Source organism: Callorhinchus milii, unplaced genomic scaffold (genome assembly GCF_018977255.1).
Source record: "Callorhinchus milii isolate IMCB2004 unplaced genomic scaffold, IMCB_Cmil_1.0 Scaffold3, whole genome shotgun sequence".
Classification (NCBI taxonomy): Eukaryota; Metazoa; Chordata; class Chondrichthyes; order Chimaeriformes; family Callorhinchidae; genus Callorhinchus; species Callorhinchus milii.
In genome coordinates, this window is record NW_024704744.1 from 25,245,544 (window position 1) to 25,389,722 (window position 144,179).

At 41.2% G+C, this 144,179-nt stretch overlaps 3 protein-coding genes and 1 non-coding gene across 7 annotated transcripts in view; 2 read left to right on the plus strand and 2 right to left on the minus strand.

The window, feature by feature from the left end:
• Positions 1-6,423: 6,423 nt before the first annotated feature.
• Positions 6,424-35,070, minus strand: dnajc5ga (DnaJ (Hsp40) homolog, subfamily C, member 5 gamma a). 2 transcript variants are annotated; one of them, XM_007904472.2, is made up of 6 exons: positions 35,013-35,070; positions 21,611-21,732; positions 16,143-16,356; positions 15,233-15,401; positions 9,494-9,573; positions 8,805-8,867 (listed from the first exon to the last, which is right to left on the minus strand). In XM_007904472.2, exons 2-5 carry the CDS (start codon positions 21,718-21,720, stop codon positions 9,500-9,502), a joined length of 567 nt encoding a protein of 188 aa, XP_007902663.1. In that variant the 5' UTR covers positions 21,721-21,732; positions 35,013-35,070; the 3' UTR covers positions 8,805-8,867; positions 9,494-9,499. The 2 variants fall into 2 exon arrangements, with proteins under 2 accessions (XP_007902664.1, XP_007902663.1); XM_007904473.2 differs by lacking the exon at positions 9,494-9,573 and having other exon boundaries at positions 6,424-8,867.
• Positions 35,071-42,789: 7,719 nt separating this feature from the next.
• On the minus strand, positions 42,790-104,451 carry cad (carbamoyl-phosphate synthetase 2, aspartate transcarbamylase, and dihydroorotase). Of its 3 annotated transcripts, none has more exons than XM_042332927.1 (44): positions 104,311-104,451; positions 97,083-97,222; positions 94,095-94,224; positions 92,413-92,555; positions 89,662-89,803; positions 87,610-87,781; positions 85,414-85,599; positions 83,481-83,593; positions 82,167-82,321; positions 81,177-81,308; positions 79,714-79,947; positions 79,087-79,308; positions 78,114-78,302; positions 77,437-77,561; positions 76,505-76,638; positions 75,569-75,681; positions 74,788-75,038; positions 73,920-74,166; positions 72,357-72,455; positions 71,221-71,445; positions 70,599-70,781; positions 69,804-70,022; positions 68,967-69,134; positions 68,067-68,249; positions 67,819-67,923; positions 67,449-67,694; positions 67,196-67,277; positions 66,753-66,919; positions 64,944-65,108; positions 63,870-64,001; positions 63,141-63,342; positions 62,277-62,467; positions 61,615-61,755; positions 60,677-60,760; positions 59,668-59,821; positions 53,365-53,412; positions 51,873-52,033; positions 50,867-50,941; positions 49,383-49,595; positions 48,102-48,227; positions 46,952-47,107; positions 46,694-46,795; positions 45,791-45,885; positions 42,790-44,400 (listed from the first exon to the last, which is right to left on the minus strand). In XM_042332927.1, exons 1-44 carry the CDS (start codon positions 104,417-104,419, stop codon positions 44,298-44,300), a joined length of 6,762 nt encoding a protein of 2,253 aa, XP_042188861.1. In that variant the 5' UTR covers positions 104,420-104,451; the 3' UTR covers positions 42,790-44,297. The 3 variants fall into 3 exon arrangements, with proteins under 3 accessions (XP_042188861.1, XP_042188863.1, XP_042188862.1); XM_042332929.1 differs by lacking the exon at positions 104,311-104,451 and adding an exon at positions 104,200-104,225; XM_042332928.1 differs by lacking the exon at positions 53,365-53,412.
• Positions 104,452-115,149: 10,698 nt separating this feature from the next.
• Positions 115,150-115,221, plus strand: trnaa-ggc. The gene has a single exon. It is a non-coding gene; the product is annotated as a tRNA-Ala (tRNA).
• A 5,499-nt stretch (positions 115,222-120,720) lies between these two features.
• Positions 120,721-144,179, plus strand: part of ift172 (intraflagellar transport 172) — a 62,924-nt gene continuing 39,465 nt past the window's right edge. Inside the window, exons 1-19 of the mRNA XM_042333279.1 lie at positions 120,721-120,849; positions 125,209-125,352; positions 126,245-126,357; positions 127,029-127,068; positions 127,295-127,360; positions 128,751-128,830; positions 129,074-129,161; positions 131,880-132,094; positions 132,873-132,996; positions 133,448-133,543; positions 134,236-134,397; positions 135,178-135,231; positions 135,844-135,947; positions 136,793-136,878; positions 138,061-138,173; positions 138,668-138,835; positions 139,570-139,706; positions 141,001-141,108; positions 142,735-142,819. Coding sequence (XP_042189213.1) covers positions 120,811-120,849; positions 125,209-125,352; positions 126,245-126,357; positions 127,029-127,068; positions 127,295-127,360; positions 128,751-128,830; positions 129,074-129,161; positions 131,880-132,094; positions 132,873-132,996; positions 133,448-133,543; positions 134,236-134,397; positions 135,178-135,231; positions 135,844-135,947; positions 136,793-136,878; positions 138,061-138,173; positions 138,668-138,835; positions 139,570-139,706; positions 141,001-141,108; positions 142,735-142,819 — 2,022 coding nt within the window. The 5' untranslated portion in view covers positions 120,721-120,810. The remainder of the gene's footprint in view (positions 120,850-125,208; positions 125,353-126,244; positions 126,358-127,028; positions 127,069-127,294; positions 127,361-128,750; positions 128,831-129,073; positions 129,162-131,879; positions 132,095-132,872; positions 132,997-133,447; positions 133,544-134,235; positions 134,398-135,177; positions 135,232-135,843; positions 135,948-136,792; positions 136,879-138,060; positions 138,174-138,667; positions 138,836-139,569; positions 139,707-141,000; positions 141,109-142,734; positions 142,820-144,179) is intronic.

Genomic DNA, 144,179 nt, shown 5'->3' on the forward strand with positions numbered 1-144,179 from the left:
GTGTCACCCCAGAGGATCTTGTGAAATGTCCCGTCACACATTGGGAACAACTTATTAAAGCTTTTTTGCTTGATTATAAGTCATTCAAAAAAGGCACATGAAGAAAGATGACTTTTGATTTTAGATACAAATTTAAATGCTTTATTGGGTTATGAAGCATTGCAGATTGCATAAAGATTCCATAATATATGGAAATACGAAACAAAAATGGTGCGTTTAATGTGTTAGCAGGAAATGGGAAGAGTTGGGCCAGTGACAGCTATCCAGTTGAGGGCCACAATTTATAATTAGAATATATAATCAATTGCCGGTCTGTTCTAGGCTACTCTTTCAGTAAAATATTGAAGATCAGCTGAAAGCTATCCTTTCCATGTAAGAAAGTGTTTTCATTTTCGAAATCTGAACTTCAAATGTACTGAACTGTTTTACTACATTCAGCTACCAAGGTTATGAAATTGATATGCTTCCAAGTGTTCAATATTTTAAAAGCCCAATCATTCACGTAAATAAACAAACATTGCCCAATATCTTATGAACCACATTTATTGGCAATTCTTTTGTGAAACAAAGTCTGTACAAAATATAATTATAATCTGATCATATTAGTCCATTTACAGAAGAGCTCCAGTCTACTTGAGACTTTGTCACTTATTGCCCTATAAATCAAACTAGTAAATTATCATCACCCGTTTGTGTAACAATGTCAAAGTATTAATGAATATTCCAAGCTGCTGAAATATGAAACAGTTCACAAGCATTTCTTGACAGTTTACTGTACAACATTGGTAGACTCATTGCAAGAGTTAAGTATAAAATAAATTCTTTGCTGGATTAGATTCTCAGGCAAGACAAAAAATGTAGAGATATCATCCCTTTCCTGACTTGTACAGAGTATTATGAATGTCAAGACACATCGGAATCAAAGTTGCAATGCTATAATTAGCAGTGTAATCTAAGACACTGTAAGATTTTAATTTTTCTACACAATTTGTAGAAATAACTTACAAGCCTACAGAAATCAGGTTTTGGCATATTTCTATATTTGTATGGTTTAAAAGAGGTGTCAAATGGACATTTGGTGAGGTACTGTCCTAAACCATGGAGAAACAATTTGGAATAAGCAACAAATAATGCTCCCTGCTCCTTTTGTTCCATGCGGTATAATGGCCTATAATTAACTATGATTTCTGGAAGTCTGACACATCTCTCTTCTGGGGGAAACAATTCCGCTTATTTATAATCTCACCCGAGGCTTGTGAATTTTATATATGTTTCCTAATTGTATACTCGGTGTGCAAGCTAAATAACCAGTTTATCTATAACTTGTATTATAAACAGGATCAGTTCTCCCCTCCCATCAGCCTTTTCTGGAGTAAAAAGTGCAGTCGTCCAAGTCTTTTTCACCGATTTAATGCCTGAAATCATAAAAAGACATTTTCACCATAGAAAGGGCTGGTGACATCCGTGCCACTGGTATTTGTTTTCCCAAGTCACTATTTTTTTAAAAGGATTGAAGCCAATTTCTAGCTCTTTCACTTAACGTTTTTCCTGCTCTGGTATTATCCAATGTCCTGTGAATGATTATATTGTTTCAGCCTCAATAGCCAGGTGCGGTAATGAATACTGTCAAACAACCTCTGTGAGTAAAAACATTTCTTCTAATTTCTTCCTTAATGTTTCTGGTAACAGTCCTAAAGCTATACCCAATTGTGAGATTTGCCAACTAATGGAAGAGTTTCCCCATTTTCTTTGTCATAGGATGGCCGACACATCAGAAGTACCCTCAATTAGTTGGTACACTTAGTTGAATATTATTACTCTTCGCTGAACCTTCTCCACTACATTTATGTAGGAGGTAGAGTGATCAATACTGCAGCCATACTCCAGTATTGGCAGAATCAATGAACTATATGTTGGACTGGGTTGTTCTGATTTGTAATCTCATGCTCTTCAATTGCACCGCATTACCGATTAATATTGACAACTGCTTCAGTGGTTACAAACTTCACCAGGCTTTTCCATCTCTGCTAATGGATTTGTTTATATGGTACAAATTAATAATAATAATAATCCTTGCATTTGATATAGTGCTTTTCACGTCTTCTCGACGTTTCAAAGCGCTTCACAGAATAGACTGTAAAGTGAATTGACCGTATATTTGTGGGCAAAACGCGGCAGCCAATTGCACACAGCAGTGTCCCACAAAGGAGTTATGGACTGAAAATGACCAATTTATTATTTTTTATTTTTTGGAGGGATTATTATTAGGCGTGTGGAGTAAGGAAACTTGCCCAAGGTTTCGTCCTGCTTGGAATTGAACCAAGCTGTCTCACTTGCAAGATGAGTGCTCTAACCACTGAGCTGCAGGACTCCACAAAGGACTATATTAAACTACAGGACACTATTAAACTATAGTTTCTGGTTGCTTTATGTATTATCTTAGATTTATCCACATTAAAATCTTCTTCCGTTTCTCAACTCATCTGTTTTTAGTCAAAGTCTCTCTGAATAAACTATTTTAAAGAGCGCACTGTAAAGATTGACCCCCCATAATTAGTCACATCACTGAAGACAATCTAAGGCAACAACATGGAGACAAGAAACACAAACCTATTTACAGTAACATGGCACCTGTTCTTACAAATAAGAAATGAACTATAAAATGCATAGCATTACATTTGTAAGTCAAAGCAGTTAATTTAGATTAAATTGAATGAAACTCCCATCAGGTATGTAAACTGTACGCACAAGATATGCAATATATACTTTTTTGTACTGAAGAATGTCATTAATGTATGAGGTATGGCCCACTAGTTAGTACCATACACTGAATGGTTCTTTGATTGCAAAGGAAAATATACGTGCAGCCTAAGAATCCAAAAGATTTCTACATTTACTAACTAGTTCAAATCATTTCAGATGACGACATTCTTTTCCTACTGCCACTGGAATGAAACTGTTATTGTCAAAGTTAATTTGCAGATGTTACAATCCTGTCCTTATTTCCCAAAACAAGAGATTTACACCAGATGGATTGGTTTCAGATCTCAAAGGCTCCCCCTACAATCTTATGGATAGAGAACCTAGTGTTCAAACAATCAAAAAATGTTAGGTATTATACACAAAAGCCAACACCACTGCACACATGCTTACATTAGTGCAAAATGTCCAATAGTTTATGAACTAACACTTGGAGCTCTTGGGTTAAATTTTACTATCCTAAAAAGTTTTTTTTACCCCCACTTTATAGAGCACACAGGCAAATCATAACCATTTTTGTAGTGTCGTTCAAGCTAATCTCTAAACAATTGGCTACTAACAATACCATAGTGAAAGTTAGCATAGACATAAATCATACAGAGGAAATTTACCATGTATGTTCAGCTAACTAAGTTTAATTTTGGTCTAGGACAAAGAATAAAAGAGAGCATGAAATAAATTTATATTGCAGGTGACCCTCAGAAGCTACTCTTACTCCCATGTGAATTCTGTCTGCAACAGATAAGCTTGTTAAAAAGGATAGTTCCACACAAGTCTATCAAGATCAAATTACAAAAAAGCCCTAAAATTACTATTTAAATCATTTACTTATGATAATTAGTTATGATTTCTAATGCAGATGTTGGAGGGAATGGGAGAGGAAATCGCTAAGAAATTAACCAAGTAGAAAAACAGCTGGAGTAGCATAGACATGATGGGCCAAATGGCCCTAAAATCCAGAAAGTGTCATTAAATGGCTACATTTAATAGCAGGCTATCTGTTCCAGTGAAGCTTGGGTTGTGTCAATTTAATGGATGAAATGGAGTTTTAAAAATATCTACTGTATGAAAATGAACGTGATTGCAAAAATGTAATAGGAACAAAATCACAATTTCTTAAATGGTTGGTATACAGACTAATAGATGTGCAGCCTACAATGGCTATGTGGCCTCAATGAAATGTGGATTTTGAATCTCCTTCCTCTAAAACATGAACTTTTGAAGTAAAAATTCTCAATTTGTGCAAAATCATTTATACAGAAATCTTTCGTAGTAATGGCTGCCATTCAATGCATTAGTCCATGCAAAACTTTTATTAGTATGTTCATGAAAAGCAGGCTATATACAGATGGAAGCTTGAACAGTACAAAATGTTAATCAATGTTTTCATACCTTTTTGGCTCTGCTTCATTTTACAATGGTATAAATGGAATGTGTTAGCGTCCAGAGGGACTTGGGTGTCCTTGTACACCAATCACAGAAAGTTAGTCTGCAGGTGCAGCAGCAATTAGGAAGGCGAACGGTATGTTAGCATTCATTATGAAAGGATTAGAGTATAAGAGTAGGGAAGTCTTGCTGCAACTGTATAGGGCCCTGGTGGGACCACACCTGGAATACTGTGTGCAGTTTTGGTCTCATATTTAAGGAAGGACGTACTTGCCTTGGAGGGGGTGCAGCGTAGATTTACTAGGTTAGTACCAGGGATGAAGGAGATGAGTTACGAGGATAGGCTGACCAATTTGGGCCGATATTCTCTAGAATATAGAAGAATTAGAGGGGATCTTATAGAAACCTATAAGATCATCAAAGGACATGATAGAGTAGATAGTGGGAGATTGTTTCCCCTGGTTGGAGAAACAGGGGTCACAACCTTAAAATCAGAGGCCAGCCCTTTCACACTGAGTTGAGGAAGAACTTCTTCACTCAAAGGGTGGTGAATGTATGGAACTCACTACCCGAAAGAGCTGTTGATGCTCAGTCCTTGAACATATTCAAGACTGAGATAGATAGATTTCTTATTGCAAAAGGGATTGAGGGATATGGGGATAAGGCAGGGTCAGGTTATTAGCTGGAGTTAGTCAGCCATGATTGAATGGTAGGGCAGGCTCGAAGGGCTGAATGGCCTACTCCTGCTCCTACATGTTATGTTATGTACAAAACCCTGATCGGCAATGCTGTAAGTTCTGTCTGCACAGACTGCATTTTTAAAATTAAACAGAAAGCTACTGAACAAGTTAGATTTAACTTCAAAGCATGTAATTGTAAAGTGAAAATTAAATTCAGCAATCAAGGAATGTCCATCCAGTAATGTTTGTACTCTCCACAATAGCCACCTTTCGTTGCAAACAGGTTAAATAAACTGTGTTTAACTAGAATTTGATCCTCTTTTAAAAAAAAGTACACATGCAAAGATGAACTAACCTTTGTGAAATATGTTGCTCATGCAAGTCACTCATATATAAAAAAAATTCAGTCAGAAACAACCAAATCTGAATGGCATGTATTCTCTGAAAGTGATTTTACATGAGCAACTATTTCAAACAATGCGAGTTTATCTATGCCATTTCTATGTTATATAGAACATGTACTAACCGCCTTCTAAACCAAAATCTAGCAATGGTACCTCACAGCATGAAGAAACACACCTTGAGCAATTCAATACCTTATTGAAGATCTTTAAAATGGATAAGTAGCTTTTGTAGACTAGGAACCTCATCATTGAATTAACTCTTGCCCCTTTCCCCATTTAGGTAAAGTAGCACATTAATGTGCCTGCGCAACTAAAACAATTCTAAAACTATAAATACACAAACTTTTACTCATTGGAAAAAAACAAGAGTTTTTGATGTGCAGTGACACTAATGTCATAGTGAAGTGCAGTTGATTCTGGTTTCAGACATTATAAGTAATCAAAGATCAGAGTTGAGTAAGTGACTGAGGAAGCTGAAGTTCTGTTCAATTCTGCTGTTTGGTGCACGTACAAGGATGGTACATTTATCTAGACAAGTAAATGACAGACTTTTAACAGAAAACACATAAATGCATAGTTAGCCGTAAATGTGTGACAAATTCAAACAGCTTCATTGGAAAAAAACAGCACTAAAGCTGGAGGACATGATAGAAAAATAGGAAACACTGGCCAAAAGGTGCCATTTCTATTGTTTATCAATAGTGTGACAATCATGTGGCAAATACACATATAGTAAAAATGACAAGCAGGAATTTAAAGGTAACCAAATCTAAAAGTGGTCATTATATTGGTACAGCTTTACACATTTTATGCAACTCACAGGTTAATTGGTCCCCAAGGCTGTGTTAAGTGGCAACTCCTGCAGGTTACTGGCTCTGCTGGAGCACATTGTCTTCTTGCAGGATGAGTGTTCTTCTGATTACACACTCAAGGTCATGGCAAATGTTTAATAGAGAATAAGTAAACAAAACGTAAGTTGTGCTTCCCTGCTGGGACCACATTCCTCGGTTTCTAGATTTGAATAGGAACTTGGAAATGCATGCTGCCTTACAAGTAATGTACTTGAGTTGGATTCATCCATTGGTCTGATTTCTATCACCTTCAGTATGGTACCTGAAGTTTTGAAAAGCCAATGATCTGGTTATTCCATATTGGGAATGAACTTATTTGGTACAATATAGTGCAGCTTTGAGGACCTTCAATTTTTCTGCTTTTATTTACCACAAATGATGCTGTACCATCAGTTGTAAACATGTAATTCATAAACACCAAACTATGAAAACTTTGATAACAAAATTGCTATATACACAATCTTAAATGAATATCTTAAAGATTAGTAATAAGTATAGTACAGCATCAATGAACATAGGGTAGTCTTGTTCCTGTATTTACAATTACATAGACTAATAAAAAATAGTGGCCAATTCCAGGCCATTTCTCAATGATTTTTTTGTGTTCGATTAAATATACTTCCAAGATTCCTGAAGAACAATTTTAGTTAGCATATCCAATTTAGTTACATTCATTGATCTACAGCTACAGTGTATCTAACAAAGAAACCCACAATTAATAAGACTCAACTTTGTACAGATTGCCTTTTTTAATCAAATGGACTGCAAAGCATCACTGCACACCAATTAACAGGATTTTGTTGGGTTAATTAGATAAAAGTATCATTTGAAATCAAAAGGGAGAGCAATGTCCCTGAAGAATTTATTTCGGAGGCAGCCCAGAAGTAGCCCTTTACTCCATCTGAGAGAATACAGTCTTGATTTTAAGACTCAATATAGCCATCATTGCACATCATATAAGTGAAGTAGATTCCGACTTTGTTCAGTTTCTAGTTAATCTGTAAAGTCCAATATTATTTTCATGCTATACTAACTATCGACTAAGAGTACACAATTTGGTAGAAAATGTTAAAGTCTGAGCACATGGTGACTGTCACAAAAAAAGCATCAAATCCTGCCACACTACAAAAGTTAGCAATAAATGTATTCCTGAATTTCCTTTGCTCAGATGCCACAATCCTTGGCAAAAATCATGTTCATCATTTGTCTGGGGCAAATGAATGCAATGGTGTCAGATATTAAAAGCAAATTACACAAATCCTATAAATTTGGCTTCTTTTCAATTCATTCTGGGAAAAAAAAACTTGTCGATTTTTTAAAATTTATCTTATTTGGAATTGTAATGGTAAACAGTTAACAGAAAGTCAGCAAACATTTGTCATGGCTGATTCATTACTCTTTGTCAGAAAAGAAAAAAGAATCCCAGTGTTTCCTAATCCAATTTAGTTAGGAAATTGAATGAGGAAAGGAAAAAAATAGAAGTATTATAATAGCAATTTTTGTAAACCGTTATTTAAATATAGCAACAAATTAAAGTTAACTGCACTGGACTTGCAACAAATATGGTACATGTTTGAATCTCAAGAATTGGTTAATCATTGAACTTGTGCTGTTATGATCCATTTTATATTTTTAAGAGCTGTTAAGTGTCAATTTTACAATACACTGTAGCTGCAACTCAACAAAAACCAAATATAGCTGGCCCATCAGTCTAAATTATAAAGATTAGAGTATACCCACAGTTACTTAAATGTACTTGCGCAGTCAATTAAATGAATAACCTATTTTGGCACAAAAATTACATCACTAATAAAAGTGCAGTACTGTATAAGGAACATTCAAGTAACAGCAACTTTTGGAAACTAGGTGCTGGTCATCAAGCAAGATATTGCTCAATTAATAAAAGGATCTATGTAGTTCTAAAAGTTATTTCAAAACTGTCCAAATGTCAAAAATGGTACTGCATATTTCTACTCGACAACCAATTTAAACTCCTCTTTATATTAAATCATTTTAAGTACTGTGGGTTCTTTATATCAAAAATTCAAGTCAAATGAATTGGAAAGCTTTATGATTTTTCTTCCAGCCTGCAGCAGTCTTTAAAAGACAGACACCGCCACCATTTCAAGCATGATACAGAACAGGGATTGTTTTGGTGGTAAACATAGCAAAATGTGTACTCCAGGCTAAAAATACATACAATTTCAATTAGCAGCATTTCATTAACAGCTAGTGTACTGAACAGAAAGACTAAAATCAGTGCAAACTGAAAATACTTAGCGTTTTTAATCACTTATAAATTTCTGGCATTTGTTTCAGTGGAATGCACTATAAATGTACAACAATCTCAGCCTGATACAGACTTTTGATATAGCTGCACTTTTAAAATCCTGCTATAAGAAATCTGCAGGACTTTAAAAAGAAGCCAAGTGAACCACTTATTTAAAATAGGTTAGATACCACAAGACTGTCTTGGTTCTTCTGTGTTTCGGATACATGCGCACAAGTGCAAGACTGTACAGTACATTACAAAACACATTCACAATTTTGTTGGATGAAATCTCCTCAGAAAAATTGGCATAATCTGCAAGTTAACATATGCATTAAATTAAAATGATTGTTCAGAACCCTGGTCAAATGTGCTCAATTGAAATAAATGTTCAGAACCCTGGTTGCGTTTTTTTACCCATCACTATTGTAGCCAGGTTTTTGGTTTTAAGATTGCTGGGTTTATCCTGTTACTGCACCTCCCGACTGTGGTTGAAGGATGATGGTGGTTTGCATACCTAGAGAGAAAAACAGACAAGGGTTGTGATATTCAGTAATGTAACCCGAGAACACAGCTAACACAAACAGTTTGATTTGGAGCACAGTAGACTTGTATCAACTGAAGAAAAAACATCCTGAAGCCTTGAAAAAAAGTTTCACAAGTGAAGAAATGTCACCTGAGTAAGGTTCCGGAGAGCTGTGAGCACTCATGAAACAATACACAGGAATGGTGGTGGTGGAGGAAGAGAAGGGAAAACAATACTTTAAATATATATATTTAATGTTACTGATTATTTGATAATCACAAAGCAAGTATAAAGTGTGGCCTTCAGGAACGTGTAAGCAATATTTCAAATCAGATCCTCAAGAGTACTGACACCATTTTGATGAATGAATGCAGACAGACAATTGTATGTTCTAAGCAAGCATTTTGTACACAAAAACTGTTAAAACATGGTAAAATACTGCATGAGCATTACCTGGATTGATCACAAGACATTGTTACCTTAACAATCTAATTAGTAGAGCGAGATGACTGACAAACGTAAAGCTGAATAAGTGTTAAGTGTTATGCAGCATTCACATATCAAGCTTGCATGCTCACAAAGACAAGAGGTTTAAAAACCTCAAATTCTCTGCTTACGAGTAGTTATGCCTGCTGAGTTTCATTTGCAGTTTCAGGGGCTGAACTAGGCACTGGCTGGACAATAATAACTGCTTCACCTGGTGAATGAAAAAGGAACAAAAACACCTCAGAAAAAATATCTCAGCTCTTCAATATTTTGAACTGTCTTTAGGAACATGTAAAAATACACTGTTTAGGTTTGTACTGCTGTTCCCAGTAAATCACTTGTATATTTGGAGGCAGGCTGTATACAGAACAAACATTTAGGAGTCCAGGTACACTTTGCATACTTTCAACAAACTTTAGTATACACATACACTTAATAGTACATAAAACTCTATAGGTATTTCACTTGTAATTCAAAAGTATGAATAGCGCAAAATAAAGTATTTAAACACGTCTCAATGCACTGTGTGTTTTTTTTCAAAGTTAGTCACTGTCCATCTAAACATCTAAAAAACAATTGGTCATCCACGGCTGCTTATGGGACACTGCTGTGCGCAATCAATTAAATTGTAGTCATCCAAACAGAGGAATCAAAAGACAATACATTGGTATTCATGCCTTCTGTGTTTTGCCCACAAAATGTAGTCAACTCACGCTACAGTATATTCTGTGAAGCACTTTGAGACATCACGAAGACTTAATAGGGCACTATATCAAATGCAAGGATTATTACTATTATATTATATCAACTAACATCTGATGTGAAATATCTGATAGCTCAAACATTTTCTCTCACATCTCAAAGACACATGCGAGACCTAAAATGCATTTGAATTTTTTTCTGAACAATTTTAATTTTTAGGCTAACCTCACAAGCCATCTGACTCAAAATAACAGTAAGAGACACAAGGTTGATATTATGCATAATACCCACTTTATGTAAGAGTAAAACCAGAAAAGGACAGAACCATGGAGCAGCAGGAGAGGTCATGGAGAAGGATGGATCGGAAATTGATGGGTGTCAAAAGCAGCAGAGAGGTCAAGGAGACAAAGAGAGCCCATTAGTGACTTTAACCAGGGCAGTCTCAGTGCTGTGGTTGGGAAAGATACCAACTCGGAAGGTCTCAAAAAGGGAGTATAAGAAAAGGAAGGAGTGAGGCTGGGAGGGACAACTTGTTTCAGCACCTTGATGAGGAAGGGATGGTTAGTATGTGGGAAACAGGGCTTTGGTTTGGAGGGTTAACTGGAGTCAGGCGGGAAAAATCGCTGACCCCAGTGAAAATAAAATTGGTCATTTTCTTTATGGTGTTTGTGAGACATTTTGACATGTAAAAATTGGCTGCTGTGCTAGCCTATATAATGCAGGATCATTATGGTATATTCTATGAAGCTCTTTAAGATGTGTTCCCACCTTGAATGCTGCATCAAATGTAAATATAACGATTTTTATTATATCCTGGAAGATTGAAGAGTAATTTTGTGACGTGATCTTGTGCAGAAATACACAAGATCCTTTAGTATGCATTGTAGATGATATAACATGCAAGTAAATTGGAAGGTAAGCCTTTGCTGTTGATGCACACTACCACTTTGATGATTTGCACCCTGATTTTAAAGTGAGATAGTTGATCCCAGACAGCAAACTTAGATAAAGTGGCCATATTTTGCCAACTTCAGTAGTTTCATCTCTCGAAAGGGGAGGGTAAGCAGGGTCTCCTTCTGAGCTTAGCTGGCACCAAGATGATTTACTTGGTAACAGATTTTTTCAGAATCCAGTCAACCCTCAGATTCCTGAGCCAGACCATCCGTAGTAAACCAGAGCACGACAATAACAGCCAGCCCGTGTGGATTGTTGGCAGGACTCGAAGGGGCAGCCCAGTCACCAGGGGCAGGGATTCTTCCCGCCTAACTCCAACTAACCCTGCAAGTCAAAGCCCTAACAGACAGAGTGGTCCTCACTGGTCATGCAGCAGGAAGCTTGCCAGGGAATGCTCTGAACAGCAAGTTATAAGGCTTTAGCTGGCTGAACTCTAGCAGTACTCCAATGCACACTTCGGGGTCCCCAAACTTTGGCTCTTGCCAACCCGTGACTAATGCTCATCGAAGTTAGGTTAGCAGAGTGTGTCCAGAGAATGCATTCCATCCCAGACATAGGGAACTTTCCTTGTGTCAATAGCATACATGTGTGGCAATCTGTCTCGCTTGGATACTCAAGTATAGGTTTCCACCCATGTCAAAACACCTAGCTGAACAAAGAAATTATCTGGAGAATCATCTCCTTTGATAATACTTCTCTGTTAGTACTAAGTGTGACTCTGTGGCCTTGTTATGTATTCTGATGGATTCTTCTGCAACTCCTCCACTGCCTCAGAAGAGTTGAACAGTCATGACAGAAGCAAATACGAAAATACCCACTCCTTCGGCTTGGCAAAGTATTTTTAAATTGAGTGCTATTTGGTGATCAAGTTGCAGCTAATTAATAAACTGCAAACAGATATGGCTGTGCTGCTAGCATACAGAATGAGAAGCACAGCTCATGCTGTGGTGTGCAGAACTGGGGGTGGAAAGAGAAGGGTAAAGGATTTGTTTCTAGCAACTGATTCAGTTCTGCAGACACCTTCACAAAAGGTCAAATGAGAGACGGATGAGTGGAGTCATGGACAGCTACACACCGAGTCCAATAATTTTGCAGACAGATTGCAGATTTGAAACGATTTTATTCTGTGCTCACTCCTGGTCTTCCCCTGAAAGGAAGAAACACTGGGCATTGAGCCTAAATTGGCCTGCAGCTCAGATCAGCTGAGGGTGTTTTCAGATTCTGCCACTTTTTCACAGAGTGAATGAAGAGGAGTGAATGGAGATGAGGAAGACATGATTCCATAGCCATCACTGATCACTGTTCCCAATGCCTTATATTATTGTGAGCATAGGAGTAACCTGGTCAGTTGGTAGGACTCTCGCCTTCAGGTCAGAAGGTTGTGTGAATATGAGCTAGAACAGGATGGTCCTCTGATCAAAAAGATAAGAGCAAGAAGTGCTAGAACTACATAGGTATTTAGTCCAATTGAAAACAACGCCAGATGCAGCATTTCCTGCATCTCAAAAAAACATGAACTTTATTATTTAAAAAGTGGTAAATATTGCTCCTTCCTCTTCTTTTTATTGCGCATGTGCAAGAGGACACCTGGTGGCTATTGTCCAGTTAGACATCCTAGAACTAGAGGCTAAATGAGCCATAAGATAGCTCAGCATTTTATCCCAGACCTAAAGGGCTTCTACAGAGCAGGACTGTCAAGGTTTTCAAAGGAGCAAAGTCGTGTACAAGTGGAATCTCTGTCAAATCTTTGCTTCAAATTCAAGGTTGATATATCTCACTTGAAATGCGTGAAGGATATTCTTTAAAAAACAGGGCCACTTTACAGCAATTCAGATATTGATGAGCCTTATGAAAGTTTGGACAAGTAATGCTTAACAAGTTACACGATCTGAAAAAAGCAGCAGATAGTAGGGTGAAAGACCTGGCGACAGGACCAGCCATATTTAAACCATCCTGTTGACGGGCAGCCAATTAGCAGGTGATCGATTTTATTGTTACCATTTGTTGCACATCTCTTAAGATTCTGCCTTGGACACCATTCCCATTTCACTCCCACTCAGTATCTGTAACGGGTTTGAATCTCCTTCTTTACTTGAAAGGCACCGTACAAACACAAATTATTTTTGCTGAATGCAAATTATAAACAAATGAGGAATCATTTGGATATCAAACTACGTTAACATTCAATATAGTGTATGTAAGGAAGAAGTTCCTATTTTTAGGATGAAAATTGTTTTAACTTGTACTGAAGTTGTAAGAAGTTGTCAGTTAGCGCTCAGCTGTTTGTAGGATAATTGTAATTGTTACAGTAATTACTGTCAGAAATTGACAAGATAGAGAAATAAAAATTAGTTATTTTTGATCTAAAGAGTGAAATTTTGGATTGTATCATATTTAGGACATTTTCTATAATTGATCTATAATAATCTGATTCCAAATTAGAGTAAAGTTAGAGCTATTTACTTAAATTGCTTTCAATAAAGTTATTTATGCATAAAGGCATAAATACAGCAATACATCATAAACAAAGCTGAAGCAGTCAGATTTTTTTTAATGAGTTCAACTGTTTAATATAAGGGGATTAAACCCCAGTAAAACAACAAATGATACTTTTTGGCTCAAGCTCACATCAGTGTTGGGAAATCAAAGGACAAGACAGAAAAAATTGTATTTCCTACATTAGTTTCTTGTAGTCTACAGTGTACAATACTTGAATAAAAACCCAATTTGGTCTTTATTTAAATTGTTTTAAAGTGCAAAAGGGGTCCTTAACAGAGCTGTTTGACATGAGGCAACAGGATAGGACCAAGCTGTTTAAAATTAGAAATCACACTCCTGACTGGTGACATAAAAGAGCCTCAATGAAAATAAACAGATCTCATCAGAGATTCCACATCGTGAATGGTAGGGAAATGCCTGCTCGATTTTACTGCAAATCATCATTTTGGTCAGATTGTTAAATTTAGAAATTCAGGCATTAGCATTCCAGACTGGAATACAATTAATCCTGTGTTGTAATATTGTGCCACTTCACATTATGGAGAATAAGACTGATAAACCTAAAGGATTCCCTCCAACCTCAACGGATGCTCTGTACTGCAATCCAGAGAGAGACATAATTTTATTGCTTAATGTAAGAAAAGGCGATGATTTATGAAGGTTTCCATACGTCAGAGACGTAGCAAATCAAAGTTAAAAAAATCTTTAAACTTCGGGCAGATTGTGCAAATAAGAAAAGCTGGAGTAATTATCCTATCTAGGATACCAGGAACCAAATGACCTTCCCTTGCTGAATAATCTTCAGTTTCAACAAAAGAACCATGAAGTGATCTGCACTAATGAGATATTTCCTACAAAGTTTCCTTTTTCTCATTACCTTACTTGTTTATCTTGGGCCATGCATCCTCCAGTATCTAAGGTGAGATAAGCAGGCCACCATCAATGCTGCTCTTTCCGAAATACCACAGTACGCAAACGTTCTCATGCCACCCGGCTTCCAATGTGCCAATAGCAAAACAAATACTGAAGATATCAGCAATTGTTACTGTGAAAAGTCACTTTTAAGCTTGAAAAATCTAACTTTGCCATTAGTAACTCGGGCAAAATTTAAAGAAAATTAAAATGGTTACTCATCTCAAAGTGGTCAACAAATATAATTCTTTTGTTTGTGTACAATATGGTGAGGCAGAATCAGAGCCACTTCACAGTCAACAGCAGAGATCTGAAGTTATTGCAGTATTCATATTTAGTGATATGTATTGTAGGCACCTCAACAATATGGGAACCAATCAAATAAATAACAATAAACATTTATTTTACCCCAGACAAGAATTACTAGATACTATTTTTTAATGTATTCTCTCTCAACAAAACGTGAAGACATTAAAACATAGAATCTAGAAACTCTTGTTTGGCAATTTGCTCTGAATCCATGCTCATTCAACTCTGCATGAATATTTTCAATGTCTGAACCAGATTTCTGCATATTTTTAAACACTGCTGAATTTCCCATTTTTTCTTGAATTCAGTTGTCTAGTCTAACATTTGCTGACAGCTGACAACAGTTGGATGAAGACATGAAGAACAGGTTACTTATGAAGGTTATTTAAGATCTTACTAATGGATTCAGTTTTCCAGGTAGTAAATGGAACAAAAATGATTGACAGTTTACAAAGCATCTTCAAGGATAATTGTGTCCAATTTTACAAACTTACCAGCACCACCACCTTGACATTGCTCTGCTCTAATCTGTGCTTCTAAATCTTCAGGATTTATAATATCATATTCTTCCATTTCTCCCGATGGTTTGCATTTTCCACAACAGAAGCAGCAGCAACAGCAGCAGCAGCAGCAACTGAAAATCCCACAGCAAACGACAAGTGTCTGCCACATAACAAAAGGAAGGTTTAGCCCAAAACTTAAGGAAATGCAGTTTTCTATACAGCTCCTAAGACTAGGATGCATAACAGTTCAATTGACTTTTAACACGATTCTGGGCTTGCCCACACTATGCAAAATCCATAAGGATCCCGCAGGGATCAATGCCCTCAACTCTCTCACACATCAAACATCCTCCACGTCCTTGAAGCAAATGTCAAGACCCGAAGATAAAGAGCACATAAACTGTGCCACAACTGATTAACAATCAGAATTCCTGCTGGCAAATCATTCCAACTGCAATTATTTTTCATTTATTTAATAAAAAAAGTTATAATTGTAGCCAACTCTCAAATGATATTGCTGCCATTCCAGGCAAAGCAAGTTGTGAAACCTGTCTATATATGTCTGGCAATATATAGCTCACTGGCAAGATAAACAAACTTGGCAATCGTCAATAATGTCCTGCATTAGTAATCTCAGGGGATGCCAATTAGCTCTCCATTTTATCTGCCTCAAAATTGAGTGGAGCCAGCAGGAGTCAAACTGGCACCTTCTGGTCTCACATCTGTTGCTTAATCTGGCTTGAGCTACCGGTAATATCTGGGTAGTTGAAGATTTGATTATCATTACTGATGAGTAACTGCATGTCTATTGTAAATCAAATTTTTCTTGCAATTGTTATTGATGAGTATAAAATTGAGGTATTGTAATTATTAGCTTAACGTGCATCAATTTCTAACCCACCTTAAACCAACATTTGTTCACCAAAAAGTAATATTTCACACTCTCTTCTCCGAATTGCTCAGCAACGTAGAGTCCCATTGAGCCATACTCATCATAGATGCGCCTCTTGTTTTCATCGTTCAAAATAGTATTTGCATTGTTGATTTCTTTGAACTTTTCTGATGCATCAGGATTATCCGGGTTCTTGTCTGGATGATATTTCAATGCAAGTTTTCTGGTTGTAAAAGAGAGAAGGTTAAAAATTGTTCAAGTAAAACAACTGACCCAGTTTGGTCTCGACTTCAGAGCAATTCCAAATACACTGTAAAACAAAGCAGACCCATAATCCATTAGGATTAACCATAATTCACTTCCCATTAATAGCCAATTAATTTTCTATTAAAGTGTACAGAATTGTAATCATATTTTATAGTACATTCACTTACAATATATACAGTCAATCCATCATACAGTATATTCTGTGAAGCGCTTTGAGACGTCTCGAAGGCGTGATAAGGCGCTAGATCAAATATGTTAAATGCAAGGATTATTACATTCATCACTATTTTTGACTGCAGTTTTGGTTCAAGCCTTTCCCATAGCCTGAGGCCAAATCCAATGAGGAAGACACAATATAGTTCATCTATCAGGCTCAATTGGTACACTCTAGCCTCTGGGTCAAATGGTTGTGGTTGTCCCATGTCAGGACCCAGGTTGTCACTGGTGCACTGCTGAGGGAGCTCGGCATTGAAATCCTGTACTTTGAATGAGGCATTAAATTGTAGTTCAATGTTACAGATCCCATTGCACTATTTAAAAAAGGGAGTTTCTCCTAATATTCTGGCCCACAATCCTCCAGATAAATTGCTCATTCAGTTCACGGCTATTTGTGGGACACTGCTGTGCAAATTGGTGGCCATATTCACCAAAAACAATCATTGCACTTCACAGAAACGTTGCGATTCTCCTTTGGGATATTCAAAGTCTTAATTATATCAATTACAAAGATTATGACATAGAACCATCAAAGAAAGGGCATTCAATATCCAAATAACTTTGTGTAAAAAAAACTTTGTCATTATGTTAAATCTATGCCCTCCAGTTACCAATGCCTTCTCGTTACCTACCCGACCAATCTAAATAATTTAACTTTATCAAAACCCCTCATTATTGGAAAGATCTCCATCAGGTCTCACCTCACCCTTTATTTGTTCTAGAGAAAACAGCTCGTTTGTTCAATCTTTCCTCACAAGCAAAGTCTCCTCTGCACTCTCTCTATGGTCCTGACATCATTCCTATAGTGAGAAGCCCAAAACTGGACACAATACTCCAACTGCAGCCTAACTAATGATTTTTATAAGCTTAGCATTATTCATTTGTTCTTGTATTCTATGCTCCTATTAAATTTAGGATTTCAATGGTGCGTTCCCCCCTCCACAGCTTTTATCAACTTGCATTCTGACCTTTGAAGCTTTGTACGCATTAATCCCTATGTATCTCTGCTCTTTGTCTTTTTAAAGTTTTACAATTTAATATACATTTCCTCTCATTCTTCCTCCCAAAACTGTTATGTCAAAACTTGAATTTAACCTTAAGCTATACTTAAGTTAGTGTAAAATCAGACCACTTAGACACTGCATCTAAAAATCACAAATCTTACAATAGCTTGGTAAGTATTTGAAAATAAAGTGGTATGAATTTTTAACAGTGCTTAAAAGTCAAATGTTCAAAACAAATATATCATCACAATCCACCTATGTTGCAAGTACTCATTTCACTACGGGAAGACCAAGATATCCAAGTAGCTCCAAGTCCCTATAATATGTGAGTTAATATTCAGTTTAGAATTTTGTAATGCAGATCAAGCTGCGATAATAGGAAGACACAAGGTCAAGTAATGCTGGAAAGTGAATGAAGTGGTGTGATCAAGTTTTAAAACATCAGAATTTTTACAATAACAAATTCAATTTATGTAACACTCCTCACTCAGGGTAGCATCTGAGCACTTAACGTAATGGAGCCTGACACTGAGCCAAAGAGTGTAGAGATATGACTGCGTGCACGGTCGAAGAGGAAGGTCTTTAGGTCCAATTCAAACACAAGCAAAGAGGGGCAAGGCAGAAGGATTGAGGCAGAGAGTTCCTTTGCTTTGGGGGGTAGCAGCCACCAATGGTGAAGCAGAGGGAAAGAGGAACTTGCAGGAGGGCAGAGCCAACTGAGCAAAGGAGCTGAGTTGAGGAATGCAGTATAAGCAGGTTTGAAGTGCTGAGGGGCCAACTTTTGCTGTTTTTTGTATATTTTAGGAAACAACCACATTTACCAATAATAAATCACTGAATCCAATACATCGCCTTTCATGTCAAGAGCCTTACAGCACTTTGCAGGATTTACTGTAAAATATAGTAAAATTGTAGTAAAGATACATTGCAGATTAACTTGGCAGCCAATTTGTGGATTTGATCCAAGGACTCCATAATGCAAGCAGGGGCAGATTTTAAGAGGGGTTGGGCAAGATGAAGAAGCTTCACTGCAATTTTAAGGCACTATTGATTTCATCTCTCCTCCTCTGCAGCTCTGAATCAGCTATGCCAAACACTTTGAGATGACCTTTAAGGTGCAAAATATATGTACATTGTTACTGTTAATGTTCAACCCATTCATGATGAGGCAAAGGGCAAACGGTCAACTCACCCAAATCCTTCCATAAAGTACACTATTCCACAAAGCCATTGACATTTGGATCTTCTCTTCACCCTCACTCAGACAAGTTCTAGCGTAGTACCCACTTGCAGCAACATAGATAAGATCTATCTTATGTGGACATTGTTCTAATAACCAGCACATTTAGCTGCCAGTGAGCACCTATTTAGCTGACAGTCATGGCGCAACCAAAGATGACATTTGAACCCACCACAGGAAGCAATCGCTAACATTGCGTGTATGCTATCATCTTCAAAGTACAATCGGCATAAAAAAAGTAAACTGCGCAGCACAAGAATGAGAAGATCAGTAAATTTAAGCATCAGATATTTAACACTAAGAGAATACTTTGTAGAGTCCTGTAGTATAGTAGTCAGAGCACGTGCAATAATCCTTGAAAAAAATTAATTTGGTCATTCAATCCACGACTGTTTGTGGGACACTGCTGTGCGCAAATGGCTGCCGCATTCCGCCCACAAAATACAGTTAATTTACTTTACAGTATATTCTGTGAAGCACTTTTGAGACATCTCGAAGACGTGATCAGGTGCTATATCAAATGCAAGAATTATTATATTCTAACTTGTGTGGAAGCTTGGAAAATAGTATTAATCTGAGTGTTAAATTGGAAGTTGATTTCCTATCTTTTTAAAATTATAATTGAAAGCTGACGTCCACAATTCTGCACAATATTAAATTAAGACAATGGTCTTAGACACAAGAACATGAGAATCTTCAAGCCACAGGTAAGAGACATAAGATCAGCAACAAATCCTCCCTCGGTGCATTAGCCACAAATATTAAGTTCAACTCCCACCTATACTTGAGCTGAGGTACTGGAAGACTGCCAATAACTGTGGAACCATATCTCAGGCAAGTCATTAGCTCTAGGGGAATAAGGGAATTGTTGTTCTATACTCAATGAACATTTACTGTTGTGATAAGTGTCATAAAAATTCCAGGGAAAGCCATCAACACGTTAGTGTGGGAGCCCAAATGTAGCTGAGTCATCAGCCATATGTCAAAGATAAGTTTAAGAGCTATAAATACACAATCCCATTTTATACTTTAAGTTATATTGTGTCATCCTAACAAACAGCAAAGCCTGCTGCTACTGGAGTTACTATTTGTAATTTTTAAAAACTAAATTAACATAAAATTGGGACTTGTATACATTATGCCAGGATCCTCAGGAAAATAACAATAAATTGCGCTTATACAGTGCATTTCATGTCAGGAAGATGTCCCAAGGTTATGGACAGTGATGGGTTTGCACCCAAGCTTGGGTTTCGAATCAAGAGGGGCAGAGGGTAAGGGGTGGGAAGATGACCGAAGGTATAGTCGAACAGAAAAGTCTCAAGATGGGCCTTGAAGGAGACGAGGGAGGAGTTGACGCAGAGGGAGGAGTCGACGCAGAGGGAGGAGTCGACGCAGAGGGAGGAGTCGACGCAGAGGGAGGAGTCGACGCAGAGGGAGGAGTCGACGCAGAGGGAGGAGTCGACGCAGAGGGAGGAGTCGACGCAGAGGGAGGAGTCGACGCAGAGGGAGGAGTCGACGCAGAGGGAGGAGTCGACGCAGAGGGGCTATGGGATGAAGTCTCAGAGGGTGGGGGCAGGCAAGGTGGGGGACATGGAGCAGACTAGTGCCTTCCGACCAGAGGGAGAGGACAGGCTGGTAACAGCTTGGTAGGTTACAGAGTTGGGGTGGAGCAAAACCATGAAGGGCTTTAAAAGGCGAAGACTAGAACCTTAAACTTGATCCCCTGAGGGATGGGGAGCCAATGGACCCAGGTGAGGATGGGAGGTGATTGGGTCACAGAACTTAGTACGGGAAAGGACATAAGCTGCAGAGTTCTGAATAATTTGCAGCTTGTGGAGGGAAGAGTTGGGAAGTCCAGCGAGCAGGGAGTTAGCATAGTCAAGGCTGGACATAATGAAAACATGGATGAAGATCTCAGCAGCCTGAGGGGTGAGATAGTGGGCAATGTTGTAAAGGTGAGGGTCGAACAAGGCACCGAGGTTTCTTACTGGCTCATGAGGTGGTTTGTGCATCCATGAAGAGTAATGCTGTCAGCACCTGACGTGCAGAGGCTCTGAAGGGAGCCAAGCAAGAGAGCCTCGGTCTTGTCAACATTGAACTGGAGAAAATTGGCTCTCATCCAGGTCTTGATGTCTGACAGAAACTCTGTCACTATCTCTCTGCCTTCACCCTTGACTTCAGAAAAAACTGGTCCTGGTGTCGAGGGTAGAAGCAGAGAGATAATAGTTGGGTATCACCTGCAAGTGGAAGTTAACCCATGCCTGCAGATGAAATCCTTGAGCCGGAGCTTATAAATATTAACCTATGGTTATTTCCACAGGACACAAAGAAGCTCATAAACCATACATTTACAAACACAGCATTGGGAAAGTATTGTGACTGGAAGAGTTTTTAAAGGAGAGATTGGATACAATTTCCCACAGATGATTGTTAGATCATAAAATGTTTAACAAAACGTTATTTAAGGTCAGATAGTAACATTCTAAATATAACTGTAATCCTTGCATTTGAACTGAAAAGGTACTTGAAGGGACAACATAAACATTTGGGGGAATTTTGTGCTGTATATCTTATGATATTGCAAAACATTCCCATTTAAGCAATCACCAGAAAGTCGCAAATAATTCACTTGTTAACTAAGACACTGATAAGGAACTTTAGCAAGATAAATTGGATAAGAAAATAATAAACTTGTGTGAACCAATCCCACTGGTTAGATTGGAATGCCAATTTAGGATAAGACTGTGTACCTGTATGCCTTTTTGATTTCCTCTGGTGTGGCTCCTTTCTCCAATCCTAGTGATTTGTATAAACTTTCCCCCGATCGGGACATTGTACGTTGAGGTCTTTGTGAAGTCATGTTGGTAGGCAGCTTTAAAAGAAAATGTTTTTTTTCATTGAGATTTAGTCAACAAACATTTGGGCTCTCCCCCTCCCCTCCTTTGTGAAAGTTCTGACTGTTTTCCAGGGGTATAGTTCCATACATTACTGCTGCCATTCTTAATGCGTGAGACTCAATGCAAGTTTCAGAGGGCTATTTGACCATCACAGTCCAGCCAAACTTGTCCTCACCAGACATCCACACATGCACTTTCCAGCATGGGTCAACTAGTAATGGGGAGGAATTTTGAAGCTAACGATAGTTCTGTCTGAGATTGGTTAATGCAGCACGGACTGGATGCAAACCCACAAACCCAAACCTGTCCGTATAACATGAGTGTTGGCTTACCCACCAAGAGCAACAACATGGTAATATAAATTAACCGGTCAGAATTATTAAACTTAAGAATGAAAAAACTTTGGAATAAGCATAAATGTGCTGAGATGGTTTGGTTATTGAATGCTGGGACACGACTGTGGCACAAATGAAAACAGACATGTTGTCCCAGCTGGGTTAAGCACTTATTTACACAAGACACTGGCATTTGAGAGTTGCATCCTGATTTCTACAAACCATGAGTAATGCAGCAAAACTGGTTTTGTTCCAAGCTGCAGGCAATAAAAACATGGCTGGGGCAATCTTACTCATTTCAATATGTAATATTTCAACATCAGGTTTGAAAACCAGCCTGTCTTTTAATCCCTGCCAAATCACATGAACTAACAGAGCAGAATACTTTTTGTATAAGGAATTTAAAATACATCCATTTGTATGCGGAAGTCAGATGTAAAAGCTTCTTTGGTGCCTGATGAAATTCTATAGACTCGGATCAAATACCAGATTGGACCAAGTAATCCAGTTCTCACCTCCCTAAAATCAATTTGTGACAGAACCAAAACAAATGGAAAAGGGAATCCTAGAAAGTCAGTCATGGAATATGCTACCAGGTTCAGGATTGAGGATTGATTTCTCATGAAACCAGTCAGAGAAATCTTTGTGACTTTGACTTGCTGTCACCCCAATCGTCCAATACAGTTACTTCCAGAAATAATAAACAAATCTATTAAACCAAGTACAGCAAGTGCAGTCAAGAGCTTTATTTGGAATCTAGGGTATGGGTCAGCGGTTACCCCTTGACATGCCAGCCTAGAACAAGCTTAAAACATCGTTGCCTATCTGAGCAGCCATGAGTGCTGACTTACTTCTCTTTCCTGCTGCAAGACCCACTCACCCACTACTTAGGAATATACTGCTCCAAACTCCTCCCCACCCTTTCCCCTCCAAACTGCCAGACAAAACGTCCACCCGCTCACAACCTCACTCTGGAAGAGCATATAGATATTCTTGGCTTGCCTGAATCTGCTTCACAAACTCATTCCTTCTCATGAAAGTTACCCTGTCTAGGAACATGTTCCATCCGTGCACCTCTGCCTTTTTCTCACCGTGCTCTCGTCACTGGCTGCACCTCACCCCTCTTCCATTTCTGCTTTGTGCTGATATTACACACAACCATTTATTGTACAAATTTAACACACGCAAGTGCTAGATACACCCAATGATCTAAATGGTCATAATAGCGTTGGTTACAGAGTTACAAGGTAAATAACTGGATATGTAGTTTTAGCTACTGTGATAGATGGAAAATAACCTTTTAAAATTGTGTGTGGGGTCTAAGCGATTGAAAACAAACACTCACCTAATAAAAAAATGGAAACTGAAAATATTTAGTATCTCTAAATGTTAAGTCAAAAGCCTGACTTTATAGTTTCAAATTAACCCTCCCTAAAATGTAATTTCTAATACCAGGTTTTAGAATCAACATCCCAGCATCAAGTGGTTTGAAGTGATTAAATAATCGTCATCAAATGCTGCCATTGTTACTAATGTACGTTAGTGAATAAAGTCTTGTGTACAGGAATTACTAAACCAGAAATAACCCTGAAATTGCAACCTCCCTCCCTAATGAGAATGTTGAACTCTGCCTGAAGCGGTGGTTGAATCAGATAGTATAGATGCATGCAAAAGGAAGAAAGACCTCAACATGAGGGAGAGGGTAAGAGAAAGGTATAATAGGGAGTGAGGAATGGGTGGAGACTTATTTGGAATATAAACTCCGGCATGGACTATTTGGGCTGAGGGTCCTGTTTCCATGCTGTATATTCTTTGTAAATCTACATTTCTGAGTTTGTGGTCACGTCTTTGCGACTACAGTATTTAAAGAATGAAGTACAGACCAGTTCCTGGAATGCAAAAACTGCAGGATGATGATACAGTTCTGTGATTATTCCAATATATTTTACCAATAGTTTGTCACTGCTAGCCCAGTTTAATACAACATACTCAAACTCACATTGTCCAACACAAGCTCGCACCAGTAGTTTTTTTTACAGAAATGGGAAAGAGTTTGTGGCAAACAAAAAAGATTTAAATGAAATAAAATTTCTCTGCAATTGCTTTAATTCTCTGCAACAAACTAATCAGAAGTTACTCCAAGCCTCTAATGCTTCATAACCTCAGTCATTAACTGCAGGGTATTTGGTTATTACCTGCAGCCAAGATAAACAAATACTCTATGGTTTAGTGATTGCACTTACGGTACAATATTGCAGGTCTATGGCTCTATTTTAAACCAAATGGCTTGAAGTGTCTGATTACTTTCAAGATGAAACTGCTAGTAAGTTATGGGTAGACATTGAATCAATGCAGACCTCATCAAAAAGTAAGCAGAAAGACTGTCACTACCCTATGAACCAGCTTAGCATCAGTAAAGAAACACGTGAGGAAAAAATAAAACTGCTTAGAATTTGCATTAGCTGAAACGATCTTGAAATCCCACTTCCTGTAGTGGACATCCTGGTACAACAGAACAAAATCGGTCACATTTGCCATAACAAAAAGAAGCCTAAAGTTCTTTGACTATGTTTGAATAAATGGCAAAACCTATCAAAACATAAAAACAGAAGTCAACAATACCACATGTAAACTTCTATCCACTGTATACGAAGCAACAAAGGATTTTCTCCTCTCATTTTGCTAAAGCCTTGGATTAGACACTACTAAGTGAATTAGAACTAGCAGTGTAAGCATCAATGGCAATCTAAACACACCCATTGAGTTTTCAATGAGCTCTAGCATCACTAATTTGGTAGTAGCACAGTGAACATAATTTAAAAAAATCTTTAAAATATCCAAAAGGTTTTGTTTATGGTGGCATTTGACAACTGGCCATAGAGATCTAAAGGTAGAAAGTATTTTTCTAAATCAGCATTCAGTTAGTTGATTTCAGGTGGAAAAGGGGCATTATAGATCAACTTAATACCTTCAAGCCTTTGACAGGAAAGGGGGTCAGCTGCAACAATATCCTCCATTACTTGACAATACTTCCTGTACAGCTTTACAATTCAATTGCAACTCGAAGGTCATTTGGACATTGTACTGTAGGGCTAATAATGCGGCAAAATTAAGCACTTGCAGAAGAGATGGAGGAAGGAGAGGAAGAGAAAATTGGTAAAACACTGATGATCATCAATATCAGAGAAGATAAATTACAACTGGTTATAGGTATAATTTTACAATAATAGCATGTTCAGTAAAACCTGCAATAATTCAAATTAGAAACCTAATGATTTATACATTCTAACGTTTCAGTCAGATCATAGCTTCCCTAAGAAAATGTCTTTGAAGAAAATCTAATAGTAAAATACCTTAAAGGTATTTTTACCTGACTATACTCTGTAACCACCAGCTCAGATTAATATTGACACAATCCTCTCAAACATTGATCCCTAAGGACGGTGAGAAATAAGCATAACAAATGCTGACGCCAAAGTGCTAAGAACATTTATGATAGTCAACTGCCTTTGAGTTAAAGACGCCAAATTTTACCGTTTAAAATAACCTGGAAGATTTCCATCAGCATTTTTTATTTTTATAAATTGCATTGCAAAACTTAGGACTCCAGTGAATGTCAAGAAAGAAGCTAGTATATTCACAAACATCCAGTTACAAAGCACAATGGGTACTCTCAAACTTTCACAGTAACGAGAATACTATAGAAGCCATTCTTCAATTTTGCTTTTTTTAAAAAGATCAACTCATTCTTATAATCTATTTGTTTCATTTAACATTTTATTCAAAATAAATTTAAACAAAATTGTTCCTGAGCAGTCAGGAAAAAGGCATTCAGGCAAGCCTGGGGTTATTTTAATGTCTGGTGTCACTTGCAAGAGCAAAGTGGAGGTGTTCATCATCTCAAATGCCCAGATTGACTACATTAAAAAATGTTTTACAAAATGCTGTTTTTACTAAAATGCTCTGGCTGTACAGAAACAAAAACCTTAATTCGAGACGAAATTTATATTTGGTAATTCTGGCACACAACAAGCACGACTCCAGTTAAGTGAATTAGGAGGGTAGAATTCGCAATATACTGAGGCAATATTCTAATCATACTGTTTACCTTGCTAAAAGAGGCAAATTTCATTCATCCTATTTTAAATAACGGCTTAGCCAATAGAGCTCATACCATTATAGGTAGCTTGCATCTAACAACCTAGACACAGTTTCATCAGACCTTTTCTTTCGCAAAATCTTTATAACAAGATATCTGATTTTAACCACACAACAAAGGAGTTCAAACGATTAGCTTTGATGAAGACAATTTGGCCCATCTGATATCATTATTCCAGAATACCCACCGCACTGTCCTCCCATCACAGCGTCAAGCATTTAAAAAAAAATGAAATCAGTATCCTGGCCTCAAACACGCTTCCTGGCAACATCTTCAAATTATTAATTACCCTCTGGGAAAAGAAACATTTCCTGGTATCTGGTATTGACCTTTATACCTCTAAACCTATGTCCTCTTGTTATGTCTTGAACAATGTACTTGGTGTCAGAATCAATTTAGACGTTTTATAGGCAGATGCCCTGCTGGGAGCCGTGGTTGAAGCAAGATCCATTTCAGCTTTCAAGAGGGACCTTGAGATATCTAAAAAAAAGTAATTTATAGGGTACAAAGGTAAATTGGACAGCATGGATTGCGGTTTCAAAGAGCCAACACAGACACAATGGGCCAAATAGCCTTCTGTGCTGTAAAATTCTACGGTTCTCTTACAAACAGCTTTTGGAGCATTCTGGTTCAAGAAAATTTAATGTAAAATCATTTAAAAACCAGTGTCACAAAAATAATACCCACTTAACGTGGCAAAGATGAAAGATAACATTTTTTTAGTTTTTCCAGTACAAGACAGATTATCCCTTTTTATGTTCATACTAATTTTAGTTATTGTCTACATGATTGCATTAGCAAGCCTATAAAACCCAATGTAGCATCCCGCCTGTATAATAGCCTAATTGGCATCCTTGGCAGAGTGAAGCTTGTAAGAGACTTGAAGAGAGAAAAACTCAAAAAAATTTAGATTTAGCTTGTAACTTTTTAAAAATCAATGTGATCACATAAACTTTCTCGACACATGGAACCTCAGAAAAAATGCCCAAACTTCCAATAAGCTTGAAGAAAAAAATGAAACTGGAAGAATACTACAAATAGAAACTTATGCTAACTGAAGAAAAGTGTAAATATTCATTTGATAGTGGGGTTTATTTTAATCTTTGATATCACTTGTAAGAGTAAAACATGGAATTTGATAAAATTAGGCAATATTCCAAGCAGACTGCTAGCCTTACTTAAAGGGACCAATTTGATTTATCCTCCTTGGAATGAAAGTTAAACCAATAACTGATTCAAGGTGCTGGTGCCAGTAACTAGCACTAACTGCAAGCAGCTTAGTTAACAACAACTTGCACTTAAAAGGTACCCTCCACACAGGGTAGCGTCTCAGAGCGCTTGAAGCATCTGGGACTGTTCTGGACTACTTTACTTGTCTCTTTTTTTCATAAATAATTGATTTGGCCAATCTAAATACCTGCTTCCTTTGACTTTATGTGAACAATGTTCAAAGGAAGCTTTCTCCATAGCTCTGAAGAAAGGAAATGGGAGCTATTCAAATATCTACAGATACCATTGTGGTGGTAGAGTCTATTTTTAAAAAAATATGAAAGCGCTTGAAAAAGAGACATATTGAAAGATTAGGAGCATAAAATGAGACTTATTCAGGTAACTCAAGTAGAGAAAAACACGAAAATAAACAAAAGGACATCCAGTTCTGACGAAGGGTCATGGACCCAAAATGTTGACCCACTTTCTTTTTTCCATAGATGCTGCCTGACCTGCTGAGTGTTTCCAGTGATCTCTGTTTTTGTTTTAAAAGGACACATGACTTGTTTCTGTACCATAACAACTATTATTCTCAACAGTTGTCAAACTGGCTCAGTAGGTGGACTGTGGCAAGACCTACATCAGAGCTTTTTGAGCTCATAATCTAGGCTGACACTCCAGTGCACTGCTGGGGGAGCACTATATTGTAAGAGGTATCGTCCTTCGGATGAAAGAGGAAAAAATTCATCGGACCAATAGTTCTATTAACATTTATCTTTGATCAATAGATGGTAGGATAGCTCAGTTTTTCAATAACTCATGCTTTTTCTCTTTGGACAACAGAGGAAATGGTCTTGAAATCAACACACAACCAGTCGAGCTTTCACTGAAGATTTTGTTTTGGTCAGCCGGGTGTCTGACACTTGTAGAAACTCAATACCATGCTTAAGAGTATGCAAAACAAAGTTCCACATATGTATGATACCTATACATGAAAATCTATACATTTGGAACAATAGATCTAATAATGGTAATAGATGAAATTGTTTCAGTCATCTGTCTTATACATCTTATTAAAATTATCAGTGCTTTATATAGTAATATGGAGTTAGTCAAGTAGACCGGTTGAATCAGGAAGACCATTTAATATACTGTAATATACCACCAAGCAGAAGCATACAACTGATAAATCCCTATTGGGCAAAAGACCTAGGGACCTGAGCTAAGTTATAAATGCAAATGAGAGCTCAAAGGAATTGAAACAAAATCAGTAAATATAAAAAGAGAAGAAGGGGAGTACATGGACGAGATTCAAAGAGTTAAAACAGAAGTTGAAAGATTTTTCTGAACGAAAAAATGTAGTTTTATTTGATTCAATCAATCACTGTTAGTCAGCAACAAATAAAGCAAACATGAGGCTCGACTACACTGCCCAATTAGTTGAGCTCAGATCCCGGAAGACATGCTCTCTCTGCATAGTCTAGAGTGGCCACACCTGAGGTCTTCTGCGCAATTCTGGTTACAACAACATAAGGCACAGCTGCTCAGCCCCTGGAAGCAATGCAGTGGAAAGTAAAGGAGCTGGTTCCCATTGTTAATTTCCTTAAGCAATGTAGTACAAAGGATAATTAAATAAGCTAGGATTCTTCAAGCTAGAAAGATGATAGTCAGCCAAGGAGCTTCTTCATCCGAACCGCTCTTGTGATCGTGAAATTATCTACACATTGGCTTTTAGTTCTCTCATTCCTGTGTTTCATACCAAGGTTTTAGTTAAGCAGGATACAAAACATAAGAACAAAACGCAAAATACTGCCGATGCTGGAAATCTGAAAACAAAAACAGAAGTCACTGGGAGCACTCAGCAGGTAAGGCAGCATCTATGTAGAAAGGAAAGTGAATCAACGTTTCAGATCCACGAACTGACAATTTTTTTTCAAAACACTGGTTCGTTCTGTTCCCTCTGACTGAAATATTGGTCGCTAACCAGCCCGAGGACAAGAGCTCAAGGGGGAGATGAGTCTGTACCTCCCGAGGAGCACACACAAACAGCTTATGTTCCAGAAAGACTGTGGCTCACACAGGACATTAAGCTCTGAAGGGGGGGGGGGTTCGCATCATGAAAAGTTTAAAAAAAAACACTGCCCTGGAGGAACAGGTCTGATGATTGTCACATTCTGAATCAAGACTGAATTTTCAATATCAATCCTTGTTCACTGCAGAAATTAAAAATATTCTAATCTGTAGAAACTGAATAAAATATTTAAACTCTATAAAAAAAGCATCCAGCTAAATTGAACATATGGGCCTACGTAACAGAAGCAATCAGCTGGATGTAGGCCCATTGGTGGCAGCCCTAAATCCACCGAGGAGCTTCCTTTTAGCTTCATAAACATTTACATAAGATGTAGGAACAGAATGAGACTCCTGCCTTTAAAACATACACCTCTAAAGAGAAGCAGTGCCTTCCACTTGACTCCATTAGTTTAATTTCTTTAGTTGTTTCTTATTGCACTGAATAAAGGAACAATTTAGGCTACCAGAGCTGTTCTGTTATTGCTTCTACTAAGAAATACAGATCATGAGCTTATGTAGGCCACCTATTTTAGGCACTTGCATGCACTTTAAAAGGTATAGGTGTATAAGGACATTAGTAGCGAGTACCTCACCTACCTCCATGAAACAGGTGAGGCATAAAGATGGGCCATACATACCTTTTCTCCTTCACCCCCACCCCCGAATTGTCTCACTTAAATTTGCTTTACTTAGAAAATGTTTTCCATAGGAAGAGATTCCTCCTTCCCCATTTCAATTCTCAACAATTCCAGAGATGCCAACAGTCCTCTGCTACCTAGCCAAGTGATCACTCTTCACATGTAAGCCTGGAGAGTTGAGTGTTGGCGGATTATTCGAAAGGGGTGGGGGGAGATGAAGAGGAGAGAAATGAGCCTGATCTTATCGCCATACAATACCTACTCACACATTAATGAACAGAAATCCTGGTTGCTTTCTCTCACGTCCTCCTCCTTCTCCCCAGCCCACGGCCCTGAAGTTAATCGTAGCACCAGCTGAGATCAGCTGATTATAAAAAATAATAATCCTTGCATTTGATATTGCGCCTTATCCTGTCGTTGAGACGTCGCAAAGCGCTTCACAGAATATATTGTAAAGTGGATTGGCTGTGTATTTTGTGAGCGAAACGTGAATAGAGATTTACATAGAATGGAAATAGGTCATTCGGCTCAAGTAGTCAGTTCCAGTGTTTATACTCCACATGTGTAAGGGACGTACATATGTGGAAAGCAGTTTGGTTTGATGCTCTAAAGCATTGTGATGGGCTTCCATATGTATCAGACACTCGCTGACCAATAGAAATAGTTACTGACATTGGGAATTTTCTTCCAGTGTCTTGGCCAACAATCTCCCAGATAAAATTGGTCAATCATTGCATGGCTGTTTGCGCAACACTGCTGTGCACAAATTGATTGCTAAGTTTGCAAATACAAATACACTGCTGTCCCTTTCGTGTGGCCTACAAAATGTTCACTCCCTCTCCAGTAAAACGCTCACCATTCAGGCTTTCATTTCGACGAAAACATCAACACCCTCGCTCGCCCTCATCGAAACCTGGGTCAGCCGAGGTGACACCTTCCCCCTGACCGAGGCCACACCACCCAGCCACACCTTCCATCATACCCCAAGACCTACCCGCTGTGGTGGCGGTGTGGCTCTCATCTCCCGGTCCCCACATGGTCTATCTCCTTACTCCTCTGGAACCTTCCCCTATTTTGAGCACCTTATCCTCTATCATCCCTCCAACCTTTCCCTCAAAATCCTCCCCGTTTATCGTCGCCCCAAACCCTCCCCCATCTTCCTCTCGGCCATCTCTACCCTCCTATCTTCCCGCTCCTCTGAATACCTCCTCAGCCTAGGAGACTTCAACCTGCACTTCACCCCCTCCTGCTCCATCTCCGTTGACTTCTCTTCTCACAACCTCTCCCTCCACATCTACTCCGCCGCCCACGTCCATGGCCACCCGCTTGACCTGGTGATTACCCAGGGCCTCAGCGTCTCAGACCGCACCATCACCGACAAAGCCATCTTGGACCATTACTTCATCTCCCTTAACTCCTCAATCCCTTTCCCCACAACTACCCAACCCACCTCCATCTCCTACTACCCCAGGAAAAAAATCTCCTCCCCTCCCTCTCCACTTCCTCCTCTCATTCTGAGCTTCCTCCCGCAATGACCTATCCTCCTCGGTCACTCTCCTCCGTAACTCCCTCTCCACCACTTCTGATGCCTTGCCCCCCTCACTTCCCGAACCATCTCCTGCTCACAGAAGTCACTCTGGTACAGCAGCCACCTCTGCCCCCTTAAGGTACCGGTGCTTGCTGCTGAACACACCTGACTCAAATCCAGTTTAACAGTCCATCAGCTGATCTCGTTGGATCTTATCAAGTCTTACCACTCCGCCCTTGCCTCTGCTAAATTGTCCTTCTATTCCAAGCCAATCTTGGAGGCCAAGGACAACCCCAGGCTCTTCTTCTCCATCACCAACCGGCTCCTCCGCCCACCCTCTCACACCTCACCCACCCTCTCCTCCAATGCCAACGACGAGGAGATGCTAGACTTCCTTGAAACCAATGTCGGGGAGATCCGCTTGGCTGATACTGCCCTTCCGACCACTACGCCCTCCCCATCTCCCCTCACAACCTGGCCCCCAACCATCCCTCCATCCACACCTTCAAACCTGTCTCCCCTATCTCATCACCACCATAAGTCACATGAAACCGACCACATGCTCCATCGACCCCATCCCTACAACAACAAAATGACATTTGTACAGCACCTTTCATGTTGGGAGGTAGTCCCAACCCCTCTTCTTACCTCCCAGCTCCACCTCCTTGCCCCCCTATTCACAGACATCATAAACCTCTCCCTGTCCACTGGCACCGTTCCCACCCCTCTAAAAATGTCCATCATCCTCATATCCTCCCTGGACCGATCCCTGCTCTCAAACTATCGCCCCATTTCCAACCTCCCTTTCCAAGGTCCTGGAACGAGTCGTTGCTTCCCAGCTTCGCTCGTTCCTCTCCCGCCACTCCCTTCACGAACCCCTCTAATCGAGTTTCTGTGCATCTGGTGACGAATGACATTTTGTCCATCTGTGACCAGAGCTCCTGCTGCTTCCTCCTCCTTGACCTCTCTGCTGCCTTCGATACCGCTGACCACTCTATCCTCCTCCACCACCTATCCTCTCACCTCAACCTTCATGGTTCGGTCCATGAATGGTTCAGATCGTACCTCTCACACCGTCTCTACTTCATCTCCACGAACAGCTTCTCCTCTAGACACCGCACCATCTTGTGCGGCATTCCTCAGGGCTCTGTCCTTGGTCCCCTCCTTGTCAATAGCTATACGCTCCCCCTTGGTGACATCATCCGCAGACATGATGTCAACTTCCACATGTACTCGGATTACACCCAACTCTATCTCTCTATCTCCACCCTCAACTCCAGGACCACTGCTCTCCTGACAGAATGTCTGTCAGATTTTGAGTCCTGGATGAGAACTAACTTTCTACAGTTGAATGTCAACAAGCCCGAGGCCCTCCTGATTGGCTCCAGTCAGGACCTCCACACCTCAGGCGTTGACAACATCACTATATAAGTATGCACAATCCACCTTATTAAATCAGTCCGGAACCTTGTCGTCTTGTTTGACCCTCAACTACCCTTTATACCCCACATCCGTGCCATGTTTCGCATGGGCCTTCTGCCACCATCCTCTGGAATTCCATCCAGCAGTCCCTCCACCTCGCCCCCTCCCTTGCCTCCTTCAAGACCCGTCTCAATACCCTCTTCTTTGACCGTGCCTTCGGTCACCCTCCTTCCCCCTGCTCTCCAAGCTCTCCAAGAGCTCTCTTTCCATTTCTCAAAACCAACTCAAGGCCCCAGTCTAAAACAGATTTGCTGGTTATCACCCATCGCGTGCAGACCTCCATTTGTTTCACTCTTGAAAAGAACCTGTGGATCGTTCCAATAACAATCTTCCTCTTATTCTAAATAATTTCGGTTTCCTGGGGTAATCTTTGCAACATTAATATAGGAAAATAACTTTGATACTTTCCTCTACACTTTTGTAAATACATAGATTTCCCTTCAGATGAAATATAAAACACTGTAAGGAAAATCTCACAAACACCGTTCCTTGTATCGTGCAGCAATAATGTGCCAAGGCCACATTCACCACATTTAAACCACCTTGTGACTCATAATCAAACCATTTTAACACTAGAATTGAGCTAAATGGTAAACCCACAATCATCCTTCTTCCTCCTCGCTCTCCTTTTTAAAAAAACACATTAATTGCAAGCCACATTGATTGGGGAGGTGAGGAGGGTGCATTTTTAATTTGATACTACAGCTGAAAAGAAGATTACAGACTGATTAAATGATTAGGTGAAGCTTGCATTTCCCGTCCTGGAATAGTACACATGGAACGCAACAGACAGAACGAGACAGTCCTGCCTGGCCAAGGGTTGCACCACATTTCAATAGACCGCTGCTGCGGTCTGACATCAGGAAGCACACGCTGCAGGGAACCATACATGGGGTGGAGGGGGCAAGAAAAACATAAGAGCCGGGGAATTGCAGCAACACAGAGCCGGGGGTGGTAACACACTACTCTCCCCCACTAAAGCAAAACCAAATCCTATAACCATTGAAAGTCTCAGAAATTAAGGTTGTCTACAGAGGGAGGAGTGGGAGCGCAGGGAGAGAGAGTGGGAGCGCAGGGAGTGAGACTGAGAGAGCGGGAGAGCAGGGAATGGGAGAGCAGAGAGTGAGAGTGGGAGAGCAGAGAGTGAGCGAGAGAGTGAGCAGAGAGAGAGAGAGAGAGAGCAGAGAGATAGAGTGGGAGCAGAGAGTGAGAGCAGTCAGAGAAAGCACAAGAGAGTGAGAGCAAAGAGAGAGAGAGAGAGAGAGAGACAGAGCCGAGTGAGAGCAGAGAGTGAGAGACAGAGAGTGAGTGAGAGAGACAGAGAGAGGCAGACAGACAGAGACAGTGAGAGAGCAGAGAGTGAGAGCAGAGAGAGTGAGAGACAGAGAGTGAGTGAGAGAGACAGAGAGAGGCAGACAGACAGAGACAGTGAGAGAGTAGAGAGAGTGAGAGCAGAGAGAGTGAGAGACAGAGAGTGAGTGAGAGAGACAGAGAGAGGCAGACAGACAGAGACAGTGAGAGAGTAGAGAGAGTGAGAGCAGAGAGACAGACAGACCGAGAGAGAGAGAGACAGACAGACAGACCGAGAGAGAGAGACAGAGTGAGAGACAGACCGACACAGAGCGGGAAGTGACAGCGCTGCTCACACAACGTCTGGGGCCTGTTTTACGTCCCTTTACCCTCCTCCTCCTCCTCCCTCTTTGTCCCTCTTTCCCCACCTCCTTCGCAGCTGCTTCTCAAAGCTCCTCGCCCCCGGGCCCGTGGCGCTGGGCCTGGGGGCGGCCTGGGGGCGGGCGGGGAGTGGAGGGGAGAGGCCGCCGCCGCCGCTTACCTCCGGCTCCGGGAAAACGCTGCGGGAGAACACACCGCCCCAGGAAGCTCCGGCAAACCTTCACAGCCAACCCCGGGGCCGCTGCCCGCCTGTCGCCGGGCCCGAGTGGCGCGGCCTCCGCCCTGTGACCGCCTTCGCTCGACGCTCCTGGACCTCGCGAGGGTCAGCGACCGGTCAGCGCTCAGCTCCGGGTCCCGGCTCAGGGCAGGGCAGCGCGGGGCAGGGCGGGACAGGAAGTGACGCAGAGGCCGCTCCTCCTGCACGGAAGTGCTTCGCTCACGTGACCCGACCGACCGACCGGCCTCGCTCTGGGGGTTGGGGTTGTTCTGGTGGAGGGAGGGAGGGGTGTGGGGGGGAGTGGCCGACAGTTCCCTGCGGTCACACACACTGTGTGGATCCCATTCGTTTTTAATAATAATAATAATGATAATCCTGGCAGTTGGTACGAGGACGTCCCGGAGCGCTGGGCAGTCAGGGATTAGGACCCGAGCGGCGGGCGGTGGGGGTTAGGAGCAGGGAGGGAGGGTGGCCGGGGGCACGGTCGAGGAGGAGGGCCCTGAGACGCGCCGCCCCATCGCAGCGGATCGATTTCGAGATCCTGACGTTCGTTTTCAAATGCCTTGGGACCGCCACACCTCTCTGACCTGAGTTCCCAACTCGCCACCCGCTGCCTCCGCTCAACTGGCTCCAGCCCCCTGCACGTACCCCATTGCCCTCCATTCCCCCGTCAGGTGCTGCACTTTCAGTCACTATATATATGCCTCAAAACTGTGGAACAGTCTTCCTTCCGCATTGCCCCTTCCTTCTCCATCTTCAGATCACACCCAAAAACCTTCCTCGTTGACCATGCTTGTGGTCACCTCCCAGCTCGGCATTGTACTCCTCCACTATCAAGCGCTCAGGGACGCTACCCTGCGTGAGGGGCGCTATATAAATGCAAGTTGTTTTTATATTCAGTGAAGTGCTTTGAGACGTTTCAACGACGTGATAAGGCGCTTACATACCTACCTCTCTGACCTGCTAAACCCTTATCAATCTGTCCACTCCCTCTGCTCAGCAGGATGTGGCCTGCTCCGTGGGTAAGATAGGATCGGACGCGGGCAATGTGGTGGAGGTGGAGGAAGGCGGTCCTGTTCAGGGACCGGATGTGGGGTAGGAAGGACAGCTATGGGTCGAATCTGACGCATAAGTTGCGCACCGGTTCGCTGAGTCTGAGGGATAGGCCGGTGAGCCACGGGATAGAAGACATGGACGTGAGCAAGGAGTATGATTTCCATCTTGTCAGTATTTAGTTGCAGCAAATTGCACACCGCAGTGTCCCGTAAACAGTTGAGGATTGAGTGACCACATTTTTTTTGAGGGATTATTACCTCTGGAAAGCGATCCGCCAATCGCCTAACAACCGGGTTCCTACTTATTACTAGATAAACAAAGGCATGTGGAATAAGGAAATTTACTTGAGGTTACGTCCCACTGGAGAACCGAACCTGGGCCCTCACTTGCAAGGCGAGCGCAATAACCACTACACTGCAAGACTCCACAGATAATAGATATCCTGATTTATTTAAATCTTGGTTCAAATATTTCCAATAGTGCAATTCTATTTTCTTGGCAATAAGCTTCAATTTCCTTACATTATATTGTAATAACAATAAATATTGAATGAGCCTTATGGTTGGTATTTTTATCTCAAGGCACTTTGTGGCATTTTGCTGTTAAGCAACTGTGTGTTTTGCCATCAAACGCAGCAGCCAATATGCGCACAGCAATGCCTCAGTTTTGAAGTCAAATGGCCAATTTTATTTGGAGGGATTGTTGACCAAGACATCGGGGGAAGCTCTTATCTTTTCAAATAGTGCCATGGGATTGCTCTATGTTCACCTGAACTGGCAGACAGGACCTCAGCTAACACCTCATCCAAAGGACAGCACCGCTAACAATGAAGCACACCCCCAACACTGCACTGGAGTGTCATCCTAGATTATGTGAATTCAAAGTCCTAACATGGGACTTGAAGCCATAACTGTATGACTCAAGTCAAAGCGAAGAATGCTGCCAATTGAACCAAGCTGGCACTGACATGTTCACCTGTTGACGGAAATTCCCCATGGAGCGCTTTGAATTTAGACTTCAAAGATGCAAATATCAAATTCATATCAAATGCAAGGATTATTCATTATATATTATATTTTGGCAGTGCATTTGTGTTAAAATCAATAAGCTGCTAAGTTTATCAGAGCAGTGTTTTCAGGCTTTTTGGACACTTTGCTTACAAATGTTCAATAATTCCAATGTAAATCATGTGATGCACTTTCAGACTTTTCAATAACACGATAAGATGCTATATTAAATGCAACACAGATTCCTGTCTAACTCAATTTTGGAAATAACACAAAACACCAACAATGAGATTGAAACATAGTTTTACTTTGAAATTATTGAAGTGGTAACTTCCTGTTTTCTGTGAGTCAGATTAAATGTGTGTGGATATGCTTACCATTATTCCATGAGAAAATTGACTGTATTTTGTTTTGATTGCCCAGGAGTTTGTCAGACATGGATACTCCTTGTGTAGTTTCCAGTTCTATCAATTGAGAACTCACTGCAGTTTTCCCAGTGGTGACAGGTGGGAGTATCGAATTTGTCTATGCCTAGAAACGTAGATGCAAGTTAGCAGAAACCAAGGTACAACACATATGAAGCCCTGATAAACTTTTCACTACCAGGACCACTCTGCCATTAAAATATTTGCTTGTGTTATCAGGATTCAAATCCACTGAATCCTGTAATCCCTTCTTCCTCCCGCAGTGACATGACTAGACTTCTTAAGTCCCATTGATGACCCCTGGAGGCTGGTTAGTACACTGAGGGTAATCATTATGCGCACAGTTCAGTTTGTATTCTGCTCACAAAATATAGTTAATCCACTTTAAAGTCTACCTTGTGAAGACCTTTGAGATGCCGCGATGATGGGAAAGGTGCTGTATCAGATGTGAGAATCAGCTGATTCAGCGCAAGTCAATATTACACTTGAATGTGCATTTACTAGTTCTCTTTGGTATGCAAGAGAGATGATTAGCAACATTTAAATAACCCAAGTCCAAATTTGGTGATCCAGTGGTTAGCTTCAAAAGTGGCTTGGTGTAAGTCTGAGATGCTGTGGCAAGCAATCAAAACGGTTACTGATTTGTGGCTGGTGTCCACAGTCGCATTGTGTGTTATCTCTCACCTTCCAGAGATGTAAGAAATGATCGCATCTGCCATGTGATGTTTTGAAATGGTACAATGTGGACCACTGGGGTAGGCCACTGTTGACGTATCTGAAAGGAATGTTGTGGGTTTACATTCTTGAACCCATCCAGGATTTGAATAATATCTCTTCCAAGAACCTTTTTCAAGCTCATCTGGTCATTCTCATAGCTTATCGCTCTTATTAAATGGAAACAGACGAGTTGCTGTCGTCTGCACCACCTCTATGATATAATTAGCTTTCTTACGTCATAGCACCCAGAAATGTACATAATTAAGTAGTTAATGATATTGTAGCATGTTGTGTGGATGGACTGTTGGTTGTTATATTTCTGATATAAATAAATGGTACTGTTTAATTTGTGAACCTGTGTTCTGTGTGGTAATATCACCCACAAAATATAGTCAATTCACTTTACGTAAATTCTGTGAAGCACTTTGAGACGTCTTGAAGACATTATAAGGCACTATGTCAAGTCCAAATATTATTATTATATCCTCTCTCAAAAGAATTTGGCAGCATTGACACAAGAGCATGTAAAAAAACAATAAGAACAATTAGTATAAGGTCAATTTAACCCAGGAAAGACTTAGGAAGTTTGATAAGCAAAGGATTTCTGCTACTTTTGTAGTAGAACTAAATAAAAGTGCTTTGATGACTTTGCTTAAGATCAAGCAGAATTTTATTACATTTTTCATTGATTTCTTAACTTTGGTCTGGTACCAAGTACATCACCTTCGCACTGTCCTTTCAAGATCCTCTCACTCATTTTCAAATCCTTTCATACCCTCGCACCTCCCTATCTACCCAATCTGTTCACCCTCCACTCCACCACCCGCTGCCTCCGCCTCACTGTTTGTCCCTCGCCCCTCCACTCCACCATCTGTGGCCGTGCCTTCAATCATTAAGTCCTGAAACTCTCCCTCAATCCCTCCACCTTGTCCCCTCCCTTCCCACTTTCAAATCCCGTCTAAAGACCTTCCTTTTTAATCGTGTCTAGTGACCTCCCACTGCCCCTGGCTCGGCAGAAGATTCAGTCACTGTCAAGCTCTCCAGGACGCTTCCCCCGCCGTGAAGGGCGCTATATAATTGCAATTTGTTGTTCTCCCCCATATTCGGTCCTTAGCCAAAGCCACCTTCCTCCACCTTGGTCACATTACCCACCTCCGACCGTACCTTACACCCAACAAAGCCAAAACCCTCATCCACACCTTTGTCACCTCCCACCTCGACTATTTCCATGCCCTCCTCGCCAGACTCCCCAGCTCCACTACCCACAAACCACAACTGATTCAGAGGTCCACCACCTGATACTCACCCACACTGGACTCCGTACCCCCCATCACACTGGTTCTCACCAGGCTCCACTGGCTCCCTATCATAGAACAGATTGATTTCAAGATCCTCTTGTCTACAAATCCCTTCATGCCCTGCCACCTCCCTACCTTTCTAACCTTTGTCTCCCCATTCCACTACCAGCTGCCTCCACTCGACTAGCCCTGGCCTCCTCTTGTCCCTCGTTCCTCTGCTCCACCATTGGCGGTCGTGCTTTCAGCCACTAAGCAGTTGCTTGGGAACTCTCTGGCTCAATCCCTCCGTCCACCTTGCTCCCTCCTTCCCCTCTTTTAGATCATGAAGACCTTCCTCTTCGACCGTGCTCACCTGGTACCTCCCCCCGGCTCAGAGTCAGGCTTTGCCACTGTTAAGCACTCCGAAATGCTGCCTCATGTGAAGGGCGCTATATAAATGCAAATTGTTGTTTTAAGATGATTGCCTTAAGTATAAAACAATGATAAATTTGGGCCATTGAGTGTTCTGCTAGAAATGGATGGTCTGTTGTGAAACAATAATAAGATTACATTTGTGTAATTCCTTTCACGTCGGGAGGATGTCCCAAGGCGCTGGGCAGTGTACAGCATTTCAGTACTGAGCTGGGGTCGGGGAGAGAAGGGAGGGGAGGCGGATGACCGATGGCATGATCAAAGAAGAGGGTTTTGAGGTGGGACTTGAGGATGCTAAGGAGTGGGCGAGGCGGAGTGATTGGGGGATGGAATTCCAGAGGTTGGGGGTAGAGTGGCTGAAGGCTCTCCCTCCAATGGTGGGGCAGGTGGGTCGGGGGACGTGGAGCAGGCCAGAGCCGGCTGAGCGGAGGGAGCGGGCAGGTTGGTAGGGAGTTAGGAGGTCACAGAGGTAGGGTGGGGTGAGGCTATGGAGGGCTTTGTAGGTGAGGACCAGGATCTTGAAGGATAGGGAGCCAATGGAGTTGGCTCCCTACGGTCGGAGGTGGGTAATGTGACCAAGGTGGAGGAAGGTGGCCTTGGCTAGAATATGGGGGAGATGGGGTCACAGAGTTTGGTGCGGGAGAGGACACGGGCTGCAGAGTTCTGGATTATCTGCAGTCTGTGGAGGGAGGAGTTGGGAAGGCCGACAAGCAGGGCGTTTGCATAGTCGAGCCTGGAGGTGATGAAGACATGAACAAGTTGAAGTGTGCAACCACGGAGGTTGATCCTGCCAGAGTCTGAAACCGTTATTGCATACAATAATAATATACTGATAAAAGATGAGAATAGGCACTTCTTCCAAAAATGTTCCCATGAAAATCCTTCCTTTTCTTCACTCGCTCACATTCAATTTCTTGACAGGACTTTACTGTTTCTTCTTTCAGCAGGAGTTAGTTAAAAGTTCTTGCTGAAATGGCACATTGAAGGCATATACTGTCAGTATGTTGAATAAAACCTTTCACATTCAATGTATGCCTTTAAATGGCACAATTGAATTAGTGATTACAGATAATACGTAGGTGGGGTAAAAAGATAGGAAACACCACTACTAATCATTAGGCGGTGGGGAGGGGGGGGGTTAAGAACCCATAAATTGAAAGCTATCAGAAAAAAAATAACAAATCAATAGCAAAGTTTTGCATTTCACTGATTTTCCTCTTCCAGAAAATCCAAACATTTAGAAGAAGGAAAATGTAAACACTCTACTCAGATGAGGTTACAACTGGAAATAATTCTAGCTGAGACAAGCTAAAAGAGTATTGTCGTCTGGTTAAGGAAGATGAGATTTAAAAGATGGGAAATCATCTTTGTTCCTTGTTTATTCTCCATATACATTTGGACTTGGTAGTTATAATGACATTGAAAATCTATTTGTATGATTTGATTTCAAGGCCTGCATTAAGAACCATCTGTGCCAAACACAGGAGTTCCTTTGAAATGCAAATATATATTATTGAAAAGATGCAAGGATTTCATTCTCCTCTACAGAAAATAAAGGCATCAAGCTAAAGTTATGAATATGTTCAAAATCACTCATAAAGATGAAGGCTAAGATATATAAGCATGTATACAGATTTTGATTAAAGAAAAGCAAGAAAAATATAGTAGGAAACATAAATTCACCCACTCCACTTCGGAAAATTCAGTCTGAATTGGTATCTGATTCATACATTTTGCTTGGGTCAGCATCTTGGGACGGCCTCCCAACGTGAAAGGTGCTTATACCAATGTTATTTTGTATTGTATTGTATTTAGAAGCAAGTGGAATTTAATGCTTAACTGTTCTTTTATACACATTTGCACAATTTCAACTGGGTCACTGAGAAACAGGCTGGAATTTACCTAATAAGTCTTTTGCTTGCTTTCAACCACAAGGGAGCTAACAAAAAAAAGTCTCCCTATTTCTTGTGAGATATTTTTTGGTAAAAATTCCTCTGGAGCTTTATTGGATAGGATGAATTGTACTTTATTATTATTATTTACAGGGAATCTAGTTCGGCTTGATGGTCTACTCAAAAGTATATAAGTACATCCCAAAGCGCTTCACAGAACACACTGTAAAGTGAATTGACTGTATATTTGTGGGCGAACGCGGCAGCCAATTGCGCACAGCAATGTCCCACAAGCAGTCGTAGATTGAAAATGACCAATTTATTATTGTTTTTGGTGTTGGAGGGATTATTATTAGGCGTGTGGAATAAGGAAACTTGCCCAAGGTTTCGCCCTGCCTGGAATTGAACTCAGGTCTCTCGCTTGCATTGTTAAATAATCATTATTTAACAATGATTTGAATTAAGCTGGGATTTTAGTTGGTTTGACTCCAGCAATACCCCAAAGCACACTCTGGGGTCACCAAGCCTTGGCTCTTGCTAACCTGTGCCTAATACTTTCTGGAATTAAGTAAGCAGGATGTGTCCCTCCATGGAGAGAGTAGATTACATTCCAACAATCTCTCTGGAATATCTATGTGTAAGTGGGCTACATGGAAATCTCAGCTTGGTTTGGATACTCTTAAACACGGTGATGGGTTACTACATGTGTCAGAAAACTGGCTGACTAATTTAAATTTAAAAATAATTAAATAATGATACCTGCCTGCACACATTTCAGAACAAAGACAATAACTGGTCTGATATTTTTGAGATCAGATTTGATTGTTTCTAAAGTTCAAAATTCAAAGTCCATGAAGACAGTTTTAGAAAGGGAGAGGCCCCTCCCTTCTCCCCCATACACGCACAAAACAATATGTTTAGAGTTGTTTTATTGAAAAGAAATATCAAAAAACATGAACATTACAAAATGAATGTTACAAGATCATTTAATGAAGACTGTACCATCAACTGTTCCACAATCATCAGTTCCATAAACTGCAGCAACTATTGTCACAAATACTTAATAAAGCTACAGTGGTGCTCAGGGATTATAGCTGAGCTGACACGAGTAGAAACCAATTTAGATGACTCCCAAATTATACTCTTACATCAATGATATTGTGATGTGTAAAGTTGATAACATACCTTCAGTATTTTTTGTGGAATTGAGGTAATCAGATTGAAATAACTCAAAATGTTACCCACCGTTGTCAGCAATCCTACGGAAGTCTTGTGATAGCACTTTCATAGCTTTCATAGATCTGGTGTTGAAAATTTAGTCCCAATTAGCGTATTTGATATGTTGGCGAGTTAAAAGCTTTAGTACACAAATCAACGAGTTGAAGCCCCATCATTATTCAGTCTTACAAAGCCAGACATTGTACTGCAATATAATTAATACAAATGGCAGTGTTCAGGCCTCAAAATTCTCATGTACGAAGCAGACCACATCATAAAGGAACATCTTTTAGTACAGAAGTAGAACGTTATAATACCCATCATTGGAGCCTGCAGAAGATGTGGGTTATAGCATTCTAACACTAATTAAAGCCATCAGACAAAGTTGCTAGAATGCTTTCCAACTACACAAGCAGAGCCCTCATTTTTAATAAGCCTTTGAGTAAATTTACTATTAATGGTTAATAAAACAGATTTTTCTATTGTTTAGTTTCTATTTTGAAACTAATTTTAGTTAAAAAAAGATAGCAGTTGTTTGATGGTTTAAAAAGACCACGCACTATATCAGTTACTTGCTATTATTATTAAAATTTAAGTAGAATAGTCTAGTTTGCTGAACAGGTAATACGATTTCGATGTAGGCAATGAAATCGGTTTAAGGGTTAAACTGTAAATCTTAGAAAAAATCTACTGAATAAGCATCTGTATTTACAGCGACATGGAAACCAACTTTGTATTGTTCTAATTGATGCTTTGAAGAATCATAAACCTGAGGAATACAGTAGTTTGAGGCTAAGGCACTTATAATGAACCATAACAATCACAGGTGTAAATAACTCTTTTGAAGGGAACAACAGACGGTCCAGTCACAGTAATACATTAGTTTCAAGAAATAAAGCTGCCTTTCCTGCTCTCCTTGTCAATAACAAGTAAATCTGAATGGATTTTGAAAAGGTCAGAAATCAGAGGAAAAATAACTACACACACTTCCGGTTTAAAGGAATTGAGTCAAGAGAATTAGGTGTTTTTTTAATATAAATTGTTAAATCATAGTGTAGATATACCACACAAATGCTACTCCTTTAAACCTATTTTTACTGGCATTAAAGCTAAAACACAGTGTGTGAAAATGAGCATTGTCTGCAGCAAGTCCTTTTAAATTTGCCCTTAGGCGGCCTCCATATGATTCAGTCAGATATCTGCATTAAAACTTGCCCAGGACTGTTGCCAGCAGAGCCATCCTGACGTACATCCCATTCTCAGCCTGGCGGAAATAAGCTGCCCGTGGGTCAGAGTCCACCTCCAAACTGAGGGAGAAAGACAGAGAGAGAATTAGCACTGCAATTTTCAACCTTGAAACAAATGGTACTAGCTTTGTAATTTGGTTTGAAACACGAATGGGATACATAATTTTTCATTTTTAATTTTCTAGGCCATGCAGCTAGAACACTAGAAGCCCAGAATCTTTAAACCCACTCCAGCAGACATTTCTTGGGGTTACTTCCAGTGGAGGATGAGTGTTATATCTTTACGAAACCAAATGACATCTTTACCTTCTTTTTTTCAAAAAAACTCACAATTTCCACCAGATGGTCTAAAGTTATTGAAGTAGACTATCTTCCTTGGGGGGGGAGGGGGGAAGGTAAGTGGGGTCTCCTTGAAGCTGAACTGGCTCCAAAGTGATATGCCTGGCAAAGGAATGTCGGAGTCGAGCCAGCCCTCTGTGGCGGTTTTGATAGTCCGGTTCCTGAGCCAGGCGGGTCCGCAGTATTCCAGGGCACTGCTGATTGCCAGCCTGGCTCATCAGCAAGAATTGGAAGGGCAGACCAGTCACTGGGGTCAGGGAGTCATCTCACTCAATTCCTGTTAACCCTGCAAGCCAAAGCCTTAACAGGTAGAGCTGGATAAGCAGTGGGAAAACTTGCCGGACAGCAATTTCAATGACAAGCTATGTGGTTTTAGCTGATTAGACTCCAGCAGTACCCCAATGCATACCATGGGGTTTCCAAGCCTTGGGTCTTTCCACCCTGCGCCTAATACTTTCCGGCATTAGGTAAGCAGGATACATCCCTCCAGGAAGAGTGCGCATTCCATTCCAACAATCTATCTCTGGGATTTCCACGTGTAGGTGGGATGCACAGAAATCTCAGCTTGGTATGGATATTCTTAAGAATGGTGATGGGTTTCCGCATGTGTCAGACACTCAGCTGACCACAAAAAAAATTTAAGTAGACAAATGTGGGTATACTTGGTTTAAAACAGAAGATTGAATTTTTCATTGTAATCGATGAATACATTTGTGAAAAATCAGCAGTCTTACACACACCTTTTTCAACACCACAGTGAGAGGGTAGGCGTGCAACTCATTTCTGGGTTGCTCCCTATTCCGTGATGGAGCCAGCAGTGAAGACTATACATGGACAATCTGTTTGAGGTTTGTTCTACCATCTCTTAAAGGGTTTAAGTGAAGAGATTGGCTTCCACCCCTTGACACACAACCAAAACAACAGCTGCATTGAGAAGCAAAGTACACTATACCACCTTTCTTCATTTGACAATATCAACTTTTAATACAAAACATAAATTGCATAAAGTGCATCCAAATTGTAGAAGCAGTGGGTAATGTCTAATATACAACAATTATCTTCCTACTCTTCCACTTATTCCCCTCTTCCCACCCACATGCCCCACGCTTACCTAATTTCATTAACTCGGGGCAGTGGATGCATAACCACCATCTTCTTCTTGCCTTTGGTCATAATGTGAGGAGTGAGAATAAATTGTCCAAAACACTAGGAAAAAAGTTACAATTTTAATCATGAATCTCCAGTAGCAAAAGTTCATATTGCAATGCTAAAAAAAATTAGTCTTTCACTACAGTAGATAGATTGCAAACTCAGTTTATCTTCCGCCCCTCCCCCCCATCTCAAGATTGTTGTGAAGTTCTGTGATTTCTTACAATTCTCGAATTCTACTCAACATTCAATATTCTAAATTTAAATTTAAAGAACAAAAATTAACAGTATCTAAGTTGAAAAACATGAAACATTCAAAGGATTAATAAATGCTTCTGTTATATAGGATCATCACTGAGACGGGAAGGCTATTTGTTAATTGAGTAATTTAAGTACAAGTGATTCAAGCACAAATGCAAGTGTACAGAAAGAGTGATGTGGTGTCGGTGTTGAGCAGATGTTAGACATTTAAAAAAGCGCTCTCACAGCACCATAGCTATTTGACAGCAAAGTAATAATAATAATCTTTGCATTTGATATTGCGCTTTTTCACGTCTTCTAGAATTACAAAGACTGACTTGGATCACCAAGAGATGAGAAGAGAGAATTGCTGTGGAGTTTTATTTATCAGTGTTCCATCTTGTGGGAAATGCTTAATTCCTGCAGCCTGTTCTTCATTGAGGGCATAACATTCATGCTAAGACTTCAGTATCAAGAGAAATTGGTAAATTCTAAAGGGTATTTACAATGTTGTAATACCTACCAAAAACACTACATAATCAACACCGCTTAAACAACAAATAAAACCAATGTAATCATAACGTTTAGAATTTTTAAAGTTGTGATGAATTTTTAGCATTATTACCGCATCATATTCTTCTTCTGAGGAAAATCGCTCTTTTTGAATCCTTGTCATGTACAACACATCAGTATCCGGCAGAGCCTCTTCAAGACTGTCAAATTCCTCCTGTGAATAGCAATCAAGAGCAAAACATTAATATTCTGTTGCTAAACAAGTTGCTGCCATCTCTACACTTAGATGAAAGGACAGACATCAGCAAGCCTGGACCACACAAGAAATGTTAAAGGGCTGCTGTGAATCGCCCACAAATATTTTTCTCACCTGCTTTATTCCTCTGGAAGCCACAAAATCTATGATATCTGGGGGCAGCCGAAGATTTTTGGGAGTAACATAACGGAGATTGACGCGGTACAATGTCAGGAGATAAGCCAAGGAATGCACAGTTCGTCCGTGCTTCAGGTCACCAACCATTGTAATCTATCAAAAGATTAAATTACAATAAATAATAGTAATTGATAAATTATATTAAGCAAAGTCGAGAATTTTAGCAGAACAGATACCAATCAAGAATTTGAAGAGTGTGTTCAATGTGGTTCTTAACAGATTTTTTTTGCTATAAATGTGTGAAATGGATAGGAACCAATGATTAGTTAAGAGAAAGGGTGAGGCATTATTTATGACAAAAGCTGGGTGCTGTAATTGGAAGACTTTTGGATCGGCATCCTGGAAAGTCCAGATAAGGTGGACCCAAGGGTTAAATGGATCCTCTTTACTCTTGTGATCTTGTGACAATGCAGGTTGAGCTAAGCAACTGTGTATCACGTTGACAGCCGCAGAGCAGACTTTTAAGTACAGAATTACTGTTGATATAAGTTTAGAATACACAATGGGCCATGGGAAGTTTGGAGAAAAAGGACTGAATAGTTTATGCTGTAATACCTCATTTGCAATAATCATCTTTAACATCAGAAAATATTTGTGTATATAAATAATAATGCATTCAAAAGTACTCTTATTTACATATTCAGTTTTACACAACTCAGAACTCTTGGCCTTATTTGTGTCTATGTTGACTTTTTTAACAATCCTTTCAGTCCCATTTACCCACCATTCCCCTTCATATCCTATATTTTATTGCTCAGTAATACCTTCATTCAAGATGAAACCCATAAGAAATGCAAAATGAAACTTCTGTTACCAATCCCAAAGCACGTAAAGGCTTTCTGCCACACCATTTACTCAGAGTGGATGAGCTGCAGTGCATTGTTCAAAAAGTTACAATGGAGATTGTGAAATTATAACCAAATGTCAATCTCATCAGTGGAACACAAAAATCCAACACTAAAATAAAAAATTGTCCTGATAGAAATGAGGGAGATTTAATACCAGCTGCAAAATCTACTGCTCCTCAGTTTTGGAAACAGGATTCAGTTTTTTTTAAAAAAAAAAACAACACAAAGCTCCAACTTACCGTCATTCCATTCACAGTTCCAAGCTCCTCCCGAATAGTGAAAATATCAAGCAAAGCCTGAGTAGGGTGTTCACCTACACCATCTCCTGCATTAATTATAGGCTTCCGGCAATGCTTAGCAACATGCTGAAAAAGACAGGTGTAAACCGCACACATTAAAATATACAGTCAATTCACTTTACGGTATATTCTGCGAAGCGCTTTGACGTGATAAGGTGCTATATCAAATGCAAGGATTATTATTATTATTTAAAAATTTACACTATTGCAATGAAACATTGAGAGATATCAAAACATTCAAAATACAAGTGTTGAAAATAACAGCTCCTTGCTGGCCTGGTGGGTAAGTGCACTGCCCCGTGGAACAATAAAACCACACCATCTAAAAGATTTCAGATTTGAATCTTGGTTTGTGTTTAATTAGTTAATCTAAGTTGGGGACCGGAGTTGGGTACTATAATTGAACTTAACGGCTCCTGGGTTGGGGAAAAGAGGGAGGGAAGAGAAAATACAGACAGGTTCCTGCTCCTGAACACACTGATCTGTTGGAATTTATATGTGGGTGAGGATAGAATTGAGTTTGGTTGTGATGCCCTCACGGTCAAATAGATATCCAACAAGCACTGTCGAAAAACACACATGAATAATGGGCTTTCATGCAAGATACAAGAGGGCTACCAAAGAACACTTGTAGAAAGTGTACCATAGTAGAAAGAAAAGAATCAAAAAGACAACACTATGCAAAACTTATAAGATCTAAACCAGTTATGTTTAAAGACTTCATTTTTATTTAAAAAAACAGGCAGGACCTAGACTTTTTTTCTTGAAAATTTGCTTTGAGGCAATTTTATGCATCACAAAGGATAAAATCCTGCCAAAATGGCAATGTACGTTTAAAGAAGAAAACTTGAAAAGCATCCTTTGGTCTGACTCCCTTCCCTCAGTTCACTGTTAATGTTTTGGCTTATCCCAAACTGTCTTCCTGTGCGATTCACATCCCTTACAAACTATATAAAACAGGATCAATTTTTTTTTGCTTACTTAGTTTTCAAATCCCTGACTGTCCAGTGTCTTGAGACCTCCGCCCGACGTGAAAGGCACTATACAAATGTAATTTGTTGTTGTTTTCTTTGTTGTTTATGCATGTTCTTCCACAAAACGCACTTCACTCAAGCACACAATTAACATTAAATAAGTATGCGCCAGTGAAGCAGCCAGAGGATTACGCCAACAAGTGTCAAAATACTAGCCTACACCTCTGCTATTCAAAGAGTTGCTTACCTCAACTGCACCCGGCTGAGGATGGCGAAGGACCACCACATCCACATAACAACTCATGGTCTGGACAGAGTCTAATAGAGACTCCCCCTTCTGTACAGATGACGTAGCTTCTGAAAAGTGGATCACAGAACCTCCGAGCCGGTGCATGGCTGCAGCAAATGAACTGCTTGTTCTTGTGCTGGCCTCGTAAAACATGGAAGCCATTACTTTTCCCTGTTATAAGCAATAAGAAAAAGTCTCAAGATCATTGCTTTTAGCCACAATATTCAATGCAATAAATCATAAGAATTCTGCAACTTTGAGGTCGAACATTGTTTGCAGTCGTTTGTGCAGTGATAATTGTCAAACTGAACAAACCGTAAATTGGTTTTGAATTTTATATTTCTATTATACAACTCGTGACCCCATCACCCCCATCCTCGCCCGACTCCACTGGCTTTGCATCACACAGAGGTTACAGTTCAAGATCTTGGTACCAACTATCAAAGCCCTCCATGGCCTTGCTCCCCACTAACTCTGTGACCTCCTAACCCCCTACCAACCTGCCCACTCTCTCCATTCAGCAGGCTCCGGCCTGCTTCACATGCCCAGGCCACCATTGGTGGGCAGGCCTTCAGCCACTTTGCCTCACCCTCTGGAACTCCATCCTGCAGATCCTCCGCCTCGGCCCCTCCCTTGCCTCCTTCAAGACCCACCTCAAGACCGTGCTCTTCAACCATGCCTTCGGCACCCTCCTTCCCTCTTGCTCTCCAGTCTCCCCGATCCCGACCCCCAACTCGGGTCCGAAACACTGACTGTCCAGCACCTTGGGATGTCCCCCCAACGTGAAAGGTGCTATACAAATGTAATTTTTGTTGTTGTTTGTTGTATTAACAGTAATTATCTAGAATACTTGGGATTGTTTATTTTAGACTGCTGCCAAATGCTATAACAATACAGAACAGGATTTGAGCACCATAGTCATAGCAAAGTTGAATGAATTGAACCCATTTTTCCCTCTCCCTTCACATTGGTTTGACCCAAACTAAATCCAATCTAAATTCTAATCCAGAGCCACGTGACAAAAAGATTTATCTCCAGTAATGTTGACACATGGCTGATGTGCCATGTGTCAACAAGGTCTTTGTATTTTGGGAGGAACAACAAACTGCATTTTAAACGTAAATTAAGTTTGATTAAACTTGATACTTTGGGATTGTTCAGCTTTCAGATCCAGTACTTGCCCCTTTGTGCAGTTCAACATGACTCAGTTAAGCAGTGGCTGGCTGGATAACTTGACTAACAAATGAAATTAACCTGGAATTCCAATTTTGTATAACATTCAATAAATATATCCTTTTAAATTAATCCTGAGACACCAAGAATAGACCATCTGCAAGCATTATAGGTTGAAGGGTGACCTGTTACAGAATTCATTCCACTTCTTCTGCACAATGATTAATTTGAAAGATGGGAACAGAGGGGAAAATCGTTAAAACACCTACCTTTAGAATGTCCAAGCTACGATCTTTCTGCACCATCAAACGAAGATTATGAGCAACATTGAACAAATGGGACATCTAAAGTGAAAGAAAGACTGTTTAGAAACCACAAACATCTGAGTTCTTAAAAAGCCACAAACTGCGCACGTACACTTGGGGGGAAAAAAATTTGATAACTAATAAACCTTTAGAATGTGGTCAACTTTCAATATACCCAAGTATACAAATTAATATGCTGCATGTTTACAACAACAACTTGCACTTATACAGCGACCTCCACACAGGGCAGTTTAACAGTGGAGGAGCTTGACTCCGAGCCGGGGAGAAGGGGGGGCATAAGCACGGTCGAAAAGTAAGGTTTTTAGACAGGACTTGAAAGAGGGGAGAGAGGAGGCAAGGCGGATGGAATGAGCGAGTGTTCCAGTGTTTGGGGGCGTAGTGACTGAAAGCACAACCTCCGATGGTGGGACAGAGGGTGCGAGGGTCGAGCAGGAGGCCGGTGCCAGTCGAGCGGAGTGAGGAGGTCGGAGAGGTAGGGAGGTGCCAGGTAGTGAAGGGATTTGAACAACTAAATTAGCATCAATACAGGACATCACATAGACTCATGAGTAGAGGAACCATAGAGAACACAGTCCAGAAAGTGTCTGTTAGCTGCAGTTTAGCAAGATTGCCAAGATGCTTCAATTGGCCTCATTGCCTCTGGGTTGATGGGGGTGCGGGGAAGGGGGGCAGGGAAGCAATAGCGAAGATTCTTCATTGCTAACCAATGATCTCTGCTGGAAAAGTGCTCGTGTATGAATGTCAGGTGAGGTCAGAGTAGACTGAGATGACCTTGAAGGTTCAAAGGTCTGTCAACACACAGTGTCTGGGTTCATGCATACCAATTGGGAGAAGCACATGAGTGTTGATGGCAACTGGAGAACCTTACCCGAGCTAAAAGGTTGGTGCCTTCAGAAGAAATAGAAAAGAAATTGGCAAAAGAAAACCATCAAACATTAAATATCATTACCTGGTCTTTAGTAAACTGTCTGACCGACAGAATATGCTGCCCAACAAGATGATGTAGAAGAGGGGAGTATGGATGAGGGAGAGCTTGTGCTGCAAGATTCTGTGGTGATAGAAGCCTCGAGACTGGAGGAGGATATATATAACCATCCTGACCAATGGTATCTTTGGCGATATAAACACATAAGACATGTCAGCCCTTCAGTCTTATTTTTATTATTTTACTAGCTATTTGCAGTTCTGCAAAAGTTTTGGTTTCCGGCAACAAATCACTCGTCGATTTTGAAGCACCATTTTGCACCAAAATCTTCTGGTACAGATTCACCTGCTGGGAATCGCCAGCATTTTCAGGATTTGTTTTGAATAATTTGATTCAGTTGTTTCAAAATCTGTCCTATTCACAGAATATTAGACCGAAAATAAATATATATATTTTTAAAAATCCAAGAGCATATTTAAGCCAGTTCACGGGTTGATGCTACCCAGAAGTTTTGTTTGCATCAAAATATTCACAATTGCTGTATATAATATAAAAAATACAATCTACCACCATGCAACATATTTCACTACATGCAAGTGCTGTGCACACAGGTTTGTGCCTGTGTTGCTCCATATCCAGATACCAGCATGTTTAGGTGTACCCTCCCAATTTCCTATCCCAAATCATGTGGGAAAAGCCTTGCATCAAACCAAAAAAAATAGATGGGTCAGGAATGCATAAAAATTGTTACAAGATGCTTTTGTAAAAACGATTTATATTAAATACTGGCTAGCATACCTGAAGTCCACATTCATCTTCAGTAATCCATCAAAACCCTAAGATTTTAATTTAATGGCAAAAGCCTTACACTTCCATGAACTTTATTTGTACAGAGTTTTAGTGCTGTGATGGTGCTGCAGGTATTAGCACTTTGCAGGGAGAAAATTCAATATTTTGTTTCTGGATGAGTGTGTTCAAAATAAAAATAACACTCCTAGTGCTTAAAGCTAATCATTTATAATAATACTTGCATTTGCTATAGCGCCTTATCAGGTCATCAAGACGTCTCCTTGACTACTAAAATAGCCGCCTTCAGGATCCTAAGGTCACTAGGAAGGTCATTTCCTGCCTGCTGGTTGCAAATGCATCGCTACCCATGCCTCACTCTCTCCAATGCTACAATATTCTTCCTGTAGCATTAACCACACAATACTCCAAATGTGACCTAAGCAAAGTTTTAAAAAAATTTACCATCACATCCTTACTTTCATACTCTATTGCTTTGGGCATAAACCCAAGGATTTTAATTACAGTCTATTGTCTTCTTCACCTCTCCTGCTAGTTTTCGAGTCCGGTGAATCTGAATCCCGAGAGCAGAGTTCCTACCGGTCAAAGGGAATTTATTTTGGGATTCCTTTTAAGAAATCAAGCAATTTAGACCCAAAGGCTTGCTGGGAGCAGGACAAATAATGAAACATTAAAACTGGAGATAAAAATCAGACGTTGCGTTGCACACCTTGTTCCGTAGATTTCTTGACTGTTTTTTCCTTGTATTCCCCTTCAGCTGTTCAAAGCAAAGCATGCAGAAGCAGTCAAAGTCATTAATCAATTAGACCACAAGACATTCAAGCATGCTCTGCAGATTACACATAGTGCACTGGGTTTCTCCAACATGCACCTAAAGGGAATCAGGTACTTACATTTCCATGTAGCCAAATCAATGGCATTCATTTATTGGAAGGCTAGAAACAATATCTACTCTATGGTCTCCACTCGAGGAGATCTGTGCTATTTCAGGGTTTGTTGAGAATTCTTCAAACGACATAATTTCATACAGTTGTAAATCTTCCTTTCAGCTACAGCAACGTGGCATCTCATTTTGAGATGAATTCATAGCTTGAAGAATATTCCAACAAACACTGAGTGAAAACTAAAACTTGGTAGAATCTGTGAATTTCTATTTGGCCATTATGTAAGTTCTGGCTTGGTTGTATTCTAATTGTAGCTCTCTGTGTTGTCAGTTACCACCTGACTCTGAAATGATACAGGTTAACATATCAGAGATTCAGCACTGTGCCCCCATTTCTTAAACTTCAATGCTGTTTGCCCCATCGCTCTTACAGTAGGCAGATTTGTTTCCCTTTCCAGTTACAATCTCATTTGGGAGGCAAGTATATATTGTATTGAAATTCAATTAGAAGTACAGTCCAGAGAGTCAGTGCATTCATTGTTTTTTGGTCAGACAGGTATCTCGCGTACAATTCAATTTAAACTTAAAGGCACCTTTTACATTGGAAGCACATTTTAAGGACAGGAAGACCCCTACACATAGAAAACCATCACCATGACTAAGGGTCTCCAAACCAAACTACTAAGAGTTCCACATAAGTATGGTTTCTGTTTGTCTGCAATAGAATGGGGCACCCACCAACGGAAATAGTTTCTCCTTGTTCCCCTATTGAATCCCTTCATAATTTTCGAAACTTCTATTAAGTTTTTCCTTAACCTTCTCTGCTCCAAGGAGAATAACCCTAGCTTCGCTAGCGTTTCCTCATAACTGAAGTCCCTAATTCCTGGTACCATCCTGGTAAATCTCCTTCACACCCTCTCCAATGCCTTAACATCCTTCCTAAAGTGTGGTGCTCGGAACTGAACACAGTACTCCAGCTGAGACCTAACTAGTGTTTCATAAAAGTTTCTTGAATTACTCTTTTTTTAAAAAACTAAAAGTGGTAGTATGAGTAAACACCCATCAGCATGGAAACCACACAGAGAAGCCTTTATTGACTATTTAATCGATAAATAATTGCAATTCATCAGTAGCAGGGCATGGCTGACACCACATGAGAGCAGACAATCCTCCAGTTGGCGAACTCAGCCATTTAAAGGGTTCAGGTCATTCTCTCTTCCCCCACCATCGGAATGTGCAGAGATGAAAATAATTTTTTCAGTGTTTTTAAGGTGAGACAGCAACAGCATTAGAGCACATCATCTTACAGCTATGCAGTCACGTGTCAAAAATCTAAAGTGCTAACTTTTTACCATCAATGTTAAAAGCAAAAGAATTGTGCATTTCAGAAATTCCGTTTTGGGATGCAAAAGGGACAGAAGATAAGCTTCAGGAACTAATTTTCAAGTCACTTCCTGCTGGAGATTACTACAATTACAAAAGCAGTACCCAGTGATGTGGCTAAATCCACATTTTGCACCACTCAATTTTAAAAAACTCCTCTCTTCCCCCTCAAATCTTAACCCCATCCTTTTACGTGCTTTATAAATTAAGGGAAAAAAGAACAAGTTCCAAATGGTTCCAAATTAGAGAGGGGCTATCAGTATTTTGTTACCCAAGAGTGCTTATGGTCTTGGGACATTGCCAGCACAGATAGTTACTGGACAATTATCCAGTTACATGAAATTAACGTTCGTTGGTGCTGGAATTCCTTCTTACATATGTTTTGTTCGATATAAAATAAAAATAAAGAATAACAATTCTTGCATTTGATACAGGGCTATATCACGTCGTCAAAATGCCTCAAAGTGCTGCACAGGATTTACTGTAAAGTGTAGTGATTGTACAGGTGTAAGTTAAATAACTTAACTTCCCACAAAGACAAATATTTTTTAAAGACACTAATTAAAAGGGCAATGGAGTCAATTATCACAAACAGTCTACATAACATTACTAGAAGTAGAACTTGAATGCAACAATATTGGTATTGATTGTGGATGGCATGTAAAAGCATATATTTAATAAATTCTGCACAGATCAGGCAATTATTTTTACTGCAATCAGTTTAAAATCAAGAAGCAAATGATGCGCTCAATGATGACAAACTGTGCAGCGAGATATTTCTTAATTGAAAGCAAACAGGATATAGGTCATACCCCGAGTTATGTGGAAGGAATTGATCTGAGTTCTGATTAACAGACAAAAAATAATTGCAGACGTCAAATCATGCAATGCAAAAATTTGGCACAATCACAAGCTTGGAAGAATTCAAGTCAACAGAGCTTTAGCACAACATCGAGTAAATTTGGCATCCATTTTTCAATATAAGCACAATTAAATTTATTACATTCAAAGATCCAAAAATTACCAAGCCATCTAGTGGTCTTACAAGCCAATCCACCAAGTGTCCTCGGAACTGTAAATGTCAGAAACCCTTCTATCATTTCACACACAAATATTTATGGTTACAAAGCACAAAGGCCCAATTCTACAAAAATTAGTCACTTTACTCACAAATATTCATCATTCTTCAATGGAGTTTTTTACTAAAAAATCAACACATTCTTAAAATGTATGAGTTTTATTTAACACAAGTTTAAACAAAATGTTGATAAATCCACAATTGCATTCAGCAAATGGAAATTTGTCAAAAAGATCAATTAAAAAAAAGTAACCTGGTGACAAATCTTGGATGTCAGCAATTGTCACGGCAGGCTAAAATGACCGATTTCTAGATCTGAAGAATTGGTTGTAATAACAATAATAAGTCCTTACATTTGATATCGAGCCTTATCATGTCATTGAGACGTTTTAAAGAGCTTCACAGAACGTATTGCAAAGTGGACTGTGTGTATTTTATGGGCATAACTGGCAACTAATTGTACACAACACTGTTCCAAAAACAGTTCTGGATTGAATGACTAAATTTTCTCTAACCACTGAGCTACAGGACGTTTTGAGAAGTCTCGAAGAAGTGGAAAGCGCTATATCACTATTATTATTGATGGGGTGGGGTGGGGGGAAGAGAGGTGGTTGACAGTTATTTGCCTAGACATTAGGTAACAGCCAGCTTTATCATCAGCACTTTTGACATATTATGGAACAAAAACCTGTGGAGCCAGTGGCGTTCTGCTTCAAACAATAAACATTGAAGGTTTTTTTTCCTGAAATTATAATTGACCAAAATTATAAAAATGGCTATACAAAATCTTGTAACAAAGAATTTAACAAGTGAAATTTCAATCAGATATGGTAATGTGTGTGTGTGGTGGGGGGGGAAGAGAATCGAATCTTTATTTGCAAGTCCAATTGATACTTTTTTCAAAACTGGTTTCAGCTACAACGACGACAACTTGGATTTATATAGCGCCCTTCACGCGGACAGCGTCTCAGAACGCTTCACAGTAACGGATCCCGGGACTGAGCCAGGTGGAGAGGGGGCGGGGGAGGGGGGGGGAAGGTGACCAAAGGCGCGATCAAAAAGAAAGGTCTTCAGCAGAGACCTGAAAATAGGAAGAGAGAGAGCGAGGCGAAGGGAGTGAGATAGGCGGGTGCAGAGGAGTGGAGGGATTTGAATACAAGTGTGAGGATCTTGAAGTTGATCCTCTCTGGGATAGGCAGCCAGTGCAGTCTGGCAAGGACTGGGGTGATCGGGGAGCGGAGTTTGGTGCGGGTGAGAATGCGGGCGGCAGAGTTTTGAATAATCTGGATTTTATGAATGGTAGTGGAGGGGAGACCGGTGAGGAGGGCGGTTGAATCGTCCAACCGAGAGGTGACAAAGGCATGGACCAGGGTTTCAGCGGCTTTCGGAGATTGGTATTGGCGGAGACTGGCAATGTGTTGGAGGTGGAAGAAAGTGGTGCTGGTGAGGGACCGGATGTGGGGGGGTGGGGGAAGGATAATTGGGGGTCAAACCTGACACCTAGGTTGCGTACGGGTTCGGAGAGTTTTAGGGGAGGTCAGGTAGGAGGAGGTGAGAACTGTGGGATTTTACACATTGACGAGAGGCAAAAAGTACGGCTTCCGTCTTGTCAACATTCAGCTAAAGGAAATTTACACTCATCAACTCCTGAGATCTGACAGGCAGGCTGACAGAACATCAGAAGACTGGGGGTTGCAAAGAGAGGTGGAAAAATAGAGTTGGGTGTCATCCGCAAAAATGTGGAAGTGTACCCCATGTTTGCAGATGACATCCCCAAGAGGGAGCATGTAGATCAGAAAGAGGAGGGGCCAAGGATGGATCCTTGGGGTACCCCGCAGGTAACTGGGTGAGAGCGGGAGGAGAAGCCGTTTGTGCAGATGTACTGCTGGCGGTTTGTGAGGTAGGACTCGAACCAGGCGAGTGCGGTCCCACTGAGGTGGATGACAAGGGAAGGTTTTTTGAGGAGGGGAGTGATGACAGCAGTTTTGAGGGAGGCAGGGACTGATCCGGAGGAGAGGGACTGGTTGATGATCTCAGTCAGTAGTGGGCAGAAGAGGGGGAGCTGGGTGATCAGCAAGTTAGTGGGGAGGGGGTCGAGGCAGCAGGTGGTGGGTTTCATGGAGGTGATGATGGGTGAGAGGGAGGAGGGAGAGATGGGGAGGAAGGAATGTAGAATGGGGGTCGTGGTAGGAGCAGATGATGGAGAGGATGAGGGGGACAGAGAGGGCGTGGTGGTGGGTGACAAGAGGCAGGTGGATGAGGCTGCCTGGCGGATGTTGTGTTTTTTAGATGAAAAGAAGTCCATGACCTCCTCGTACTTGGCATTGGATGTGAAGATTGAGGAGGCCTGAGGGGGGATAAGAAGGAGGTAGTGGATGGTGGAAAAAAGGATTTTAGCTAAGGAGAGCAGAAGGAGCAATGTAATGTTCCCCAATCCACACAGATAGGGAGTAGAGAGAAGAGAGAAAAGAAAACAGCCACAATTCCTGCTCCGAATTCCCACCAATGACTCTATTGGGAAATGTGCTGTGTGCATACGACTGGATTTAGCTTTGATGGCTCTACAGCCAAACATTTTAAATAGCCATTTTTACAATTTTGGCTAGGCCACCAGAGAGAAACTTTATTTTCTAATAGTGCCATAGGACCTTTAACAGGCAAATGGGAACTCAGTTTAATAATAATCCTTGCATTTGAATTTGATATAGCGCCTCATCATGCTTTCGAGACATCTCAAAGCGCTTCACAGGATATAGTGTAAAGTGGAGTGACTGTGTATTTTGTGGATGATACACAACAGGCAGTTTGCACCCAGCAATGTCCATAAACTGCCATGGAATGAGTGACAAATTTTATTTGGGGGATTGCTGGCCAAGACACCAGGAGAAACTCCCTTCTCTTTTCGGGAAGGGAATCTTTAACGGCCACCTGAACAGGCAGATTGGACTTTGGTTTAATGTCTCATCCGAAGGACGACACCTCTGACAGCGTAGCATAAGCCCAGCACTGCTTTGGAGTGTCACCTTAGAGCATGTGAGTTCAAGTCCCAACGTGGCATTCAAACTCACAACCTTCTGACTCAGAGGTGAGAGTGCTAGTACTGAGCCAAGCTGACATAGGCACTCTCCTATCCTCTGACAATGCAGTGCTCCTCCAGAACCGGAGTGTCATCTAGACTCTAGTTCAAAGTCACGACATGGGGTTGAACCTACAAAATTTTGACCCAGAAGCAAGGGTCCCAAAAACTGAGCCAGGCTGACACTTTCCATTACCAATAAGTGGAAAAATATTAACAAATCTGCATAGCTTTCATGTTTTACTTCATTTGTTATGTCCCTTCTTCGATGCCCGCCCCAAATAATCTAACCTTTTTTTAAACAAGTGTGGTGGAAGCTGGCATTTATTCTTGCCTGTATAGACTGCTCTAAACGTAATATCACTGTCAAACTAGTAAGTGCAGCATAATCTACTGCATCACAAAGTACAATTAGATAATATTCGCTCTTCTTCATCCTGCTCCTCCTCCCCCCCCTCCCCTCACTAAGATGACCATTAAACACTGTACGTAGTGGCTAGCCATAGGAAGGAACATGACCTGAGAATGGAACTGCACAAGGAAACCTGCATGAGAAACCTCACACTAGGCAGAGGATAGAAAAGCCACGTACCATTTGCCAGGCCAGGATCAGATGAGCGATGAATTCTGGGAGGAAGGTGGAATCTGCCATCTCCAGCAGGACCACCGCCTGCTATCCTGCGGGGACTTGCTGCTCTGGTTCGGATTATTTCTGTTTGAGTCGGATGCCTTGAATGCTCTGGTGTCTTAAAACAACAATTTACATTTGTATTGTGCCTTTCACATTGGAGGACGTCTCAAAGCACTTCACACAGCTGACTTGAGAGCCAGAACTGCAGAAGGGTGGGGGTGGGGGAGGGGGTGAAGCTGAGGAGGAGAAAGGAAAGAACATGACTGAAAGCATAGTCAAATAGATAGGTCCTAATGCAGGGTTTCAAAGGTAAAGAGGGAAGGGAAGATAGAGGGTCTCCAGGATGGAGTTTTCAAGAGCGGAGGCAGAATAGCTGAGAGTTCACCCACCACCAAAGATGAATGAGTACAATGCAGGCAGTAACTCTCACCAAAGTTAACATTGATGTTGTCCAAACTTCAGTTCAAACTTGCTCTGCTACTTTCTACTTTGAACCAGTTCAAACTTGCTCACACTTGAAAACAATTTTAGTTATTAAAAGTTCAACCGGATGTCTGTAAAGAGGCTTCAATAAATTCAAGGTTCAAAATTAATCTGCTTTTCTTGTGGCAATTGAACTGCTGAACTTCCAAAAGACGAAGATACTGAGAGATTTTGGTGTGATTCTGTGCCTTTATTAAACGTCTTAAGTCTCTGTTTTTGGTCAGACTGTTTCTGATACATGTGGAAACCCATTAGCATGCTTAAGAGTAACCAAACCAGACTGAGGGTTCCATTTAAGTCTTAAAACTCTGTAGTTCAAAACTACAGATAAAATTGGCTGATTATAGCCTGACATCAGGCAACTGAAAACTATATCATAAAGCTCAATGGAAGTTGCAGCATGACAGTCATGCCCCAGTACAGTAAAACTGGATCACAATGGCAGGTTCATGTTTTGCAGTGTTTGAGTAAATATTAAAAGCTTTACCTTTACTGTAGATGGTTGTGGTGGTACCGGCATACCTAAAGGCCACGTCCTTACATCCTGCCCATAACCCGAAGGGACCAACACCTGAAATGACACGTTAAATTCTGTACAGTTGCACTTTCAAGATTGTATACGATGAATAAGTAATATCATTCACTTATTGCAAAACATCTTAATGATCCACATTTAAAATTTAGAATCTTACATCCAAGTATTAAAAGCAATCAGGAAGATTTTTCTCACACGATTTGTAACAAACTAAAGTTTTTTTTAAATTTAAAAAGAAATTCACATTTCATTCAGAATAAGTGCATTTGAAAGCGCTTCAGAGCATATTTCACCTAGGCCGCAAGGTGGCGTCAAGTTGCACTCCTGCCACCACTCACCTTAATAGCAGATTGATACAGAACCAAAATTAACCTGATTTTACTCAAGGGAATGCTATTCATGGGGTGGGGGGGGGGAATAAACGCTCCGTGTGGATCTCTTTTTGCCTAGCTTCTAAATTACAACAATTTACATTTACCTAGTGCCATTTGTGTCAAGAGGATGTCTGAAAGTGCTTCACACACTTTGACTGGGAGCCTGAGCTGGGGGGGGTTGGGGGGAAGTTTAAAGGTGTCCAAAAGCATAGCCAAAAAGATAGATCTTGAGATGGGTTTTGAAGGCGGGGAGGAGTGGAACAAGAGTGGCAGAAACAATTTAGGATTCTCCAGAGTAGTGTTGAGGGTTGAAGGGGTGTTCTGAAATGCCATAGGCATGTTCCAACAGATCTTACCCAATGTATATCAGACTCCATTTCAAAGAAACAACTTGCACATCTGCAACATCTTTCTTGCAGGACCAATTGTTGGGAGTTTCATTTTCACGAGTGCAAAGGAAGTACTTTAACAAATGTTTACAATCACTTCAGAGACAATGCATTACAATAGATGTACCTGTCCATCGATGTAGGCCACTTCGCCTCTCAATACAACCCGCCTGACTCTTCCTTTGACTTTCTTTCCTTCAAATGGTGTCCATTTAGACTTTGTGAACTGCATGTGGCTCGGGATAACCCACTCTTGTTCCAAATCAACCTGCAATATGTATAAAAGATATTAACACTGTCACAATTACAGAAAAAGAGTTGCAATGTTGGTATTAGAGAATACATTCTAATAGTGTTAAATGGAACTCCACTGACACTGTATGGTGTGGCACATAGCTCATAATTGAACTTTATACCTTTTGGCATATGGATTGAACATGCAATTAACCATATTAAATCAGTCACTTTTTTAAAAAAAACAGGTCTTTGAAGTACATGCAACAGATTCTCGCAACATTATATTGGGCAGGGGATTCAAGCAAGAGCTGGACAAATATTAGATGATGGATAGTACATGAATACCTTGGACACTGAATGTGTAGGTAAGATGGATTGATGGCCTACTCCTTGAACCCGTTACTTTCCTACTACTGTAATTTTTAGCCATTGTGAACGGAAGCTTTAACTTTAAACCTGAATGAATTTGCCACTGACCCAACCAAGAGTACATTTCTCAACAAGATTTTTGAGGGACAAGATTTCTTTAATGGATCTGGCTACAAAACCTACCTCCACATAAGTGTTTTCCTGGACTGGTAACGAGAAGATTTTGCGAGGATTTTCATAGAGGCGTTTAACAATATCTTCAATGGTGAGTCTCCCCTCACTGACAGCAGTGAGCAGTAGAGGCAGCATGGTCTCCAGGCCTGGATAACCTGGCGGCGGGGAGTTACTATTCTTCTCTTCAACAGAATGCGGAGCTACAGAAATTAAGGTGAAAATTTAAAACTGTTTTTTTTTGCTCTAGTTACAAGTGTACACAAACCCAGCATTGCTCTCTTGGTCCACACTCATTTTTTTTCATTGCAATACCTGTGCTTTTCAAGTTACCACATTAATGAGCTCCTTGACAAATGGTATGGAGTCTAATCTATAGTCATCCTTTGGCATTTAAAATTTTTAATGCCAATGATATAACTGTTTGATGCAGAAGCCCAAATAGTTACATTTGCAAATCATGTATTCTTAAATTTCTACAAAGCAACACGTTATACAGCAACCCATTTTTTTAAAGAAAAAAAACTCATGAAAAACAATGACTTTGCAATTGCAATTCAGATCATTTACTGTACACAGTCATTGACTGTTGTTGAAAAAGCTCCCACAAGAAAAGTGCTGACATTACTGGTGCCTTACCACCAAAAAGGTGCCTTGTGATGTAATCAACAAAGATCAGAGATGCAAGAATTGCACCAGAGTCGTGGGCTTGAAAAAAGTATTATTAAGAACATTATTCATTTCTCTGCAGGAAGATGTATAAAGGTAAGAACTCTTTCCCTATGAGAACATGAGCTGCACACCTATTCAATCTTCTAATGGCACAGACATAAAGGTTTCATGGAAAGGAGGGAATGGGTTTACTAAAATACATACCATGATCAGTTGCAAAACAGTCAATAATATCCAGGTTTTCCCAGAGAGCTGCAACATCTTCTTTAGTACCAAGCATCGGCCTGACCTGCCCTCTCCCGTTTCCGATGGATTCAAGGTCCTCCTCACTCAAGAACAAGTGGTGTGGGGCCACTTCACAGGTTACCTGAAGTCCCTTCTGCTTTGCAGCTCGAATAACCTGGATCTGTTTTGATAGAAAACAAAAGTTGAATAGCTTGGTTCAGTCATAGGTTACCCAAAAAAGTTTAGGCATCATCTGGGCTGACACCTTATGTGTTTTGTGGACCACATTCACTCTGCCTGCAGGTAGCTGGCAAGTGGGCAACACAGGAAATAAAGTTAATGGAAAGCTGATAACCTGGGCACCAATCATCTTAGCTTCCTGCATGCAAACAAAAATGGCCAGTGTACGTGATATCTGATCGGCACCATCACAGTCGTGTTCTAGCACGTCTGTGAGAAAGACCTCAAAGGTAGGAAATGACATGCCACATCCAAAATAAGATACTTCACAGTAAATATCACATCAGAAATTCAAAAAAAAGTCTAAGGTTTTAAACGGGTTTTGTAAAAGTTGAAGTTTGAATGAAGTGAAAACCTTGGATAGAATTTGCAAATTCAGTGTTATAACACATGATCGTTAGTTCAAGACATGGCAGAATTTTTAAATTCAACATTACAAGTGAATTGACAGTGAACTGTTCATCTTACCTCCTCCTTCCTCGCTACATGGCAGATGTGAACTGGTCTTTGGTACAACTGAGCAACCATTAATATAGCTGCGACTGTCTGCCTCTCAGCGTGTGCTACTATAGGTAAGTGCTTGGGCCATTTCTCGAAGTGCTGAAATATAAAAGTAGAGCAAGTTAAAAAAGTTTTCAAAATAGATTAGCTACTTAAGCATCTTCTGTCTCTTTATGCCAATACCAACAAATGATACAACGTCATTTCCAGAAGAGTGATTTGGAGCAGGATTTAAACTTCCTGCTCCTTGCCTATTTTGCCCAGGGCTAAAGAGAGCTCTGAAAATTCATAACTAATCTTATGCATACAGCTTCACTAAACTTATCATTTCCATATTTTTTTTTAAACAAATAGTTTCTTTCGAGTAGCTATAGCTGGCTCTTTCCTAACATTTTAAAAAATCCCCTGAAAATGTCTTGGAACTTGTTACTTCTCAGCAAATCTGAAAGGATCAGCACAGTTGATTAAAAAAAAGGTCGTTTGTATACGATGTGAACAGTAATGTAAATGCTTAACATGAAAACTTCAGTAAATAAACCCTGAATATTTTGGAACATAAATCAAAATTTCTAATAGTAATTTGGACCATGTAAAATTTTGCACTTCCGAGACCTGAATCTGATTAAGAATTTGCAAGGCGAAAGAAGGCCAAGGTCCATCTAGTTCACCTTCCACATCCTAGCAGTTACTTGTCGTGTCCCAAATTATACATTGTATCCTAAGATATTATTTTCTAGCAGAAATCTATCTTGAAACAAATGATATTTTCTGCTTCCACTGTCTCCCTAGTGAGCCTGTTCCATTAGTTTACTTCGCTCACTGAAGTAGTATTTCCGCAGATTTGTTCTGAATTTATTCTCCTTTCACTCGCAGGCCGTGTCCTCTGGTTCTACTATTCAGCACAAGATAAAATAGCTTATCATGGTTTACATTATCTATTCCCTTCAGAATCTTAAAGACCGAAATCATATCATCCCTCAACCTTCTCTTACAAGAAGTGTCCTTCGGGAGACAGAATTTTTAAAAATATTGCGAGCATACCTCCATCCATAAGGATATGTTATCCATTTTGAGTGTTGAAAAAGTATCATTTAAATACATCTTCAGCCCAGCAGCAGAATTGCTGATCGATGGTAAAACAGCAGCATTATCTGAAGATGCTCCCAAATACAGAGCAAAATCACACCGAGCACCAGCAATCGCCAGCTGGGGGAAAAAAGGACCATTAGAACTGAAACTAGATTAAAGTTTCATAGAGTAACAAAATTTGCCCACAAAATATACAGTCAATTCACTTTACAATATATTCTGTGAAGCGCTTTGTGACGTCTCAATGATGTGATAAGGCGCTATATCAAATGCAAGGATTATTATTCTTAAGATGTTAATTTATAATTCATGTACTGCAATTACAATTTTCATAGTTTCAAATGTAGCCAACTTCTACATATTAGCTTGACATAAACCATTCAAACACAGAGAACGCAATCTCAACCTCATGAAAATAGATCTCATTTTTAATTTAGGAGACAACCTATACCTCACAAACAGTTGGTATTTTAATCTACATTTTTCTTTTACAACTGTTGACAATTCATTTAACACTGACATCAAGAAGCATCTTTATACAAAGTGTTGTCAACTGCTGGAACAGGTTACCATGGAAGGGTCGCAAGAGATTAGGACACTGGATTAAATTTAAGAAATACTGTAGTTTGATGCTATGCTCAAAAGATAGTACAGTTGATATTCTGGAAAATTTAGATCAAACTACCCAGGGTCTGATCCAAACCTTTGTGATGTTGATTCAAAATTCAAAGGAAGTCCAAATTTATCATTTAAAAAGTTACAACGTTATGACCTAGATTTTAATACTGTATTGTTATCTCGAACAGTATTTTGTCAAATTTGATATCAGGAAAAGGTACATTACTGGGGCTGCATTAATTATTTGTGCGTTGACAGTATTTGTGCCAAAATAAAAAGATCCTGATTTTCTATTAGTAAAAATGAAACTTTACAAATGGTTAAAGCAAAGGATTATCTGGAGCAAAACAAACTGGAGACCATCAGTATTTGATTACCAATAACGTGCATCTTAGAAAACCATCGACCATAGAAATGTATGGCACAGTAGAAGGCTATTTGTCCCATTTTTTGTGACCGTTTGCTCCACCAAGAAACAAAACCATAACAATTCCAATCCCCTGCTTGTTCCCCATATCTCTCATACCCTTCCTGTGCTTCGTCCAATTCTTTTGAAATTGCCTCTCTTACACAACTGTAGTGCAGCCCCATTATAACATACTTCTTTAAGCACAAATGTGTTTATAACGTGGTTGCAGTGAAATCCATTTGCTGTGAACATGCACAGCCAGCCCACTCACTTCCCATGTACCTCTTTCACTAAAATGACCAACTTTTGTGTCATTACATACGCATAGGTGCAGCATCAGAAAGTGATGTTGGCAGTGACCCGATGACCCAGAAGTCACCAAACATGTCCACAGCTAGCTGGTTCCCATGTAAAAAGAAGCTTTTCTTTCTGTGTGGGGACCAGCTGGCAGAGTACACGTTTAAATTGTTTATAGCTCAACATTACATACTTAATAATCCCAACCTCTGTGTTATAATAACTCTCCATTGTATTACAGAAGTAGAAAATGTCATTGATGCAATGCAATTAATTAATGTCTTTTTAATTCATTTAAAAAAATGTGGGTGCAATTTTAAGTATTTTATTTTCAGATTTGGGAGGGGGGGGAAGGAGCTATTTGCAGCATATCAAAATTTCATGCTACAAAGTCTGTAACGAAGAGGAAGATATGAATATTGAAAGGATTTAATTACCTTCTGCACAAGAGCAAATGAGGCCTGATCTATGATTGGTGGATTGGTGTTGGGCATGGCGCACACCATGGTAATGCCTCCTGCCAGCGCTGCTGCAGTGCCAGAGGCAAAGTCCTCTTTGTGGGTCCCACCAGGCTCACGAAGATGCACATGGACATCAATCAATCCTGGAAACCGAAAAAACAGAAACGTGTACTTTCCAAAGAGCAACTGATTGCAAGGAGTATTGCTCATACATAATTATGTTATTATTAATTTATTGCAATATATATATATTTTTTAAAAATTGAAAGCTTTCCTTTTGTTGTAAATTCTCTCTTGGTACTCAGTTTCCTTGGAGTTCATTTGTAAACAATCTCGGGGCACAGCTGGGCAGTTCAATAACACATATTGGTTGCAATGTTAAATGCTGACATTGATACACATTTTCTACTTACTCTTACCTGGCAAGCGTATCAGTTTGTGAGAGGTCATAGAATCTATGTGAGTCTTCACTGGAGGAGAAACCCCAACTTGACGCAAGGCCTAAAGAGATCATTTATTAACCAGAAGATTAATATAGGTTACACTTTCAAATAAAATAACTAACCAATTCAAGAAAAAAATACACAATTATATATCCCCCGCAGATCTATATATAAATATATATATATACACACACACAGTCCCATCAGAAATACACATCAGATAATTTACCTCAACAAACAGTTTAGTGCACTTGATATCGATAATTAATGGCACGGAGTAATCTACAGCCAATCGCCTAGTGCGGTAACCCTTGGTAACAAAGGAAGAAAGGCGCCTTCCTCCCGAGTTCCTCATCGAGAGGTTTATGACCATGTCAAAGTGGTTCTCTTCCAGGTAATCCAAAATGGTTCGCTGCTTCTCTCTCAGAGGACAACCATTGTCAGAATCTTCAAATGGCCAGTCCACTGCCTTGACCTACAGAGAAAGGAACCAGAGAGGTAAATAATAATTACTTTTTGTTAATTTAGGGAATAAAATCACAATCAAATTCAGCCAACAGTCGTGATGTGCAGTCCTGATATGTAGTGATCTCCATTACCTTAATCCCATGTTCAGTGTAAAAGTCTGCTGTGCCTGTACTAGCGTATAGACTGTAGCCAAGTTGTTCTAAAGAACGGACTGTGGAAAGCAGCTCACTCTTGTTCTGGAATCACAATAATTAACAGAATATTTTCTGTTATTTTCATATGTGAATATGTGAATATTTTCACACATACACACTTGTAGTCAAGAAAGCTGGACAGACAAAGTCAGAATAGCAAAATTTTCTAATATGGATATCTTTACCTTATAGCTACCAATAGAAAGTAGTATATTCTTTCTAGGCATTTTAAAACCAGTGCTTAACATGGCCTTGACGTACGCTTCATAACGATTTTCTCCAAAGCAGGCCACTTCTCCAGTGCTAGTCATCTCTACTCCCAGGACAACGTCAGCTCCAGCAAGACGGGAAAAGGAGAACTGAGGCACCTGCAAGATGACAAAAAAAATAACCACACATTGTATGTGATTTCTCTCAAAGTCCTATTATAAATTCTGAAAAGCAGATGCGACTACTCAAAGACATTCTCAAATAACCCAGTAACACTTGGTTTCTTTAGCTTCGTCTCTGAAGCTCAGTGAAGATCAATCCAGCTTTTATGAATGGTGCACGCAACATTGCACCCAATAAACTGTCTTTATTGAGCTGATGAGATAGGAACTCAGATGCATAAACCTTAGCCCTAAAATCTCCTAACTTGAAGCACCAATGTTCTCTGCTCCCCTCCTGGCAGCAGTGAATCAGGCTAAGATTGGGTTCCACAGTGGTTAGCAGCTCTCTGCTACCTCACCAAAGTGATTAATTACCAGGCGAGTCTTACATACTCACAATTTCCCCCCCGCCTCCACCCCCATTCTAAACCCAACCAAACCTCGGGCCAGATATGTAGTATAAGCCTCAGGCCTCTCTCTGGGGCTTGGGCTCAAGACCTCCATCCTGTAGCCTTAACACTCTGCTCATATTCACTTAGTCCCTGAAATCCAAAGACAGGCCTGAAACATTAATGGTTTAGATGGTCAGGCCATGTCCACTTAGTTTACTTGATATGGACGTGTCTCTGTAAAGTTCATAAAACACATGTTCAGATTCACAAGAGTTACTGGAGAGACAGAGCTATTACACTGTGCTTCACAACACCAGTTTACCTTAACTCCCACTATGCCTGTCCCAGTCATTAGTCCGACAGGCTCAACCTCTTCGCCCATGATAATCTGTGTGGCCAGGGCGACCATATCAACGCCAAGTGTTTTAGACACAAATGGAAAGGAGCGTGACACTCGCACATTGCACTCGATCACTTTCAGCTGGTCATCCTGCAGAAGAGAAAACAATGAAGAGCACAAACCGTTGCAGAAAACCATCTTTTGATCCTATTATCAAGCCACCTTCGATCCAGTCTAGGAGTGTAATATTCAATTATCTTTCTAACTGTCTCTCCTCTTTGCCTCTTGCTCGGGTGCAGTTCCACAGGTGCTGGTTTCCTCCAGTACCTGGCCCATTGTTCATGAGTTTTGGCGGTGATTGTCAGCAGGGGACTAAACTGCAGAAGGTATTACACACAAACTGGACTGTCCCCACCAGTCTGTGACCCATGCACAACCAGTAGAATATATTTGTAAAGGGATTAAGTGCAGGAAACCTAGCTAGTTTTCTCCTTCCTAATCCTGGGAAAGCCCAGACTCCCCACGTGCACAGATCAAGACCAGCAAGCTCCGTAAGTGCCTGGATTCAGAACAGTAAGCTCTTGGTCTGTAAGTTGCAGCTCTATCCACTACTCCTAAAGTTTACCTCCTTGTTACCTGGATTCATGGGGTGGGGGGTGGGGGGGGGGCACAAGGAAGCACGCAAAGTTATGGATATTCTGCAAGCAATTCTTCGAAAATATAGCTGTTATGGACCAAAACAAACTGAACATTTTAAAAAAAGGTCCAATTCATTGCAAAACATATGCAAAAACAGCTGCAATGATTTCAAACACAAACCTTTGCGATCAGCTGAAGGTTGAAAGGTCCAGTAACTTGAAGTTCCTGGCCGATGGCATGGACTATGGCTTTGATTCTCTCAGTTGTCTTCTGGTTTAGATCCTGAGGTGGCGTCACTAACGTGGCATCACCAGAGTGGACACCTGCATTCTCTACATGTTCTGAAATGGCTACAGCAATCACCACTCCGTCACAGGCCACCGCATCTACATCAATCTCCTGTGAGGCACACGTGCACACAATCGCTAGCAAATTATTACCCCCAGAAAGCAATACATCAATCAACCTAACAATCCTAAGTGCCTATTTACCAGATATGAGATAACTGTGATATGACTAGACTACACAGTTGAATGCCAAAAAAACTATTCAACTGTGGAGATTCCAACCCTGTGCTCATCCAAATTCCACCTACAAGCACTTTCCAGCAGAGGTCACTGGATAGTTAAGATTTGGAACCAGGAAGGGAGGGGATAATAGAAGGAAAGAGACAAAGGATAATTTGGTCACTTAATCCAGCACTATTTGTGAGACACTGCTGTGCGCAATTGGCTACCTCATTTCACGCACAAAATATACAGTCAATTCACTGTTTGGCTATCCAAATTCAATTTTAAACCATAACCCAATATTTGACAAGGAGTGACTACATACAAGGGTTGAAATTCTACCTATTTTTAATTTACTTGGACTATTTAGCTTAAAAAATTTAAGATTGCGCAAAACCGTGGTACAGAACTGGTTCACCACAAAACAGTATTAAAATAATTTTAAAGACCATGAAAAATCTTTCACCTTTGCCTCTTGTATGAATTTGGAGATGACAACTGGGTGCTCCTTTGAAACAGCCACTGCGCTACTGAGGAACTTCTCCAGATCATTGTCCGAGTAAGCAACGTTCATGGCGACTCCACTCAGAACGTACGAGGGACGAACCAGACATGGATAGTCAACTTTGCTGCAAAACTGCTTGGAGGACTGTGGAAAAAGTCAACAAACTGTTCACTTGTAACATTCAGGAATGTAGAGGATTGTAAAGGATCACCTACACAGATCTAAAGCTTGAAAAAAATACTGCACGATACCATACCCTTCAGATAATAGTCTTGTTTAAGTGAAGAACCTTTCAAAATATACAGTCAATTCACTTTACAGTATATACAGTGGAGGGCAGGCAGGGTAAGGGTAGGATGGTGACCAAAGGCATGGTCGAAGAGGAGTCTTGAGACGGGCCTAGAAGGAGGTAAGGGAGGGAGTGAGGCGAAGGGACTGTGGGATGGAGTTCTGGAATGTGGGGACGGAGATGGTGGGGTGGGAGAGGCTGGAGCCCGCTGAGTGAACATGTCTATATGGAATTAGCAGAGAAAGTCTATACAACAAAGTCAGTCGTGACTTGTTTATAATAAATGACACACACCTCGGAGTCTGACAGCTCCTTCCAGAGGGGTTGGCTGATACCGATCGAATCCAACATTCGCGAGAACTTGAAGCGATTTTCAGCAGAGTCAATGGACTCTGGTGATGTTCCCAGGATTCGGCACTGTTGTCGATGCAGGGCCATGGCAATATTGTTTGGCAACTGGCCACCCATAGACAAGATTATACCCTCTGGGTTTTCCAGTTCATAAATATCCATCACAATCTGAACGCAAGAAAAACACAGCAATATTAAGGTAACATCATTAAGGTTAAAGTAACCCTGAATGACCAACAAAATATTTACAAATACAAAAATAAAACATCGCATCCCCTTCCACTCCCAAACATAAAATCACCTTTCCTTCAATTCTGTGGATATCTCCCCTGAAACCACTCTGCAGACTGGTACCAATAATGTGAGCTTATGCAATCTCCCCTTCTCTGCTGTTAACTCATCAACCAAGGAGACAGTAGGGATACTACAGTTTTCCTCAGTACTCAAGGTTAAGATGGGGCAATTTCTCAATGTTCAAGTTGGCTACATTGGTAGCACTCTCGCCTCTGATTCAGAAAGTTGTGGGGTTCAAATCCCATTGCTGAGAATTTGAGCTAAACTGACACATCAATGGGGTGGTGAGGGAATGCTGCATGTCAGAGGTGCTGGCCTTCAGATAAAACGCTAAACTAAAGTCCTGTCCATTCTGCCTTTTTAGGTGGACATTAAAGATCCCATGACACTTTCCAAAAAGAAAAGGGAGTTATTCCCTTCAGGGTTTATATTCTCCATATAAAAAATGGTCATCCATTTATTGGCTATTTGTTCTGGCTTTACCTGGCTTTCTCACATGAATTCCTCTAAAGGGGCTCGCTTGACAGTTATCAGAAACATTGGTCCATTTCTCCATCCTAACAGGGTTACTGAGGTAAAACTCTAGTATCCTGACTGTCAACTTGGTTGAGATTGATTAGCAGCAGAGAAGGGGGAATTAAACAGACATTTCTGGTCTGTATTTCTCAAATACTCTATGCCAATTTTTAGAAAACTTCTCATTTTATAAACAAGTTAAAAAGCTAATTTGGTCCACAAGTTAAAAGATACAGGCGATAGGTTTGTTCCACTCAAAAGTTCCTTACCTCAAATGAAATCTCTTCGAAATAGAGTCGGTCACACATGTCGTAATCTGTACTGACCGTTTCAGGGTTATAATTCACCATGATAGTTTTATAGCCCATCTGTAAGCAAAAAACAATGAATGCCATTACAGTTTCCAAGAGCAATAAACAGTATACAAATTGGGCTCATTATTACAATTTTAATTCTAAGTCCAGTGTACCATTGGAAAACGATAGGAATTAAAGTTAAATCATCCCAATACCATAAAAGATTGATGATCTCTACAGACAGAATGGTTAGCAAATAGAAACAGATAAACCCAAATTGAGAAACAATGATGTATATGGAATGCTTGTTTTCATTTTGAATTACTTTAAGATAGTAAGCAGGAAACTCACAACAACAGTCACAACAATTATACTCAGTTGGGACAGGTATTGAGCACATTCTGCATCTCAATCGCACTCCATTATTGAGATTTATAAACTTTCCATCCAGAATGGGCAAGAACTGTTTTTTAATTTAAACCCTCAAATATTAACTATGTAGTGAGATGGCAGGTTAATATGAATATAATAGCATCAGCGATTAATGTGCATCAAAGCATTGATGCATACCCAAACAGATTTAATCTCATCAATTGAATACACAGAACAATGAGACTTTAAAACCAATGCACAAATTCATCTCTATAGAAGATGTTGCAACTTGCAAGCTTTTGAGGTGCAAGTGATTGCCTAAAAGAAAAATAATACATTAGAATATACAGCACAGAAACAGGCCATTCGGTCCAACTGGTTTATGCCGGTGTTTATGATCCACATGAGCCTCCTCCTGCCCTTCCTCAACTAAGTCTTCAAGCATAACCTTCTATTCCTTTCTCCCTCATGTACCTATCTAGCTTTCCCTTAAGTACATCTATGCTATTTGCCTCAACAACTCCTTGTGGTAGCATGTTCCACATTCCCACTGCTCTCTGTGTGAAGACATTTCTTCTAACTTCCTATTTGATCTATTTGTGACTATTTTATATTCATGGTCCCTGGTTTTGGTCTCCCCCACAAGTGGAAACATTTTTCCTATGTATACCATGTGTTTGTGTGTGTGTGTGTATATAAAAAATAAAAAAATAGTTTTTTTTAATCTTCTGGCCAGCAAGAAACTTGTAATAAATGCTTCGCATTTTGCTCTGATAAAAAAATGTGAAGAATAAAACATTACACTAACTTAAATATCTGAACAAAAAGAGGAGATATAATTATGCTCCATCAACTCCACTATCTAGATTACACGGTTGCATTTTGAAGAATCACCTCAATATTATGCATTAAACGCATTCCCAAACTACAGTCCTTTAAAAGATATCTATCATACACATTTTTAAAAAAGTCACTCACTCCTTGGCTGTTTGTGGGACACTGCTGTGTGCAATATTTGCTGTGTCTCGATCACAAAAAATACAGTCAAACCACTTTATAGTATATTCTGTGAAACGCTTTGAGACGTCTGGATGACATGATAAGGCGCTACATCAAATGCAAGAATTATTATTTTATACTAATAAAGAAGCTTTACAAACTTACCTTGCGCAACTCTCGGATACACCCAACAGCACACCAGTCAAACTCTACACTACTTCCAATTCTGTATACTCCGGAACCAATCACCATCACATGAGATTTGGTAAATTCCAGGTCATGCACGTCACCATTGTAGGTCAAATAGAGATAGTTGGTTTGGGCAGGCCATTCAGCTGCGACCGTATCAATCTGCTTCACTACTGGAAGGATTTTCCACTCCTGTCGCAAGCGTCTCACTGCCAGTTCAGTACTAATGAAAAATAAGCAAACAAACACCCAATGAAATACACCGAACCACTACTCTTTAAATGCAAGCTTTGCAGGGCATATCCATTCAAGTCTCTAGTCTAAGATTCTTCACATTTCCTTTCTTGCAAATAACTCTTTCAAAAAGCAAATATTGAAATTCAACTATGTTCTGGCTAGACAAGCACTACTTACATACCTGCACACATTTTAGTCTAACTTTTCACACATTTAAAAAAAGCACTAGCCGAAATCAGCAGCTGTACTTGTAAATAAATTGGTAATACAAAACGTGCAGACAAACAATGAGGTGTAATTGTTACATAAGTGATGCAATCAATGCAGCCTTTAGAACTTAAAGAAACAACATTTCATACAACTTATCCTGAACTTCCCCTCCTCAGACTTTCAGAGTCCCAGAAGGATCAGAGATAAAGAATTAAAGGACTCCATGAGATAGCAATCTGGAAAAACGTCTTGTTACCTGCTCTACTCAGTTGCATAAAAATAATGCACAAGTCGTGCAAATTCATTCAAAAAGAACTATTACTATAACATTTTACAATGTGTACAGGAAACAATTTGCACTGTTAAAATTTAGCACGAATGTCCCAAAATGGTTTACCTCTGTATGGCCATTGCTATCTGTTTATCAGAGAATCCAAGCCGTTTAGCTTTCAGGAGAACGTCGCGAGGTATTGTAGCTACATCCTGCATGTACATCTCTAGTGTCAGGACATGGTCGGCAATGTTCTTCATCTTGTTAAGAAACCACTGATTGATTTTGGTCAATTCATATAGGCGTTCAATTGAATAACCTGCCCTCATGGCTGCTGCAAGAACAAAGATCCTCTTATCTGTTGGAGTTTGCAGTTCCTAAGAAACAGAATTTAGAGAGGTTCATTAGAAAGCTATAGATGAAGAAGATCCTGGGCCTATTTAATCTCATTCTTCCAGGATACCCACCTCACCGCCTTTTGATTAAAACAGCAAGCAATTTTCCTATGTAAGATATCAAAAAGTTCAGAATGTTAAAGTTTACGTAAGAATATAAGTTAACAAACTGGGAAACGTTTGGACCATTAATCTTTTAGTGAATTACTGCACATGTCCACAGTGAAATCAAGCTGGTAACTGGATCATAATACTCATTCTGGGGAAAAAAACTGAATGATCTTCTGTGGTAATTCTAGTTTGTATTAGTAGGGATGGGGGCAAAGTTGTTTCATCTGAACTTTAGAGGAACTCTCATCCTTTTATGCCTATCACAGAATCAATGAAAGCCAACATCCAACTTTTCCCACCCAGATCCTCACTTACAATTATTTGTGTTGTCTTCATTGAAATTGGTAAATTTGGAGCTGGTAAACTGTTGGGTATTTGAGATGAAATAACGTCCAACTTACATCATCAGAAGCTGGCTTCAATGTATGGTCAAACCCCACACAGTTTTCATCAACCATTCTCAGTGCCTTCTGGAAAGCTTCTTCGAAACTACGACCAATAGCCATCACTTCTCCTGTTTTGAAACAGATAGTTAAAACTAAATAGAAAATGATGAGTGCATGTAAACATGCATTAAAGACAAGTAATCTTTAATAGTTATCTTTAAATGAAATATTCCAGACTTTGGCAATGGTTTTATCTTTGAATTCATGCAAAACTCTCTCCACATAACTAAACATTTAAGTTGAGCAGCCATCTGACAGTATCAATTCTCCTGCAATTAGTGAGCTGGGAATGAGAGTATGAGATCTTACTATTTAGGTACGGTTCCAGCAATTCCCCGCTCAGTACTTATATAATTCTTGCATTTGATATAGCGCCTTATCACGTCTTCGAGACGTCTCAAAGCGCTTCACAGAACATACTGGAAAGTGAATTGACTGTATATTTTGTGGGCAAAACGCAGCAGCCAATGCACACAGCAGTGTCCCACAAACAGTCATGGATTGAGTGTCCAAATTATTATTATTTATTTTTGGAGGGATTATTACTCCCAGAAAAGCGATCCGCCAATTGACTAACAACCGGGTTTCTACTTACTGCTTGGTAAACAGAGGCGTGTGGAGTAAGGAAACTTGCCTGTTTCCCTCTGCCGGGAATCGAACACAGGTACTCTCGGTTGTGAGGCAAGTGCTCTAACTACTAAGCTACAGGACTCCACATGAACTTCAGCACACCATGTGAGACACAAAATCTGCTGAGACACAAACCTAAGTACCAAAACATCTCTGGGACTTAAAGCAAGACCGGGAAGTCAGCAGGCTGAACTACTACTGTGTTGTATATATCTATGGTTTCAATATGAAAGGTAGTTATTGTAGTTGTACAGCACTTACCAACACTCTTCATGGAACTTCCAATCTTGGTGCTAACACGTAAAAACTTGCTGAGATCCCAACGTGGTACTTTCACTACACAGTAATCCAGACTAGGCTCAAAGTTTGCCGTTGTGGAATTAGTCACAGAGTTTCTAAAACAATTAAAGAGTACAGGTTCAACAAAGTTTCCACAACATCTATGCAAACAGAAGGACTGTGTGAAATGATTATTTTCTGCTGAAGAGTGAAGGAAGGAATGTTTGAACACCAGTGTACATTGGAACAGCATATTTATCTGGGCTGTAGAGGAAGAAAATATGCATCAGCACCTGCCTGATACTCAAGACTATGCCACAGATTTCACCTCAACAGAGAAGCACATTGATTTAACTCTGGACACACTTCAATACAGGACTTTTAAGACTGCTACAAAATAATTTTCCCGACATCTTGGTGAGTTTATTCCACATGCCTTTCTACACATTTATGATACAAACAAAATACTTAAAAGTTGACTTTCAAAGTATACAATTATAAAAAGTTTAATATATCAATATATAATTGGAGCTGAATAAAAAATGTGGCAAACACACACAAATCAAGGCTGGGAGCTATAAATGCAACCTTGAAGCAATTTGTTATGGCTAAAACAGAATCAGCCAAACTGAACAGCAAGAAGTAATTGCCGATGATCACTTAAAATTAGGTTTATTGTAATAGCTCTCATACATTGCTGCTCTCTAACCACAAGGAATAAAAAAAATCCACTTTATTTCATTTAACGATAGTTTATCCCAGGTGTAGGTGTAGGCAACAAACCATAGTGCTGTAAGACGGTTCCTGCGATAACGTATTCTTTAATTCAAGTGACTTGATATTTTGTAGCTCAAACATGCATGTGCTATTCAACAAAAAAAACTATTTCAAGAAATATCCCAAAATATATTTACCTTAGTACAGGTAAAGGGATACCAAGGGCCAATTTAGCTGCAACATAGGCCAGTGGATAACCAGTTGCTTTGCTTGCCAAAGCTGAACTTCTGGAAAGACGAGCGTTCACCTCAATAATATAATACTGGAAAGGGGAAAATAATGCAAATACTTAATGATATTTCATTGCCCAAAACTACAAAGGAAATCACATTGCGAACATATCTGTAACTTATCCAGCAGATATTAACATTACAATATTCCTCTAGTATTTTAATGAGACCATTGTTTTCTTAGAAAATCAACAGAAACATTTTGGTTGCATTATACTTCTATAATAGTCCATCAACCCTAACCTTTAAAACTATTATAAGTGTCAACTTTTTTTTACAGGTTTCTGACCCCTATAATCCCAGATATTATGTAAAGTCATGCTGTCTGAAAAGTGTAGCTGGTTATTACCAATAAAGCAAGTGAACATCACTGTATTCAATGCTAATATTAATAGAATGGACAGCCTCCAACTTAGCAAATTAAGGCAACAATATTCAAAAGCAATAAAATCACGTCAAGAACAGTAAGCGTTCACTGACCAAATAATGAATTTATACTAAAATATCACCCAATTGATTAAATAGGAATGATGGATAAGTTACCATTAAATGTTTCTCAAGAATATCAGAGAGCTGATTAATACCTGTTCAGATTCAGGGCTCAGTGCATACTGAATGTTGCACTCTCCCACAATACCCAAGTGTCGCACCACTTTGATGGCAGTGGTTCTCAGCATATTATACTCCTTGTCATTCAGAGTCTGACTCGGTGCAACAACTATCGATTCTCCTGTGTGGATTCCCAATGGATCTATGTTTTCCATGTTACAAACCTGTAAACAACAAGTTGCATTTATAGAGCCTTTCACAAAGGATAACATCTGAGCACACAATTACAAGTAATTATGCTGCTTATATGATTTTGCCAAAACCATTTGAAGTGCTAGGATAAAGCTTCCCTGATGGCTCAGGTTGGAATGCCACTAATTGATGCGGAGCCATTCAAAACTGGAATGTCCGAGATTCTGTACCGAGTTGGCGGATCTCAGGTAGGCTGGCGTTAGACATGCCATCATTGACCTCAGTATCTCTGGGCTCGGGGGTGGAGAGAAACATGCCAGGGTTTCTGGGTTGAATCACTGTTCATTGACAGCTGTTGAAAAGGTATATAGATAACATGGACATCAAATGAGGTCACAATTACTCTTAGTTGTGAAGCTCCTGAGAGCGGGAGGGAGCTTCACAACAAAACCTAACTGTGTCCTCTTTTGATGTCCATGATACCTATTGTACTTCCCCTCACCCCAACCCTCACTCCAAGAAAGCAGCTTGCTAATGCTTGCTTCTTGAGAGAACGGATCAACTTAGGAACTGGACTAGGCCATTCGGCTCATCAAGCCTGTCCGTCCGGTTTTGAAGATCGCGGTCGATCTGCAACTCAATGGCACTTAAGACAAGGTTGTGAAGGGCTGACAGTACCCACAAAAATAATGTTTGCATCAGTCGACACCTTCAGGAAATATGGGGAGAAAATTAGAGGGAAGAAAAAAAACATGAAAGAGGCAACCATTTCATATGTAAAGAGAGGACCTTCAGGGCCGGGGTATGCAAACTTACTGTGATACAATTATCATAGGCATCTCTGACAACTTCATATTCTATCTCCTTCCAGCCTTTCAAAGACTTGTCAATCAGAACCTGAGATGTGTGTGTAAATGCCTGTGTCACCAAGGTCCCCAACTCCTCTTTGTTATCAGCAAATCCTGATCCAAGCCCACCCAGCGCAAAGGCTGCGCGGATCAAAACAGGGTAACCCAGTCGTTCTGCTGCGGCTTGGGCCTGTAGTAAATAAAAACAGGTTTAATACATTTTAGTTATATCTAGCAACTACCCATGACATCATCCAAAGTGAGTGAAATATATCACAGGGTGATACACAGTATTTTGTAGTAAAAGGATTGCTTTCTAGCATTTAACACATGAGGTTTTCGCTTTAATCAAGCTGCACACTGAAGTATGGTATAATGTTTCAAAGCATGTTCACTTATATTTTCGGTGTGGACCCCAATATTTATTTATAGAAATTTAAACTGTGCTAAAATATCTTGCAATTTAGGCTTATTATTTTGCCTACTGCATTTTTTATGAACAGTATTACTAAATTCATTCCAGTATTGTGCACAATTTCTAAGAAGTGAAATACCACAGTTCAAGCAGAGTTGCCTCGTAAACTGATATCTTTACCTGCTCCAATGAGAACACAGCTTCACTGGGTGCAACATGTTCATTAATCTCTGCCATTTTCTCCACAAATTTTTTTCTGTCTTCTGTCATCTCAATAGAAGAGACTGGGGTTCCCAGGACCCTCACATTATACTTCTCAAAAATCCTTTGCTTTTTAAGTTCTACTCCACAGTTCAGTGCAGTCTGGCCTCCAAAAGTCAACAGGATTCCATCTGGACGCTCATTCTGAATGACCTAGATAAATAGGATTAAAATAAATTAATGTTAACAATATATAACCTCAAAAAGCACATAAAGGTCAATACATTTGCAAAATAGCCCCTTTATTAACCATAAAATAACATTTTCAGAGGACAATCAACAATTATAATATAATAATCCTTACTTTTGATATAGCCATATCACGCTGTTGAGACATCTCAAAACGCTTCACAGAATATACTGTAAAGTTGATTGACAGTAGGCAATTGCGCACTGTCCCACAAACAATTATGGAGTGAGTGACCAATTTTTTTTTCCGGGGGAGGTGGGGGAATTATTACCTCCAGAAAGTGATCTGCCAATCAACTAACAACCGGTTTTCTACTTCGCCCCACCCAGGAATCAAACCCGGGTCCTCTCGCTTCTGAGGTGAGCGCTCTAACCACTTAGGCTATGGGACTCCACGACTGGAATGGTTTACCAGTAAGAACAAGATGATGGACCCATTTAAGTGAGGGCCTAATGCAGCAATAGCAAAATGGCATGGTGGGTATTTTGGAGGGATAAAATGATCCAAAGGGACCTTTTTAGTTAAGTCAACCAGATTTCTGATACATACCGAGCTGGGACGCATCAAACAGTGTTTCATGCATCCCAAACACAGATGAAACACTCTTTAGCTGGCATCTGAATCACTTTTCTAGTTACTATGCTCAAATAAGAGCACAATTTGGGAAGCTATTTTTCTAATACAATTATATGCGGCTTAGCAATTTTAAACTAAGCAAGCACAGTGTATTGAAATAAAACCAAGCTAAAGGAAAACATGAGCTAGCCTTCGGTAAATTTCAGTCATAAAGATCTCTGTAAAGGCAGTTATAATCCATGTTACCTTCATTGGCCAGCAAGGAGACATTTGAAGATTTGCTTCACTATACAACAGAAATGAATAGATAAGACAAACTACTTCAACTTGATCACTTAATTGGAAACACTGATAGCCAACAAAGGCCTTAAGCTATAGATTCATGCAGCAATGGCATTTTGGTGAACTGGTTTTGTTGACATTGCAGCTCGATCCATTACAACCACTGATGCAAATCTTAAGGTCACTGAGTAAAAAAGGAGAATCTTTCAATTCCTCTGCAGACAAAAATGACACTAAAGAGCAACACAAGCATACAAATTTCAAATTTTCATTGCGGCAGCTGAAACTTACACAACAATAGATAGATGCTAATTGTCAGCTAGTGCTACTATACCTGTGTCACATATTCCAGGGTAATGGGTAGAAAGTACACTTTGTCTGCGAGTCCTTTTGATGTTTGTACTGTTGCAATGTTCGGATTGATGAGCACTGACTGAACATTCTCTTCTTTCAGAGCTTTTATAGCCTAACAAATAATTGAAAAAAAATCAGGTATAAAATCATCAAGAATTACACAAACACTTTAACCCCATTTTAAAATGGTGCTTTAGGTGGGACGAGTGACATGTGCGGAAACCCATCATCATGCCTAAAACCAAACTGAACGTTCCATACATATATGCAACCCACACATGGAAATTTCCCTGTGCCTGGACTGGAATACACGCTCTCCGTGGAGGAAGGTACCTTGCTTATCTAATTCTAGTAAGTATTAGCCATAGGTTTGTAAGAGGCCTGCAGAGTTGTAATGGGGTACTGCTGGTTTTACCAGCTAAAACAGCATATCAAGAGCACTGTCTGGTACGCTTCAAACTCTTGTCCAGCTAGGACCAATGTACCCGTTAGAGCTTTGGGTTGTAAGGTTGAGTAGGAAGGGAGTTGAGTAGGAAGGGTCCTCCCCCCAGTCACTAGACTACCCAACAAAATCTTACAAAGAGCTAGGCTGGCCCAAAGAATTCCATTTTACATAGATGGTGGCTCTTTTTTAACTGAGTCACCTACTAGTAGTTTTAAAATCAGCTTATTTGGAAATGGTGTTGGGGGTGGGGGGGGAAATCAAACACAGAGTTTACGCACAGAGTTGATGCAGATTGGGAAGAAAAGTTGCTCCACAATTTGTTAAATGATTGCCTTTGATACAAGACATTATATCATACACCTAGTCACTGTAACTAATGTTTGAGTTTTACTTCACAGTATAATTAGTACTTCAATTCATCACTCTATTATGTTCAGGATGCTTCAGTTTGATGGTCAAAAGATGAAATGTTACCGTTCAATAATAATACCTTTCATTAAGGGTAATTTTAGTCCTCAAACTCACCTGCGAACCAGAGTAGTCAAACTCCCCTGCTTGGCCAATGGACAGCCCGCCTGATCCCAGAATTAGCACCTTATGTGGGCGAATTCTTTGAGATGGTATTTGAGAATCTTCTGTCCCGTTTTTGTAGGAAAGCTGTGAAACAAGTCTTTCCCTGACTAAATAAGACAAGAATTTAATTCTGTTGAGTCACTGCACTAAATATTATTTCTTCACACTATATTTTCATTAGTTACGAGTGGAAATAATTCAAATCTTAAAAAAAACTTTCAAAATGTTACTATTTTAAATCAAAAGTTTTGCAAAAACAGGCACTTTGATTTATAACATACCTTTCACTTNAAAAAAAGCATCTCCAAACGCTTTTGAGAATGAGATTAATTAGAAATGAAATGTTATTACAGCAGCTAAAGCAGCAGTAACCAAATTCTTCTGCTTGCAAATTGTTTGCCCCATTAAACAGCACACAGATGATTGGACAATACATCACATTTCTCTCTGAGCTTTGGAACCCTCGTAAAACCCCAACTCATGGGATAAAAATCTCTACTCACTGGTGATATGAACCTTACATGAAATGAGTTTGAGTAGTTGTAACTCAGTTTCTAATGGACGCGCATATATATTGTTTAATCAGGTCTATACTAGCTGTTGCACATCACGTATATCCACATGGAATTTATTCTATTCAGACCATTCTTGTAATTTATACAACCAACAAGCTCAAAAGATTTGTCCTTTAAGCACCAAAGACACAAGGTACATTGATGCGATAGATCATGTCCAAAAGTGAGCTTTATTCCCTTCTCTTATGAACTCTTCAATACAAAACAGTCGACATCTAAGGAATCCTGTACCTATTCAATATGTTTACTAACTTTTTTTACATTTTTTTTCATAAAGCAGAAATGTACACACTTTTCTAACTGTTTACCCACATGCCGAAGGCTGATTTTCCCCAGCTAACTGGCAGCTAGATCATTGACATCTAACCCAGTCGCACCATGAATAACCAGACCATATTTCTGCCAGCTCTTCAGGTTGATAAAGAGAAGCACCAAAAGAGATGACATGTAAGTAGCTCAGCAAAGCAGCCACAATATTGATGACTTGAGAATTAACACCTTTAAGCCTTGTGTAAGGCAGTTTCTGTTCAGCCAACACAATGTCTGCGAACAAATTATGATTTTCAGAGTTTATACTGGAAGTCAGTTTATTTTTACTTTTGAATTTCAATTCAACAATAGCTCCTTCTCATTGTGTTACAAAGTGCTACAAAACTCAAGCATACTGTCCAGCTCAATCTGAAGCTCTTACCAGTTTTGGCTGTATCACCACCCAGCTTTGCCTCACGCACACACTCTAAAAAGACGTCAAAAAGGTCGACCAGGTCTGTTGGTCCTGCCATATGTTCAGGGTGAAACTGGGCACTGAATGGAATGAAAAAACATTAAGTGACCATATTAAGCGCATAAATAACTTTGACTCATGTGAAATAGAAACACCTGCACAGAATGGTTGGGTCAAATGGCCTGCTTCCATGCTACACGTTTAAATATTTGTAAATACAATGTAAACTGTTTTCCTAGGATTTCTAGTTAATCTTCGTGCAAGACTATAATGCACCATCCTGATTGTTTGTTATACAATTTCGCCCCTCCACCGGATCCTGAGGCAATTATTTTTTGTTAAAAATGGGCTTTTTGTCCAACTTCTAAATCAAAAATATTTTGCAAAATGGAAAAGGTGTCTGCAAGTCTCATGACTGAAGAGTAAAGGGAGTTTCAAATTCCAGAGTTGGCTGGAACTACATTTGATGACCTCAAAGACAAATTATTGTACACAATTGGCTTTAGTAACACTTTTTGGTTCACTATTCCCAACAGACACCACCGCTGGTGTGTACCCAAACAGGTAGAAAAAAAATACTGTGTTAAATGAAACCAAAGTCTCAAAGCTAGCAATCCAGATCTTTTATTAGATCTTATAGCTTTAAACAATACTTTCATGGTCTTGATCAATAATAGGTGTGATGTTTCAACAATGTTAAGGACTAACAGATCAGTCCAGTGTTCCATGAAGCAAGCTGCTGTAGTTGTTGCTGTCTATTGAGTCAGTTATTCTCCATCACTGAAGCTATCAGTTTTTGGTGCGTTTGAATAGGTTTCTGCATATCTGCGCTCCCCCAACCCTCATAGACAATTCCATGGCCGTGTGAGCAGAAAGTATAACCGGTAGAAAATACAGCCACCGCATTCACATCAATGCTGAAATGCTTTCCATGCTGCACCTGTTGTCAGTGAAACTATAGCAACAGAACTTCATAACTGGAAACACTTTCCAATAATGAAGTATTGATTTTTTTTTAAAAGAAATATTCTCACCCCATCTGCAGTGAGCTTCCCATTATGTACTGGCAGTCACAGTGACCATGAAAGTCTGCGGACGAAGTGTGACATTAGATAGTCATGGGTGTTGAAGTGTGAGAATAAAGTCTGGAATTCACACGAGTGAACCAGTTAAAACTTCACTCCTCAAAAAGATTTTTGTTTTCAATAAAGGAGAAAAGTGCAAATATTAAACAATGCCTTTTGCACATTTGCTAAACAAAGATAATGCAGGATAGGGACATCATAAAGGCATTGATGTCATCAAACTTTAAGCCATTTATTCTGGTCCACATCTGAGAACGGGTTTGAGGTTAAATACACTGAACAGCCTGGAACGTTTTTGTTAAGTCTAACTTTATGCTATCTATTTACACTGAAACAGAAAATGTTTCACAAGTAATTACTTGTGATTAAAGTGCAGTGAGTGGTTTGGTAGGCAAGTGCAGCAGCACGATTCCCTAAACATCCATAATTATTCCAGATGATTTTTCTTTAAGATCCTGAAAGTCCATTGAAAGAACAGGTAGAAAAGAGCTCAATTTAAAGCCTCATCCTGAAGATCATACCTCCAACAATTCAGCACTGATCCTCAAAACTGCAAATCTAGATAAACAAGCCCCACATCACCCTCAGTCCTCAAGTGGGGCTTGAAACCACAACTTTTGACTCCCAAGCCAAGCTGATGCATTATCACACACGAAAGTCAACAGATTATCAAAGTATAATCATGCTGAATTAATGCAAGTCTGTGCACTAAAATGTAGACAACAGCTGCACTCCAACCAGATTGTCCAAAGACATGGAGATAATTGTTTCTTCTTCAAGCCCTACACTCTTTGTGACCAAACAAAACTTCTCACCTGAAGAATGGTTTTGTGTTGTGAACTATTCCCTCATTGGACTGGTCATTAGCATTGGTGAAGAGAACCGACCAGTCGTGTGGTAGAGTATTTGGATCAACAGCAAATCCGTGGTTCTGAGAGGTGATGTAGCATCGCTGTGTATCTTCATGGATACAAGGCTGGTTGTGTCCACGATTCCCATACCTGAAACAGAAATCAAAACAATGCAATTTCTTACTGGTACATTGTCCAGGTCAATCAATGATCATCAAGTGATCAAGCAATACTGCACCAATATACAATGGACAGAGGTTTTGGAACCTACCACTTTACTGCACTTGACATTTTAAAATAGGCGTCCAAAATACCTGGCTGGACTGAAATATTTTCTGTCCTAGATTTTGGAGAAACAACTCCTGCCCTAATCCTCCCATCTCTCATCCCCTCCACGCGGAAAACACTTCCAGTCAGTAAAGTTCCCAACAAGCTACCTCAATGTGATAAACGAATAATTAGAATAAATCTATCATAAAAAATAGTTTAGAAATAAACAGGCGGTCAACTGGTAACTAACCAAAAAAAAATCAGAAATTAAACACTGCCGTAGGAGTGACTGGAAGCAGCATTTGTATATTTTTGACTCGTCAAAGACACTGTTTTAACATTACAACGGCCCGTAAAACATATTGAAACAAACACTGCCAGGGCACAAGTTAAAATAAAAGTACAATATCCACACATTCCCCAATGACTACAAGAGCCATGTAATAGAGAAACAGATTAAAAAATGATTTTAAAAAACTAGATTATTTTTGTATAATAGTCTCAACGTACCTGGAGAAAATATCAAGAGGAGACGTCAAGAAGCCCAGGAGCAGTGATAGCCACTGTGCTGAACAGCTGAAAGACTTTTAGAGCTCACTCACCCAAGATTCAAATTCAACCATGAGAAACTAATGGCTTTGAGTGTAAGATATCAAACCATCCCACTTCACCTATGAATGAGTGTATCCAAATTGGTAACACAATAAAGGCAGTGAAGTCTGCGCCCTCTAAAGAAACAGATGGGGATTGTAAAACCTTGTTTCACATGAACACCAACAGTCAACAGCGGAGGTTTTATACATTCGAGCTGAATTTAAACCGGCGTCTTGGAAGTAAAAGGTCAGTGTGCGAACCCACTGCACAACTGACCATGGGAACGAATCACTGTTTTAGTAACTAACATTTATTTACACAGCGTCCATCCCATTACAAAAAACACTCAAACCAGTTTACAGAATGAAACAAATTAGAATGTCACGTAGCCACAATGATGTACCAGCCACATTTTAGCAGCTATTCAGCAATGACAACCTGGAACTACCTAATCAAATTCTGCTAAGAGGCAAAATACCAAATACCCTTGTTGTCATAAACAATATGTTCCCAGAACTCCTTCTTGGTAAAACAAAAGGAAAGTAAACACTGATACAATGAGTGTTACAATAAATTATTATTATCTTCTCAATGACATAGATGAATAACTCTGATACTATTGAAATGAAGTGCTCATTTACGTTTTGCTTTTCATATATGAAAAATGAAAAAGACTGGATGATGAAAAAAAATCAAAGCCGGGCAGCTGAATATTGTAGTTATAAATCGTAGTACTGTATTTCAGAAAAATATTGATTTTGCTGGTTTGAAAACCTTGAGAGAGTATGCAAGGCAAACAGCTGTTCAGGCAGTATTCTGCAAACTTCCTATCAGTACAAATTCAAGTCACAACACAATCGACACAATTAAAGACACAATAAACCCTATTAAAATCATAATATTGTTCCTCTTGAAATATTTTTAACAATCTGCAAATTGGTATTATTGCACCCAAACCAGGGTGGGGGGGAAAAGATGGCTGAAAGCGTGGTCAAAGAAGGTCTTGAGAAGGAGGAGAGGGAAGGGGTGAGTCAAAGTGATTCCGGGATGGAGTTCCAGAGAATGGATGCAGCTATGCAGAAAGCCCGACACCTGATGGTGGGATAGGGGACATATAGCAGTCCAGTGCCCACTGTGTTGGTGACTCACTTATCAATCTTTATCAAACTAATCCAGCACTTCTGCCAGCCTATTATTGATTTTCAGTCATGAATCACCACTCACTCAGGATGCTCTGGACTTTAATTGTCACAATAACCAACATTTGTTTTCATCTTTATTGAGTGGTTTACTTACTTCATTTTGTATGTTTTGGCTCCAATCACTATGGAAAGGATCTGATGACCCAAACAAATTCCAAATAACGGTTTTGGATTTTCTTCAGAAACAATCTTTTTGATATTGTCAACAGTTTGCTGACAATACATAGGATCTCCAGGCCCATTACTGAGAAACAGCCCATCAAATTCTGTCAAAAAAAATCAATTACGATTAGTGAGAAGTTTACAGTAATATTAACAGTACTTGCCTCAAAGTAGAAATTCTATGGTGTTCATTAATTAACTCTGAATTTCAATCCAATAGATCAACTCATATCTGAACACTACATAACTACAGTAAATCTCACACAAGCTGAATCAGTTGGGACCTTGCATTTAGTATGAATTATGTCAAACTTGCATAGACTATGACCTCTTTAATGAGACTTGGACAGATATCTTTCAAATTAAATAGTTTTCTTTTAGTAAATAACGTTATGGGATATAGTACATAGGCAGTTTGGGACATATGTGCATGCGACTGCCAGGAAGGTGGAAGGCGAACTAGATGGGCCTTGGTCTTTTTTCGTCTAGCATTTCTTATATTCTTATGCTATGTTCTTATGTACAACTTAAGCGATTATACCATTTATACAGATCAGACTAATATGAGTTTTACTGTACATGCCTGCATCTTGACTGAACTTACGCGGATAGAATCAGCGAAATTTCAGAGATAATATTGAATTGAATGTAATGTAACCAGTAACCCGACTTTACCAGCAAACATACGTGTAACTAGTGATGTGATTACATTTGTGTTCATTCAGATACGGATGTAGTCAGAGCACAAGGGGAAGAACCCTCAAAGTGATGATCATCTCATTGCACGTCTCCCAGCAAGCTGGTGTCTCCTAGGAAGTAAGAGGCAAATGATAGCCCTCCATGCTACTTATGGAATTATAGCTCTTCAGTGATCCATAAGAATGCCTTTCCTCCTTCATTTGAAAATATAAATCTTGTTGGTTGTCTATCCTGACATTCATACCATGTGTTTTCTCTGTTATGTTCAAGATGAAATGGAAAGTGTGAGTGGAACTTTGCAAGATCTTTCACTTGACAACGATGCCCCCATAGGATTTCTATATACGTGCAAGTGTTAACTATTGCTTTGTAAACATTCAGCCGTGTTTAGTCTTCAGTCACTTTTTCCCAGGCAAATTGTCACAATTATCCAAGGCATAACTTACTATTTCTATTTGATAATCCCAGCTGAACTATAGCTACTTTACATTTATTTAATTTCCCAACTGCGTCAGTTTTCTCTCCCCTACATGCCCACACCACACACAAAAATCCAGAGAATGAATTTCTCATTATTTCACTTCAAAATAACATTTGCCTGAGCTCTCAATGACATTTTCATGACTGAGTACTTACTTGGCATATCTAGGTCCAGACTTTATTGAGGCAGTTTCCTTTACCAAGGAATTGCTCCAGTACCAAACAATCATATTACATTGCTCACAAAACCACAGGAAAGAACAGAGATAAGATTAAGAAGCCGAGCTCTACTCACAGCTTTCACCCCCTCCCTCTACCTCAGGCATTCACTGATGCTGACAACCCTCTTACGCTCTTATCTCTCACACAACTTATCATTCAATTGAGAGGCTGGACGATGATGGTCAGGAAGCTGTTCAACAGTGGTGCCAAACCCAATCCTACCCTTAACTAGTGTTCAGAAACTAGCAATCTTCAGTATGATCACTTGATTAGCAATCCCGAGTGGATGATAGCTACATGAGGACATTTTACAACATCCCCAGTGAAGCAATTGAACACTGGACCTTCCAGTTCTGTATGGCTCAAACCGTAAGACAGTACATATGCTCAATCCACTCCGCACACATTTAATGGAAAACTATTTTAGAAGGAATAATTTAAAATCTTTTACACAGCTCCAAAATGTACTACCCGAGATGACTGAATCATACAGAACTGGAAGGTCCAAAGTTCAATCTTTCCTACTGGAAATGTTGCAAATGATGAAGCTTTCAATGCTAACATGATCCACTTTGATGCCTACCTTCACTATGAAGAGGATAATCCCATGGTACCACAGTGACACTGGCTCCTCTCTTACACAGACATCTGATCTGGTTGTATTTCATCCCGCAGTCCACTGCCATGATTTTCACATCTCCAGAGGGATTGTACACTTTGGGCACCTATTAATAAAACAAAAATAGCTGATGCACATCATCCTTGCAATTCAAGGCACTCAGAAATATTTTGTTGTCACTGACACAAGGACAAGTAAATGCCTTTTCCTCTCTGCCCCTCACCTCCCACAGTATCACCCCATTTTGAGACAGTTGTACAAAACAGAACACAATAGATTCTGGTATTTTTCCCCTAAACTAATTTCTCAGTTATGAGCCTGGATACTAAACATTGGCACTCTATTTGACTTCTTCTGGGGGGGGCAGGAAGCAATTGGAGGTAACCATCTCGGCCTCGGGATCCGTTATTGTGAAGCGCTCTGAGATGCCAATGGTGTGGAGGGAGCTATATAAATCCAAGTTGCTGTTGTTGTAACCACAGGCACGGGATGCTGCGAGTATTTTGTAACAGGATTGAAATCAGTAGGAATGTTATCTTATTTTTTTCTTCTCAATCCAGTATAGGCTGGGGAGCCCAACCCTAGTAATCCAACAAAGGTCAGGACCAAACTTGAAACCTTCCTGCAGTCTGTATGTTCTGTGCCCTTACCCACTGGGCCAATGGGAACAACACCTTCCTTCTGTAAACTTATTTTCCCATTCATACTTTTCTTGTTGTTATGTCATATCGTTCAGTTTTTGCCTTTTTCCTAGTCCTTGCCCTCCATCAGGCTTTCTGATTCTCCTTATAATTTCTTTTAACAAATTTCAACTTTCCTCAGACCATTTTCACAATCAAAAAATATACTAATCTCCAGTTTGTCTCTTTCCGATGCCGAGTCCATTCTTTTCTACATCATAAAAATGTCTGAGCTCACCAACAATGCTAATCCACATTTACAATATTAATCTAACAAGCATTGTATTTTCATGATGCACTCACTGCATGCCAGAAATTAGGTTTCAGTCAGAAAGTGATCAGACAGTATTTGTGTCCTTTTTGATTTACAAAGGCAAGGCAAGCAGTTGCAGTTATTGATTCATAAAAAGACAAAAAGTGACAAAAATAAAAACACCAATCAACCTTTCGATGCATGGCAAGAGAGCTATTCATAGCCTGCTCTGCAATGCGGCAGTCTCTTGTCAGTTTTTAGTGACAGTGCTGCAACTAGACAAAGGTGACTTAAAAAATGTAACCTTATATATACACAACTACAAAGCTGTGTCAATAAAAGAGTTCTAACGATTACGGTAAAATTCATAGATCTGACTCTTTAGCAATTGGGCAGTGGTTATGTGACCTTCAGGATCAAACAATCAGAACTCATTTGATGGACAGTCACTTTGCTGATAAGATGGTACTTCAGAAAGGTCAAAGATTGACCTAGTTACTTCTGATCAATCTTTAACATACTGAGTGAGACTCAATTGGCTGAAAACAAAAACCCTATGGAGCAGAGCTTCAGCCAGAGACCACATTTTAATTGTTGTGGCGTTACAAGATTTGGGTACAAAACGATAGATATAAAAAGATTAGATTTTACAACAACAACTTGCATTTATATAGTGCCCTTCACATAGGGTAGTGTCTCACAGTGCTTAACTGTGGTGGAGCCTGACATTGAGCCAGGGGGAGTTGACAGCTGGCATAGTCGAAGAGGAAGGACTTAAGGCATGATCTGAAAATGGGAAATGAGGAAGCAATATTGACTCCTGAGCCTGTCGCAATATACAAAAGACTGTGAATTGCTCTCTTGCCATATATAGCCAACATTAAATGTTAGAATACAGTAAAATGTCAAAATAAATAACATTAAATAAACAAAAAAAACTTAAATGACAGAGAAATAGAAAAAAAAACACATCCACGTTAAATAGTAAGAAATAGGCACAAAATCTCTTTTTTTAAAAATTGCATAACAGAGGTTACAGTAATAATTCTAGTTACCCCTATCTGAACATCTTAGTACATGACGACTATAATATCATGGAGTTTGAGTAATAATAATCCTTGCATGTGATATAGCACTTTTTACATCTTCATAAGTCTCAAAGTGCTTCACAGAATAGACTGTAAAGTGAATTGAATGTATATTTGTGGGTAAAATGCGGCAGCCAATTGAGCACAGCAGTGTCCCACAAACAGTCGTGGATTGAAATGACCAATTTGTTATTTTTTTCTTTAAGGATTATTGTCAGGCGTGTGGAGTAAGGAAACTTGTCCAAGGTTTCACCCTGCCGGGAATCAAACCCAGGTCTCTCGCTCGCAAAGTGAGTGCTCTAACCGCTGAGCTACAGAACTCCACATTATTGATAGAATTTAAATACAGATTTTATATACATGATTGTGCTCTACATTTTTAAGCTAATTATACATTAATTACAATTATACATCAGCTAAAATCTTCAAAAAACTGATCCTATTTCTTCGACTTCATCATTTACAGATGAAAGATTACAAAATAATGCACTGTCTACAAAGTGAATTAGGAACAAGGCTGGATGTGATTATGTACAAAACATTGAAACAGCTGAGAACATATGCAAAACAAAAAGTTCATTGTTGGGAGTTGTTAATATGTAATGCTAACCCAGTTTAAAGCAATCCAAATGAAATTGAATGAATTGCTGATTCAACAGAGGGAAAAAGAATAAGTCTTCAGCAGAATCTGTACCTTTACGGAGACCTCTTTGACCAGATGTCTTTTGTTTGGATCATCATACGCAAGTTTCTTCTCATCCGTGCCATCCATCACAAGCTTTCCAAGCAACACTCCCTCCTCCCGGATCTTCTTAGTCAAACTTCTCGTATCGATTCCTAATAAAGTCAAGACCCACATTGGTATACTCCATCAAATCTTAGGACTGAGATTTATTACTGTCCTACCTAGAGAACATTAATATTAACTCAACCAAATATTTTGATACTATTTTTTCGGTCCCACTAATAATATTCTGAATGCATTTTTTAAAAATGCTTCCTATACAATGATTAATAATGATCTTTCATAAGGCCTTTCTACCCAAATCTATGACCTTGCATCAGCTCATCAACAACAACAAAATTATATTTGTATAGTGCCTTTCACGTCGGGAGGCCGTCCCAAGGTGCTGGACAGACAGAGCTGAGGGTTGGGGTGGGGGAGGATGGAGGGCAGTGGGGGGGGGGGGGGGGAAGCAGGGAGATCGAAAGCACGGTCAAAGTGGAGGGTCTTGAGGTAGGTCATTCACAAAGTACATTTTCTTCCAAGTGAAACCCTGCCTTTTTAAATCTCAGAAATAAAAACAGCTTGTGAAACATATTGGTGAAGCAGCATAAAATTTTAGCATCTTCTTCTTGGACTCAGATTTTAATTATTGTCTTCTCATTAACATACAACTTAAACATAGATATAATGCAAAATGTTACATTATACATTGAAGCCAGACTACAATCTTAGATAAATAAGTCTTCATGGATTTTATCTGTTCATTACCAAATTGGTAACTCATTAACAGCCACCCAAAGAAATGTCTGGTCTGAATTTGGACATGTCTGGGGTAACTCAATAACAACCACAGTGTTGAAACAGAAATCGTGCCGGTCAAGGCTTCAGTTAAATTATCAACGTAATTGCGCATGCAGTACTTCATTACTGCAGTTGGTAAGTGCGCATGCGGTGACAGGTCAAGACTTTGTTTCTCACACGTGTTTCAAACGGATTACTGAACATGCATACTTCAGTGCAGTCGAGAAGCGTGCATGTGGTGACAGGTCAGGGCTTGGTTTCCTGTGGAACACTGCACCTGCATATTTCAATATAGCCAGTAATTGTGGTATTGTAATGGCATTAGGAGTTAGGAGAGAAGTTGCCTAGGATGTACGATTATTCGGGACAAGAAAGCGTCATGATTTAGCTGTTCATCCAATTTATAAAACACGACTAGTGCAAAGAAATCTAAGTGTTTTCTGGTGGGAAACTGAATAGGAATCAGATGCAGGTACATCTTAGGCAATTATATGATCTATAAATAAACTCATGCGAGCTTAACTGTATGTTTGAATTGTCAAGTCTGATTCTTAGTTCCCAAGCAGTAATCAGTTATAGATTTTATGATCTAATCTGTGAGAATCAATTTCGGTCACTCAACCAACTTAAAAAACGGTAAAACAATAAATTAAGTTGAACGCAAAACAATTTTAATAAATTAAGCTGGTTAGTTACTGTAGAAACAGAAACCCTTTGATCCAATTTCCTCCATGAAGATCACTTTCTGGCCTTAAGTAAATCTAGCTCCACATTTACTTCCATTATCTGAAATATGATCAAAAAAGTAAAAAGGAACAAAAATGACAAAAAGCAAACAATATCCTTACCTTCTAGTGCTGGAATTCCGTGCTCTTTCAGCCACTGATCCAATGAACGAACTGAACTCCAGTGACTGGGATCTTGGGAATTTTCACCCACAATCAGTGCTGCAACATGAATTTTGGTAGATTCGAACCACTGAAAAAATAATTGAAAAGAAAAATAAATCTACACAGCTGGTTCTTTAAAAAAAGCATCTTTGCTGCTAACTCAATAAAACCTTCCCACGTGCAGGAATCCTAACTTTTCCTTTACTGAATGGAAAAGTTCTAATGCATAGAAATAGCAGTAACATAATGAAAAGTAAGCCTTAAACAAAATAAATTCTCCTTCTCTCCGCAAGTGAATACATACTTAAAATGGGACAAGTGCAACAAAGTACCGATCTATCTCACTGGTGAAACGATTGAGCACAATTAAAACAAATGAATTTACGTATAAACCTATCAGATGCTGCCCATACACATCTCTGAGCAAGTCAATTTAGATCTCAAACATTTAAAAATTCCAATTGGTCAAAGAAACAGATGGAATACAAGTTCTCCAAGATACTAACTTGTGTGAAGGGCGCTATATAAATGCAAATTGCATTTGTTTTACACTACAATACAAATTTAAATTTATATAGGGCCTATCATGTTGGCGCTGACGATCCTGATACAACTAACTCCCTAAACAAGAGAGGGCTGATCCTCTCCCACTATCAGATTGTGAAGTGCCACATCGGAAACATTAACCTGTTTTTCTCTTTTAGATGCCGGTCAACCAACTGTACATCCTCCGGTTTCAAATTTCAACAATAACTTTATTTATATACCGCCCTTCACACAGGGTAGCATTTTCAGAGCGCTGAACAATGGCAGTTTGTCACCGAGCTGGGGAGGAAGGGGAGGTGACCGTAGGTACAGTCGAAGCGGGAAATTCCAACTCTCCAACGTGCAATTTGAAGATGGGCAAAGAGGGAGCAAGGCAGAACAACAACAACAAGATTCCATTTATAGATCGCCTTTCACGTTGGGAAGACATCCCAAGGCGCTGTACAGGTGGGTCAGGACCCGAGCAAGGGGGGAAATGGTCAGGGTGAGGGGAGGGAAGGGAGGGAGCGAGGAGGGGGTAGAGAGTCGAGAGGGAAGCTGAAGGCTCGGTCAAAGAGAAAGGTTTTGAGACCGGCCTTGAAGGAGGAAAGGGAGGAGGCGGCGAAGGCACTGGGGGATAGAGTTCCAGAGCCTAAGGGCTGAGACTGAAGGCCCGGCCACGGATGGTAGGGTGGTTGGGGCGGGGGATGTGGAGCAGACCGGAGCCAGAGGAACGGAGGGTACGGGCAGGTAGGTAGGGGGATAGTAGGTCGGAGAGGTAGGACGGAGCGAGGCCGTGAATGGCCTTGTAGGTGAGGATGAGGATCTTGAAAGAAGGATTGAGGCAGGGAGTTCTAGAGATTCGGAGAGTAGTGACTGAAGACACAGTTCGAAAGGTAGGTGCTAGGGCACAAAAGGATTTGTAGGCGAGTGTGAGGATCTTATAAATGATCCATTCTTTGACAGTAAAGCCTGGCAAGGACTGTTATGATGGAGGTGCAGAGTTTGGTACTGGTGAAGATAGAGACAGAGTTTTGAATCAGTATGAACTTTGTGAATGGTGGAGCTCAGGAGATCGTCGAGGAGTACAATGGAGGAAACAAGACAAGAGGTGACAAAACATGGACGAGGGATTCAGCAGCATTGGCTGTGAGATAAGATTGGAGACAGGCAATGTGCCAGAGGTCCACTGATTCTTCCTTTCCAATCCCTCACCAACAAATCTTTGAAAGAGAAAGTTGTGGAGCACTATCTTCAGTCCTCTGCTTTTCACTGTCTGTGGGTCGAAGAGTCCATCTCTATATGTTCACAGGTAACACCCAACTCTACATTTCTGCCCCTGCCATCAACTACAGGATTACTGCTATGCTGAGAGATTACCCATCACAGACCCGACTTACTCCAAGCCAACATCTGCAAAGCTGAGGCTCTCCTGCTCAGATCTCATCAGTAGTCTCCTCACCTCAGAAGTATTAAACTCCTCAGTTACTCACTCCAACTATTAGAGTTAATGCAATATGTTCAATCCTCACTCTTATTCAACCCTTTCATCCAGGTTCTGACCAAATCTGCTTTCTTTGATCACCACAACATTGCCCGCCTCTAGCACTACCTCACCCTCAATGCAGCAGAAACCCTCATTCTTGCTTTTATCACACCCAAACTCGAATTTTCCAAGCAGCTGCTCACTGGTTTTCTGAGGTCCAATCTCGACAAACTTCAGACTATCCAGAAACCCTATGTCTGAATCCTCTCCTAAACAAGGCTCTGCCAGTCAATCACTGTCATCCTCGTACAACTCCATTGGCTCTGTATCCCCCAGAGGATCCATTTTAAAATCCTTGTTTAATAACCTTCAAATGCCTCCAATGCACCAACCTTACTCTGTGATCTCCTGGCAACCCTACTCCACTGCCCACTCTCTTCACTAACTCTGACCTACTTAACCCCCCTCCACAAATGGTAAGTGAACTGTCAGCCACTTTGCCCCTTCCCTTTGAAACGCTTGCCCAAAATCCTTCCACTTTGCTCCCTCCCTCTCTGCGTTCAAATCCCGCCTGAAGACCTACTTTAGGAATTGAGTTCCCTGGGTCAATGAGAATTCTAACAAAAATTCCCGTTAGCCACATCCCACACCCCTGTCCCAGCTTGGGGTCCTGCTCACGCTTTATAAAGCTCTTTGAGATGTTCACCCACTGTGAAAGGGGAGAAGTGAAGAAAAATAGCGTCACAGTAAACTTTCTGTTGATTCCATCTAAATATAAGAGAATAACATTTGACATTTAATCAACAACAAACTACATTACATACAAACAAGAACAATGGTCTCCTTATAATCTACCATATGCAAATTTATTTGATCAATTATAGATTAAACTGATCCAAATCTAGTGTATATAGCAGTTAAAGTTTCCTCTGTACCTTGCTGAGCCCATATTCATCTTCTTCATCCTGTGGTATCCCGTAGTTCCCTATCAATGGATACGTGAGCACAAGTATTTGGGAATTATATGATGGATCTGTCAAGGCTTCTGGGTATCCTACCATACCAGTCTGAAAAACTAAGAAAAAACACTTATTTGTAGCTGTTCATTTTTAATCCATTTACATCAACTACCTTGTTTACATTAGCACTTTCGGTTGTCTTTCTCTCCTACTTCTGTATATTTTAAGCCATTATAGCCTACACTTGACTAACATCAAATGGCCACTTACACTTTAATTTTGTTATTTTTTTTGGTTTTCAAGCTATTTCCACTCTTTCTGGTGAGCATCACCATTAACAGCCTCTTCCTACACAATGACTAACAATGACTTGCATGAAAAGGTCTCCACAACATGTGAACTCTCCCTTTCTTGTCGAGATAACATCTCAACTCTCGCTCTGCATCACAAAACATAACCAAGAGAAATATGCCGGACGGAGAATCACTGGTAGAATATCCCACATCAAAACACCAAGTCTTACTGGCACAAGTAACTTCTAATTAATCTCTCAATCCTAGGAGCTGCCATTTTTAATGTAAAGGTCAAATTAACAATTTCAAGATGCATTTCATCCTACATTGTAATGGGCAATGCGTAATGATTGGTGCTCTGTTCTTCAATTAGTAAACTTAAGACCTCAAATGTCAGATGAATATTATCAGTTTCACAAATCACTCGTCAATCTTTGCTCTGCTGCAGATTCATGTAGAATCTCCTGCAATTGTGAGCAGGGCACTTTCATCTCATCAGTAGTGGGATACACAAATACGCATTCAGATAATTTTACAACTGAATAAGCTTCTTTTGGCTATTTAATCCTCTTTCATGCCATCTATATCTGTGACTCTAGCCACTTTGCATTCAAATCTGATATTTTATCCTGCACTTTAACTATCACATTTCCTACAAGATGCGTCTATCTTTTGTCAGCTCTTTATAAGCTCTTGAGTCAGCAGAATAGTTCACTGCCATCATTTATCATGGCATACCAGGTTGCAGCTTATTAATAAGTCTATGTGCTGCAACACCTATAAACTTAGAACAGATTCCTGGAGGTGTACAATTTTATCAGGATATGTGTATGGGCCAGTGATCAACTTGGGTTGTATCATCTGTTCAGTAAAAATCCCTATTATTGGGTTGCTACTCTTACTTCTCTCTGTTTTTTTTTGTTAGTGTCATATCACAAGCGCTCTGAGACACTACCCTCCATGGAGGGCACTATAAACGTGCAAGTTGTTGTTGTCTCTGAATTTGTAAGAGACAACAATATTAGTTTGTGCCATCACCCCAAATTCCTTCATGTGCTAAGATCTTTACTTACTGTATGTATCAACCTATTTGTAGTGCTAACAAGTACCAACTGCCAGTTTACATTACTGTGTCAATACACACAAGTCAAGGTTATCCTTCACATTTCAGTTGCCCTTGCCACCATCTGTAACAACAGCATCCGAGAAAACAGCTTGAAAACATAAGTAAAACAAACTGAATTCAAGCAGACACAGTTATCTTTGACAAGATAACTGTGGGAATCAATTACTAGGAATGGTGCACAAAACAAGACTGCAATGCAAAGGAGTATTGGGAACTGTCTTTACTCAATGTTTCCTCCTCCAAGCTACCAAGGTTTTGGATTTCAACTACCTTGCTAATATACCTTCTGGAAGTTGCCTCATAGTATCGATGGCTTTGGAATCGGTAGCTTTAAATACAAGCATTTATACTTCAGGATTTTTTTCAATAAAAATTGGAAAATAAATAAAAAATCTGCATTTTCTCTGGTTGTAATCACATCAATTAATACAAAAAAGGTCATTTTGACAAGAACAGTGGTTCTAGTTATAAAATGAAAAGATCAATCATCGATCGATTAATGCCAAACTACTACAACGAACATTGGTTACCATAAACATTAAAAAGAATTAACATTTTAGTTAAATTTGTCTGTATAGTACGAATGTCTTATTCGGTCTCTAGGTTTTAGTATAAATACCGTATCACAATAATTTGTGAGTTGAAACTGCAATGCCCCATTTTAGAATTGTTGTACTGTAGGTCAACTTGCCAAAGGTTTCATTGCTTGCATGATTTGGTTGGAGCTATTTTCAATTCAAGCTGTCATTGAATTTATTTTACTTCTACTTTATTTTACTAATAAAGACGAAATGCCTGCATGTGTGCGTATGTGTGTCTGTGTGTCAAGCCAATAACTTAATAATTGATTGACATAGAGACATGATTTATATCTCATCGGAAAGGCCTTGCAAGCAGGAATGTCATGGGCAGACTTTTTTTCCGGAGATCTCCTATCGTTGATGAGCTATATTTAAAAATGCTTTAATTAAGCCCCAAAATATGAGGTTTGCATGGTATTTGCAACAAAGTAGCGACAGAGAAAACCATGGGCATATTTTTGGGGATCTCCTATTGTTATATAAAGTGTTATTGCATTATTGACTTGACACACAGACATTTTGTCTTTATTATAGATAATATAAAGCAATATAATACAACATAAAGTATAATAATATAAAGTATAATATAAAATATAATAATCTATATTAATAAAACGACAATGTCTGTCTGCACTTCAAGAAGGATCTCAATAATCGATTGACGTAGAGACATGATTTATACCTCATCGGAAAGGTCTTACATCTGAGAGTGACATGGGCATATTTGTTTTCGGGTATCTCCTATCGTTCATGCGTTATTTTCAGTTTTGCATTTTTTTGCTGAGGTCACACCTGGTGGCTGCTGAGTCAAAGTGGCGCTGTGGGACCCTGTGTCACAGAGCACGTACGTATATACTCGCGCACTGCAGTTACACCTGATAGTCGCGCCAGCGGACCGTGGCGCTGTGGCATCCAGCATCACTGAGCATGCACATAGCCAAGCGGCGGGAACAGAATAAAGAACACAGACAAAGCTAAACCACAGCATTACATTTTTAAAGCGACGAGTCCTCGCAAAAGGAGTCCTCGCAAAAGGCGTCCTCGCATTTAATAAAACCATTCTGTTCACTACTCTGCACTTAGCTCCCATCAGTCACACAGTCTTTTCCAACAATAACATCTTTAATTAATCTTTCCATTTTCAAACCAGATAGCGTACTGGTTTGTTGAGTCTGAGGGCGAGCCCAGGAAGGTTGAGGAGTTTAGATCGTAGGAGTGAAGACGTTGACAGGAGCCAAGGAGTATGGCTTCTGTCATGTCCATACTCAGCTGCAGGAAGTTTTTACTCATCCAGGCCCTGATGTCTGCCAGACAAACTTATAGAACATCGGTGGACCTGGAGTTGGTACTGAAGGAGGCAAAGTAGATTTGTGTATCATCCGCCTACATGTGAAAGTTTACCCCGTGTCTGTGGAAGACATCGCCCAGAGGGAACGTATAGATAAGGAAAAGTAGAGGGTCAACAATGGAGCCCTTGAATACTCCATAGATGACTGGGCGGGGGTGGGTGGAGAAACCATCTGCTGAGATGAAATGGAGGCGGTTGGTTAAATAGGACTCGAACCATGTGAGTTTCGGGTGGGGGGGGGGGGGGTGGAGTGGAACAGAGCCTAAGGAGAGAGACTGCTCGACCGTGCCGGCCAGCAGGGGGGAGAGAAGGAGAAGTTGAGTGACCAGCAGCTGGGTGGGGAGAGGGGTCGAGGCAACAAATGGTGAACTTCATCCGGGCGGGGGTAGTGGCAGGAGCCGTGGCGGAGGGAGAAGGCGGCGAGGATGGTCTGGGTGGGGTGGACGGGGACACGGGGAGAGGACGAGGCAGCCAAGCGGATGTTTTCAATTTTTGAGGCGAAAAAGTCTAGGACCTCTTCGCACTTGGTGTTTGATGTGAGTCATGGGTCAATGAAGCCAAAGAAACCAGATGCATTAATTTTGAAGCCATATTTGAAAACGCAAAGCTTGGCTATGATTCAAAAAATAGAATAATGCCTGAGGGAATGCCGAACTTTCCCTAAAATATCAACCCTACTGCAGCTGGTGCAATAACACATGGAACAACATGTTAAGCATTGTCTAGTTCACATTTCAAATCCCTTTGTGAAATTTAGGTTAGGCAATTTTGATCATTGTCCTCTTACTTTGCAAATCAAATGTTACAATTAAATTTACATCAAACATTGAACTTCATTTCTAACCTTGCTTGTTGGGTATATTGTCTACTTAAAAATATGGCTCCTTTTGAAGTCTAAGATTATTGGTAACTGACTCAAATCTAAGAGTTAGAAGAAAATGAACAGTTTCAACAAGAAATAGAATCACAATTTTAGTCCTCACCCAGGTAGAAGGGAGGATTAAAAACATTTTTTTTAAATCTACCCTTTCTTTGAATAAATCCACCCTTTTTTCCAGTTTATTCTAATATAATCAGTTGTAATGGCATGCTGTGGTTAAACAGTTTTCAACCATCCTTCATTTCCAAGTATTGTCTGCTGGTATCCTGGAGGTGTGGTGTTGACATATGCAAGTGGCACCAAACTCGGGGTAAGATAGCTATGCTGCAGCAAGCTAAAGTTTTATTGCAAGTAGCAAACCTTGGAGAGACTGGACAAAGTAATCAGCTCAACAGTTTCCTGATGAAGGACCTTATCTAAAACCCAAATCAATATCAGATCAAAGTGAAAAGTTTTGAACAGTATTAAGCCACTCCATAGGGTATACACATACATCAAAATGACATCCATAAAAATGGACACTGAATAAGCAGTCTGACTCAAGGCCCCATGGATGGCTGCAGTTCACTCAAACTGTTATGAGATTTGTATTAAACCACAATGTTGGAGCAGTACGCTTCACCTGGGAATATCCAATATTGACAGCAAGGGCTGGAACTACAAGAATTCAATTTCCTAACAAGAACACATTATTCAGCACAATCACCCCCCAAAATATCTAATTTAAACTCTCAAAAATGTAACACAGCACTTTCAAACTGACCTTCTGTATGACACAAACCAAGAAGTGTACTAACAATTTAATACACAGGTTATAATCACAAGATTATCTAACATATGTACGTTGCAATTTGGTTAATTGAATATCAGCTGAATAGTTTGGTTTATTGAAAAGAATTTAGAGCTCCGGAAACGAGTTTCCTCTTATGCTTAGTCCAGTTATATGAATAATTTGGTTTATTGAATAACTTCTGTCAAATTGAGTGTTCAATAAACGGAATTTCACTGTATAGTGCACGTTCCAGTTACCTCTGGCTTCTTATCATCCAAACAGCAGAATCATTACATTTATCAATAGGCAGTAATTCCAGACTGTCTTCCATTTATATGATCTATTTATTTGAACCTTTATCAACAAAGGTATATAAAAAAGAATTAAACACCAAATACAAAAGTTATACCGGTTGAGAGATATAAAGCTCTCTGGGACGCTACTCTGTGTGAGGCGCGCTATATTGTTGATCGACAAAGTCTATCATACATTCTTTCAGCAGGGTTATATAAACAAGCTCGAAATCAATACTCATCTTTAACAACAAGGTCACGTATTGTATTTAGCAACAGAACAGTAATGGAATAGTCCAACTAATCTGATGAATTTATTGTTTGGTTAACATTTGCTCTCTGTACAAAACATCTACATTGACACACAGGCAGTATTACAAATCCACACTTCTTAAATTCTTAGCTTTGCAGTCATCAATTCAAATTTTCCCTTATTTTATTATAAATACCATATTCAAATCGGAGAAACCTCAGAATTAAATGCACTGGCAGATTTTAGAGGGTTGAGAGAAACAGAAAGAAGCTTACTGAAAATCCAAGGTACATCCTGGTTTTGGAAGTAGAATTAAGTAGAAAACATTCCTTAGATCCAAGTAAATTCTTAAAAAATGTTTTGATCATGTGCACAACCCTTTAAGACCAGGTCAGGTTTACAAATCAATTTGCTTGAACTGAAAGGCTTCTTGAAATCTATACCAAAAATTGAGTCACCTAACAGCAAATTCATCTGGACTTTATCTAAACTTTTCACAAGGGAGTGAAACCTAGGTCATCAGTGCAGAAGATATGAACAACAACACAAATTACATTTGTATAGTGCTTTTGATCTCGGAAAGACATCCCAGGGCACTGGACAGTCAAATAAATCAGCACCCAAGAAGGGAATGTTTATGAATGAAACACTGAAGTAATCGACATGATGTACAGTACGAACTGTGCACATTGAGTCTCGATCACTGTAGTTTGTGATCAGTTTCAATTTACCACCGTTTTTATTTAGTAACATTTGGAAAATTTGCAGAATAAACAATTTCAAGGGTTTGCTTTGAAGTTTCCTTATTTAGTTTAATTTGACAGCCTGAACTAAGTATGCCTACAGCGTCCGGGTGGGTTGGTTGACAGACACAACAGTGTAAGCTTTGGGAGGGGGGGGGGGGGCTTATTAACTGTCTCAAATCCTGTAGCTCAGTGGTTAGAGCACTCGCTTTGCAAGTGAGAGACCTGAGTTCAATCCCAGGCAGAGGGCGAAACCTTGGGCAAGTTTCCTTACTCCACACAGAGCCTAATAATAATGCCTCCAAAACCAAAAACAATAATAAATTGGTCATTTTCAATCTACGACTGTTTGTGGGACATTGCTGTGCGCAATTGGCTGCCGCGTTCGCCCACAAACGTACAGTCAATTCACTTTACAGTGTGTTCTGTGAAGCGCTTTGGGACGTCCTCCTGACATGAAAAGCGCTATATCAAATGCAAGGATTATTATTATTATTATTATTATTATTATTATTATCATCCATTAGTTACAACACAGCAGGTTGGTAACCACAGTGACATCCTCTTTCAACCTCTCCCGCACCAACTCCGCTGACTGGAAGAGCTTTTAAACCCACGTTAAAAAAACAACCACCCCCTCTGGTGTATGTTTCCTGTCCGGGTCTCCTCCTGAAGCATTACTCGTCGACCCTTTGCCCCGAGCAAAGGAAAACACACCACGTGGATGACTTCCCTTTCTGTACCTCCAGTCTCTGCTCTGCGGTGGACAAAGCGATGCTTTCATTCAGAAGTCAAGAGGATTACCTGCACCTCCGTTGCCTCCTCTCCCCCCACCCACACCCACCCCCCCACACACCCCCCCCGCCGCCGGCCACCCCCCACACCCCCCCCCGGCCACCACCCTCACAAACTTACCCACTTCGCCTGACACGGAGGCTCTGGCCCCGAAGAACGTGCCTTTGAAAGAAGAGCCGTCCTGTAAGAAGAGGGTACCGGTCAGGTGAGCGGCGAGTTTGCCCGGCATGGCTGGGCTGGGGCTGGGCTGGTGCTGGAGCTGGGCTGCTGGGCTGGTGCTGGTGCCGGGCTGGAGCTCAGCTGGGCTGGTGCTGTCCTGGTGTTGGGCTGAGCTGTGCTGTGCTGGTGTTGGGCTGTGCTGTCCTGGTCCTGGGGCCTAACACGTGAGCTCCACGCCGCGGATGGAACGCCGCGGATGGAACGCCGCGGATGGAACGCCGCCTGGGAGCAAAGCAGCAGCGCGTTCTGCCCCGAACAATGGGGAGGACGGACCCGCAGCTCAGAGCTCAGAGCCGCAGCGGCTCTCTCAGGGCACCACTGAACCCTCCCGCGCGCAGAGCCCAGAGCCCGCACCGCACTGAGCCTCTCCTCCTCCTCCTCCACACACACCAGACAGACAGACAGACACAGACTTTCCGTCGTGTGAGGAAGTGACGTGCTTGAAGATTAATATTACCTGGCTGTGCAAATGCGTGGCTCTTTCTGGGACGCTTGCTGCGCCACTTGAATCACGGCACAGTCACTACACTTGCAAATCCCGCGAAGGAGCGCTTTGCAGGCGGGATGTGCCGCTTTATCAAATGCAAGGATCGCTATCATCAAATGCAAGGATTGTTATTGCTCACCCAACAATTAGCAGAAACAAGCACATGTGAAACAGTGGTTCCTGAATGGGTTAAAATGTGGTCACGATAAGGTATCGTTTCTGGTGTGAAAGGGTCTGAAACTGACTCAGTTATTTGGGACAAACTGACCCTGAGTGCAAGACTCCACACACTGCATGCAAGCAGACTTGTTTGAAAAGTCTGCTGTCAACTCCAAAGGTGTAAGGGTCACCCGATCAGATCAACAAATCCTAAATTCAGTTTAAAAAGATGGGAGAGTTTGCCCCTTTTGCAGAGAATACAGATTATTTTAAATTTAAAGATCCTTTAAATGTCAGGCGGGCAATTTGAGTTTTGACAGTCTTAGTGTTGAATAAACTTAATTTTTTTAATAATAAATGGGGATTGAAACCTTATTCTTCATAAGACTCCAGTACATATTTTCTAATAAGGGATTTTTTTTCAAATAAAAGATTTATAAAAGCAATGCAAGAATTGTGTTTTTTTAATATTGTTACCTAATTAGAGTATTTCCCCTGTATTTATCTTCAGGACTTCATCGGTGTACTTTTTAATAACTTTCAAATCCCCCACTTTGAAAAAATCCTGATGTGGTTGTTAATTGAACTTCTATCTGCCATACCAGGCACCACACATTCAGTAGCCCCAGTGTCTGCCTACAAAATATACAGTCACTATGCATTACAGTAATTCCTGGGAAATGCTTTGAGATGCCCTCCCAATGTAAAACAACAATAAGATTATGTTTGTATAGCGCCTTTCACGTCAGGAGGACGTCCCAAGGTGCTGGACAGTGTACAGCGTTTCAGACCCAGCTGGGGTCAGGGGGGAGAAGAGAGGGGAGGGGAAAGGGGGGTGACCGGTGGCATGGTTGAAGAGCAGGGTCTTGAGGCGGGACTTGAAGGAGGCTAAGGAGGGGACGAGGCGGAGTGATTGGGGGATGGAATTCCAGAGGTTGGTGGCAGAGTGGCTGAAGGCTCTCCCACCAGTGGTGGGGCGGGTGGGTTGGCGGATGTGGAGCAGACCAGAGCCGACTGAGCGGAGGGAGCGGGTGGGTTGGTAGGGGGTTAGGAGGTCACAGAGAGAGGGTGGGGCGAGGCCATGGAGGGCTTTGTAGGTGAGGACCAGGATTTTGAACTGGATCCTCTGAAGGATAGGGAGCCGATGGAGTCGGGTGAGAGTGGGGGAGATGGGGTCACGGAGTTTGGTGCGGGAGAGGACACGGGCTGCAGCGTTCTGGATTACCTGCAGCCTGTGGAGGGAGGAGTTGGGAAGGCTGACAAGCAGGGCGTTTGCATAGTCGAGCCTGGAGATGATGAAGGCATGATCAAGAGCTTCAGCAGCCTGAGGGGTGAGGTAGTAGCGGTGTCAGGCGATGTTACGGAGGTGAGGGAAGGCAGAGCAGGTCATGGCTTGAATGTGGGGGAGAAAAGACAGTTGAAGGTCGAACAAGACACCGAGGTTCCTGACTGGTTTGGTGAGTTGTAGTGTGCAACCATGGAGGTTGATGTTGCCAGAGCCTGAGGTGCTGAGGCGCTGGCGCGACCCAATCAGGAGGAACTCAGTTTTATTCACATTCAACTGTAGGAAATTTGCCCTCATCCAGGACTTGATGTCCGACAGACAGTCAGTGCTACATCAAATACAAGGATTATTTATTGGCTCCAGTGTCTCATTTTGACATTCAAATTCCTTTGCTATTTTACCCACTCTACCTTTTCAATCTGCTTCCCCCTACCCTCCACTCCTTTTAATTTAGACTGCTATTCATTACTCACTACCTCTGTTTGAGCATCAGTGGCTGACTCTTCAGCTTCTATGGCTTCGCTCTCTTCCAAAATCCCATTGGTTTGCGCTTTCTCTCCATAATAATAATAATAATAATCCTTGCATTTGATATAACGCTTTTTACGTCGGGAGGACGTCCCAAAGCGCTTCACAGAACACACTGTAAAGTGAATTGACTGTACATTTGTGGGCGAACGTGGCAGCCAATTGCGCACAGCAATGTCCCAAAAACAGTCGTAGATTGAAAATGACCAATTTATTATTGTTTTTGGTTTTGGAGGGATTATTATTAGGCTCTGTGTGGAGTAGGAAACTTGCCCAAGGTTTCGCTCTGCCTGGAATTGAACTCAGGTCTCTCCCTTGCAAAGCGAGTGCTCTAACCACTGAGCTACAGGACTCCATGTCTTCGAACCCCAGATAAAATCTAATTTTTGATCATGGCTTTAGTCATCACCCTCAAATTTTCATCCCTGCTTAGTGATTTCCATTACTCAACAGCAACTTGCATTTATTTAGCATCCTTCGCACTGGGTAGTATCCCAGAGTGCTTAAGCACTTATTCATTTCATTCCTGTACAGTATATCCTGCGAAGTGCTTTGGGATGTCTTCCTGAGGTGAAAAGCACGATTCCAACTGTAAGGATTATTATTTATTATTATCGTTGTGAAGTCCTTTGAGACGCTCATCCTTCATAAAAGGCACAATATAAGTGCAAGTTCTTGTTATAAGGCAATTTCCATCCAAAGCTATGAAAATAAGTGTTTATTTAATAAATACATTTATTTACTCAAACAAATATGTTCATTTCTAAACCCTCTCCTAAGTTTTTTGTTTGTAGAATTCTGACTGCTTCCTAATCTGATAATTCCTATCAACATGTTGGAACCCCAACCCACGTCTGGATTTATCAATAGGGGTGGGAGGGAGGAACAAAACAAACAATTGTTTGTAAAAAAAAGCTAAATAAAAAAAATTCTGGACAGAAAGCTCATAGGTCAAGCAGAGAGCGAGAGGGTCAAGCATAAAATTAGGCAAGAGTGAAGCTAAAAATTGTGAGGTTTTAGATTTATATTTTTTATCATACATAAAACTAAAACAGACCAAAAATCATAAGCAAATCCAGTCACACAGGTTCAAGCAGGTGGTATTAGAGTTTCATGCTGATGATTTCAACCAGATATTACTGGTATCACTAATTGTTATTAGTGAAGACTGAACCATGTAATACAATATGTTACAATTTATTGGAAGATGCTTTTGTAACCTTATTTAGTTGCACAAATCTTCTTGGCTATTATTATTTTAAGCCTTGATGCAACATTAGAATGGTGCTCTGACATTCTGTGGTAAGATGTATTTTCAACTCTGGTATTATAATAATCCTTGCACTTGATATAACACATTATACCTTTGGCAAAACATCTCAAAATGCTTAACAGGATTTATTGTAAAGTATTATGACTGAATTTGGAGGTAAATGCAGCAGCCACTTTGAAACCAGCAACGTCCCACAAACAGGCACATTCAATTTTACATGGGTGATTGGCCAGCAGACTAGGATAAATTCTCTTCAGTTTTTAATGGGAACCTTTAACATCTATTCGAAAAGACAGGACTCAGGTTCAACATCTCAGCCCAGAATAGAATAACAGCTCTGACAATGCAATGCTCCCCAACATTGTACTCAAATATCAGTCAGTGGTGGCCAATCTGGGGCCCAAGGGCTGGAAGTGGCCCGCACTGCCGTCATGAAACCGCCCCCAAACATTTACACAAGTCTAAGCAAGTCTATGTTCAATCTGAAGTTTTTTCTAGCATAAATATTTTCTGATTTGTGGCATAAATCAAGAAAAAATTATTTTGTTAGCTGACTGCATAGTTTCACCACTACAATGAGCTCAAAGTCTCAATGTGGGTCTTGAGCCCCCAACCCTCTGACTCAGAAGCATGTGTGCTACCAAATCAGCCGCACTGACACCTATATAGTCCATAAAGATTTTTAAAATTTTAAAAGAAAAAAAAGTAGGAAAGGTAAGATATGCTAGAGAAAAGTATGGCAAAGAAAGAAAAACTATCACATGGATTTCTGCCTTGGACCAGAAATCTGTTTTAGTAGAAACATGGAATTTACTGCTCTCGTTATGACAATAAATGAAATCTTAAGGTAAAATCATGTAAACGTGTCAGTTTAATAACTAGAAGAGACAACTTATCTAAACAAACCTTATCATTTTTGGTTGTGATAAGGGCTAGAATATTGGACACGGACAGGGTATAATAAACACCCTTTGGACAGAATTGAAGTAGTTCTATTGATAAAAAATCTCAAACAGGATGAAGCAATATTTGAGTGTAAACATGTTGGTAAATAGGATAGTGGAGCCTATGTAGAAATGGGATTCAAATTCAATGCAGCATCTGAAGGAAAGTCAACGGAAAGACTGCAGAAAATGTTTTGACAACATTGCTAATTAAATTAAATTGGCTACAAATGAAATGATATTTGTTTTTTGGGGGATATCCAATATAATCATAACAAATGTACCAAAAAGTCTTGATACCATTTATTTTAATAATAATTACTACTAAAAAACCCAAAATATTTATTTAAGACTTATTAGACATTGTAATTCTATCACAACTTTTTGGTCACCCACCTGCTTCCTTGATCCCATCCCCACTCCACTCCTTATCTCCCAGCTCCACCTCCTTACCCCACATATCACAGACATCGTCAACCTGTCCCGCTCCTCTGGCTCTGTTCCCATTCACTTAAAAACTGCCACCATCACTCCCACCTTGAAAAAACCCTCCCTTGATGCATCGCAGCTATCAAGCTACCGGCCCATCCCCAACCTCCCCTTCCTGTCCAAGGTCCTGGAACGAGTTGTCGCCTCCCAGCTGCGCTCTTTCCTCTCCACCCATTCATTATTCGAACCCCTTCAGTCAGGTTTCCGTGCTGCCCATAGCACAGAAACTGCCCTGGTCAAGGTCACCAATGACATCCTGAACATCTGCGACCAGGGCTCCCTCTGCCTCCTCATCCTCCTCGACCTATCGGCAGCATTCGATACGGTCGACCACACTATCCTCCTCCACCACTTGTCCTCCCACCTCCACCTTCAAGGCCCTGTCCTTGAGTGGTTTAGGTCGTACCTCTCCCACCGTCTTCACTTTGTTTCCACGAATGGTTTTTCCTCCAGTCCCCACACTGTCTCGTGCAGTGTCCCTCATGGCTCTGTCCTCGATCCCCTCCTCTTCACCCTCTATATGCTCCCCCTTGGTGACATCTGCAGACATGGGGTTAACTTCCACATTCACGGCCTCGCTCCCTCCTACCTCTCCGACCTACTATCCCCCTACTTACCGGCCCGTACCCTCCGTTCCTCTGCCTCCGGTCTGCTCCACATCCCCCGCCCCAACCGCCCTACCATCGGTGGCCGGGCCTTCAACCTCTCAGCCCCGAGGCTCTGGAACTCTATCCCCCAGTGCCTTGGCCGCCTCCTCCCTTTCCTCCTTCAAGGCCGGTCTCAAAACCTTTCTCTTTGACCGAGCCTTCAGCTCCCCTCTCAACTCTCTACCCCCTCCTCGCTCCCTCCCTTCCCTCACCCTGACCATTTCCCCCCTGCTCGGGTCCTGACCCAACTGTCCAGCGCCTTGGGATGTCCTCCCGACATGAAAGGCGCTCTATAAATGGAATCTTGTTGTTGTTGTATATGCATATGTGGAAGTCTCTGGTTTGGATACTATTAAGCATGAAAATGTTTTTGAAAGTATCAGAGAGCTGACCAAAAAAATGAAATGTTTGTTCTCATGCAGAGTTACCCACAAAGACATAATGACTGAGGAAAATTAAAGAAACCAATATTTGTTTGGCAGAAGGGTGAGCGTTTTCAATCACAGTGCTGAATAGAACCAATTATAATAATAATCATTATAATAATCCCTCAAGNAAAAAATAATAAATTGGTCACTTCAATCCACGACTGTTTGTGGGACACTGCTGTGCACAATTGGCTGCCACGTTTTGCCCACAAATATATAGTCAATCCACTTTACAGTATATTCTGTAAAGCGCTTTGAGACGTCTAGAAGACGTGAAAAGCGCTATATCAAATGCAAGGATTATTATTATTATTATAATTATGTTTTCAAAGAATAATTGTTTAATTGATGCATTATTCATTGTTCAAGTGTTGCTTAATAGCTGTTTTTCATTGTGAAAACATATGTTTGTGGTAAGTATCCAAGAATAAGGTTACTGTTTAAATAACCGCTCTGTAACAAATAGTAATTGTGCGGTAACACTGCAAGTATGACACTTCATGTAAGAAAATGTCTTGTGCTGAGTACAGCATTATCTACACATGAACAAAACACAAGGTGCTATCGGAACAAACCAGCATACATAATAGTGCAATCAAAAGTGAACATATGTTCTCACATCATTAAACATGTCCCAGATTTAGGGACAAATGTGATTTATCACCTCCCCCTTCTCCCTCGCTTGGTGTTCAACCCTATCATTGTTCAACATTCCGAGATGCTAGCCTGCGTAAAAGGTGCTATATAAATTAAGTTGATTTAAAAAAAATTTCAATGACAAACATTATACCATAAACATGAATCCCTCATGCCCTAAATATATGAGACAGACTGTGGATGAAAAAGCAGGATACAGAAATAGAAAGAAATGTGGAAATCCATACACATGAATACACATATATATAAAAATACACAAAAAGGGCAAACCACTTAATCAACATTTCTGCACAAAATTAAATTTTTTTAGATCTTTTAAATAGAAAACTAATCATTGCGGAGATGCATACATACTTGGGTATTGAGATTAATTTAACTCTTTGCCTATCTCAAAATAGTTTACTATTGCGAACGCTGCTGGGCTCTGTGAGGTAGGGTGGAGGGGACCAGTGCTGATGGATAAATTGAAGAGATGCAAAGAGGCCAATCTTCATAACAATGTGTATTTTAATGGCTCCTCCAAGGCTGCACTCTCCACCTCTCAAAGCCGGTCAGGAACCTCGGCGTTCTGTTCGTCCCTGAGCTGTCCCTCCTTCCTCACATCTGCGCCACAACTGGCACCGCCTTCCACCACCTCCGGAACATCGCCAGACTACGGCACTGCCTCACCCCTCACGCTGCTGAAACTCTGGTCCACGCCTTTGTCACCTCAAGGCTGGACTATGGGAACTCTCTCCTCGCCGGCATTCCCGGCACCTCCCTCCACAAGCTGCAGGTCATTCAGAACTCTGCAGCTCGTGTACTGTCCCGCACCAGGCTTCGGGACCACATCACTCCCACCCTCGCTCGCCTCCACTGGCTCCCCATCCCCCAGAGGATCGAATTCAAGATCCTCATCCTCACCTACAAGGCCATTCACGGCCTTGCTCCCTCCTACCTCTCCGACCTACTATCCCCCTACCTACCTGCCCGTACCCTCCGTTCCTCTGGCTCCGGTCTGCTCCACATCCCCCGCCCCAACCGCCCTACCATCGGTGGCCGGGCCTTCAGCCTCTCAGCCCCCAGGCTCTGGAACTCCATCCCCCAGTGCCTTCACCGCCTCCTCCCTTTCCTCCTTCAAGGCCGGTCTCAAGACCTTTCTCTTTGACCGTGCCTTCAGCTCCCCTCTCGACTCTCTACCCCCTCCTCGCTCCCTCCCTTCCCTCCCCTCACCCTGACCATTTCCCCCCTGCTCCGGTCCCGACCCAACTGTCCAGCGACTTGGGACGTCCTCCCGAAGTGAAAGGCGCTCTATAAATGAAATCTTGTTGTTGTTGTTGTAATGTGCTAGTGGCAATATTGCCCTTTCAACCTTGGACTGCTGTCACGTGTATATGGAATGCTAACCCAAAGCAACTAAAATTAATCCAATTTTTTAAATAAAAATAAAATCCAAAACCTTTATGTGCTTCCGTTTTCTTCTTCTATTCTCATTATTTAAAAAATGAAAACAATGTTTCTCTGACAGATTTAATTTACCCTATTTTTAACTTGATTTTTTGATTTAAAAAAACTGTGTAAACCTTATACTCATGTCTTCTCTTTTTTTTAGCCCCCACAATCTACAGTATTTTGGAGATGGGAGCGAGTTGTGTTTTTTCTGTGGCTAATTTTCTCCCTTCCTGGTTTCCTGAAGGCATGTAGCCCTTTTCTTCTTTTTACTGGGGTACAACTCATCACCTTCATAGTATCTCGTCTGAGTCACCTTCAACATTTTTACTTTCTTATCTGAGCCTTTGCCCATCACCTTTTGCTTTTTACATGTGAGCATATTTATATCACATACTTCTCACTGCATTATTTTACCACAATTTATCTTTTGACAATGATTGGTATATGAAAAATGCATATTTTTTACCATGAAACACAACTTTTCACATATGTAGATTAGCTTTTCACATAATCAAGGCAAAGACAAATAATAGTGCTGATGTTTCAAAGTTTTTTGGTGAAATTATGTTGGCTATCCCTTCATAGTGACCTCAATACTCAAGATGGGAAGTTTCTTGTCTTTCTGGGACCCTACCCTGCATGAGGGGCACTATATAAATGCAAGTTGTTGTTGTATAGGTGTATACAAATCTTGTTGTTTCTTAACAGCACTGAAATGTCATTTGTAAAATCGTTATTGTTAAGGCAAAATGACTTCCTAAGTTATTGCTTTGCTGTGAATACTGTAATAAGAGATTATGTGTGATAGTTTTATAGAAAGTATATTTTCAGACTTCAACAATTGGATGACCATGAAGACAATTATCAGACTTGAACAGCTGCATATCCAAAGTGGTGTATCTAGGAATGGAAAACTGTATGTACATCAATTTACAGTGGACAGGCAATGACCAAATTTTTATTCCCAGCTGCATCATTTACTATTGTATCACACCTTCCACTCTGTGCTACGGCAGTGTGGAAAGTGATGGGAAGAGAGCCGGTACAAGAAGTATGAGGTAGAGCAGAGAGTGACAGGTGCTAGTTGGGTGGGCTGTGGCCAAATCGTGGCTATGCCCCTGGCATAATAATGATCTATCATGTAATTTGAGGGTTATATTTTCCTCCTCCACCTGATTGTTTGACTGATTTCTTCTTATTCAAGAGATGAAATTTCACCAATAAAAGTCTATTACCTTCCAACCCTCACTTCTGCCGTATATTTTTCTTACCAGAACACCATTACCCTATTTGAGCTGGTTGTTAAGATTGGCACTCACAGGTGTAAATTTTCTTTTCGGGTTCTGGGTAAAAATGACACAAACGCACCTTCTGAAATGTATCAAAATCTCTAATAATTGCGTTTTATATCTGATGGATTGGATAGTACTGTGAATAGTCAGCTAATTTTCTTTCTCCCTCTCCACTTGTTGATGTCTGATGTACAACATGCTATATGTACTCTTCTGACTTTCACAGAAATACTGTATTGGGTTATTCCGAAATCGCATACTCTGTCCACTATGAACCTGATTGAGCCAGTGGCAGAGTTCCACCTAGTGGATATTTTGAGGATCCCTCAGAATTCAGTTCAGCATCACACAATAACATAAATAAATAACAAAAACATGCCTTTCAACTGAATATAACATCATTAAAAAAAGTACGCAAAAAGGCTACTTATTAAGCTAACCCCTTCCTTTGTGGAATCCTGTAGCTCAGTGGTTAGAGCACTCGCTTTGCAAGCGAGAGACCTGAGTTCAATTCCAGGCAGTGGGCGAAACCTTGGGTAAGTTTCCTTTCTCCACACGCCTAATAATAATCCCTCCAAAACCAAAAACAATAATAAATTGGTCATTTTCATTCTACGACTGTTTGTGGGACATTGCTGTGCGCAATTGGCTGCCGCGTTCGCCCACAAATATACAGTCAATTCACTTTACAGTGTGTTCTGTGAAGCGCTTTGGGATGTCCTCCTGACATGAAAAGCGCTATATCAAATGCAAGGATTATTATTATTATACCTCTGACAATGTATCACTTGACACTCCTGACATGAGGCTTGAACCCACAACCTTCTTGACTCAGAGGCAAGAGTGGTACCACTGAGCCATAGCACCAAGTTACCAAAAAGGATGGCTGAGGGTAGGATAATAGACTCATTTAAGAAATAGCTTTAAACTGTAATGGTAAATATGGAACAATGAGTATTCTGGCAGGATGAGTTCAAATGGGTCAAAGGGCTTTCATCATCTGTACCTCTCTTGTGATGAACCCCAAAACCTCATGTATCTTTCATAACAGCCTTTTCTACCTGCACTATGACTTGAATTTCTTACATCTCTTGGTTCCTCAGTATTAACCAGTACATGGAGTCCTGTAGCTCAGTGGTTAGAGCACTCGCCTGGCAAGTGAGAGACCTGGGTTCAATTCCTGGCAGGACGAAACCTTGGGCAAATTTCCTTATTCCACATGCCCGATAATAATCCCTCAAGAAAAAAATACTAATAAGTTGGTCACTTCAATCCACGACTGTGTGTGGGACACTGCTGTGTGCAATTGGCTGCTGTGTTTTGCCCATAGATATACAGTCAATTCACTTTACAGTATATTCTGTGAAGAGCTTTGAGACGTCTAGAAGACGTGAAAAGCACTATATCAAATGCAAGGATTATTATTATTATTAATAAGAACTTTAACCATTTACAAAACAACTTGCATTTATACAGCACCCTTCACATTCTGGAGCACTTCAGTGGTGGAGTCTGACATTTAACCAATTTTTAACCATAATTTGAGACGTCAAGCAGACGTGAAAAGCACTATACCAAATGCAAGGATTATTATTATTATTATTTAGGTTCTGTGTTTCTTTTGTTCTTTTCCCCAAATGCTGGACGGCAATATCAATGGTTTTATCAGCAGTACCCCCAACACACACTCTAGGTTCCCCAAGCCTTGGCTCTTGCCAAACTGCGCCTAATATTTTCTGGAATTGAAGGGCGCTATATAAATGCAAGTTGTTGTTGGAATTAGGTAGCCAGGAGGTGTCCCTCCAGGGAGAGAGTGTGCGTTCTATTCCAACAATCTATCATGTGTAGGTGTGGGACGTCCGGGTTCGGTTTGTACGGTATACTCTCAAAGCATGGTGATGTGTTTCCGCACGTGTTAAGACACCCGGCTGACCAAACAAAAACAGCTCAGCGTGAGGAGCTGGGGGTGTAGCTCAGCGTGAGGAGCCGGGAGTGTAGCTCAGCGTGAGGAGCTGGGAGTGAGGAGCTGGGAGTGTAGCTCAGCGTGAGGAGCTGGGAGTGAGGAGCCGGGGGTGTAGCTCAGCGTGAGGAGCCAGGAGTGAGGAGCTGGGGGTGTAGCTCAGCGTGAGGAGCCAGGGGTGTAGCTCAGCGTGAGGAGCTGGGAGTGAGGAGCTGGGGGTGTAGCTCAGCGTGAGGACTCAGGAGTGAGGAGCTGGGGGTGTAGCTCAGCGTGAGGAGCCAGGAGTGAGAAGCTGGGGGTATAGCTCAGAGTGAGGAGCTGGGAGTGAGGAGCTGGGTGTGTAGCTCAGCGTGAGGTGCTGGGAGTGAGGAGCTGGGGGTGTAGCTCAGCGTGAGGAGCCAGGAGTGAGGAGCTGGGGGTATAGCTCAGAGTGAGGAGCTGGGAGTGAGGAGCTGGGTGTGTAGCTCAGAGTGAGGAGCTGGGGGTGTAGCTCAGAGTGAGGAGCTGGGAGTGAGGAGCTGGGGGTGTAGCTCAGCGTGAGGAGCCGGGGGTGTAGCTCAGAGTGAGGAGACAGGAGTGAGAAGCTGGGAGTGTAGCTCAGCGTGAGGAGCCGGGAGTGAGGAGCTGGGGGTGTAGCTCAGAGTGAGGAGCTGGGGGTGTAGCTCAGAGTGAGGAGCTGGGAGTGAGGAGCTGGGGGTGTAGCTCAGCGTGAGGAGCCAGGAGTGAGGAGCTGGGGGTGTAGCTCAGCGTGAGGAGCCAGGAGTGAGGAGCTGGGGGTGTAGCTCAGCGTGAGGAGCTGGGGGTGTAGCTCAGAGTGAGGAGCCGGGGGTGTAGCTCAGAGTGAGGAGCTGGGAGTGAGGAGCTGGGGGTGTAGCTCAGCGTGAGGAGCCAGGAGTGAGATGCTGGGGGTGTAGCTCAGAGTGAGGAGCCGGGGGTGTAGCTCAGCGTGAGGAGCTGCGAGTGAGGAGCTGGGGGTGTAGCTCAGAGTGAGGAGCTGGGAGTGAGGAGCTGGGCATGTAGCTCAGGGTGAGGAGCCAGGAGTGAGGAGCCGGGGGTGTAGCTCAGCGGGAGGAGCCAGGAGTGAGGAGCTGGGGGTGTAGCTCAGCGTGAGGAGCTGAGAGTGAGGAGCTGGGGGTGTAGCTCAGAGTGAGGAGCTGGGAGTGAGGAGCTGGGCATGTAGCTCAGGGTGAGGAGCTGGGAGTGAGGAGCCGGGGGTGTAGCTCAGGGTGAGGAGCCGGGAGTGAGGAGCTGGGGGTGTAGCTCAGGGTGAGGAGACAGGAGTGAGGAGCCGGGGGTGTAGCTCAGTGTGAGGGGGTGTAGCTCAGTGTGAGGAGCCAGGAGTGAGGAGCCAGGGGTGTAGCTCAGCGTGAGGAGCCGGGAGTGAGGAGCCGGGGGTGTAGCTCAGCGTGAGGAGCTGGGAGTGAGGAGCCGGGGGTGTAGCTCAGGGTGAGGAGACAGGAGTGAGAAGCTGGGAGTGTAGCTCAGCGTGAGGAGCCGGGAGTGAGGAGCTGGGGGTGTAGCTCAGCGTGAGGAGCTGGGAGTGAGGAGCCGGGGGTGTAGCTCAGGGTGAGGAGCCGGGAGTGAGGAGCTGGGGGTGTAGCTCAGGGTGAGGAGACAGGAGTGAGAAGCTGGGAGTGTAGCTCAGCGTGAGGAGCCGGGAGTGAGGAGCTGGGGTGTAGCTCAGAGTGAGGAGCTGGGGGTGTAGCTCAGAGTGAGGAGCTGGGAGTGAGGAGCTGGGGGTGTAGCTCAGCGTGAGGAGCCAGGAGTGAGAAGCTGGGTGTGTAGCTCAGCGTGAGGAGCTGGGAGTGAGGAGCTGGGGGTGTAGCTCAGCGTGAGGAGCCAGGAGTGAGGAGCTGGGGGTGTAGCTCAGCGTGAGGAGCTGGGGGTGTAGCTCAGAGTGAGGAGCCGGGGGTGTAGCTCAGAGTGAGGAGCTGGGAGTGAGGAGCTGGGGGTGTAGCTCAGCGTGAGGAGCTGGGGGTGTAGCTCAGAGTGAGGAGCCGGGGGTGTAGCTCAGAGTGAGGAGCCGGGGGTGTAGCTCAGAGTGAGGAGCCGGGGGTGTAGCTCAGAGTGAGGAGCTGCGAGTGAGGAGCTGGGGGTGTAGCTCAGAGTGAGGAGCTGGGAGTGAGGAGCTGGGGGTGTAGCTCAGAGTGAGGAGCTGGGAGTGAGGAGCTGGGCATGTAGCTCAGGGTGAGGAGCTGCGAGTGAGGAGCTGGGGGTGTAGCTCAGAGTGAGGAGCTGGGAGTGAGGAGCTGGGGCATGTAGCTCAGGTGAGGAGCTGGGAGTGAGGAGCCGGGGGTGTAGCTCAGAGTGAGGAGCTGGGAGTGAGGAGCCGGGGGTGTAGCTCAGGGTGAGGAGACAGGAGTGAGAAGCTGGGAGTGTAGCTCAGCGTGAGGAGCCGGGAGTGAGGAGCTGGGGGTGTAGCTCAGAGTGAGGAGCTGGGGGTGTAGCTCAGAGTGAGGAGCTGGGAGTGAGGAGCTGGGGGTGTAGCTCAGCGTGAGGAGCCAGGAGTGAGAAGCTGGGTGTGTAGCTCAGCGTGAGGAGCCGGGAGTGAGGAGCCGGGGGTGTAGCTCAGAATGAGGAGCCGGGGGTGTAGCTCAGAGTGAGGAGCCGGGAGTGAGGAGCTGGGGGTGTAGCTCAGAGTGAGGAGCTGCGAGTGAGGAGCTGGGGGTGTAGCTCAGAGTGAGGAGCCAGGAGTGAGGAGCCGGGGTGTAGCTCAGAGTGAGGAGCCAGGAGTGAGGAGCTGGGGGTGTAGCTCAGAGTGAGGAGCCAGGAGTGAGGAGCCGGGGGTGTAGCTCAGAGTGAGGAGCCAGGAGTGAGGAGCTGGGGGTGTAGCTCAGCGGGAGGAGCCGGGGGTGAGGAGCTGGGGGTGTAGCTCAGAGTGAGGAGCCGGGAGTGAGGAGCCAGGGGTGTAGCTCAGGGTGAGGGGGTGTAGCTCGGGGTGAGGGGGTGTAGCTCGGGTGAGGGGGTGTAGCTCGGGGTGAGGGGGTGTAGCTCGGGGTGAGGGGGTGTAGCTCAGGGTGAGGAGCCGGGGGTGTAGCTCAGGGTGAGGGGGTGTAGCTCGGGGTGAGGGGGTGTAGCTCAGGGTGAGGGGGTGTAGCTCAGGGTGAGGAGCCGGGGGTGTAGCTCGGGGTGAGGGGGTGTAGCTCGGGGTGAGGAGCCGGGAGTGAGGAGCCGGGGGTGTAGCTCGGGGTGAGGGGGTGTAGCTCAGGGTGAGGAGCCGGGAGTGAGGAGCCGGGGGTGTAGCTCGGGGTGAGGGGGTGTAGCTCGGGGTGAGGGGGTGTAGCTCGGGGTGAGGGGGTGTAGCTCGGGGTGAGGGGTGTAGCTCGGGGTGAGGGGTGTAGCTCGGGTGAGGGGGTGTAGCTCGGGGTGAGGGGGTGTAGCTCGGGGTGAGGGGTGTAGCTCGGGGTGAGGAGCCGGGGGTGTAGCTCGGGGTGAGGGGGTGTAGCTCGGGGTGAGGGGTGTAGCTCGGGTGAGGGGGTGTAGCTCGGGGTGAGGGGGTGTAGCTCGGGGTGAGGGGGTGTAGCTCGGGGTGAGGGGGTGTAGCTCGGGTGAGGGGAGTCGGGGGGGGTAGCTCGGGGTGAGGGGGTGTAGCTCGGGTGAGGGGGTGTAGCTCGGGGTGAGGGGGTGTAGCTCGGGGTGAGGGGTGAGCGGGTGGGGGGAGCTCGGGTGAGGGGGTGTAGCTCGGGGTGAGGGGGTGTAGCTCGGGGTGAGGGGGTGTAGCTCGGGTGAGGGGGTGTAGCTCGGGGTGAGGGGGTGTAGCTCGGGGTGAGGGGGTGTAGCTCGGGGTGAGGGGGGTGGGGGGGGGGGGGGGTGAGGGGGGTGGGGGGGGGGGTGTAGCTCGGGGTGAGGGGGTGAGCTCGGGGTGAGGGGGTGCAGCTCGGGGTGAGGGGTGCAGCTCGGGGTGAGGGGGTGTAGCTCGGGGTGAGGGGGTGAGGGGGTGTAGCTCGGGGTGAGGGGGTGTAGCTCGGGGTGAGGGGGTGTAGCTCGGGGTGAGGGGGTGTAGCTCGGGGTGAGGGGGTGTAGCTCGGGGTGAGGGGTGTAGCTCGGGGTGAGGGGGTGTAGCTCGGGGTGAGGGGGTGTAGCTCGGGGTGAGGGGGTGTAGCTCGGGGTGAGGGGGTGTAGCTCGGGGTGAGGGGGTGTAGCTCGGGGTGAGGGGGTGTAGCTCGGGGTGAGGGGGTGTAGCTCGGGGTGAGGGGGTGTAGCTCGGGGGTGAGGGGGTGTAGCTCGGGGTGAGGGGGTGTAGCTCGGGGGTGAGGGGGTGTAGCTCGGGGTGAGGGGGTGTAGCTCGGGGGGAGCCACACTCAGAGACTTGCCGCTCGTCTCTCCCCCCCCTGGACTGGCACAGCAGCAGTGAGACGGCGAAACGCCCCTCCGAGCCTCCGCCTTGTTCAGAGAGGCCGCACCCCCGCGTCATCCTCGTGTGCCGGGTCCGTCACCAGGAGCAACGGCGACTGCCCACGTCACCGATCCGTGCGTGCGGCTGTGCCCAGGATGCGGTGACGCGCCGGCGCCGGTGACCCAGGTGCTGCGGATCGGCTGGGCTAACGTCACCGATGCGTGCGGCTGTGCTCAGGATGCGGTGACGCGCCGGCGCCGGTGACCCAGGTGCTGCGGATCGGCTGGTCACGTCACCGATCCGTGCGTGCGGCTGTGCTCAGGATGCGGTGACGCGCCGGCGCCGGTGACCCAGGTGCTGCGGATCGGCTGGTCACGTCACCGATCCGTGCGTGCGGCTGTGCTCAGGATGCGGTGACGCGGCGGCGCCGGTTACCAGGGGTAACGGCGGCTGGGAATGCACAGCGAGAAGCAGAGCCCGTAAACATGCAGCTCAAGCATCTCAAGACACTGCTGACACCTCAGGTGAGACCGGTGGGCGTCCGTGTACACCCCACCCCCCACCCCCCGGGGAAGTGTGTCTCCAGCCCGGGGGGAGCAGAGGTGGGCGGAGGGGCCCGGGGCTGGTTGGGCCGAATGGCCTGTTTCTGTGCTGTGACACTGTGTAACTCTGCGAACGTTACTTTTCTCCAGATCATGGAGAGAACATAGGGACAAGATTCAGCCCATCCCCCCCCCACCACCACCCCCCACCTTCTGCTATTGTATTAGGTTACAGTGCATCTTTTAATCTTTTGAATAGATTCATAGATTCATAGAATGTTACGGCTCAGAAGGAGGCCATTCGGCCCATCGAGTCTGTGCGGCTCTTTGACAGAGCGTCACTTTCACTATCCCCACTCACCAGCTTTCTCCCCATAACCTGCAAACCCGTCTTCCCCAGATACCTATCCAGTTCTCTCTTAAAAGCGGTTATCGAATAGGACTTCACTGCCCTTTCAGGCAGATCATTCCAAATTCAAACAACTCACTGAGTGCAAACATTTCTTCTAACCTCCCCTCTGCTTCTTTTGGTAGATATCTTAAGACTGTGACCACAAGTCACAGACACACCTACCAGCGGAAACAGCTTTTCCTTATCTAGCCTGTCGAAACCTTTCATGATCTTGAAGACCTCTATCAGGTCCCGCGTAACCTTCTCTGCTCTAATGGGAAAAGTCCTAACTTCTCCAGCCTGTCCTCATAGCTAAGGTTCCCCATTCCTGGTATCATTCTCGTGAATCTCCTCTGCACCCTTTCCAGTGCCTTAATGTCCTTCCTGAAGTAAGGTGCCCAGAACTGGACTCAGTACTCCAGCTGAGGCCTAACCAGTGTTTTGTATAGATTAACCATAACCTCCCTACTCTTATACTCTATGCCCCTACTAATAAAGCTCAGTACACCAAATGCCTTTTTTACTGCCTTATCTACCTGCCCCGCTACCTTTAATGATTCACTTACTTGAACACCCAGATCTCTCTGTACGTTCACCCCCCTTAAGATTGAGCTACCAAGTCTATATTGCCTCCTATCATTTTTCCTACCTAAGTGTATCACCTCACACTTATCCACATTGAAATCCATCTGCCACATGTCAGCCCATTCCACCATTCTGTGTATGTCTGCTTGCAGTTGGTTACAGTCCTCCTCACTATTTACTACCCTACCTAACTTGGTATCATCTGCAAACTTGGAAATAGTGCTCTCTATGCCCAAGTCCAGATCATTAATATATATTAGAAAGAGCAGTGGTCCCAATACCGATCCCTGGGGGACACCGCTGCACACCTCCTTCCATTGCGAGAAACACCCATTAACCACCACCCTCTGCTTTCTGTCACTCAGCCAGTTCTTAATCCAAACTGCCACTGTCCCCTTAATACCGTGGGCCTCTAATTTTTTTATTAATCTCTTATGCGGTACTGTGTCAAAAGCCTTTTTGAAATCCATGTAAATAATGTCCACCGCATTTCCCTCATCAACCCTCGCAGTCACCTCTTCAAAAAATTCTATTAGATTTGTTAGGCAAGATTTGCCTTTAACAAATCCATGTTGGCTGTCTCTAATTACCTCGTGTTCCTCTAAGTAGAGATTTATTCTGTCCCGGATTATGGTCTCCAGTAGTTTTCCTATTACCGAAGTTAGGCTGACTGGCCTGTAATTTCCGGGTTTGTCTTTCTGCCCCTTTTTGTAGAGGGGGGTAACATTAGCCACTCTCCAGTCTCTTGGCACCACTCCTGTGTCCAATGAAGATTGAAATATAATGGCCAAAGCCTCCGCTATTTGAACCCGTATCTCCCACAGCAACCTTGGGTGAAACCCATCTGGTCCTGGTGACTTATCAATTTTGAGCCCAGTCAATCTTTTCAGAACTTCCTCTCTGTCTATAGTAATCTGATCTATTTCCTCTACCCTCTCATCCAATACTGTGGCATTTGGGGCATCCATTTCCGTTGTGAAGACAGATGCAAAGTACTCGTTCAGTACATCAGCCAAGCCCTCTGCCTCCACAACAAGATTGCCGTCATTGTCTTTGATTGGCCCCATCCTACCTTTAACTAACCTTTTTTACTTTATGTGCTTGTAAACTATTTTAGGATTCCCCTTTATGTTACCTGCCAACCTCTTCTCATGAGATCTTTTAGCCTGTCTTATCACTCTTTTAAGATCACTCCTGCATTCTCTACAATGCGCTTTGCTATCCTCAGTATCTTGCATCTTCCAATTGTCGTACACCGTCTTCTTCTTTTTCATCCTAGACAGAATATCCCTGGTCATCCAGGCTGGCTTGGTTGTCGCACATTTCCCTTTTGTGGGAATATATCTATTTAGACCTTGAGCTATCATATCTTTGAAGATCTCCCATTGCTCATGAGTCGTTTTATCTGCTAGTCTTACTTGCCAGTCCACCAACTCTAGGTCCCTTTTTAGCCCATCAAAATTAGCCCTTTTCCAGTCAAGCATTTTCACCCTTGACTGTACTTTGTCCCTGTTCATGAGTAATCTAAATCTAATAATATTATGGTCACTGTTACCTAGATGCTCCCCTACCGAAACCTGTTCAACCTGACCTATTTCATTCCCCAGGACTAGATCCAGCGATGCTTCCTTCCTCGTAGGACTGGAGACATACTGCTCAAGAAAATTTTCCCGTACACAGTTTATGAATCTTTCTCCTGCCTTGCCCTTAGCGCTACTCTTTTGCCAGTCTATATTGGGATAATTGAAATCCCCCATTATCACAACTCTGTTCGCCTTACATCTATCCACGATCTGGCTGCAGATCTGCTCCTCTATCTCCTTCCCGCTGTCTGGTGGTCTATAGTAAACCCCTATCAGTGTAACCACTCCTTTCTTATTTCTTATCTCTAACCAGATGGATTCTGTTGTCGGGCCCTCCAGAGCCTCGTTCCTTTCTACAGCTATAATTGTATCCTTAACTAATATTGCCACCCCTCCTCCTTTTCTTCCTTCTCTATCCTTCCTGAACACATTATATCCTGGAATATTTAACTTCCATTCCTGTCCTGGCTTGAGCCATGTCTCGGTTACTGCCGCCACATCGTAACCCCCTATGGCCAGTTGAACCTGCAGCTCATCAACCTTATTCCCTAAGCTATGTGCATTTAGGTACATGCATTTGAGGAAATTGTCCACTTGTTCCTGCTCTACACTTCCCACTTGTCTTTTTCCTCTATCTCTAATCCATTGTTTATCCTTGGATACCCATCCCCCCTCGACACTGGTTTAAATCTGCCCCTTCGCAAGGAAGCTCACCCCTGCCTTGCTTAAGTGCCGCCCATCCTCAAGGTAAAGATCCCACCTCCCCCAGTAGTGGTCCCAATTGTCCAGAAAATGGAAATCTTCTTTTCCGGACCATTTCTCCAGCCAATCGTTCATGCGCCTGATCCTTTCATTATGGTGCCTTGTTGTCCGAGGTACCGGGAGTAACCCAGAGATCACCACCTTGGATGTTCTGGACTTGAGTTTGCTCCCCAGCTTTTGATACTCACCCTGGAGCATCTCAGCCCTCTTCTTACCAATATCGTAGGTCCCCACATGGACCACGACTTCTGGACATTCTCCTTCCCCCCGAAGAATCTTGTCCATGCGCTCTGTGAAGTCCACTACCCTTGCACCAGGAAGGCAGCAAACCATCCTAGCCTCACGATTCTGATTACAGAAGATCCTGTCAGTGCCTCTTACTGTTGAATCCCCTATCACAACTGTATTGCCCTTGTGAACCATGCCCTTGTCCTGTTGGGACAGAATGTCCACTGCAGTCCTCATGAAAGGCTTCCATGCTCTCGATAGCTAATGTTGAGTACCGATTAGAGACTGGTACTCTGTTGGGGGTGCTCTGCCTTGAACAAGCCCTCTTCTTGCCCCGTCGCACTGTCACCCAATCACTTTTAGCATGAATGAAGGGTGGCTGTGTGTTGGGCTCCTCTGGGAGTAGTCCTTTTCTTGAACTCTGTCCTCCTCCAGTACCCCTCTCTCATGGCTCCTATACAGCGGTGGGCTGCTATAACTTAGTCCTAGGGGAGTGAGCTCCTTCTCATCCCTTGATAGCTGATGAAATCTGATCGTCTGCTGTACATCTGAAATTTGCTTGTTTTGCCTCGTTTTGCGTTATCACTTAGTGACCTCTTTTGATGTGTGCTGTTAAAAGAGAGGTGCAGCGCAGCACATTATTGTACCAAGGGTTTGGTGTGGACTTTAAAAATGGTGGCAAATTGTAATCAGAAAAAAGTAGAAGTGGGAGACTAAAGTCTGAAATATTAAGTAAAAATTTAACATTAATGTTACTTCACATTGTAACCGACTATTCTCCCCCCTTCCCAGGATGGTGCTGCAAAAGTAACGTGCATGGCATGGGCACCGAACAATTGCAAGTTTGCAGTTTGTACTGTAGACAGAGTTATTCTTCTTTATGATGAAAATGGAGAAAGGAGGGATAAATTCTCCACTAAACCTGCTGATTCCAAGGTAAGGAAATCTGCTTGGAATATAAGTGTATTAAATGGATAAAATGTGTAGTATAGGTGTCAGTCTGGTTCAGTTGGTAGCACTTTTGCCACTTTGATCTTTGAATTAACAATCGAGACTGACACTGCAATGCAGTGTTGAACATGCCATCTTTTGGATGAGACGTTAAACTGAGGCACAGTCTGCCTGTTCGGGTGGATCCATGGCACTATTCGAAAAGAAAGAGTTTCCCCTGGCCAACAAGCCCTCAAATAAAATTGGTTACTCCCTTCACTGGCTGTTTGTGAGACATTGCTATGTGCAAATTGGCTGCTGTGTTCCCCTATAAATACACAGTCCTATATCAGAGTAAAATCCTGTGAAGAACTTTGAGATGTCTCAAAGACATGAATAGGCACTATATGAAATACAAGGACAATTATAGTAAGATGTACATACTCATTAATGCATTCATTTATAGAAATTGTCATTTTTTTGGTCAGCTGTGTGTCTGACATATATGGAAACACATCACCATGCTTAAGAGTATCCAAACCAAGCTGAGATTTCCATGTATCCCACCTACACACACAGACAGATTGTTGGAATGGTTTGCACACTCTCTCCCTGGAGCAATGCATCCCGCTTACCTAATTCAGGTGCAGATTGGCAAGAGCCAAGACTTGGGGATCCCAGAGTGTGCGTTGGGGTACTGCTGGCGTCTATCCAGCTAAAATCGCGTAGCTTGCCATTGATATTGCTGTCTGGCAAGCTTTCCGGCTGCTTGTCCAGCTTGAATCTGGCTTCCTGGACTGACTAGTTGGCTTCCAGTCATACACAAATTATATTGTAACTATTTGTACACTGTTTAATATAATTATTTTGTTTAAAATGCATATACTTTATGTTTCAGTATGGTAAGAAAAGCTACACAGTAAAAGGCATGTCCTTTTCACCTGACTCTACTAAAATTGCTATTGGACAGACGGACAATATTATATACGTTTACAAAATTGGAGACGACTGGTAAGTCATATACTCTGTTGGTGCAGATTACTTTTGATATCAAATTGAAATCAAATATTGGCTCAATCCTTACCTAGGGAGGAAACAGTTTTCCTATAGATTAATGTTTGTACAATGTATAATAGACTAAGAATATTATTTCACTATTTTATTTCATCAGTTGAATTTCATCAATTAAAATATAGATTTTTAATTCTGTAAAGTTAATCTTGTGTGAATGGTTTTTGCAGTTGTATTTTGTTGAATTTCTGTTGTCATAATGTTAGCATTGATTTCCTGTTATCAGCAGTTATCTGAACCTTTCCAGTTCTCCCTTTCTCTTTATACATATAACAGGATTGTTAAATGCATTACATGCTGCAGATGTGTCTCAAATCACAATTGGATCCTGTCTCCATATTTCAAAACTGTTAATTTGGGATTCCTTTTGTGGGCATTTTACAATTACGGAATTTACAGATTATGTGATATCCACATGAAGGGGGTTGTAGCAGTTTCAAAATACTTGGTAGGAAGTGCTGTAGTTGTATTAGGATTTTTTTTGTAGCTCTTTCTACTTCAGTGTTTATAAAACACTCACACATGGCAGAATTACATACAGGAGAATATTATTTGATGCTTAAAACCATTCTATTTAAATTTGTTTAGCAATTCTTTATATATTTTTCTAGGGGTGACAAGAAGGTGATCTGTAATAAATTTATCCAGACGGTAAGAAGATTTTATGTGAATGTTTAATTTCCTTGTTATCTGGACCCTTATTTCTTATAAACATATTTGAGCCCTTTCACATCTGAAATTCCATTCCCATGAGCTCGAAATTTGGTTAAACGGTGGAAAAGGCAGGTGTTTTTGGTGTGAAAAGTTGCTGAATGTGGAAACAATTTACAGATTTTCTTGTTCATTACCTGGAATTACATTTTCTTTTAAATTTCAGAGTGCTGTTACTTGTTTAATCTGGCCAGCAGATCATGCAATTGTGTTTGGACTAGCTGAAGGAAAGGTAATGAATGTATTTTGATTATCCTATTGAGTCCTCCAACAGCTTTGCACCATTTAGTTACACTTTTTGTTTATAAATAATAAATAGCAAATAATGCATTATTTTATTGATTGTTAGAAATTCCCAAGTATTGAAAGCAGCAGCAATGATCAAGGGGTGTCAGGCTCCGCCGTTGTTAAGCGCTCCGAGACGCTGCCCCACGTGAAGGGCACTATATAAATGCAAGTTGTTGTTATTGGCGACTTAATGCTGTGTTTAGCTTGTACTTATGGAAGGTAGAGAATGACTCAAAAGTCCAAGCCCCTAATAAACTCATCCCTTGCTCCCTGCCACTGCAAGGTTTAACTTGGACATGTGACCGTTCTGTGCGGGGATTCTGTTCCACACTTACACCAGATTCTCCATTGCGCATACATGACATCATGGTAGCAGCACTGTGCAAAGAGCCTTTACTTTTTCTGTTTAAAAAAAAACAGTATATAGTTTCTAGAGTATTTCTAGGATATTTTCTCGAGCTTTCAATATATAAATATTGCTAGATATCAGAAGCAAGTTTAAAATTTCACAAGTGGCATTCTAGCACCAGTTAAATACATTAGGAATAAATAATTGTTCCTATTAAATGTAATAATATAATATTAATAATCCTTGCATTTGATATAGTGCCATATCACATCTTCGAGACTTCTCAAAGCGCTTCAATGAATATACTGTAAAGTGATTTGACTGTATATTTTATGAGTGAAATGTAGCAGCCAATTGGGCACAGCAGTGTCCCCCAACAGTCATAGATTGAGTGACCAAATTATTATTTATTTATTTATATATTTTTTGAAGGGATTATTATCCCCGGAAAAGCAATCCGCCAATCGACTAACAACTGGGAACCTACTTGATGTTAATCATTAAACGATTAACAATCATACAACTACCTATTTGCTTGGTAAACAGAGGTTTGTGGAGTAAGAAAACTTGCCCTATGTTTCGCCCTATTTGGGAATCGAACCCAGGTCCTCTCTCTTGTGAGGCGAGTACTCTGAACACTAAGCTACAGGACTAATATTGTTCTTAATATTGGAAATGTAAAATTGTGGTCAATGGATATTTATTTCTATTGCAATAATATCAGTACAATAACTTCTATTGCATAAAGCATTTTGAGATATTTCAATGCATTGTATCAAATAAAGTATTATTTGTTTAAACTGATAGAGTTGTATTGCCATCTAGTGGTCTTTTGATGGAAATCATTTTTTGCCTTTCCTATTCTGAGTGAATGGAAAAACGATTCAATAGCATTTTTGTGAACTTAGTTCTCTTGTTAGTAAAATCCATTGTATCTTAATATAATCTCTTGGCATTCCAATTAAGTCGATTCTGTTCAACACAGGTTCGATTGGCTAACACAAAAACCAACAAGTCTTCAACTATATATGGAACAGATTCTTATGTGGTTTCCTTGACTTCAAAGTAAGTGTTTTTAATTTAAAAGGGCAGAATTAACCCACTTTTGTGGGTCAGTTTCCAAAATTTATTTGTCAGTTTACATCAGGTTCCAATACTAATTTATGCAGCATTGTAAATTTCCCCTATAGAAGAAATTTTGTATGGACATCTCTGTTAGTTAAATTTAAAACTTCTCTTATTCCCAGATCTTAATTAGCAAGGTTTACAAACAGGCCACTTAATTTGTACTTCAATATTTCTCTACAGTACATCTGGTAAAGGGATTCTGTCTGGCCATGCTGATGGTACTATTGTGCGCTATTACTTCGATGATGAAGGAACAGGTGACTCACAGGTATTACATTTGCTTAAATTATATAGACATGGGGAGAGACGAGAGGCATGCATTTACCCAAAACGTATTGAAGCAATCTGTACCAGTATAAAAATCTTACAATTCCTTCAGAAAATAGGACTACAAGCCCCCAACTGAAGTTTGTCATACCCAGAGACATAAAGATATAAAGAACTTGCAAAGAACTGGTGCGGGACAGTACACGAGCTGCAGAGTTCTGAATGACCTGCAGCTTGTGGAGGGAGGTGCCGGGAAGGCCGGCGAGGAGAGAGTTCCCATAGTCCAGCCTTGAGGTGATGAAGGCGTGGACCAGAGTTTCAGCAGCGTGAGGGGTGAGGTAGTGCCGTAGTCTGGCGACATTCTGGAGGTGATGGAAGGCGGTGCCAGTTGTGGTGCGGATATGGGGGAGAAAGGACAGCTCAGGGTCGAACAAAACCCCGAGGTTCCTGATTGGCTTTGAGAGGTGGAGAGTGCAGCCTTGGATGCTGATGCTGTCAGCGTCTGAGGTGCGGAGGCGCAGACGTGAGCCAATCAGGAGGGCCTCAGTTTTGCGTACGTTGAGCTGGAGAAAGTTATCTCTCGTCCAGAACTCGATGTCGGACAGGCAGGCTGTCAGGACATCGGTGGTCGTGGAGTTGAGGGTAGAGGAGGAAAGGTAGAGTTGGGTGTCATCCGCATACATGTGGAAGTTAACCCCATGTCTGCGGATGATGTCACCAAGTGGGAGCATGTAGAGGGTGAAGAGGAGGGGACCGAGGACAGAGCCTTGAGGGACACCGCACGAGACAGTGCGGGTGCCGGAGGAAAAAATATTTGAGGAGACAAAGTGAAGACGGTGGGAGAGGTACTACCTAAACCACTCAAGGACAGGGCCTTGAAGGTTTAGGTGGGAGGACAAGCGGTGGAGGAGGATAGCATGGTCGACCGTATCGAATGCTGCCGATAGGTCGAGGAGGATGAGGAGGCAGAGGGAGCCCTGGTCACAGATGGTCAGGATGTCATTGGTGACCTTGACCAGGGCAGTTTCTGTGCTATGGGCAGCACGGAAACCCGATTGACGGACCAAACTCCGTATCTCCATTTCACCAGTTCTGGCCAGGCTCCACTGGCTCCCCATCACTGAACAGATCGACTTCAAGATCCTCACACTCGTGTTCAAATCCATTCACTCCCTGGCACCTCCCTATCTCTCCGACCTCCTCACTCCACAATCCACCACTTGGCGCCTCGGCTCAACTGGCACCGGCTTCTTGCATGTCCGTCGCACCATTGGAAGTTGCGCTTTCATTCATTACACTCCAAAACTTTGGAACATTCTCAACACTCTCCCTCAATCCCTCCACCAAATCTGCTGCTGCCCACACCACAGTATTTGTTATACAAAACCAATGGCACATGGGTGTGATTTCCAAGTGTTAATTTCATCTTTTGGTTCAGATGAAGGTTCTAAATCACTCAAATTTTGCTTTTGTGGTACATGATGCTGTTTAAGCCTTCTGATGAAATTGCTGAATGACTAAGAATTCATTGATCTCTCTATCTTATTGGCAGAATGAATTGTCTTATGTTTATTGTGAGGCAACTGAATTTCTTTATATGCTCGGCTATCTCTTGTACATCATCTTTCTGTAGGGATTTGTTATAATTTCTTCAAAGAAATCAACATAATTATTACCAGTCAAGAAAAAAATCCTGGGAAATCTAGAGCCTGACAACCCAGATTTACTAATGTTACCATGAATCTCGCTCTTAATAGATTTATAGATTTACTTGTCATTTCAAGATTGCAATCATTTAAGAAAATGATTTCCAGCTTTACATTTTTGGTAAATTTTCTCTCAGTCTCCAATAAAGCAGGACAGTCCAACATTGATAATAGAAAACAAATCCTATTAGCTAATAGAGCCTTTCAAGCTGTTGTTTATGTTTCTGGTTGTAAAGCCAACCTGAGAACAGATTGACATTCCAGCTGTTAAGTGTTCTACAAAAACTTTGTTTTATTTGTAATTGTTTTCCCTTTTGTTCTTACAATTCTGTAAAGTGCTGATGCAAAGAACCCTGCAGCTCCCATTTTCTATCTATCTTCTGTATCTTTATACTAATAAAACGACAATTCCTGTCTGCGCTTCAAGAAGGATCTCAATAACCAATTGATGTAGAGATATATTTGACATGGGCATATTTGTTTTCGGGTATCTCCCATCGTTCATGAGTTATTTTCAGTTTTGTGTTTTTTGCTGCAGTCACACCTGGTGGCCACCCAGTCAAAGTAGTGCTGTGGCATCATGCTCACAGAGCACCTACGTATGTATACACACACACTGCAGTTATACCTGGTGGCCTGCGAGAGCTGCCTGTGGCGCTATGCCATCCTACGTCACAGAGCACGCATGTAGCCAAGCGGCGGCAACAAAATAAAGAATGCAGACGAAGCTAAGCCGTGGCAACAACAAAATTAAATTTTTAAAGCACCGAGTCCTCCCGGAAGAAGTCCTTCCGGAAGGAGTCCTCCCAGAAGAGTATAGATAAAGATGAAATGTCTTGTCTGTGTGTCAATCTACCTTCCATATTGGATCCTTTGGTTTCAAGCGTAGATACAATTGGTACAGCTAGTTTATCTTAAACAAAGACAACAATAAATCCAGAATTTTTCATTTAGAAGTTATGTTTCATAATCGCCCAGATATTACCCTTACATGAAATGCTTATTTATTTCAGGGCAAACTGGCTACACACTCTTGCCCACCTTATGCCTTGGCTTGGGCTGTGAATAGCATTGTAGCTGCTGGATGTGATAAGAAGATTCTTGCGTACGGAAGGGAGGGTCACGTAATACAGCAGTTTGATTATGGAAGGGATCCAGGTGAAAAAGAGTTTACAGTGGCTGCCACAAGCCCAAGTGGTCAGTCTGTGGTGATTGGCAGCTATGACAGGTAACATAATGAAGAAAAGTGGTTTTTTGGTTGCCTGTTTTGGCATTTTTGATCTCTACGAGGTAGCACTTTCAACAGTCAATAAAGTTGCTGAAAATGTAGGATTTTTTTTTAAAAATTAAGAATTTAATACAATCTTTAAATGAATGTGATTTTTATCTATAATATTTTGAACAGTTCCATTAAAGCCTTCACAGGATTTACTGTGAAGTGGAGTGACTATGTATTTGTTGGCAAAGTTTACTGAACTTTGCAGCAAATAGTATTTTATAGTCTCTGTATTGTTTCTTAAGAGTTTTGAAAAATATTTTTTTCCTTTTGACACTATTCAGATTGCTGTATGTACAATTTTTCCACCTACAATTTTCTAGTAACTAAAATACAGCCGTGTGTGTAGTAAGAAACTCATGCCATGAATATTTAGCATCAAGACAAGCATGGAGATGAAATTACTGTACCATGTCAGCAGTCAATGCCTTCAGAATAGGAGCAAGAAAGAAGAATGGAAAAATGAAACTTACATTCTGTAGATTAGATTATGATTATCTGATGTTTTTCAGATAAACCTGATTTGGGAAGATTTGACAGTGACAATTTTGGCATTTAATTAACACCACAGCAGTTCCATTCTGTAGATATAACTCGGCTGGTTATATTTGTACATTATTAAATATAGCATTATGTATTTTTCAAAGGTTAAACATATTTGCAGTGATATTTTCTTGCAAAAGGTATTGTGTGTTTTCAGTGGATGGTCTGAATTGGTGTTCCTTTCTAGGCTGAGAGTTCTAAACTGGAGTCCTCGAAGAAGTGCATGGGATGAGGCCAAAGCCAAGGAGATTCCAAACCTTTACACTATCACTGCTCTGGCCTGGAAAAAGGATGGTTCTAGACTATGTGCGGTTAGTAGTTGGAACAAAATTTTCTTCTTGTATGTGTATTCTGAGCGTCTAAAAGGTTTCTTTAGCAAATATGCTTGTAAGCAAAATAGAAGCCCACTGTATTAAAAGGAAAGTGGCAGCATGGATACAGAACTGGCTGGGAGACAGAAAGCAGAGAGTGGTGGTGAAAGCCGCTTTGATAACTTCTTTTAAGAGAGAAGTCAGTAATTATTTGGGGAGGACAAGTTTCCAGTTCGATGGGGAGAGAGCGGGGGAGTTCAATTGATTTGGATAGCTCTTCAAAGAGCTGGCACAGCCACGATGGGCCAAATGGCCTCCTTCTATGCTGTATGATTCTATGCTTTATGCAAATCTATTGCACAAATGTGATCTCTTATTGTTTCTTCACACTTTTTAACATTTAACAAGCATTTTATCTTCCTGAATAAAAATCTGTCTGTCTTGTTTACAGGGCACTCTGTGTGGTGGTGTGGAACAATTTGATTGCTGTCTGCGCAGATCCATTTACAAGAATAAATTTGAAATGACATATGTTGGTCTCAGTCAGGTATGGAGCAAGAGTTGACGTTTCTTCCTAGTGCAGTGCAATATTGTAGAGCCGTGACCACAGGCTCATTTAAGAAGCAACTTGATGCTGGAAAGGAAGATGAAGTGTTGTTATTTCTGAAAGCATTAGATCAAATAAACTCAAAGACCTTGGCCTTTTGCACTTGGCGCTCTGTTGTGAATTAAATGAATGTAGTGTTGCCCAAGATAAAAAATTATAGTTCGTTGTTTATTTGATGCTGCAGTGTTGCAACTATGATGCTGTGCAGGGTTATAGTAAAACGCTGAACATTTTTTTCTTCTTGGGAAAGCTAAGTAAAGGGTCAAGGATCCAGTATATAGATTGAAAAGAATAACCGAGATGGCAAGATAACAATTTTAATACCTTTACCCTGGAAATGTATCACAGAATATTTACTTTGAAATATGAACTAATCTTCATGATTACATGCTAGACTGTATTCCACTGATTATTGGGTTTTAGCCACTTGAGCCTAGAATCTCTGCCTTACTAAAGTCAATTTCCCAGAGTTAACTGAGTTATGTTAATGTGTTAATGAATCTTAAAGGAGCACAATGCATTCGATGTAAGTTGCCTTAGTCTTAAAAGACATTGTTCATATCTAGTAGTCCATAAAAGTGAATAGACAATGTCAGGAGGGGTATAATTTTGTCTGTATTTTTCCTATTCAGGTTATAGTAAAGAACCTTTCAACAGGAACCAGAGTGGTGCTGAAATCTCACTATGGATATGAAATTGATGAAGTAAAGATCATGGGGAAAGATCGATACCTGGTGGGTCATACCAGTGACACATTGCTTCTAGGAGACTTAGCCACCAACAGACTCAGTGAGGTAATACTGTGTGAATTTACATTTCCTATTTGCATTTCTTCCTTCGTTTCTTGGTTGGAACAGTTGTCACGTGTCCTCTTTTTCCTAGATGTCATTTAGAGATTAAAGCACTGTTTGGGCCAATGCTAAATATGTTCTAACTAGAAGCACTGTTTTGAATCACAAATTTCATTCCATTGTACCTTAATAAGACAACAGTCAAAGACTAAGGCTTGGATTTTATTGTGAATGTGAAGTAATTAAACAGCAATTGTCATTCATATTGTCCAATGATATAAATGTGTGACGGTCAAATGTTTCTACCTTGAATGGAAATTTATTTATCTGAGTTTGCTACTTTAATATGAATTATAACCTTTTAGTCTATAAGTAAAAGTGCAATACCTGAGATAATATATACAAAATATACAGAGAGCAGTTTTATTGCTATGTTGGATACTTATAAGAACTAAAAGTGAACATGAAATATTCAGAGCCTGTGTACTCTAGACTAAGCCTATTGCAGGAACTCTTTATTTTATGGTCATATGGCTCCCAGTAGAATGCTAAATGTATCTATGTGAAGACAAGGTATGTGCCTTAAAAAAAGAGGAGCAGGGAAGAGAGAGAAACCAAACGAGAACTGAAAAAAAAGTTATTTATTTTATCACATTTGTTTTCAAGTTTTTGCTTCACTTTTGTAAAATCGTGCATTTGCAAACAAAATAACTAGTGATCCTTGTAGATGAAATTGGTAAACATTTAATTTCAAGTGGAATTATAATTTATACTGTGTTTCAGGTTGCTTGGCAAGGATCTGGTGGAAATGAGAGATTTTTCTTTGAAAATGAAAATGTAAGTTTTGCTTTACTGTGCAGGTTATGACGTGTCTGCCTATTAAAATATTTTTGTGGGACTGATTTGTGGGACTAATGTGGACAGTGTGCTCCATATCTGTTTGGTTCTGAAACAAATTTTCTGAGAGAATGTGAGGCCTGAAGCTTTGGTCTTAGCCTTAATAGTTTGATCGCCCATGGAGTATTCTTGTTTATTATTCATATCCATTCACTCCCTGGCACTCCCTACGTCTCCAACCTCTTCACTCCCCAATCCACCACCTGGCACCACCATTCGACTGTTACCAGCCTCCTGCTTGTCCCTCGCACCCTCTGCTTCACCATTGGAGGTCGCACTATGCCCCAAATCCCTCTGCCTTATCCCCTCTCTCTCCTCTTTCAAGTCCTGCCTAAAATTCTTTTCGACTGTGCTTACGGTCACCTTCCCCAGGGCTCGGAGTCAGGCTCCGCCAGTGTTAAGCTCTCTGAGATGCTACCCTGTGCGGAGGGCGCTATATAAGTGCAAGTTGTTATTATAGCTCTAATAGCATCTGAACTGGACCTGTATCAGTACAAGCAGAGTATTTTTAATTTGTCGATTGTATGTTAAAAAAATATTTTGGTTTTGCAGGTGTGCATGATCTTTAATGCTGGAGAGTTGACACTTGTGGAATATGGCAACAATGACATTCTGGGATCTGTTAGAACAGAGTTCATGAACCCTCACTTAATCAGGTGTGATTTCCATTTTGATCTTGATAATTGATACTCAAATTGATAGAATTATTCTGTTCCATCCGTTTATTAATTTTCTGTGTACTGATCTGCTTCTTTAGTAAGAGAATGAGTGATTGGATCTGTAAACTCATCTGGTTGACTTATGTCAGTGTGTGGGAATAACCCTTCAGAAATTCACATCTAACTATGTGGACTAGCTGGTAGGAAGAAAATATTATCAATAAAGTTAATACGAGTAAACTAGTGTTTTGTCCTTGCTTTGAATTGATGCCTTTTGACTTTGTAGATTAGCAGGTTGGGATGTGAGTCTGTCCTGGATGGCAAACCGTAGAAACTTGAAGGGTAACGTTTATCTCTCTGAAAGTGAAAGATAGGTTACCAATTTTGGTGTGATCCTTCATCATGAGTGATGAAAGGTCACACATAAATGCTAATGTGGCTTTCTCTTTCAGATACAGTTGATCTGCTGTTTGTATTTTGGTTATTTTAGATTTACAGCATGAACATTTTGAAGGAGAAATTCCATTTGGGTCCAGATTTACGCTTATTTTCTTTACTTTTAAGACGTAAATAGTTCATCCTGATTTCAACAGTTTTCCAAATTCTACAAGTTCTGAAATGCTAAGATAATAGAGCAAAGCTAGACCTACATGGAATTTCTCCTCCTTTGTCTTTTGTAACCAACCTACCTCTTTTGTAGGTTGGCCAAATAATTCCTATTGAAAATACAAAGCAATACCATGGCATAAAGTTGACATAAATAACAATAGTGATCGTAGAAAATATAACCTTATGTTGTCACAAGTTTTAAAAATTACTGTTGTCTTTTGTGTATGTGACAGTGTTCGCCTGAATGAACGCAAACAAAGAGGGGTCGAAGACAACAAGAAACTTGCATATCTGATAGATATTAAGACCATAGCAATTGGTGGGTACACTATCTGATGTGTTTTCTTTATAAAACATATTATATTCGCTTGATTCTGATTTAATGATCATTCTGGTCTTCGTGAACCCCTGGTCGTATGCCTATTGCACAAATTATCTTTTCTACTTTTGCTTGAGGCTTGCTTAATTTTGCACTCGAATTGTCCAGTCTGATCACAATCTAAGTTGATCTGCTTTTCGTCATTTTAGAAATTTAGAGCAGGGTTTCTCTGGCAAATTTGATGTGAAATGCAATGAAGGTATTTGCCTTTTCAAGTTTATATTGAAATTCAAAATCTGAGCAAGGCACTTCTTCTGCCACTAAGTGCAGTGCCTTTGATGATGTGCATTATTAACATAGGTTGAATTTATGAAGAATTTCTAGCCTCCAGCATTTTAAGTCTGCCTGAGGCCTATTTGAAGCCTTTTAAGTGCAGACAACCAATTTACACACCAGTGTAATTTATGTAATGTGCTTATGCTGTAATTATACTGCACCTGCTGTAGTACAGATAGCATTTAAGCAGTTTTGTGAGCATAGAGCTGTGATTATATTGCCTGCTCCCATCGCTGAGGAGAGGGAGACTGTCATGTGCATGAAGCACCTCTGATCAGTTTCTGACATTTCTACAGTCAATAAGGATAGAAATGCAGTACATAAGACTACCTTTATTCCAACAATAGTTTTTTTTTATCGTGGTGGCCATAACTGCTGTAATCAGAAACAAATATGACGTAGGACACATTTTTATTTATGCTGCTATAGTTTGATACAGCAGACTTGTGTAATATTTTTGCCCCTAAATACTGAAAATCCTTTTGTGACATTGCCATCCAAAAATTCAGTAAGGTGGGTACATTTAAAAAAAAAAAGGACAAGGAAGCTACATAGAAATTTTACTCTCCTTGCTAGCACATATGTACATATATCCTACTCTTATTTCCTATGTGTGGTATATTGCATTTTTCTGTATGGGTTGCTACAAGATAGAATAAGAGATTTCAACATCACTAAGAAACCAGTGGTGTTGCAACTTAAAATCATAGAAGAGTTTGCAGGCTCAGCCATTGTTCCAAATGGAAGATGTAGAAAAACATGTATGGAGGAAGGTACAAATACGTTTGAGATATTGGAAGTGGAAGCGTAATCATATTTACAAGGTATTTTTTTCTCCTCTTTCAGTGGATCTAATATCTGGCTATAATTTGGGTGCCATAAGTCATGATACGAAAATTGACTGGTTAGAACTGAATGAAACTGGACACAAGCTACTTTTCAGAGATAAAAGGCTCAGTGTAAGTTCTTATGCTTTTTATACTTGAAATTATAACCTTTGGATAGGTGAGTATCTTTTTAAGAAAATTTAAAAGTTACTTGAAAGAAACATGGTTTGTAATGATACTATTTGTATTACACTTTTCGGAGATTTTGCTGTGGAGAGTACAGTATGAATTGATGTTCAAAACCATGATATGAAATGTCTTAGACTGAAACAACATTTAGGAGTTTTTTTTGTTGACAAGAATTGGAGTCAAACAAGTATTTTAGATTTAATTTCATTTTCCATTGGATGTTTGTTTAAATCACGTTACAACAACAGCAGCAAAATCAGATTTGTATAGATCCTTTCACGTCGGGAGGACATCCCAAGGCCCTGAACATACAGAGTTTTGGACCCGAGTTGGAGTCCAAAACGTTATATGTAAAAATGTTATAAAATCAATGTTGCTTTAAATATGTTGTTGAATTCTTTATAACAAAATATAATTCATTGTTTTCTGCTCTTTAGTTGCATCTGTTTGACATAGAGAGCACCACAAAGACAACCGTGCTGAATTACTGCTCCTACGTGCAATGGGTACCAGGTAGTGATGTGGTTGTGGCCCAGAACCGGGGCAATCTCTGTGTCTGGTACAACGTTGATGCTCCTGAGAGAGTTACAATGTTTCCTCTTAAGGTAAAGAAAATAAATTGGATGAAAGATACGGGAACATCTGAAGAGTTCTGCAGTGTTAGTAACTCAACAGTGAGATTCCGATTATTCTCTATGAAAATATAATTGTTGTATTTGGTATAGTGCATATAATGTCTCAAAGCACTTCACAAAGTTTCTGTAAAGTGTGGTGACTGTCTATTTGGAGACCAACATGGTAGCTAATTTGCGCACAATAATGTCCGACAAGCAGCCATGAATTGAGTGATGAATTTTATCTGGAAAATTGTTGGCCAGGATCGTAGCCTTCTGGTATATTCCTTATTCTCCCCAATATTTTTTCTGGATTTCCTTTTTGTCGCTTTGTGCTTCCATTTTTCACATTTTGTTTTAGAAAAAAACTTCAAATTGTGAAGTAACTTAAATCAAAGCAGATTGTCAAGTCCATTTTTCTTATTTTATTCATGGTGCAATGAATGGGTTGAAATATTACTGTACTAATAAGCCAGAGGTCAAACGGAATGCCAGGGTTACGTTTTGGCTCAGCTAGCAGAAGCGAGCAGTCAAGGAGGTTGATAGTCAGAGTCAGAAGCAAGAAAGTGCTAGAGAGAGCTAAACAAAATAGTCTTGAGTTTGAGTTAAGAATAACTCATTTGATTAGGCACAGTGTAATATTTCAGGGGGACAAGCAGATACTTTATTTGATATATGTTAGTTGATCAATTTGATTTCTTTTTATTTCTCCTTATTCTTTAAAGGGTGATATTGTAGATCTAGAACGGAGTCATGGCAAAACAGAGGTCATAGTGACTGAGGGAGTGAACACAATTTCTTATACTCTGGATGAAGGGCTGATCGAATTTGGTACTGCTATTGATGATGGAGATTATGATCGGTTAGTACAACTTGCATTTACATGAACAAAGAACATCTCAAACCACTTGACAATTGAGTTTAGAAGGTTGAGAGGTGATCTAATTGAGGTTTTTAAAATAATAAAGGGATTTGATAGGGTAGATACAGAGAAACAATTTCCTCTGGTGGGGGAATCCAGACCCAGGGGGCTTAAGAGCTAGGCCATTTAGGAGTGAATTCAGGAGACAGTTTTTCACTCAAAGGGTAGTGGAAACTCCTCCCCAAAAGGCTGTGAATGCTGGATCCATTCAAATTTTCAAGACTGAGGTGGATAGATATTTGTTAGGTAAGAGTATCATGGGATATGGGGCAAGGGCTGGTAATTGGAGTTGAAGTACAGATCAGCCATATTCTTATAGAATGGCGGAACAGGCTTGGGGGGGCTTAATGACCAATCCTATTCCTATATGTTCCAATTGTAGTGGTCAATGCTGAGCATGGAAGTGAGAAATTTGAAGACATTGAGCAAAAGCACAATTGAACAGAAAATAGATGAAAGAGTGGAAGGTATGGGCTTGAATATAGGGCAGGAGAAGATTCCACATATTGTATTGGATGAGTTCCTGGAGGGATTTGAAGATCAGGATCATAAACTTGATTGTCTGAAGTACTGAGAGCCAATCAACAACAACTTTGCAGTTATATACCACCTTTCAGGAAGGATAACATCTCAGAGCGATAATGGTTAGGTTGGACACCAAGCGAGGGAGAAGGGCAAAGTGACCGTAGGTACAGTCAAAGGGGCTTAAGATGGGATTTAAAGATGGATAAAGAGGAGGTGGAGGGATTGAAGCAGGGAGTTCCAGAGGTTCAGGGCGAAGTGACTGAAGTACAGCCATTATTGATGCTGCAGAAGATCTTGTGTCTGCTGAGCGAAGGGAGCGAGCAGTGGAGTAGGATATGAGCAGGTCAGACAGGTGAGCAGATGAGAGAGGGATGCAGGTGCTAGATCATGAATGGATTTGTAAATGAGGTTTTAGTACATGACGATTGTTTCTTACAAAAGCAATTTTTTTAAAAAAATGGTAGCACTGTTAATCATTGCAGTCATATTATTGATGCTCCAGAGCCTGATAGAATTTAAATAATTTATTTTACCACTTTTCTCTCAGCGTCTAGTCTAGCAAAAAATTGTTCAGCTTTTGATTTACATTTCACTGATAACTCCATGCGTTCAAATTTAAAATAATTAAGATTGAAAGAGAATACTTCTCTGCGTCTTTTTCTGGCACCAAAAACGATGTGCTGAGTATTGCGGTTGATGTTTTTCCCAGGGCCGTTGCTTTCCTGGAGACCCTGGAGATGTCATCAGAGACTGAAGCTATGTGGAAGACACTGAGCAAGCTCTCACTGGAAGCTAAGCAGCTACATATTGCAGAAAGGTAATAAATGTTTGTCAAATCATATGTGACAAAAGACACAGAATGTTTATTTTTTTAAATTCTCGTTAATTGGAATGCACTGGTCTGATCGTGTTAATTTTCAACATCATCAACTTGCATTTACGTAGAGGTCTTCACGCAGGGTAGAGCCTCATTGGGACCTTCAATAGCTACTCAAAATACTTTTAGTACCTGACCCATGTTTAATGTAGAGCAACCTACAACTTCAAACAGTATTCGTAGAAATTTTAAAATTGGTTTAGCAGTTATTTAAACTAGGAATTGTTTATGCAAAATATAACATTCTTATCATTCTACAACAACTTGCATTTATATAGCTCCCTTCGCATGGCCTAGTGTTGTGGAGTGCTTAAATTTTAAATTCTGTACTGTAGAAATACCTGTTAGCATACTATAAATTGGCTTATTTTTGCGTGATTCAAATTTTACAAGGAATAACCAGGACCAAAAAAGGCTACTGCAGTCTATCTGATGGGTCCAAAATATGGCATTACTAGGGAGTATTGTTGATAATAAATAATAATAATAATAATAATCCTTGCATTTGATATAGCGCTTTTCACGTCGGGAGGACGTCCCAAAGCGCTTCACAGAACACACTGTAAAGTGAATTGACTGTATATTTGTGGGCGAACGCGGCAGCCAATTGCGCACAGCAATGTCCCAGAAACAGTCGTCGATTAAAAATGACCAATTTATTGTTGTTTTAATAATAATAGTTAACATATCATTTACTTTTGTAATTCTGCTCCAAATATGAAAAAAAATTGGTTGCTGTTTTTCCCTGTTAATGCAATCACTACACTTTACAGCAGTTCCCTGTGAAATGCTTTGAAACGTTTCAATGTTATAGGCGTATATCAAATGCAAGAATTATTATTATCTTATTACACTATTGAAAAAGTACTAAATTAAGCAAGTCATTATCTTAAGAGAAATGTGAAGTTAACTTCTGTAAATTTTTATCTTGTATTTTAACATTTTAGTCTTTTTAAGAGAATTGTTTGTAAATCTAATCAATGATAATTTTAGCTAATCAAATATAATAAATCCTGAAACACTGGGACAGCAGTTACATAAGCCTTGTAAATGGGAAATGCGATTTACCACAAAACCTTATTTTCAAACCTTTGTGGTATTTCCCTTCATACTAAAATGTGACCGATTCTTGTCAGCGATACAATATGTTAATTGTTATCATCTCTCTCTATCGCGGAGTCCCATAGCGTAGTGGTTAGCACACTGGCCTCACAAGCCAAAGGACCCGGGTTCAATTCCTGTGCGGGAGAGGATGAAACCTTAGGCAAGTTTTCTTATTCCACACACATGTCTCTGTTTACCTACCAATAAGTAGGAACCCAGTTGTTAGTCGATTGGCGAGTAATAATCCCTCCAAAGAAAAAATATGGTCATTCAATCCACGACTGTTTGTGGGACACTGCTGTGCACAATTGGCTGCCGCGTTTCGCCCACAAAATATACAGTGACTACACTTTACAGTATATCCTGTGAAGCACTTTGAGATGTTCCAACGATGTAATAAGATGCTATATCAAATGTAAGGATTATTATTGTTTTTAAAAAAATAACTTATTTTACTTTTAGATGTTTTGCTGCTCTTGGTGATGTAGCTAAAGCTCGATTTCTTCGTGATACTAACCAGATTGCAGATCAAGCAGCGAAGGAATATGTAAGTATTAGTTATACACATCTACAAATAGTTCATAACTATTGAATATCTTTTTGAGATGTTTGACATGATGTTTTTTGGTTAGTTGATTTGTCTGACTTGGGAAACCCATCAACTATTGATACCAGACTGAGAGTTCCACATACGTGTGCCATGCACAAATGGAAATTTTCCCATCTCTAGTAAGGGCAGGGAGGGTAGGGGTAGGAGGGTGGCCGAAAGCCCAGTTTAGAGGAAGAACTTGAGGTGCCTTGAAGGATGCAAGGTGGGGGGACTGAGGGATGGAGTTCCAAAGGGTCAGGGCAGAGAGGCTAAAAGCTGGACCGCCGATGGTGGCAGGGTGGGCAGTATATGTGGAGCAGGCTGGAGACATTTGAGTGGAAGTAGCAGGCAGGTTGATATGGCGTTGTATTTTACAGAGGTAGGAAGGAGCAAGGCCATGTTGGGCATTGAAGGCGAGGAGGAGGATTTTGCACTCTATCCTCTGGAGGATGGGGAGCCAGTGGAGCTGGGTGAGGGTGGAGGTGATAGGGTCACAGAGCCTGGTACGGGAGAGGACACAAGTTGCAGAGTTCTGGATTATCTGCGTCTTGTGGAGGGAAGAGTTGGGAAGGCTGACACGCAGGGAGTTGGTGTAGTCGAGCCTAGATGTGATGAAAGCATGAATGAGGGTTTCGGTGGTCTGAGGGGTGAGGCAGTGGTGGAGCCGAGCAATGTTGTGGAGATGGGGGAAGGCAGAGTAGGTCATGGCACGGATCTGGGGGAGAAAGGGCAGTTGAGGGTCAAACAAGATACCAAGGTTCTGTACTGGCTTAGTGAGGTGGAGTGTGCATCCAAGAATGGTGATGCTGTCAGTACCTGAGGTGTGGAAGTGCTGACGGGAACCAATTAGGAGAACCTCGGTCTTGTTGACGTTCAACTGCAGAGAGTTAGCTCTCATCTAGGACTTGATGTTTGACAGACATTCTATCAGGATAGCAGTGGTCCTGCAGTCGAGGGTGGAGGCAGAAAGATATAGTTGGGTGTCATCTGCATATGTGTGGAAGTTCACCCCACATCTGCAGATGATGTCACCAAGAGGTAGCATGTACAGGTTGAAGAGAAGAGGACCAAGAACAGAACCCTGAGGAATACCAAACAAGACGATGCGGGGGCTGGAGGAGAAGCCATTTGTAGAGGCAAAGTGGAGACGGTGTGAGAGGTAAGATCTGAACCAGTCAAGGGCAGAACCATGGAGGTTGAGGTGAGAGTCGAGGAGGTGGAGGAGGATAGAGTGATCATCGGTAGCAGTGGTTAAGGAGGATGAGGAGACAGAGGGAGCCCTGCTCACAGATAGGCAAAATGTCATTTGCCATTTTGA

Excerpts from the sequence above, each read along its gene's own strand:
- dnajc5ga (XM_007904472.2), bottom strand. The coding sequence starts at position 21,720 with ATGACTTCACAAAGACCTCAACGTACAATGTCCCGATCGGGGGAAAGT. Across the intron at positions 16,357-21,610 it reads GAAATCAAAAAGGCATACAG|AAAACTTGCATTGAAATATC; the intron begins GTACACAGTCTT and ends TTTTACAACCAG. Across the intron at positions 9,574-15,232 it reads ATGTCAAGGTGGTGGTGCTG|GTGAAGCAGTTATTATTGTC; the intron begins GTAAGTTTGTAA and ends TTCATTCACCAG.
- cad (XM_042332927.1), bottom strand. The coding sequence starts at position 104,419 with ATGCCGGGCAAACTCGCCGCTCACCTGACCGGTACCCTCTTCTTACAG. Across the intron at positions 94,225-97,082 it reads ATGAATATGGGCTCAGCAAG|TGGTTCGAATCTACCAAAAT; the intron begins GTACAGAGGAAA and ends TTATTTTTTCAG. Across the intron at positions 67,278-67,448 it reads GCACTAAACTGTTTGTTGAG|GCCTTGCGTCAAGTTGGGGT; the intron begins GTAAATTATCTG and ends TGATCTCTTTAG.